Source organism: Somniosus microcephalus, chromosome 1 (assembly GCF_052327205.1).
Source record: "Somniosus microcephalus isolate GS21.2 chromosome 1, FLI_Smic_1.0, whole genome shotgun sequence".
Lineage (NCBI taxonomy): Eukaryota > Metazoa > Chordata > Chondrichthyes > Squaliformes > Somniosidae > Somniosus > Somniosus microcephalus.
In genome coordinates, this window is record NC_140987.1 from 283,479,992 (window position 1) to 283,624,170 (window position 144,179).

General features: G+C 46.6%; 1 protein-coding gene across 3 annotated transcripts; it reads left to right on the plus strand.

Moving 5' to 3' along the window:
* Positions 1 to 20,204: 20,204 nt before the first annotated feature.
* On the plus strand, positions 20,205 to 116,833 carry LOC147124818 (neuronal acetylcholine receptor subunit beta-3-like). 3 transcript variants are annotated; one of them, XM_085993564.1, is made up of 6 exons: positions 20,205 to 20,468; positions 42,627 to 42,778; positions 67,156 to 67,200; positions 69,177 to 69,286; positions 113,651 to 114,536; positions 115,765 to 116,833. In XM_085993564.1, exons 2-6 carry the CDS (start codon positions 42,656 to 42,658, stop codon positions 115,921 to 115,923), a joined length of 1,323 nt encoding a protein of 440 aa, XP_085849690.1. In that variant the 5' UTR covers positions 20,205 to 20,468; positions 42,627 to 42,655; the 3' UTR covers positions 115,924 to 116,833. The 3 variants fall into 3 exon arrangements, with proteins under 3 accessions (XP_085849690.1, XP_085849679.1, XP_085849696.1); XM_085993553.1 differs by lacking the exon at positions 20,205 to 20,468 and adding an exon at positions 22,177 to 22,477; XM_085993570.1 differs by lacking the exon at positions 20,205 to 20,468 and adding an exon at positions 23,274 to 23,844.
* Positions 116,834 to 144,179: the final 27,346 nt, after the last annotated feature.

Here is a 144,179-nt window from a genome sequence, read left to right on the forward strand (position 1 = left end):
CACGCCCCACCCCCCCGCCCCAGGATCGAGGATTGTACCCACCCCAGGATCGAGGATCGGACCCACCCCAGGATCGAGGATCGGACCCACCCCCCCCACCCCAGGATCGAGGATCGGACCCACCCCCCCACCCCCACCCCAGGATCGAGGATTGGACCCACCCCCCACCCCCCCCCAGGTTCGAGGATCGGACCCACCCCAGGATCGAGGATCGGACCCACCCCCCCCACCCCCCCACCCCAGGATCGAGGATCGGACCCGCCCCGGGATCGAGGATCGGACCCACACCCCACCCCAGGATCGAGGATCGGACCCACCCCCCCACCCCAGGATCGAGGATCGGACCCGCCCCCCCACCCCAGGATCGAGGATCGGACCCACCCCCCCCGCCCCAGGATCGAGGATTGGACCCACCCCCACACCCCAGTATCGAGGATTGCACCCACCCCAGGATCGAGGATCGGACCCAGCCCCCCGCCCCAGGATCGAGGATTGTACCCACCCCCCACCCCCCCGCCCCAGGATCGAGGATTGTACCCAACCCAGGATCGAGGATCGGACCCGCCCCAGGATCGAGGATCGGACCCACCCCCCCACCCCAGGATCGAGGATCGGACCCACCCCCCCCACCCCAGGATCGAGGATCGGACCCGCCCCCCCCACCCCAAGATCGAGGATCGGACCCACCCCCCCACCCCAGGATCGAGGATCGGACGCACCCCAGGATCGAGGATCGGACCCACCCCCCCGCCTCAGGATCGAGGATTGGACCCACCCCCACACCCCAGTATCGAGGATTGCACCCACCCCAGGATCGAGGATCGGACCCACCCGCCCGCCCCAGGATCGAGGATTGTACCCACCCCCCACCCCCCCGCCCCAGGATCGAGGATTGTACCAACCCCAGGATCAAGGATCGGACCCACCCCCCACCCCACCACCCCACCGCCCCAGGATCGAGGATTGTACCCACCCCAGGATCGAGGATCGGACCCACCCCAGGATCGAGGTTCGGACCCACCCCCCCCACCCCCCCACCCCAGGATCGAGGATCGGACCCACCCCCCCACCCCCACCCCAGGATCGAGGATTGGACCCATCCCCCACCCCCCCCCCAGGATCGAGGATCGGACCCACCCCAGGATCGAGGATCGGACCCACCCCCCCCACCCCCCCACCCCAGGATCGAGGATCGGACCCGCCCCAGGATCGAGGATCGGACCCACCCCCCCACCCCAGAATCGAGGATCGGACCCACCCCCCCCACCCCAGGATCGAGGATCGGACCCGCCCCCCCCACCCCAGGATCGAGGATCGGACCCACCCCCCCACCCCAGGATCAAGGATCGGACCCACCCCAGGATCGAGGATCGGACCCACCCCCCACCCCAGGATCAAGGATCGGACCCACCTCCCCCACCCCAGGATCGAGGATCGGACCCACCCCCCACCCCAGGATCGAGGATCGGACCCACCCCCCCACCCCAGGATCGAGGATCGGACCCACCCCAGGATCGAGGATCGGACCCACCCCCCCCACCCCAGGATCGAGGATCGGACCCACCCCCCCACCCCAGGATCGAGGATCGGACCCAGCCCCCCCACCCCCCCACCCCAGGATCGAGGATCGGACCCACCCCCCCCACCCCCCCACCCCAGGATCGAGGATCGGACCCACCCCCCCACCCCCCCACCCCAGGATCGAGGATCGGACCCACCCCAGGATCGAGGATCGGACCCACCCCCCCACCCCCCCACCCCAGGATCGAGGATCGGACCCACGCCCCGCACCCCAGGATCGAGGATCGGACCCACCCCAGGATCGAGGATCGGACCCACCCCCCCACCCCCCCCACCCCAGGATCGAGGATCGGACCCACCCCCCCCACCCCAGGATCGAGGATCGGACCCACCCCCCCCACCCCAGGATCGAGGATCGGACCCACCCCCCCACCCCCCCACCCCAGGATCGAGGATCGGACCCACCCCAGGATCGAGGATCGGACCCACCCCCCCACCTCCCCCACCCCAGGATCGAGGATCGGACCCACCCCCCCCACCCCAGGATCGAGGATTGGACCCACCCCTCCACCCCGCCCACCCCAGGATCGAGGATCGGACCCACCCCAGGATCGAGGATCGGACCCAGCCCCCCACCCCCCTCCACCCCAGGATCGAGGATCGGACCCACCCCCCCCACCCCAGGATCGAGGATCGGACCCACCCCCCCACCCCAGGATCGAGGATCGGACCCACCCCACCACCCCAGGATCGAGGATTGGACCCACCCCCCACCCCAGGATCGAGGATCGGACCCACCCCCCCACCCCAGGATCGAGGATCGGACCCACCCCAGGATCAAGGATCGGACCCACCCCAGGATCGAGGATCGGACCCACCCCCCACCCCAGGATCAAGGATCGGACCAACCCCAGGATCGAGGATTGGACCCAGCCCCCACCCCAGGATCGAGGATCGGACCCACCCCCCCACCCCAGGATCGTGGATTGGACCCACCCCCCACCTCAGGATCACAGATCAGACCCACCCCAGGGTCGGGGATCAGAACCCCCAGAACTGGTGATCAGCCCTCCTGGAGTCGGATATCGGACCCCCCCGGGATCCCAGTAGCAGCTGCAGGCTCCCTACCTGCTCCTGCGGCCTGTTCTGGAGAAATCCTTGCTTGACTGAAAGCCAAGCCTATCAATCAGGCTGACTTCTGGGCGGGGAAACTGTCAAACAGAAAAGTTGCACAAGTTAAGACTCCACAGCGTGCGGGGATTCCCGTTCGAACCTCCACCCACCCCACATACACAAGCCGGCCCCGTCAATATTGGAGTCTCTGTTTCATAAGAACATAAGAAAGAACATAAGAAATAGGAGCAGGAGTAGGCCAATCGGCCCCTCGAGCCTGCTCCACCATTCAATAAGATCATGGCTGATCTGATCCTAACCTCAAATCTTCTATCACTCTGCATCCACCCGAACCCATGTGATCTCCCGGGAGAGGCGAAAAACCAGATAAAGACCCAATGGCCAATTTGGGAGAAAAAAATCTGGGAAATTCCTCTCCGACCCATCTAGGCGATCGAAATTCTTCCAGGAGATCACTCTGTCCCTATATTTTCTACAGTACTTACCTTCTGTAAAGGCGATCTCCACCCCAGACAGGAACAGGAATAAAACCATCTCCTGAAATCTAACACAGAATTAGAACACAAGTAGGAGCAGAACCAGGCTACACGGCCCCTGGGCCCACTCCACTACCCACAGGGCCATGACCATTCCGAACCTAGTCTCATGTCCAATTTCCTGCCCGCTCCCCGTAACCCTTAATTCCCTTTACTTCTAGGAAACTATCTATTTCTGTTTTAAATTTATTTAATGATGTAGCTTCCACAGCTTTCTGGGGCAGCAAATTCCACAAACCTACCACCCTCTGAGTGAAGAAGTTTCTCCTCATCTCAGTTTTGAAAGAGCAGCCCCTTACTCTAAGACTATGCCCCCTAGTTCTAGTTTCACCCATCATTGGGAACATCCTCACCGCATCCACCCGATCAAGCCCCTTCACAATCTTATATGTTTCAATAAGATCGCCTCTCATTCTTCTGAACTCCAATGAGTAGAGTCCCAATCTACTCAACCTCTCCTCATATGACCACCCCCTCATCCCCGGGATTAACCGAGTGAACCTTCTTTGTACTGACTCGAGAGCAAGTATGTCTTTTCTTAAGTATGGACACCAAAACTGTATGCAGTATTCCAGGTGCGGTCTCACCAATACCTTGTACAACTGCAGCAATACCTCCCTGTTTTTATATTCTATCCCCCTAGCAATAAAAGCCAACATTCCATTGGCCTTCTTAATCACTTGCTGCACCTGCATACTAACTTTTTGAGTTTCGTGCACCAGGACCCCCAGATCCCTTTGTACTACAGTACTTTCCAGTTTCTTGCCATTAAGATAATAACTTGCTCTATGATTTTTCCTGCCAAAGTGCATAACCTCACACTTTCCAGTATTGTATTCCATCTGCCAAATCTCTGCCCACTTACTTAGCCTGTCTATGTCCCTTTGCAGGTTTTTTATGTCCTCCTCACTCACTACTTTCCGTCCCATCTTTGTATCATCTGCAAACTTTGATATGTTACACTCGGTCCCCTCCTCCAAATCGTTAATATAGATTGTAAAGAGTTGGGGACCCAGCACTGACCCCTGCGGAACACCACAAGTTACTGGTTGCCAATCTGAGAACGAACCATTTATCCCAACTCTCTGCTTTCTGTTAGAGAGCCAATCCTCCACCCACGCCTAATCCCGTGATTTTTTATCTTGAGCAATAATCTTTTGTGTGGCACCTTGTCAAATGCCTTTTGGAAGTCTAAATACACTACGTCCACTGGTTCCCCTTTATCCACCCTGTATGTTACTTCCTCAAAAAACTCAAGCAAATTTGTCAAACATGACTTCCCCTTCATGAAACCATGCTGAGTTTGTCCTATTAAATTATGTTTATCCAAATGTCCCGTTACTGTCTCCTTAATAATGGACTCTAACATTTTACCAACCACAGATGTTAGGCTAACAGGTCTATAGTTTCCAGCCTTCTGCCTACTACCCTTTTTAAATAAGAGTGTTACATTAGCAGTTTTCCAATCTGCCGGGACCTTTGCTGAGTCCAGTGAGTTTTGGAAAATTATTAACAATGCATCCACAATCCCTACCGCTACTTCCCTCAAGACCCTAGGATGCAAGCCATCAGGTCCAGGGGATTTATCCGCCTTGAGTCCCATTATTTTACCAAGTACCACTTCCTTAGTGATTTTAATCGTATTTAGTTCCTCCCCCCCTAGAGCCCCCTGTTTGTCCAGTGTTGGGATATTCTTAGTGTCCTCTACTGTAAAGACTGATACAAAATAATTGTTCAGTATTTTTGCCATCTCCATGTTTCCCACCATTAATTTCCCGGTCTCATCCTCTAAGGGACCAACATTTACTTTAGCCACCCTTTTTCTTTTTATATAACTATAGAAACTTTTACTGTCTGTTTTTATATTTTTTGCTAATTTACTTTCATAATCTATCTTCCCTTTCTTAATCAATCTTTTAGTTATTTTTTTCTGTCTTTTAAAGACTTCCCAATCTTCCATCCTCCCACTAGATTTGGCTACCTTATATGCCCTTGTTTTTAGTCAGATACTATCCTTAATTACTTTACTTAGCCACGGATGGCTATCTTTTCTTTTACACCCTTTTTTCCTCAGTGGAATATATATTTTTTGGAAGTTGTAAAATAACTCCTTAAATGTACACCACTGGTCATGTACCGTCTTACCCTTTAATCTATTTTCCCAGTCCACTCTAATTAATTCCGCTCTCATACCTTCATAGTCTCCTTTATTCAAGCTCAGCACGCTTGTTTGAGATCCAACCTTCTCACCCTCTAATTGAATATGGAACTCAACCATGTTATGGTCACTCATTCCAAGGGGATCCTTTACTAGGACATTTTTAATTAATCCTGTCTCATTACACAGGACCAAATCTAAGGTTGCTTGCCCCCTGGTCGGTTCAGTTACATACTGCTCAAGAAACCCATCCCTAATACACTCAATGAACTCTTCCTGAAGGCTGCTCTGCCCAATTTGATTTGTCCAGTTAATATGATAATTAAAATCCCCCATAATTATAGCTGTTCCCTTATTACAAGCCTCAACTATTTCCTGATTAATACTCCGTCCAACAGAGTTGCAACTGTTCGGAGGCCTATAGACTACACCCACTAGTGTTTTTTTCCCCTTATTATTCCTTATCTCCACCCAAACTGTTTCACTATCCTGCTCCTTTGACCCAATATCATTTCTCTGTATTATAGTGATTCCTTCCTTTATTAACATAGCCACCCCACCTCCTCTCCCTTCCTGCCTGTCCTTCCTGATTGTTAAATAACCTGGTATGTTTAATTCCCAGTCATGGTCACCCTGCAGCCATGTTTCTGTAATGGCCACAAGATCATACCCATATGTCATTATTTGTGCCGTTAACTCGTTCATTTTGTTATGAATGCTACGTGCATTCAGATAAAGAACTTTCAAATATGTTTTGTAACACTTAGTTCCTGTTTTTTCCCTTTTTAGTACTTTACTTTTTACTCCATACCTTCTGTCCCTTCCTGACACATTCTGTTTTTTAATTCCCCCACTGCTACCTAAGTCTATGACCTTCTCTGTTGTCATTTCTATTATTTGCTCTCTAGAAACCTCCCCCCCACTAATTAGTTTAAAGCCCTCTCTACAGCCCTAGTTATATGATTTGCTAGGACTCTAGTCCCAGCACTGGCCAAGTGGAGTCCGTCCCAACAGAACAGCTCCCTCCTGTCCCAGTACTGGTGCCAGTGTCCCAAGAAGCAAAACCCATTTCTCCCACACCAGTCTTTGAGCCACGCATTTAACTCTTTAATTTTATTTATCCTAGCCAAATTCGCTCGTGGCTCAGGTAATAACCCAGAGATTATTACCCTTGAGGTTCTGTTTTTTAATTTGACACCTAGCTGCTCATACCCCTTTAACAGAACCGTCTTCCTTGTCCTATCTACGTCATTTGTACCAACATGGACCACGACAACTGGATCCTCCCCCTCCCACTCCAAGTTTCTTTCCAGCCCAGAAGAGATGTCCTTAACCCTGGCACCAGGCAGGCAACACAGCCTTCGGGACTCCCGCTCTTGACTGCAGAGAACCCTATCTATCCCCCTAATGATACTATCCCCTACCACTACAACATTTCTTTTTACTCCCTCCACTTGAATGGCCCCCTGTACCACGGTGCTGTGGCCAGGTTGCTCATCCTCCCTGCAGTCCCCGTTCCCGCCCTCACAGGGAGTAAGAACCTCGATCCTGCTGGACAAGAACAAGGGCTGCGTCTCCTTCAACACTACATCCTGGATCCCTGTACCTTCCTCACTCGTAGTCACACCGTCCTGTCCCTGACCACGGACTACATCTGCAGTAATTAACTTCATAGGTGTGACCATCTCCTGAAACATAGAGTCCAGGAACTTCTCCCCCTCCCTGATGTGTCGCAGTGTCTGAAGCTCGGTCTCAAGCTCCATAACATGGAACTTGAGTTCCTCTAGCAGCAAACACTTGTCGCAGATGTAATCACCGTGAGCCTCAATGGGGTTCACCGGCTCCCACATCTCGCAACAGTAACACATCACCTGCTCCATTCTATATAATTAATTTAATTTCTTATTATTAGTTATGAAGACCCTGCCCGGATATATATGATAATATCACACCACTATTCAATAGGACTTACCAACTTAAAGGTATAAAAGAGAAGAGAAGGAAGAAAACCAACCAACCAGCTGATCACCAACCTCCTCCTTGAATACTGTCTGTGGAGCCTGTTTGGTTGACTCGTCTCGCTGCTCCGCCTCCGCAGTGCTGTCTAAGCCTGGGAGTGGGGAATAAAACAGAGCAAAAAACACACCCTCACCTCCCACTTATCCGAACTCTCCCACTTAGCAAAACTCCAACAGCACTCAATGCACAAAGCACTCCGTGCACTGCACTAGCCCCTTCCCTTTTATACCCGGATTCTACTTCCTGTTTAAACTGCCCAAGAGTTTAAAAAACCCTTAAAAAATTAAACTTACTTCAAATAATTGACTTCTTAACACACTAAAATTCACAAAATACACTTAAATGATTTTTCTCCCACTTAGCAAAACTCCAACAGCACTCAATGCACAAAGCATCCATTAACAAAATGTGACAATGAAAATGCACAACCATTGCGAGGCTCAAGACGTAAGCGATGAAACATGTTGGGATTGTGTCCACAGTTCATTTAGGTATAAGTAGATAGAATTTTCTGAAATTGCCATCCCCTCTCATCTCGTTAGACCTGTGTCCTAGAATGAATGGCTTTGGAGTAAAATCATAGGGGTAAATGGTGGTCGGAAACACTGCAGGATCTAGCAAGAAGTGAGTTACAAAATTTTATCTTAAAATAACATTTCTGTGGAGCCAGGAAGATCATGAGAGCTCCCCGGATTCCTCAGGAGTGGTGATGACCTCCCCCCCCCACCCCCGAACCCACTCCAATCCCCCCCTCCCGGCACCTACCTGAGGGGTGTTACTGGTGAGGTAGGCAGCCTGCCATTGATCTCTTCGCTCGGGCGAGCTGCCTGTGGAGGGACGACCAGCACTGGCAGCTCAGGCCGAGTATACTGATGAGGTCCGAGGACCAGTTTCCAGTGATCCTCAGGCCTCTCGGTTCAGGCTGTTCTTGTCACACGGAGCCAAGTCTGGGCCCAAAAACAGCTCCAGACCAAAATCGACCCTAATTTCTGAGCAAAGTCTTTGAGGTAAATGGTGGTCGGAAGGGCTGCAGGACAGATTAACATTGCATTTAGTTGAAAACTGCTGTAGGATGTCATTTGGATGTTAGACTCACTGAAGCACTTGCACACATCAAATGATCTCTCTCTTCAGAGAATACTCAGTAAACATGCCATGTCCAGATGGAAGCTTCAAGTTTCTTTCTATTCCCTGGAAACACTACCAATGACTCAGGTTTGCTGTATATTCAGATCTGTGATTTTTCTTTTATTCGTTCATGGGATGTGGGCGTCGCTGGCCAGGCTGGCATTTATTGCCCATCCCTAATTGCCCTTGGAGAAGGTGGTGGTGAGCTCCCTTCTTGAATCGCAGAAAGCAGTTAAGAGTCAACCACATTGCTGTGGGTGTGGAGTCACATATCGGCCAGACTGGGTAAGGACAGCAGATTTCCTTCCCTAAAGGACATTAGTGAACCAGATGTGTTTTACAACAATCCGGTAGTTTCATGGTTACCATTACTGATACAAGTTTTCAATTCCAGATTTATTTAATTAATTGAATTTAAATTCCCCAGCCACCTGTGGTGGGATTTGAACTTACGTCTCTGGATCAATTAGTCCAGGCCTCTGGATTACTAGTCCAGTAACATTACCAATATGCTACCATACCCAAAGGTGATACCTTCAAAGTAAATCTTATTAAGATAGAAAGGTGGATAGACACTTACAAAGGCTGTTAGTAAGGAAGAATTCTCAAATAAAAGTGTCATATAATATTGCAGGCCAAATAAATATTCAGTTGTATTTTTTAACCAAGCCTTTGTTGCTACATCATATCCATGCCCTCAGGTAAGAGAAGACCAAATTCAAAAAATCTGGTTTAAACAAAACAGTATAAAGTAAAAATGTCTGAATTGAAAAAAAATCTTGGGAAGTGTGTGTCAAAAGCAAGGCTGGCATTTATTGCCCATCTGTACTTGCCCAGGGAAGGTGGTTGTGGAAGTTCTTCTGGAATTATTGCAGTCCCTGTGGTGAAGGTACTCCCACAGTGCTGTTAGGTAGGGAGCTCCAGGATTTGATGAAGGAACGATGATATATTTCCAAGTCAGGATGGTGTGCGACCAAGGGGAACTTGGAAGTGGTGGTGTTCCCATGTACCTGCTGCCCTTGTCATGCTGGGTGGTGGAAGCCTCAGGTTTGGGAGGATCTGCCGAAGAAGCCTTGGCGAGTTACTGCAGTGCACTCTGCAGAGAGGATACACAGCAGCCGCGGTACGCCGGTGGTGAAGGGAGTGAATGTTTAGGCTGGTGGATGTGATGCCAATCAAGCAGACTTCTTCGTCCTAGATGGTGTCAAGCTTCTTGAGTGTTGTTGTAGCTGTAGCAGGACCCCACTTTAGCCTCAGCACTATCAATCCTTCCTTTTCCCGCTTCTTCAAGTCACCAGAGAACACTTCACCGCACCTCCTTTCTGCTTGCGCTCTCACCCGCAAAAGCTGAAACTGACCTCACAATTACTTGGCCCTCTTAGTCACACTTGCAATTTCATCCTGTCATCATGCACGCTATGCTAAGCTGTCTAATACATGTGGAAAATCCTTAAACAAGGCACATGTTAACCCACTTCCACTCTTCCTGCAGTAAAATTCAGCACACAACAGGAAGAAGACCACCAGACTAGGGAGAGGTTCTGCCACTCTACAGACACTGTCACCAATGGAAGAGGCCACAACCCATAGATAAAGGACACACAGCATTGGATGCCAGGCAGAGCGGGGTGTTTGGGTATTTCCTTTACCCTTTCTACTTAATTCTCTGAGTCACACACTCAGCACATGACAATCTGGTGGTGCTACTGCTCCTCTGCTACACCTACCCTTGTCAATACAAGTTATCCCTTGTCATCTCTTTTTCTATCTCCATAAAATGAATTGGGTGTTCCAGCCAAATACACTGAGGATGTTAACACTCCAGAAGATGCACCTTCACTCGCTCTTACCATTTCAAGCACCAGATCAGAAATTGGCACCCCGCATATCATGGATAGTGAATTAGAGGGATCCGAATTGGGTGATTCTCTGAGCACAACTGAGCAAGAGCATGTGGAGTGGCAAGGAAAGCAAAGGAAGGAGCAAACCAAAAGGCCAACTCACATCCTCATTCTGCTGAAGGGGACAGAGATGCAAACTTTCGGCACTCAGCCTGTAAAAGAAAGGTGATGGGGTAGAAATTGGTATGCGTTGCGGTCAAATTTTCAGGCCTCCGCCCAATCTGAGCAGGCATTTCTCTCACGGCTAAATTTGTGGGGCTCTTCTTTATGGCATCCCAGATGGAATACCCCTTAAGTATGTAAATTAGTGATCATAGTATGTAAATCATAGTGAAAGAGGAGGTAGTGGAGATACTGGATGAGATAAAAATTGATGAGGAGGAGGTACTAGAAAGGCTGACTGTACTTAAAGTAGATAAGTCACCAGGACCGAATGGGATGCTTCCTAGGATGCTGAGGGAAGTTAAGGAGGAAATCGCGGAAGTGCTGGCCGTAATCTTCCAATCCTCCTTAGATACAGGGTTGGTGCCAGAGGACCGGAGAATTGCAAATGTTACAGCCTTGTTCAAAAAAGGGTGCAAGGATAAACCCAGCAACTACAGGCCAGTCAGTTTAACCTCGGTTGTGGGAAAGCTTTTAGAAACGATAATCCTGGACAAAGTTAACAGTCACTTGGACAAGTGTGGATTAATTAAGGAAAGCCAGCATGGATTTGTTAAAGGCAAATCGTGTTTAACTAACTTGATCAAATTTTTTGATGAGGTAACAGAGAGGGTTGATGAGGGCAATGCGGTTCATGTGGTGTGCATGGACATCCAAAAGGCGTTTGATAAAGTGCCACATAATAGGCTTACCAGCAAAGTTGAAGCCCATGGAATAAAGGGACAGTGGCAGCATGGATACAAAATTGTCTAAGTAACAGGAAACAGAGAGTAGTGGTGAACGGTTGTTTTTCGGACTGGAGGAAGGTATACAGTGGTGTTCCACAGGGGTCGGTACTAGGATCACTGCTTTTCTTGATACATATTAATGACTTGGACTTGGGAGTACAGGATACAATTTCAAAATTTGCAGATGACACAAAACTTGGAAGTATAGTGAACAGTAAGGAGGATAGTGATAGACTTCAAGAAGACATAAACAAGCTGGTGAAATGGGCGGACACGTGGCAGATGAAATTTAACGCAGAAAACTGCAAAGTGATACATTTTGGTAGGAAGAGAGAGGAGAGGCAATATAAATGACAGGGTATAATTCTAAAGGGGGTGCATGAACAGAGAGACCTGGGGGTATATGTGCACAAATCATTGAAGGTGGCAGAGCAGGTTGAGAAAGCAGGTAAAAAAGCATACAGGATCCTGGACTTCATAAATGGAGGCATACAGTACAAAAGCAAAAGTTATGATGAACCTTCATAAAACACTGGTTCGGCCTCAACTGGAGTATTGTGTCCAATTCTGGGCACCGTACTTTAGGAAGGATGTGAAGGTCTTAGAGAGGGTGCAGAAAAGATTTACGAGAATGGTTCCAGGGATGAGGGACTTCAGTTACATGGATAGACTGGAGAAGTTGGAGTTGTTCTCCTTAGAGCAGAGAAGGTTGAGAGGAGATTTGATAGAGGTGTTCAAAATCATAAGGGGTCTGGACAGAGTAGATAGAGGGAAACTGTTCCCATTGGCAGAAGGGTCAAGAACCAGAGGACACAGATTCAAGGTGATTGGCAGAAGATCCAAAGGCAACATGAGGAAAAACTTCTTTCCACGGCGAGTGGTTATGATCTGGAATGCACTGTCTGAAAGGGTGGTGGAGGCAGATTCAATTGTGGCTTTCAAAATGGAGTTGGATAAGTACCAGAAGGAAAAAATGTGCCAGGCTACGAGGAAAGGGCGGGGGAGTGGGACTAGCTGAAGTGCTCTTGCAGAGAGCCGGCATGGGCTCAACGGGCCGAATGGCCTCCTTCTGTGCTGTAACCATTCTATGATTAGAGGCCTAACGCCCGTTGTCAGACCCCATCCAGAAATTAGTCATCGATGAGCGGGACAGGCGTTGGCTAATGAAAGATAAGTTACTTTATTTACAAAAAAAAATTCCAGTGGAGCCAGGAGGAAGAGGAGTGCTCTTCCGACTCCACAGGAGCCGCGATTGCCTCCCGTCCCCAAGAGCCCACACCAAACATCCCCTTCTGGGACTTACCTTAATGCCGCCGTCAGTGAAGCAAGCATCCTGACATTGATCTTTCACTCGGGCCAGCTACTGCGACTAGTGCCAGTGGCTCACGCTGAGTATGCTGATGAAGCCCAAGGACCAATTTCCATCGATCCTCAGGCCTCTTGGTTCAGGCTGTGCTAGGTGAGCAGCGGCAAGTCTGAGCCTCAAAATGGGCCCAGAATAAAATCTAACCCAATTTCTGTGCACCAGTACTTGCTGAACATCTTAAACTACCTGCCAGGGGGCTTCCAGAATGTGGCAGATAGTATGGTGGAGTCCATTACCAACTTGTGTGGTGTTCTGGTACAAGGCATTGACACTCTACAGTCAATCATGGTCATCTCAATTGGCACTCTTGGACCCCACCCGCTTCCTCACCATCTTGTATTTCATCAGTGTCCTCTCCTTCATCATGCTGAAGGTCCTCCTCCAGTGGCCTCATGTGTTATCCCTATTATAGAGCAAAATTATGCAGCATAAAGCAAACCACTATCATATAGGCACCCTTTGTGGGTAATTTAGCAGGACAGCAGTTTTACGCAAGTTGAAAATCTAATGCTGTATCTCTAAAGGTTTGGGGGATTGGTTAGTGTGAGGGGGTATTCTCTCATTTTCTCTCTGATTTTCTCTTCTGCCAGTGGTAAATAGTTTGATGCTGTTCATCTCTGTAGTTGATTGTGACACTATCTACTATTCTGAAATGCAAGGTGCACTTGTCTGTGTGTAATAGTATGGAGATCTATTCTAGAAAAGCAAGAAAGAAAATATGAGTAATCTATGGTAGAAATGAAAAGCATTAAAGTCAGTACTTTGGAGCAGAGCTGAGTTTTCTGCTATAATTACTATGTATTGATCTCAACTATATTTAATTGGCAGGATTGACAAGTAGAAATGCGAGCTGTTAGTCTTTGTAATGTGTAGTGCTCTATGGTGGAATTGCAGATCGAGATCCTTAGTGATATGCAATAACGCAGGGAACTCATACGATATTGAGGATGCTAATCTTCGTAATGTGTAGTGGTGCATATACCTGACATATCAGTACTGGGTGGAATTGCAAGACATTAGTATGTGTGATGTGTTAAGAGATAAAGGGCTAGACATCCGTCTGGGGCAGTGGCACAAAACAGGCGGTGTCGGATCGGCCCCCCGTTATCTGCAGCACCTGATGTTCAGTTCTATTGCAGTCTATGGAATTAAATATCCAGTGCTGCGCATAACGGGCGGCCGATCTGATGAATTTCTAGCCCATTGACCCAGAAATTCGGGTCTCCACGGGTGAGTACGCACGGGGTACTCACCCGTAAGCCCAATGGAAGTGCTGGTTTCCTGCATGCACTGCGCATGCGTGGGAAACCGGCACCTCCGATCCCCTGAAAGAAGGGGTTCAGAGGTCGAATGCGTGCACAGGAGAGGCTGTGCGTGCGCATCGAACTTCGTTTTTTTTGCAGGTTTTCCCGGGAGGGTAAGTCTCCAGAAGTTAGACATGTAAAAAGCAGGCGTAAGGCCTGCTTTTTACAAGGTAAGTGGTGAATTAATTAAAATGAAAACATTTTTTCCACAAGTTTATTATTTTTAAATACTTTAAAGCAAGGTAAGTTTATTTTTAGCCCCGTTAGAAAATAAAATTATTTTTTTCAAAAATGTAAATTATTGTTTAAAATAGTTATTTCATGTAATTTATAGTTTATTTAAAAAATGTGATTTAAAAAAAAAAATTAATTGAAGATTTAGTGCTGTTTTGGGGCCGTAGTATTTATAAGTCTTGACAGTGCTTCCTGTCAATCTTATGAATGGTGCATTCCCTGCTCCGATTGGCTCCCCATGGGCCATGTGATCCCAGGAGACGCATCGAACTAACTGCACCCCTGGGATATGCAAGCACTGCGCGCCGGCAGCTGGAGCAGGCCCAGGATCGGAATTCCACGGGGGCCCACAGCTCAACGGCCGGCGCGCAAGGTAAGTGCAGGTTGGGGGCTTGCACCCGCGGGAAGCCCCGACCTGAATTTCTGGGCCGTTATCTCTGTTTCTCTCTCCACAGAAGCTGCCTGACCTGCTGAGTATTTCCAGCATTTTTTGTGTATAAGAAACAGAGGGTATTGATCACAATACATGTAATATTTCATAACTCACTGACATATAATCGTGCATGGGCCACCAGTACAAGGGCAGGTTATCAGTCATATTAATGGGTAACAATGGATAAATCTCAGGCTGAAATGCAGCGTATTAATGTAAGTCATGTGGACAAGTGCATGCAATTCTAGCACAAATGACATACTTTCATTCCATTAATGCAGTGTTTTTAAAAGAAATCTAGGGCAGTAACCTTAGTAATGTGTGGTAGCACAGCAATCTCTTGTGATAGTGATAAACTTTAATATGCAAGTGATTGGGTTTAGAAGCATAAATGTGGTGATGTACAATAGAACAAAAATGTTGTGATGTATAAATATAATAGCGTAGAATACTCAGGTAGAAATATGGGGTATGAATTATTAAATAATGTACTATTAATAGCCTCTGTAATAAATAATTCAGGACATTACTCTCAGTCTTGGATAGCGATAGAAGAATTGATGGTAGAAGGTGAAGCAATTAATCAGGGTAGCATGTAGTAGGGCACATCTCTCATACAAATGTAGGATATTAATCTCTACTACACAGTAGAAGTACAACAAACTGATCTGAGTAACGCTAGAAGGGCAGCAATCTCGGCACTGTGCACAAGGAGAGTTTGCATCTATATAGTGCTCCTCATGTGCAGAAGACATCGCAGAGAACTTTACAATAAGAAGGTGAAGGATACAGTAGGTGATGAGCATGGGGAAAAGAGGCCAGGATGGAGAATGAAAAGCACAGTCAAAGAGAAGGGCTTGAGGAGGTTTTCGAATGCAGGATGGTGGCAAGATGGAGAAAAATGAGCAAAGAATCCAGGAACAAACTGGCTGCATGAGTGGGTACTCTTTAAATGGTATTTGGTAGAAATAGAAATTGTTAATCTCAGTAATTTATTGTTTTATTGGATGCACTGGTATATAACAGTTTCTTAATCTTAGTCAGTTTAATGCAAGAATGTACAGTAGAAACATGGGATGTAAATTCTATTAATGGGTATTAGTGCATAGCTCTGGATTGCTACTTTGGTCGTGGTCTTGAACTTTGTAGAACTGTATTGGCCTAAACTCCAAATGAGAAAGATTCTAAAGCTCTTTGTTAGAAATGTAAGATATTAATATTAGGAATGTGCACTAATGTTGGACTCCTGACTAGGATATCATGTTAAAAATCTTATTCATTTGAATACTATAGGACTCTATTTAGGCATGCCAATAATAAATCACAGTAATTGGTAGTGTTACAGGGCACAGTATTAAAAATGCAGGTTATAAATCTAAATCAGTTGTATTATTATGCTAACAAAGCATATTGTCAAGCGCCATAACTTACAATACTTCCGAGCCATCTGTTAGAAAAGTAAGGTATTAATCACTGCGCTGTATTGTTTATTAGCACAGATGCCGCAATGTAAATAGAATGCAATAACATACAATTAAATGGAGTGTCTGCAGAAATACATGAAGTAAACAGAAGATGATAATTAAGTAATTTTCAATTGTGAGTAATTCTCTTGCACAAACCAATAGCATTCATCTCAGTAATTGTAATTAATGATTATAATACAAATAAGGCTTTCTATTGGAAATGCAAGGTACTAATCACTGTAACAATAGCAAACTACTGCAGATGCTGGAAATCCAAAATAACAACAGAAAATGCTGGAAAATCTCAGCAGGCCAGGCAACATCCGTGGAGAAAAATTAGAGTCGACGTTTCGGGTGAACCCTTTTTCAAAACTGGAAAGGAAATGAAATAGATCGAAGGCAGGGCTGCAATAGAATAAAAGAAGTAAAGAGACATTAAGAGGTATTCAAAACCAGACGAGATGGTAATAGGACAGTGGAGACAAAAGACGGCTCAGATTAGGTGTGAAGTGTACTGGCAGGATGAGAGACAGCTGCCATGTGGGAGAGAGAAAAAAGGGAAAGGGGGGGGAGGGAAAACCCAAAACAAAGGGGTGGAAAAAAAATATATAAGTAAAAATGTAATAGGGGCCGAGGTTATGATCTGAAATTGTTGAACTCGATATTGAGTCCGGAAGTCTGCAAAGTGCCTAATCGGAAGATGAGGTGCTGTTCCTCGAGTTTACATTGAGCTTCTGTGGAACAATGCAAGAGGCTGAGGACAATGAGGTCCGAGTGGGAATGGAGCGATGAATTAAAATGACAGGCGACGGGAAGCTCGGGGTCACCCTTACGGACTGAACGGAGGTGTTCCGCAAAGTGGTCACCCAATCTGCATTTGCTCTCCCCAATGTAGAGGAGACTGCATCATGAGCAGCGAATACAGTATACTAGATTGCAAGAAGTACAAGTAAATCACTGTTTCACCTGGAAGGGGTGATTGGGGCCCTGGACAGTGGGAAGGGGGTAGGTATAGGGGTAGGTGTTACATCTGCTGTGCTTGCACAGGAAGGCGCCAGGCAAAGGGGAAGGGCTGTTGGGGGTGATAGAGGAGTGGACTAGGGTGTCTCGGAGGGAGCAGTCCCTATGGAATGCTGAAAGGGGAGGGGAGGGGAAGATGCATTTGGTGGTGGGATCACTTTGGAGGTAGCGGAAATGGCAGAGGATGATCCAATGAATGTGGAGGCTGGTGGGGTGAAAGGTGAGGACAAGGGGAACCCTATCATGGTACCGGGAGGGAGGGGCAGGGGTGAGGGCAGAAGTGCGGGAGATAGAACGGACACGGTCGAGGGCAGTGTCAACCACGGTAGAGGGGAATCCTCGGTTGAGGAAAAAGGAAGACATGTCTGAAGCACTGGTGTGGAAGGTGGCATCGTCCAAGCAGATACGGCAGAGATGGAGAAACTGGGAGAATGGAATAGAGTCCTTACAGGAGGCGGGGTGGGAGGCAGTGTAGTCCAGGTAGCTGTGGGAGTCAGTGGGCTTGTAGTGAATATTGGTCGATAGCCTATCCCCAGAGATGGAGACGGAGAAGTCGAGGAAGGGAAGGGAAGAGTCAGAGATGGACCATGTGAAGGTGAGGGAAGGGTGGAAATTGGAGGCAAAGTGAATGAAATTGTCTAGTTTGGGGTGAGAGCAGGAAACGGCACTGATACAGTCATCAATGTATTGGAAAAAAAGGTGAGGGAGGGGACCTGAGTAGGACTGGAACAAAGAGTGTTCCACATATCCCACGAAAAGGCAGGCATAGCTAGGGCCCATGCGGGTACCCATAGCAACACCTTTGATTTGGAGGAAATGAGTGGAGTTAAAGAAGAAGTTGTTCAATGTGAGAACAAGTTCAGCCAGGCAGAGGCGGGTGGTGGTGGATGGGGACTGGTCGGGGCTCTTTTCAAGGAAGAAGCTTAGCGCCCTCAGGCCATCCTGGTGGGGGATGGAGGTGTAGAGGGATTGTACGTCCATGGTGAAAAGGAAGTGGTTGGGGCCAGGAAACTGGAAACTGTTAAAGTGGCGGAGGGCGTCCGAAGAGTCGCGGATGTAGATGGGAGGAGACTGGACAAGGAGAGAAAAGATAGAGTCGAGATAGGAAGAGATAAGTTCCGTGGGGCAAGAACAGGCTGAAACGATGGGTCTACCAGGGCAGTCCTACTTGTGGATCTTGGGAAGGAGGTAGAAGTGGGCTGTGCGGGGTTGGGGAACTGTGAGGTTGGTGGCCACAGGGGGAAGATCTCCAGAGGAGATGAGGTCAGTGACAGTCTTGGAAATGGTAGTTTGATGTTCGGTAGTGGGGTCATGGTCCAGGTGGAGGTAGGAGGAGGTGTCGGAGAGCTGCTCACGATGCGGTCTCCTCTACATTGGGGAGACCAAATGCAGATTGGGTGACCGCTTTGCGGAACACCTCCGTTCAGTCTGTAAGGGTGACCCCGAGCTTTCGGTCGCCTGTCATTTTAATTCACTGCTCCATTCCCACTTGGACTTCACCGTCCTTGGCCTCTTACATTATTCCACGGAAGCTCAACGTAAACTCGAGGAACAGCACCTCATCTTCCGATTAGGCACTTTGCAGCCTTCCAGACTCAATATTGAGTTCAACAATTTCAGATCATAACCTCAGCCCCTATTACATTTTTACTTATATTTTTTTCCCACCCCTTTGTTTTGGGTTTTCCCTCCCCCTCTTTCCCTTTTTTTTCTCTCTCCCACATGGCAGCTGTCTCTCATCCTGCCAGTACACTTCACACCTAATCTGAGCTTTCTTTTGTCTCCACTTGTCCTATTACCACCTCGTCTGGTTTTGAATACCTCTTAATGTCTCTTTACTTCTTTTGTTCTCTCCCAGCCCTGCCTTCGATCTATTTCATTTCCTTTCCAGTTTTGAAAAAGGGTTTCAACCCGAAACGTCAACTCTAATTTCTCTCCACGGATGTTGCCTGGCCTGCTGAGTTTTTCCAGCATTTTCTGTTGTTACTAATCACTGTAAGTTTTGTTAGCCGAGGGCTCCAATAGAAATTTTCAGTAATAAGTAGCAAAGCCTATTTGAAATTTAAGGTATTAAGATTTGGTAATAGTACCCGAATGCAAAGCGTATTAACCTCAGTAAGATGCAATTGTACAAGGTAGAAATGCGAAGTTCAAATCTCAGTCGCGCCAATGCTCCTTAATCTATCAGAAACGTGGGTGCACAGGTCTACACTACTGTACTGGTCTTGGTAGACATGTTCTGTATTCAATTCTAGGATTTGAAGTAACATAAAGCTCTCTGATAGAAGTAATGGGCGGGATGAGTGAGAGATTCCCTGTGTGGTAGCTTGTATAAAATCGAGTGTTGGATTTCGCTCCTCTGGTGTTGAGGGAGTTATCTCTCTCCGCCCCATATACAACTTGATTATTAATAATTTGTAATGCTGTAAGTTTGTGTCTAAATTCTAGGTACTTTGGCTTTCTAGTTGAAGAGGTAATTATTGTCAGTAACATATCGGACTATCAATTCGAAATGTAATCTATTAATTATTTTGTAACAGTAAACGCAGTATTATTTTCAATAACAGGGATCTCCAGTAAAAGTGCAGGGCTGATATCAGTTATACATTGTAGTGTGTATTTCAGTGTCGTTCGGCCAAAAGGGTCTTCAGATCGGGCGGCCTGTAAAGCCTCCTGGAATCATTATCATTTTTAATCCTTATTTTGTAACTATTCCTCGCTATTTTTGAATCAACCGCATCTAAAAATATTTACTAGAGAGGTTAAGGGATATTCTGAGAATCTCATTTTTGGGTTAACGGCGACATAGGTGCACATTTGACATTAAACCTCGGAGGAATGTTTTTTTCCCCAATAGCTTTGCAGTCAAAATGAATGTTGCTAAATCTGGCAGGGTTAATTGTAGTGAGGTGGTGGGGTATAGATCAGAGATGTGTTTAGAGATCTGGCCCCAGGTTCTCCATCACAGCGGAAGAGGCAGAAAACAAACTCTGATCCGAAGAGCTGTGCGTTTGTTGGGGATTAAATCTCAACTAATACGTTCTGTACAATCCAGCCTTCAGCAGAGCGCATTAGCGCTTCAATCTGTAACGGTTCACTGATCTGGTCTGCTGAGGTCATCTCTGAGACAGTCAATGGGCTGAATCCGAACTCTTGCGCTGTCCACGGTGCTGATCTCAGTGGCGACCACTGTCCAGGTTTCAGGCGGCTGAGGTCATGCAGAGATAACAGCGGTCACTTGTATGTCAACCACCGGTTGTAACTGAATGAATCTCCTTGCCCAGCAGAGCAGAAACCAAGTTAACTTTGCAAGCCAAGGGAGACTTCTTAACGCCAAGTTCCCCAAAGGGGAAGCTAGGTAAGTACATGAGTGAGAAAGGAATAGAAGGGTATGTTGATAGGGTGAGATGAAGTAGGGTGGGAAGAGGCTCGTTTGGAGCATTAACACCAGTATAGACCGGTTGGGCCGAATGGCCTTTTTCTGTGCTGTAAATTCCGCATAATTCTATGTTACCTGTTGTATGAAGATGTTGTATATTTTCAACATGCTGGCGAGAAAGATGAGATTCTCAGAATATCCCTTAACCTCTCTAGTAAATATTTTTAGATGCGGTTGATTCAAAAATAGCGAGGAATAGTTACAAAATAAGGATTATAAAAACGTTAATGATTCCAGGAGGCTTTACAGGCCGCCCGATCTGAAGACACTTTTGGCCGAACTGCACTGAAATACACACTACAATGTATAACTGATATCAGCCCTGCACTTTTACTGGAGATCCCTGTTTTGAAAATAATACTGCGTTTACTGTTACACGCCCTGTTAACCTGCTTTTTTCCCTTCTTCTATCAGGCTCCTGTGATGCTGGAACCTGGTGCTCTTTGTCAGTTCTCCCCCCCCTTCTTGTTTCAATTTCTACCTGCATTCTCTTTGCTAGTCACATGGTGTTTCTTCAAATGTCCCTTGGTGTCAGCCAGTGGCTCAGTTGGTAGCACCCTTTGCCTCTGAGTCAAAAAGTCGTGGGTTCTAAATCCCACTCCAGACACTTGAGTGCAAAAATCTAGGCTGAGAGTCCAGTGTAGTACTGAGGGAGTGCTGCACTGTCAGAAGTGCCATCTAGAAGTTGCAACTGAAGCCCCATCTGCTCTCTCAAGTGGATGTAAAAGATCCCATGGCACTACTTCGAAGAAGAGCAGGGGTGTTACCCTTGGTATCCTTACCAATATATTTACCTCAATCAACATCACTAAAGCAGATTATCTGGTCATTATCACATTGCTGTTTGTGGGAGCTTGCTGTGCACAAATTGGCTGCCGTGTTTCCTACATTACAACAGTGACTACACTTCAAAAAGTACTTCATTGGCTGTAAATCGCTTTGGGAGGTCCAGTGGTGGTGAAAGACGCTATTCTTCCTATTGCCCCGTGTCAATACAATTTCAGCCATTTACCATCTCTAGTTTTCCAGTTAAGCACATTCAACGTCATTCTGCTTCCTCTCTCTCGTGTGTGTGTCGTCCCCCCGCCCCAATATCCTTCCCTTTGCTCGGTTCCTTTTGAAATGCTGACCGTCAGTAATGTTTCTAGCTCTGACCTTATCGGTTCTCTCCACAGACACTGACTGACTTGCTGGGTGTTTTTTCACCATGTTTCTGTTTTTGTTTTACGCATTTGCTGTTGCACAGTACATACCTCCATCCACACTATGATGTAAAATAGTCATTAGTAATTATAGTAACATCTCTCCTACATGTAGAAAGACCCACGGTGTTCAATTTTATGTCAAATATTCTTATATTAACAAGAGAGTATGTGGTTTAATTAGTTACAGTCATAATCCAAGTAAAATCATTGACGAAAGACGATATATTTTCAGCTCTGTAAATGAGTGATGCGATCCACCTAACCATATGTACGGGGGAATCAGTTTATGAATGATCTCCAACTTAGATTTCCATGATCAGAACACGACGGCAATTAGGACCCAGGGTGTTGCTCCTGCCGTCCAGGATGGCTGAAAGCCTGGGGAAATTGATGAAGTGCAATTCTCTCTCTCTCTCTCTCTCTCTCTGAGACTGGAGGATTCTCAAAGAGGCAAACTGTACAGCCCGGCCGCGCCAACGCCACCAGTCCTGGCATTGCCACCCCCGTGGGATGATGCTCTTGGATCCATTTGTTTTCGCGTGCTCTGATCTGCCTCCTTAGCCACATGGGGCTCGGAAAAGTTGGGGTCCAGTCTCGGGCGGAGCAATAATTTAGTGATTGCATCGCAAGGACTGAGAGTTTGGAGTCGCTGCCCTTGAAGAGGTGACATGCAGCTGCTACTAGCCCAAATTATGTGTGTTCTCTCTCTGCCTGGCAGCACAGGTAAGTGTCTGTGTCTCTGCTATTAAGTATCCAGACTGGAATCTGCATTTTGAAAACAAATTAGATGGGGGGAAAAAACATAGAATTGTATAATACGACTTTAAATCCTTACACGCGCTCGCAGTTAAGAGTTAAAAGACGAGCTGATTGAATTAGACTTGGATGGATGGCATATCGAGGAGTATGTGAGACAGTCTTGCCTTGCGTCTGAGCGGGGACCAGCTAGAAAAGATGGAGAATTCTGTCAAAGGTTGTTTGGGAAATATTTACCTGACCCCAGACTCTCAATGGCTTCACTCAAACAAACTGACTGACTTTACTCGCGTATCTACTTCTGTGTCCTGTTTACCCCCAACCTTTTCACTGCCGGGGAGGGCTGAGATTGATAGTTACAACAACAACAACAACGTGTACTTATATAGCGCCTTTAACGTAGTAAAATGTCCCAAGGCCCTTTACAGGAGTATTTTAAGACAAAAAAATAACACCGAGCCACATAAGCAGAAATTAGGGCAGGTGACCAAAAGCGTGGTCAAAGAGGTAGGTTTTAAGGAGCGTCTTAATGGAGGAGAGAGAGGTAGAGAGGAGGAGAGGTTCAGGGACGGAATTCCAGAGCTTAGGGCCTTAGCAACAGAAGGCACGGCCACCAATGGTTGAGCGATTATAATCAGGGATGCTCAAGAGGGCAGAATTAGAGGAGCGCAGATATCTCGGGGGGTTGTGGGGCTGAAGGAGATTACAGAGATAGGGAGGGGCGAGGCCATGGAGGGATTCGAAAACAAGGACGAGAATTTTGAAATCAAGGCATTGCTTAACCGGGAGCCAATGTAGGTCAGCGAGTACAGGGGTGATGGGTGAACAGGACTTCGCACGAGTTAGAACATGGGCAGCCGAGTTTTGGATGACCTCCAGTTTACGTAGGGTGGAATGTGGGAGGCCAGTCAGGAGGGCATTGGAATAGTCAAGTTTAGAGCTAACAATGGCATGGATGAGTGTTTCAGCAGCAGATGAGCTGAGGCAAGGGCGGAGACGGGTGATGTTACGGAGGTGGAAATAGGTGGTCAGAATTTGGAGTTGATGTCAGATGAAATTGCCCCTGGACAACGCCAGATTCCTGAGGTGGGCGAGGGTAAAAGATATCCTAAAGTGACATATTATTAATAGGGAACTCTTTACTTTGTTCCAGATGATGGGAAAGCAGTACATAGGTTATTGGAAAGGGTGAATGCAAACCAGATTTTATTTTTTTTTTTAAAAATTGGATTATAAAACCAAACTAGGCAAGGTATCAAGGACTGTGGAGAAAATTGTATCAACTGACTCCTTGCTCCACCATCTGGATGATTCTTAATCTGATGACGTATGAGGTATGTACACTAAGAAGAACGATTTGTTTCATATGTTTGCATTCAGAGTTATCCCATAAAAGAACGCTGTAGTATATGGCACACAGGCTAGAAGGATAGTGCCAAAGCATTATGGAATGATCCAGTACACTTAAACTGCTCAATTAATGAGCAGTAATTGATGGAATGGAATTCCTTTGTTTCAGGTTGTCAGCAGTAACTGAAATAAATAACAGCACATAGTGTCCAATTTGATTCCTGCTCTGTATCACAAGACTGATTTTTTTTTCAGTTTTGACATATATTGAAGTGTCCTGACTTGAAGGCGATGATCTGTACTTAACTTCAATGCATCCACTCTGTGTTACTCAAATTAGATGGTATTTAAACAGAACTGAGATAATAAATTAACTAGCACTGCATAGTAAATAAATGCAATGTTTATTTAAGAGTAGATGGAATCCATTTTATATGTAGATCTGATATAAACAAATATTGGAAGATTCATGGTATATTCAACTCAGTTAATTTCACAATTTGTTAATTTAATTTGTTAATACTATCAGAACCAAACAAGATACTTTTTTATTTACCAGTCTTCACTTAATGCTTGTAACAAATTTCTATCATAGTTATTGTATAGTTGCACAGTAATTTGACAAGTGCGCAGATGTGCAGGTCTATGTGAAATATACTTAATATGAAAAGTTGACCAAATTAAAAAAAAAATATTTCCTGCTTTCCTTTTTCTCTTTGAATTCTCCCCACTTATGTGAATTCTTTAGCTTGTAGCCTTGTTCCTAAACCTCTACCAATGCTACATAGGATTGACTGCACAGGAACTGGCCATTTGGCCCAACTGGTCCATGCCAATGTTTTTGTGCTCCACACGAGCCTCCTCCCCACCCCTCTTCATCTCACCCTATTAGAATATCCTTCTATTCCTTTCTACCTCATGTACTTATCTGGCTTCCACTTAAATGCATCTCTGCTATTCGCCTCAACTACTCCCCATGGTTGTGAGTTTTTCTGATGCAGACATTGTAATATAATAATGGTAATGTATGCTGCTTGATTTGAAATCAGGAAATGTAATGTAATCTTCTCTGCTGTAATCTAATATGAGGTTTTTATTGCGCACGCCAGACAAGAAACTTAAATAAAGTTAGTATTTTACTAATGGAACCCTAAAATCATTAGTAAAATGACAAATTCTAATCCACCAGCTAACTCTTTGAATGTTTCAGGTCTTTACTAGTTAGGAAGCACTGGCTTTGCAATAGACAGCCAGCAGTTGCTCCAGCTTTGTAAACTTTGAGGTTTCTGTTCTATAATTGTCAGTAAAACTGAGAATTTCTAGAGAAATGGACTGTGCCTTTCTGAGGAAGGACTTCAATGATAATTGCTATGTAACTGTAAGGTTGGTTCGTTAGCTCATCAGAAAGATTAATTGATATCAAGGGTAAAAGTAAATGCTTTATGTAGATTGCAATTATGCAAATCATAGGACGTCACAAGATTTCTATTTCCTCTTGACATCGCATAAACAGTAATCCTCATTACCATATCTAGATCTGTGTCTAGGGATGGCACAAGCTCGGTGCCAGATTACGTTTAAACTTTGCAGCTCTGAAAGCTGATGATACTGTAAACTGACCTTCATCATCTATTAAGATAGCTCTGGGCAGATGTCACTTCAAGAACACTAGATGGTAATAAAAGCCACTTCACTTGCTGACCAAATAGTTCTGATGCTGACTACAGTGTCTATGATACTAAATGCTATCATTTCAACACACATCTGCATCCCGAGAGTAACTGTTTAGCCATTACCATAAAATTGTAGGTAGTGTTTATTTTATTAGATAAAAACATTTTCACATCAGAAAGCAAAATATCATCACTCTAGGGATAAGAAGAAACTGCTTCCAGTGTCAAAAGGGTCGGTAACCAAAGGGCACAGATTTAAGGTAATTGGCAAAAGATCCAGAGGTGACATGAAGAAAAAATAAAATTCATGCAGTGAGCTGTTATGATGTGGAATGCACTGCCTGAAAGAGTGGTGGAAGCAGATTCAAGAATGGCCTGGAATTTGCGGTGGTTAATGATGGCAAACTGTCAGCATTCGCCGTCACTACCCCTCTGAAACTGACAGTGACTTCAGGATTTAGTCCAAGCTCATCGAAACGCAGAAATCCTGAAGCTGCGGTCAGTCATTCACTGCTCCGACACTGGCAGCGCTCCAACCCCCCCGCCCCCCACCAACTATGGTGTAATCAGTGAAACTGACGTAAACTTGGGCTTTTCCGCAGTAATATCGCTGTTAAATACCCCGTTAAATGTTAAACCTTGTTGGAATAGGTGTAACTCAGGTTTTAACAGCGTATTGACTGCTAAGCAAATGTTATGGCCCTGAAAAACTATTTTTTATATTTGTGAAGTGTTGAACTTTTCCATTATGATAAAAATTACAATTTTTAATAAACTTTATTTTTTTTAAAATTTGTTTATGATAGTTCAGCTTTTACCTTAGCCCCATGTGAAAGTCCCAATCTTTATTTTGCTCTCTGTAACATTTTTAAAAAGTGGGGATTTTCATTTCCTGGTTTGCTGTCTGTGAGAATTCTTCAGTGTGATTGGTTGCTTAGACAGCTTGTTGCCATCACTGCAATTCTTCGCTGGGAATCCCCATTACACAGCCCTACAATGAATTGCACATCGAGAAAGGCAAACTTTGCGCTGCAGAGATTGCGAGATCTCGATGGGCAGCTTTCTTCAGGGCGAGCGGCCAGCGCCTTTGCTTCGCTGCTGACCGCAAATTACTGGCCAATATCTTTCAAAACGGAATTGGATAAGTACTTGAAGAGGAAAAAATTGCAGGACTATGAGAAAGCAGTAGGGGAGTGGGATTAACTGGATCACTCTTTCAAGCAGCCAGCACAGGCACAATGGGCCAAATGGCCTCCTGTGATGTATCATTCTATGATTCTGTGATCATTTCTACTAAACTTAGATGCATCTCATCGATGATTATTGACTTATTAATAGGTGATTGTCAAAACCAGTTTATATTGTGTTAATGCAATATATGTTTTAGATAATGAAATCTGGATAATTACTGAATAAAGTAGCACTAATTGTGATACAGTCATTAATACTTTAACATGGACATGCATCAAAAGTAAACAGCACCTTTGCTATTGATGTCCAGCATAATAACTGCCACTGGCCAAAAAAATTAACTTCACTAACTCAATAATATATATTATTTAAAAGAAGAAATACATTGAATGACTTTAACCTGCCCGAGAGTTCAATTGGTGATCACAGATTGCTGCCACTTTTCATGGATAATTTATGATGTCATCGGAGATTATTGCCTCTAGTCACTTAATCGGCTAACTTCAAAATATTAGCCAAAGAATTTATCCCTGATGATGCTGCTGCTTTAAATTCGCATTGTGATTCCTGTATTTCACTCTCTTGTCCGTCAGATTATTGTGTCTGCATTCATGACATCAACCTGTCACAGTCTATGATCATTGTCACTTCAACTTTGCTTCTGTCATGAGCATTATTTTATTGAAACTACGGAAAATTTATAAAAAAGTGTAGGCAGCAACAAGTGAATATAAATCTGCAATGTAATCTCTGGATCAGATGGTATTTATTAATAATACAATATTTAATTCTAACATGGTACCCAATTTTGCAAAAGGTGATAGAACAGACCCAGGCCAATTATATTTCTATTAGTCTTGCATCAAAATCAGGTAAAATTATCAAATTGACCATCATGAGTAAACGATGATTACCTCTGTTAATATTCTAGCAGATAACAGTTAACATAGCTTCAGAAGGGGGAAATCCTGGCTGATGAATCCTATTGACACCTCAAGTAGACTGTGGAGAGCCTTACAATGTGATGTACTTAGGCTTCCAAAAGTCCTTTGACAAAGTTCAAGCCGTATCATGCCTATTTCTCCATGGCCAAATCCTCCTATTACTGCGGGAATACTGTGAAGGAGAAGGATAATCCCAGTCTCCTCATCTTTATAATAAACTGTCTCACTGACCCCTTTCCTTTAATAGCCTCATTTTAATGTAAGTGGGCAGAATGTACAGACTTTATCATCTCAGAGGCTGAGATTATCTGTACAACTGCTTCCGTCATCACCACTTCTCTCCCTCCATCCCCAATTCTCACTCCCACCTCACTCCATGTTTAATTACTTAGCAGTTTCACCATCATCTGCCCCCCCCCACCCAATCCCACCATCACCAGGCTCATTTCCTCCTGCCCTCTTGGTTCCCCCTCCTGATCTAACTCCTGAAAATACAATTTCCTTTCCTGGCCTCAAAGTTCACCAACATCCTAAATGTTTTTCTTCGTTCAGGCACCATCCTCCTCCAATTCAAAAATGCCACCATTACAACCCTTCATAAAATGTTCACCCAACCCCCTCTCCCAGGTTCATACTCATTTCTCCCAATATAGTTTTTACCTTGTCCATAGTACTGGTACTCCATTAATCAAAATCATCAGTCAATCATTTGTGACTGTGACAGTGGTATGGCAAACTTCCTGGTCTTCCTTGACCTCTGCATGGCATTTAACATGATTGGCCATTTGGCCACCTCCTCCCCCACCACTTCTCCTCATTGGTCCATTTTCATGGCTGGATCCACATCTGCCCGTCCTAATGCAGGCCAATGATCTTTAGTAATGGCTGCTTTTCCTGTCGCTGCACAGTCACCTCTGGAGTACCCTAACATTTCATTATTGGCTGTCTTCTTTTCCTCATTTACATGCTGGATAATCATTTTCATTATCCATAGTCATGGGATCAGTGCGCCAATGACACCCAGCTTTCCCTCTCGCCCACTAACAACTTCATGACCACTTCTATGTTGTCAGAGTACAAGTCTGACATCAACTTGCAAATTAGCCAAAACTGCTTCCAAGTGAACGTTGAGAAGACGAGAGCCATCTTACTCAACTCCTGCTAAAAATTCCATACCCTCGCCACAAAACCTATCCCCCTCCCAGCTGCTTGCCTAACTGAACCAGACAATGCAGAACTTTGCTATTTTATTCAACTCTGAGCTGAGAATCAAACCTCATATCCTATCCATGTTCAAAACCATGTACATCCATCTCTGCAATACCACCTACCTCCACCCCTACCTCATCCCCACTGCCACCAAAACCCTTATCATGCTTTGCTACCTCTAGATTTGAATTCTCCAACATCCTCATTGCCATCCTCCTGACTTCCTTTCTGACAAACTTCAGCTTGTCCAAAACTCTGTTGCCTACATCCAGCCCTGCCCCAAGACATCCTCGCCTATGACCTCCAACCTTGCTAACATCCATTGGCTCCATGTCCCCCAATGTGTCAAATTTAAAATCTTATCAGCCTCAACTGGAGTACTGTGTCCAATTCTGGGCACCGCACTTTAGGAAGGATGTGAAGACCTTAGATTTACAAGAATGGTTCCAGGGATGAGGGACTTCAGTTACATGGATAGATTGGAGAAACTGGGGTTGTTCTCCTTAGAACAGAGAAGGTTGAGAGGAGATTTGATAGAGGTGTTCAAAATCATGAGGGGTCTGGACAGAGTAGATAGAGAGAAACTGTTCCCATTGGCAGAAGGGTCGAGAACCAGACAACACAGATTTAAGGTGATTGGCAGAAGAACCAAAGGCGACATGAGGAAAAACATTTTTACACAGCGAGTGGTTAGGATCTGGAATTCACTGCCTGAAAGGGTGGTGGAGGCAGATTCAGTTGTGGCTTTCAAAAGAGAATTGGATAAGTACCTGAAGGAAAAAAAATTTCAGGGCTATGGAGAAAGGGCGGGGGAGTGGGATGAGCTGAAGTGCTCTTGCAGAGAGCCGGCATGGGCTCGACGGGCCGAATGGCCTCCTTCTGTTCTGTAACCATTCTATGATTCTATGATTTAACAAATCTTTATATGGCCTCATCCAACCCTACCTCAGCACCTTCCTCCAGACCTATATCTGAACCTATGCCTTTTGGTCTCTGACTTTACTCACCTGTCTGTCCCTTCCTCCCATCACTATCCATGACAGAGCTCTTTCAACTGTCTCAACTACTCTCTGGAATTCTCTCCCTAAACCCATCTGCCTTGCTGGTTCTCTCCCCTACTGTAAACGCTTCCTCAAAATCTATCTTTTGGACCATGCATTCTGTTGTCTCTCCTAAATGTCCCACCACTGTTCAGGGTCTGTTTCTCCTCTGTAAAGCATGTTGAGACATTTCTATGAATAGAAATGCAAGTTATTGTAAAACGAGTGGGAATTTAAGGAGAAACTTCCGAATGAATAAGAAATTTGCTGGGAGCAGCAGGTACTGGATCGGGAAATTTTATCACTCAGAGGAAAAGTAATGAATAAAATGTCCCAAAGGATCAGTTTTGGCCCCCACTACTGTTTCCAATTTAAATTAATAACTTGGATTTAGAAGCATATTGGCCTTATTTCACAGATAAAGCCAAACTGAGGGAGGGGAAGTGATGCCAAATCTGAAGAGGTATCTAAGGACTTACAAAATGAGTTAGATAAAAAATTTTAAGTGGCTGATGCAAATCAAAATGGTTAAATGTAAGACATTATACAGTATATTGGAAGAAAAAAATAGGGAACATGCATAATTCATGATTCAACAAGCTGAGATGACATTCCAGTGTAGTATTATCATCCTTCAAAACAAATGTTGAACTGGTGACTGTCTACCTTTTCTGGGAGTTCACGTAGACATTAAAGATCTGACAGCAATATTTGAAGATGTGCTTGGAGTCCTCCCAGTGTCCAAGCCAACAGTCCTCCCTCTACCCACATCACCAAAAGCAGATTAACTGGTCGTTCAGCTCATTGCCATTTGTGGGATCTTGCCATGCCAAAATAGATGTGGTTCTTGGTTACACGATAATAGTCACTGCATTTCAAAATGTAATTAATTGTATGTGAAGCATTTTAAGGCGTTTTTTAGGAATCAGATTTTCCCCCGGATACTTTAGACACTAAAGAGACTCCAAGGTATCTGTAGTGTATGTGCCTTTAAGAGCCCCATGTGTACTGTAATGCCGGTAATGGCCACTCGGGCTACATGCCCAACGCATTACCGGCACCTGGCTACCGACCATAGAACATATATATCAGAAACGCTGCCTACGGAGGGCACGGTCCATCATCAAAGACCCTACCCACCCCAGCCACAGTCTGTTCGCCCTCCTACCATCTGGAAGATGCTACAGATGCATTCGCACCCGTACGACCAGATTTAGGAACAGCTTCTTTCCCAGGGCTGTCATCCTACTGAACTCCACAAATAAACACTAAAGCCTGCACATCTGCCGATGCACTTTATTATGGTCATATTTATGCTAATATATATGTGCAAATGTATGTTGAAATGTTTAAGTGTCCTAATCCAAATTGTACACTCTCGGGAGCCGCAAGCCTACATTTCGTTGTACTGCACTTGTGCACTAACAATGACAATAAAAGTTGATTTGATTTGATTTTGATTTGATTTGATAAGCCTGTATATTGTGTTGTATCCATTAGATCCCCTCCAGACTTTGTTTAGTAAACACCTATCAAACCAACTCCTGTCTTCAGTGTCTCTATCAACACACAGACACAACAGTGGCGACAAAGTGGAAACGGACTTACCTGCAATTCGGCAGCACCTCAAGGACATTGATTCCTCTGGCGTCCAGCAGAATCAAGAAAGTGAAAGAAGCTGTGGTTTCACCAGCTGGCCAAGCTGGTGGCAGGTACTGCGCTGGTCCTTCCTGGGCGTCAGGCTGGGGCTCCAGCGGCTGGCTCTACAGCTGGGCCAAGCAGCGAAGGCAGAGGCAAGCAGTGACAGACGGGGAGGGAGCACTCGGGAGACGGCCGGCGCTGCAAGCAGGTCAGCGTCCAGACCTAAAGAAAAAGTCCGGCGGGAACGAGTCTCCAACTGTAAATAAATAAATAAATTAAAAGAATGGAAACCGCGGGAAACAGCGTTGTCATCGGCAGCAGCGGCGGGAAAGCGCGGGAAGTGCCATATCTTTTCTGCAGAAAAGAAAGAAAAGCGCGGGAAGCGCCATATCTTTTCTAAGATGCCTAAGTCTGGCAATATTGATGCTTTTGATAACGAGATAAAGGATTGGACCACATATGTGGAAAGAGTGGAGGTATATTGCACCACAAATGGAATAGAAGATGAAAAAAAAGCTTCAGTACTGCTAAATCTAATGGGCGCAAAGACATACGGGCTGTTACGAAATTTAATCACTCCAGCCAAACCAAAGGACAAGAATTTTAAAGAAATTGTTGATACCCTATAGGAGCACTTAAACCCAACACCGCTGCTGATAGCGGAACGATTCAAATTCTTCAAAATAAATCAACATAAGAATGAAAGTAACGCTGATTACCTCACCGAATTAAGAAAGCTATCAAAACACTGCCAATTCGGGGCAGGACTAGCAGATTATCTTCGAGACAAATTCGTCTGCGGTCTCTTAAGTGAAGGTACACAGAAAAGGCTGCTTTCTGAAAAAGATTTAACACTGGACAAGGCTTTCAGTATGGCTGTATCATACGAAGCAGCCACAAGAGGAGCGGCAGAGATACAACAAAAGACACAGGACTTCGGCACCCATGAAATGACACATGGTTTCGAAATATGTTATCGCTGCGGCAGATCCACCCATGACTAGAGGGACTGCTGGTTCAAGGACAAAGCATGCAGGCAATGCGGAAAGATTGGACACATTGCACGGGTATGCCGATCTGGACAAAATAAATCCACAGACAGGAAAAAAAAATCAATAAAGAAAAGTACAGAAAGGTACAAATGATGACGGACAGTAGCTTCGAAGGCCAGAAGAGCGGTAGCGACTCCGAAAACAAGAGACTAAGCTGTCTCAAATTACATATAGTAATTGCCAAAGATGATTACCAGACCATTTGGGTTACCCTCACGATAGCAGGGTCCCCAGTTAAAATGGAGCTAGATACCGGATCAGCTCTGACCGTCATAAATCGATGGGATTACGAACGGCTATTTCCGCATATACCTTTAAAAGACACATCCATTATCTTGAAAACATATACGGGGCAGAAAGTATACCCCAAAGGAAAAATAAGGGTGCCTGTTGTATACAACGGCAACGAAATACAAAAGTTGTATTTATACATTTTACAAGATGATGGCCCACCGCTGCTGGGACGTGAATGGATCAGGAAAATACGTTTAGACTGGCACTCCATTCAGGCACTGACAGTGACCAGTAAGAAAAAAAACGATGATGACGACATACCTGAACGATTAAAAGACATCTTGGCCAACGCCAAAGAAGTGTTTCAAGAGAAACTAGGAACCTTGAAAGGCATCACCGCCTCAATAAAAGTGGAAGACGCAGCAATTCCCAAATTTTTTAAAGCAAGACCGGTGCCATACGCAATTCGTCCAGCAGTCGAGGCAGAGCTGGAGAATTTGGAAAATGCAGGCGTATTATCCAAAATAGATTGGAGCGAGTGGGCAATATCCATCGTTCCAGTCATGAAGAAAGCATTGAATAATGATAAATCTGAAGAACAGAGAAAAATTCGCATCTGTGGAGACTTCAAGGTGACAGTAAACCCGGTCCTTCACACGGGACAGTATCCTCTTCCGAGGATAGAAGATATTTTCGCCTCAAGATCTGGAGGGAAACATTTCACCAAAATTGACTTGGCACAGGCATATCTACAGATGGAGGTTGAAGAGGCCTCTAAAAAATATCTCACGATAAATACACACAAAGGTCTGTACCAGTACAATCGACTGGTTTTCGGAGTAGCATCCGCTTCAGCTATCTGGCAAAGAGCTATGGAGCAAGTCCTCCAAGGGATTCCGGGGACTCAATGCTACCTAGACGACATCCTTGTAACAGGAGAAAACGACAACGAGCACCTTGCCAATTTGGAGCAGGTGCTCACTAGGCTGAGAGAACGGGGCCTACGAGCAAATCGCCCCAAGTGCGAATTTTTCCAAAATCAAATATCATATTGTGGCCACATAATCAATAAGGAAGGGTTGCATAAGTCACCTGAAAAAATTGAAGCGGTCATAAAAGCCCCAGCACCTGAAAATGTTTCACAATTAAGGTCGTTCCTGGGATTAATAAATTACTATCATAAATTTTTACCGAACTTATCAACTCTTCTACACCCTCTTAATAAACTGCTACAAACAGGAGTAATTTGGAAATGGAGCGAAGACTGTAAACGTGCCTTCCATAAAAGCAAAGACTTAATCACGTCCAAAGAAGTTTTGGCTCATTACAACCCATCACTGCCAATCAGACTGGCATGCGATGCATCCCCTTACGGCATAGGAGCAGTATTATCGCATAAATTCCCTGATGGCTCGGAACGGCCGATAGCTTTTGCGTCACGCTCATTGAACTCAGCTGAGCGTAACTATGCCCAAATCGACAGGGAAGCACTCAGCCTGGTATGGGGAGTGAAGAAATTCAATCATTACCTACACGGACAAAAATTTACCTTGTTGACTGACCATCAACCCCTCATCTCCATATTCAACCCTCAAAAGGATGTTCCCATTATGACAGCGCAAAGGATACAGAGGTGGTCCCTTTTTCTAGGGGCACACCAATACAACATAGAATACAAAGGATCAAAACAGCATGGGAATGCTGACGGATTATCGCGCCTACCGTTGCCAATGGTAGAAGAGGCACCTACAGTAGACCCAGTGGAGATGTTCCACTCAACCATAGTGGAATGTCTACCAGTAACAAATTCTGCCATTGAAAAGGAAACGAGAAATGACCCGACTCTCTCACGAGTCTATGATTTAACAGTGAAGGGATGGCCAGCACATGGCGAACCACTGTTGCCAGCATTCTCGCAAAGAAGAGAACAGCTGTCAGTATGCCGAGGAACCTTGATGTGTGGATCCAGAGTGGTGATTCCACCCAAACTGCAGGATAAAGTGCTAAAGGAGCTTCATGAGGGGCATCTGGGTGGAGTGAAAATGAAGAACCCAGCCAGAGCGTTTGTATGGTGGCCAGGTATCGATGGAGACATCGAAGAAATGAACAAGAGCTGCCTAGGATGCCAGAAGGTCCAAAACGCTCCACCCCAAGCCCCTCTACATCCATGGGAGTGGCCCTCATCTCCCTGGCAAAGGGTACACATCGACTCTGCTGGTCCATTTATGGACTCAATGTTCTTAATCGCGGTTGATGCACACTCCAAGTGGCCGGAGGTAATAAAGATGTCCTCCACCACCACGGAAAAAACCATCACAGTATTAAGGACCATATTTGCCAGGAATGGGCTGCCGGAACAGATCTGTTCTGATAATGGACCGCAATTTGTGTCTGAAGAATTCAGGAAGTTCTTAAAAAACAATGGGGTTAAGCACTACATGTCCGCCCCATACCATCGCGCCACAATGGATTGGCTGAAAGTTTTGTCCAGACCTTCAAGAAGGCCATAAAGGCCATGGGTAATGAAGACATAAAACTTCAGCACAAGGTGGATAACTTCTTGTTCGCATACGGGAATGCAACACATATGGTTACAAACCAAACTCCCACCATGATGTTCTTCAATAGAAGCCTAAGTTGCCGGCTGGATTTGATCAAGCCAAACATCAGAAGGGACATGGAGAACCGGCAATTTCAAGGCATGAATGAAAGGCCAACTAGAACCTTCCAGATAGGTCAACAAGTTTTGGCCCGGGACTACCGTACCGAGAAATGGCAGCCTGGAACTATTTGCACACGACTAGGACCGCTGATGTATACCGTGGACATTGGAGAAAGCATAATAAGGCGCCATGCTGACCAAATCATAGAGTCATCCGAAAAGGGACAACCTACACCACAACTCTATACGCCTAATGATGAAGTAGAGATACCCATACCTACCTCCGATCCGGTGATACTGGAACCCGATGAACCTGACACTGACATTCAAGCCGAATCAGCCTTGCCAAAAGAACCTACTACACCACCAGAAACTACTACACCACCGAGGCGTTATCCGGACCGAGTCAGGAAGCCTCCAGAGAGACTGACTTATAATTAATTAACTGCAGCAATGTGTATATTATATTTCTTGTAACATATAATTAATAATTACTTAAAATATTATGTACTGGTTAGCTAAAAGGGGAGGAATTGTAGTGTATGTGCCTTTAAGAGCCCCATGTGTACTGTAATGCTGGTAATGGCCACTCGGGCTATATAAGCCTGTATATTGTGTTGTATCCGTTAGTTCCCCTCCAGACTTTGTTTAGTAAACACCTATCAAACCAACTCCTGTCTTCAGTGTCTCTATCAACACACAAACACAACAGTATCCAAGATGTGGTCTTAAGCTGAAACGCCGGTTTAGCCTGCATTTAGAGCAAGATGCCATCTTGGTAAAGGAGTTGATGCGTGCGCTAGGAACAGCCACCTGGAGGATCGTTAAGGGGTTGATTGCCACTTAACTTGCCTGCTAGCGCTCATTAACGAGGCTGCACAGCATTTTGGTGGCGAGCGCTTGACCTAATGCCCTCTCCCTTCGGCGACCAGCTGATTGGGAGTAAACTAGTCTTTGCAGAGGATTTTGAGCACTACTTAAAGGTATATCTCCTTTTACTGTTCACTTGTTGCTGGAGGCTGAAGAGGACTTCTGAAACACATTGGGAGACTTTCTGGGACACTTTGTCAAGACTTCACCAACACTCTATCAATATTTATTCTGGAAATTCTCTGAAAGCTTCACCTAAAGAGTGTGAGTGCTGTGCTACTCTACCTTATTGGACACCTTTTAGGATTCACCCGGAGAAAGGGAGTGCTTGGTCATGGGCATCTTGCTAGGGGTCCCCCTTTGTCTGGTCGAGGAATGGGAGGAGGACAGGAGGCCAGGCAGAGCAGCACCAGCTGCTGCAGGAGAGAGGGACAGGAGGGCGAGGTGAACTCCTTCCCTCCTGCGAGTACAGGACATCCCTCCTCCTCTGGACCTCTTCCACCAGGATCCCAGTGCCAAGTTTGAGAACCTGTGCACCATCTCCCTCGGTCCCTGAGCCATCCTGCAACGTGCCATTGTGCCAGCCAGAGCACTCCACATCTTCAGTGGAAGTGAGCGCGAGGAGCCCACATACACCCCTCCACGAAAATTGCGTCCAATCAGCGCTTGAGTCCTAAACCTGTAAGTGTCTGCTTTAGCTCCTCCAGGCAAGTTCAAATTATGGTAATCAGCAAATAGGACCAAAATTGCGTGAGAAACCAGACTTTCAAACAGGCCTGTCTTATTAGTACTGCACTCATTTAGCAACTGTTTTCACCCTTTTCCCAAAATAACCCCTTAAATAAATGTAAGTTCTTATTTTTTACGAATAGTGATGAAATAGCTAAGGATAAAGTTGAAAGAGTTGTTGGGGTGGGGGGCTCCATTATTACAATTCAACCAATTTCTATTTCTGTAGGAGGTACTAGCTGCGTTTCTTCAGTATTTTTCAACTCCCAAGGATCACTGCATGGACACAGAGAGTAGCAGGGAACTCGCCATTGCTACTAACATGCTCTACTGAGTGACTGGCGGTCATTTTGACTTTGGGTGATAGTGTAAAACAGGCAATATTAATTCATTCAAGTTATAAAAAATAGAATCAAAACTGCACACTTTAGCAGGGAAAGGTAATTTCTGAATGATTTGTTTATTATTAGCATATATTGCTAAGAGCATATTACTGAGTACATGAATTGTGTATTTTTCGGATTAATAATTACACAAAGATATGCCCAGGAGCACAGGATATGAAGTGCTAAACGTACAGGAAAATCTAAAAGAAAGACTTGCATTCGTATAGCAACTTTCACAACCACTAGATGTCCCAAAGTGCTTTACAGTCAATGAAGTACTTTTTTGAAGTGTAGTCACTATTGTAATGTCGGAAACATGGCAGCCAATTTGCGCACAGCAAGCTCCCACAAATAGCAATGTGATAATGACCAGATAATCTGTTTTAGTGATGTTGATTGAGGGATACCTATTGGCCAGAAATAGTGCCATGGGATCTTTTATGCCCACCTGAGAGGGCAGACGGGGCCTCGGTTTAATGTCTCATCTGAAAGACAGCACCTCTGACAGTGCAGCACTCCCTCAGTACTGCACTGGAGTGTCAGCCTAGATTAGTATGCTCAAGTCTCTGGAGTGGGACTTGAAACCACACCTTTCTGACTCAGAGGTGAAGGTGCTATCAGCTGAGCCACGGCTGAGCTAGGGTTCTGCTGTGTGTTATATCTATCAGGAAAGGATGTACAGGCTGGGTCTCTTTTCTCTTGAAAAGAGAAGGCTGAGGGGTGACCTAATACAGGTCTTTAAAATTATGAAAGGTTTTGATAGAGTGGATACAGAGAAAGTGTTTCCACTTGTGGGGAAGAGCAAAACTAGAGGCCATCATTATAAGATAGTCACCAAGAAATCAAATGGGGAATTCAGAAGAAACTTCTTTACCCAGAGAGTGGTGAGAATGTGGAACTTGCTACCACAGGGAGTGGTTGAGGCGAATAGTATAGATGCATTTAAGGGGAGGCTAGGTAAGCATATGAGGGAGAAGGGAATAGAGGGTTATGCTGATAGAGTTAGATGAGGAAAGACAGGAGGAGGCTCGAGTGGAGCATAAACGCCGGCATGGAATGGTTGGGCCGAATGGCCTGTTTCTGTGCTGTATATTCTTTGTAATTCTATGGCCTAGAAATTCACTATAGCCCCGTTTGGGGCGCCAGCCTCGCCAGGGCGCTAAAAGTAGCGCCCGGAAGCAGTCGCGGCTGCCTGCCAGAAATTCAGTTGGAGCGCCCCAGAGGGAAGCGCGGCGCTACTGGAGGCGCCGCGCATCCCTCTTGGGGCGCTGCAATTGAATATCGCTGCACAACATGCCGCAGCGCCAGACTGCAGGCCTTCCTCCCCTTCTTAAAGGGGAGAGGCCTTGTACAGCGCGATCTGGGGCCCAGCTGGGCCCACGAGGATCACGAGTGCCGGCAAAAGAGCCCGACACCGAGGAGAAGTGCCGGGCTCTTGGAACGCAGTCGGCACTCCGTGGGGCGGGGTTGGGGGGGGGGTGCTCAGGAGGCCGGGGACGGCAGCGCGGAGAGGTGCTGGCATGCGGCCAGCAACAAAAATGGCCGCCCCACACCTCTCCTTTAATTAGCGCCTCTACCGCCGCAGGTAGGCCCCCCTGAACTGGTCGCACATAGTGTCCGGCGTTAAAGCAGGGAGCGCATCTAAATATCGCGATCGGGGTGTCAGCAGGGCACTGCGCACACCGATGATGTCATCGGTAGCGGCGCAGCGCTAACGGCTAGCGCCGCCATTAGCGTCCCGCTGAATTTAGCAGGTGTGGCCAGTGGCTTCCGACCCACTTAGCGCCCTCTTAAGGCGCTAACGGGTGGCACAGCACACTGAATTTCTAGGCCTATGTGTTTTAGTACAGCGATCATAATGTATTTATGTCATGCATGCTCAGATATCTTCAGCAGTATGGAAATATTTTTCAATTATTTATCAATCAGCAGATGCTTAAAAATAAAATAACTACTTAAAGAAAGTGGAATTCGGAACTTGGATAACAGACCCCTTTAGCCCTCATTACCTAAAGGCTACTAACTCTTGAGGTGTACTACCATCAGTGGAATACCTGCTAGGTTTCTTTACACTCAGGAGTTTCTGGTCTCCCAATGTAAAACCTCTGACAACATTGCACCTTTAGAAGACTGTGCTAGCATTGCTTGTACTATATAGAGTTCAGTTTAAACCAACAAAGAGTTAATTCTGTCTGATTCTCAATCAACGGCTGGTTCAGATTAATTGATACCATCTAATGATGCAGATTGAGTACATTTCCACTGATTTGGAACTGTTCAATCAATGTGATCAAGTCATTATTTGGCCCAAGTGTTAAAAAGCCATTTATATCATCAGCCCATGAGACCATGTCACCTGTGAAACACTCAATCCCTCATCGCCAGCTCTCCCAAATCATGTGTGAGGCTTATTGATGTAAAAATAGAAAACCAGGCAGAACTGTGCTGTCACAACTCAAACAGCTAGAGAGAGATCAATGAATGTGGCACAGATTAAAAGCAGAGGCTGAGATTTTCCAATTCTGTACTCGCCAGTCCATAATTTTCTACTATTCGCTTTAATGGGCGGAAACTTGTGGGCTGCTGAACACAGGATTATGGTGTGCCAAAGTTGAAATGCACTAGTGCCAGAACACATTAAGGCATTTTTCACTTTGTTTCATCTATTCTGTTCCCCTAATTTTATCTCCTCCTTTTCTGAAGGTGTTGATTGGGTTAATTAAAGTGGGGTGGGAGGAGGCTTGTGTGGAGCATAAATTGCAAGTGACTCGCCATGGAGCAGTGATCATTTGGGCCGAATGGTCGATCTCTGTGCTGTAAATTCTTTGTAATTTGGTGACTTTTTACTGGGTTATGGTCCCACAGATATTGGGTGCTTTCTGGTACCTCATTCTAGTGGCCATTTTGTTTTACCTCTGAGCCTGTTGCAGGTTATTCAACCAAAAGCATCATCGAAGGAGATTTAAATTATGTCCTCACTTGATGCAGTTTCCAGCCTTTCTGGCCTGTGTGGCTCATCTACTCACCAAATAAATTCAACAAATTATTAATGAACCTTTCCATTTATTTTTTTTCACTTTCTTCCTCTCTGTGGAGCTCTTTCTCCCCTTTGCAATGTAAACATTATTTGATTACTTTATTTTCTCTTTCTTTCTTTGTATCGCTTGACGCAAGGCCAATAAGCCATAAGGCTTGGATCAGCTCACTAACATAGACCTACGCATATTGTCGCCAATATCATGATGTCATAACAGCTGGCTATTTCCACTGCTGTTTAATTATTAAGCATAAATCAGTAATGTTGTTTGAGTCCTCAAAAAACTGAGGGACTTCAGTTACGTAGAGAGACAAGAGAAGCTGGGATTTTTCTCCTTAGAGCAGAGACGATTAAAGGGAGATTTAATAGGGGTGTTCAAAATTATGAAGGGTTTTGTTAGAATAAATAAGGAGAAACTGTTTCCACTGGCAGGAGGGTCGGTAACCAGAGGACACAGATTTAAGATTTTTAGCAAAAAAACAGAGGGAAAGATGAGGACAATTTTTTTACGCAGCAAGTTGTTATGATCTGGAATGCACTGCCTGAAAGGGTGGTGGAAGCAGATTCAATCGTGTCATTCAGAAGGGAATTGGATATATACTTGAAAAGGAAAATTTTGCAGGGCTATGGGGAAATAGTGGGGCAGTGGGACTAATTGGATAGCTCTTTCAAAGAGCCGGCACAGACATGATGGGCTGAATGGCCTTCTGTGCTGTATCACTCTCATGAGAAATAACTACAATTTTGATTTAATCCTGTCATATCAAAGTTTGGTCTTATTTCAGTTATGTAAGGGTTAATTTTACCAAAGCAAAATACTGCGGCTGCTGGAAGTCGGAAATAAAAATAATTTTACCAAATCTCTCTGCCAGCAAGGAGCCTTGATGGCTGGGAGTAAAATTTATTTATTTAATGTATTTTTATTCGTTTATGGGATGTGGGCAAGGCCAGCATTTATTGCCCATCCCTAATTGCCCTTGAGAAGGCGGTGGTGAGCCGTCTTCTTGAACTGCTGCAGTCCGTGTGGTGAAGGTACTCCCACAGTGCTGTTAGGGAGGGAGCTCCTGGATTTTGACCCAGTGACGATGAAGGATCAGTGATATACTTCTAAGTCAGGATAGTGTGTGACTTGGAGAGGAACTTGGAGGTGGTGGTGTTCCCATGCGCCTGCTGCCCTTGTCCTTCTACGTGGAAGAGGTCGCGGGTTAATAAAATTACCTACATGGTATTCCTAAGCGTTGTCCTAATTTTAAGTCTAGTATTTTGTTCCCAACCATTAGTCATATTTGAGATTGAATTTTAAGGGAAAAAATGAGTCAAAAATGTACTTTTGCTTTCTAGGTTTTGGTTTTAGTCTTCACAGGCATCTTTTAAATTTTAAGAATAAATTTGAGAAATTTTCATAACTTCTCACATAAGTTGCAAGGCAAAAAGAAATGATGAAATATAATACATTGGCATTTGCGTGATATTAAAGGCTAGAAGTTATAGCAGTAATAGTAGAAAAACAATTAACGCAAACCTCTGTCTTCTACTTCAATATAGAACTTGGGGGTGAAGTTCGGCTTGGACGGTAGTGCAAAACAGGCAATAGCGAATCTGCAGCTCCTCTCACACGCTGCCAAATTTTCATTTTAATTGATTGGAACCAGGAATGTGTTATGGAAATTAGTTGTGCTCCGAGAACGATAGCCAAAAGGCCGCAAGGCCCTAAGATCATCCTTGGGGGGTGGGGAGTAAGGAGAGGGTTGAAGCTGGTTACATTGCACACTATTGCCCCAACAATAGGCTCAATGCTATTCTTTGGGCACCGCTATGCTTGGGCGTTATTGCAGGATCTGCCCTGTCCCACCCTATCCCCAGAATCCCCGGGGTCAGTGTAAAGGGGACCGAAACCCAGCAAAAGTGGCGTCTGCCCCCTTTTTCCTGAACTTTGCACCTGGGAAATGAACGTTTCCATGGGGCAAAAGTCAAAAAGGTTGGCTGATTTTCTTTTGCAGAGTGCCTCATTTCTGCAGTGAGGTTGTTTCAACCTTTTTTTTACTTTGCCATATGATCATCGTGACTGATTTCTTTCTCTTAACATGCACCGTTCCAGCCGCCAGAACAATTAAGTTACTTGCCGAGATGGAGGACTCCCTGCTAAAAAACTTGTTTCGAGGATACCAGAAATGGGTGAGACCAGTTAGAAACCGCAACGATACAATAAAAGTAAAGTTTGGACTTGAAATCTCCCAGCTAGTGGATGTGGTAAGTAAGTCTATGAGTTGGTACTTTCAGAAAATTATGCATTCTCATTTTAACTGACACTTGAAGATATAAAAAAAAATGACTTCTGTACTGTCCTCCCTACATGTATGTGTCTGTACGCAGTTAGACAGCCAGCCAAACTCCTTTCAATAACGACATGGGAGTCAGGATGTAGCGTCCAAGCTCCGGTGTTTAATAATGCCACACTTACATGAGGTCAATGAAACAATACAAATCAGTTGCATTGGGTTGGAGTAAAACTGAGAAAGAAAAAAGAAAGAAATGCACCTTGTTACATACATGAGATATAACTAACATCTAAACATGAATATGTAATGAAACCATTCAACTCACAGGCAATGCTTTCAAAGGTGTAACAATGTAAGATTACAGCGGATTAACTTGCAGCACGCTCCATGCTGATATGACCTCTTTGTTTGCTATCACTATACTACTTCCTGTTGAGTGACCCTACTGGCCATTTCCATTTACTGCCACCTACTGGCGGCAACAAACCGAAACTCCTGCAATTATAAGGCAGAGCACTCCCCGCCTGGCGTCTATTAGATGCCACTACTTATAAAACATACAGAACTGTGGAATCAATAACACTCAGTCCTCCTTAGGTAAGAGGAGTACGACCTCTGAGATGGGTCTGAAGAACTTTTTGCCCGTCCCTTGAACAGTGGCCTTCACCTCTAGTTCTGGGCTGACGAGCTTGAATGATTCTTGTGCCGTATAGTCAGCTTGGTCAGGTTTGTGTAAGAAAGCTGGCCCGGTAAACCACATTGTACTGGAGAGCTGGGAGGCAGGCACTGACCTGGTGGCGAGGTCAGCTGGATTCAGCTCTGTGGGCACATAGTGCCACTGGTCGGGGCATGTTGATTGTCTTATTCGCTGAACTCTGTTGTGTACATATATGAAGAACCTCTTTGACTCATTGGAGATGTAACCGAGCACAACTTTGCTGTCACAGTAGAATTTCACTGCATCAAGCTTGAAATCTATTTCATCCAGGATGAGATCTGCCATCTCCACTGCTAATAATGCAGCGCATAACTCCAGGCGTGGTATGGTGGGCTCTGGCCGGGGTGTCAACTTCGTCTTTCCCAGAACAAATCCCACGTTGCTTTGGCCCTCATCATCAAGGGATCTCAGGTAGGCTACCGCGCCAATAGCTTTCTCGGATGCAGCTGAGAATACACACAACTCGGTGCATTTGGATTTGGAGAGTGTGTCTGGTGAGTAGGTGCGTGGGATATGAAGATTTTTTAGATTTTTGAGAGACTTTCTCCATGTCTCCCATTCTGTTAACCTGCCTTCGGGGAGTGGAGAGTCCCAGTCGCTCATGTCTGTGCAGAGTTCTCGTAGTAGGGCTCTTCCCTGAATGGTCACGGGCGCCACCATGCCGAGAGGGTCAAAGAGCGAGTTGACCGTTGACAGCACTCCACGGCGTGTAAATGGCTTGTCACCTACAGACACTGCAAAGGTGAAGGTGTCAGATTCAATTTCCCAACGTAAACCAAGGCTTAGCTGGGCTGGCATGGTTTCGTCACTGAGGTCTAAGTCTTTAATGCCCTTGGCGAGATCCTCAGCTGGAAAGGCCTTCATCACTGCTACACTGTTTGAGGCAATTTTGTGCAGCCTCAGGTTGGACTGTGCTAACGAAGCTTGATTTCGCTTCAGCAGGTTGATGGCTTCTGCTTCTGAAGGTAAGGATATGAGGCCGTTATCAACATAAAAATGTCTCTCCACAAATTGTCTTGTGTCTCTTTCATGCTCGTGTTCTCCCTCTTTGGCTGCACTTCTGAGCCCATAGATGGAGACTGCAGGGGAGGGGCTGTTACCAAAAACGTGGACCCGCATCCTGTATTCAGTGGTGTCCTTTGACATGTTGTTGTCGCGATACCAGAAGAACCTCAGATAGTTCCTATGGTCCTCTCTCACCACAAAGCAATAGAACATCTGTTGGATGTCTGCGGTTACTGCTACGAGCTCTTTCCTAAAGCGAATCAGCACGTCAAGTGTAAGATTCGAAATTTTCAGCAATAATCACGCAAGAAAACCGGATAAAATAAGACTGTTTATTGACCAAAGTAAGCTTGCACAGAAAAACCTTTGATAAAAGGGCATACAAAATGGCCGCCGGGCCCCGTGATCAGTTTTCTGGACCATTTTATTTCTGTTACTGCAAGCCAGACAGGCTTGTGGATTGAAGACAGTAAGCCCGCGAAAGCCAGTATCTGGGAACTGAAACTCAGGGAAACAGCATACATATTCAATGGATTCTAAGTACAGGATGGGGCCCATCAAGATATGGGCGGACAATGCAAAAACACTTATACCCATTTATTGTACAGCCATCAAGGAAAATCTCCGGACCGATCAATATGCGAACCGAGTCGCGATGACAATGTAAAAGACATTAAAAGACATTATCGGCCAGGAAGGCCAGTTAAGTTATCACCGGCTCCCGTTACAAGACAAAGCGCCCCTGCAGAGATTTCTGCCCGCCAAAATTAATACAAAGACAGGACTATGATTTGGCGGGAGATAAGACTGTCCCAAAAGAGTATAACTATGGATTGAAAGTCCATCAAAGACACTCAGGCAGAGCTTCTTCGACAAGGAACATTCGGAGGAAACACGATCGACGTTATTGGAGTGATCGACGGAACGAACGGACGAACGAAGGACGGATGGTGCCAGGATCGGCGCCTCTTCCACCTCGGTAGACTCGGAATCGATGAAGACGTTTCGTCTTTTTAAAGACGCTTCGGACGGACAATTTCGGTGAAAAGACAACGTGGTCGGTGTTCAGCCAGACAAGGCTCGGCCACGACGAGAAGACGACGAGGGTGGCCCGGGTACTGGGGTCGGGAGATCATCGACGACCCAGGCCGAAGGAGAAGAAACCCTCTGGAAAACCGATGATCCAGGCCGGAGAAAAGGACATTCCGGGCCTGACACTTCCGTGTCTCAACATCCCATCTGGTTGTTGGTCTGCTCCATGAACCAAAATCGACAACAGACTTAGGGATCTTCAACCTTGACGAGTGCTCATCGAGGCTGTGTCTACCCCACCGCCTCGAGAGAGAGAGAATATCGACTGCGCCAGAAGTTTCCAAATCCACGTGACGACGGAAAGCGGTGCCAAAAGCTGCGAACCCCCTTTTCGCGATTTTGAGAGTGGTGAGCATGATCCCAAGTTCCCCAGGTCAAAACTTAGTTTAGGTATAGGGGAGGGAGTTAAGGGTAATCTAATCGTAATGTGTTTTCCCTTTTACGATGTGCCGTGTGTTCCCCATTTCCATAGAGTCAAGTTCATAAATTTGTGCATGATTGTAGTTACTTTAATCTGTGCCTATGACATGTATTTTGTAATGCTTCAAACTGTTTAAAAATAAAAGCATCCATTTCGTGCTATTCAACCTGGTCTATTGAGTCCTTTCTCTGCATTACTGCTCTCTGCATCTAAGTCCAAGGTCTAGAACCGTAGGGGGAGTGGGTCGAACCACTCAAGGGTAATTATTGCACGAAGCCTGGCAGGAGACCAGAACGAGCAAGAGAAACCCCCTACACAAGGAGGGTGTTGTTTAGGTCTGGACCCGTGAGCAGAATGTTGTTCAGTGAGATGCCACAGTGCTGAGCGCTGGAGTCAGAAACTACTCTTATTTGACTAGGTTTCTGGGGGTGATAAACTCCAAAAATCGGGAGATACCAGCACTCTTCTCCTTCTTTGAGTGGAGGTGCTAATTCAGCATGGTTACTCTCGAAAACCTTTTCCATGAAGGCAATGAACTGTTCCTTCATTTCTGGCTTTCCATCTAATGTGCGCCGCAGTGATGCGAGGCGTGACAGTGCCTGATCGCGATTGTTAGGCAGAAGAAGCCGGGGTACCTTGAAGGGGAGAGGCGCAACCCAGCTGTTCGCCTCATCTGTGTGAAATTCTTTCTCCATAATATTCATGAAAGCTTCGTCTTCGAAGGAGAGAGCACCTTTGTTGTCATCTTTTGTCTTTTCAAACACGGTGTGCCCCAGCACCCCCATGCTGTGTGAGAGAAATCACCTTGTTGCTCCTCGCCGTAGCTCTCTCTCTTTCAGGTGGATGTGACTTGGGCAGGGAGTGAGGAAAGAGGGTCATCCACTTTCTAGCACGTTAGTCTTAAAGGTGCTTACGTTGGGCTTGTGAGCTTGGCCTAGGCACACTTCTCCCACGAGCACCCAGCCTAAGTCGAGTCTTTGGGCAAAGGGGGCATCGTGTGGCCCGTTAACTTGCTCTCTCACCTTATGCACCCTCACCACATCTCTCCCGAGCAGGAGGAGAATCTGGGCCTTTGGATACAATGCTGGGATGCGTGATGCTATGGGCTTTAGGTGGGAATGGTGAAGTGCTGTCTCAGGTGTTGGTATCTCCGATCGGTTGTTCGGGATTTCACTGCACTCTATCAGTGGCAGTAAGTCTATGCTCACCCCTTCATTCACTGCCTCGGCACAGAACCCATCTGCTTTCCTTCCTGCCATCTCAAAGAGTCCGGCACAGGTTCTCAGTGAGTAAGGGACTGGGCTACTCTCGACGCCAAATATGTCAAAAAAGTCTGACCGTGCGAGTGACCGGTTACTTTGGTCATCGAGTATTGCGTACATGTTTACTGAGCGGCCGCGCTGTCCTTGTGGGTAGACTCTTACAAGGCATATTTTGGAACACGATCATCCTGTGAGGCCTTGGCCACACACCTCAGTGCATATGGAGCTCACCGTTGGTGCAGTGGTAAGGGTTCCCTTTCTCTCGTCTCTGGGCTCAGAGTCTTTGATGGTTGGCTTTTCCGTTGTGGGTGTAGGACCTGGGTGCATAGCTGTGCTGTGGCGGTCACTCTCACACTCCCTGCATCTCAACGCTATCCTGCAGTCTCTTGCAGTGTGGGAAACGGAGGCACAACACCTAAAACATATCCCATTATCTTTGAGGTAGGCTCTGCGTTCATCTATGGTCTTGTTTCTGAAGCCTCTACATTTTGCGAGCAGATGAGGCTTATGATGGATGGGGCAGTGTTTTCCGGGATCGTCTTCATTCTTTGCTGCATCTATGCTGATGTCGGTCTTTGCAGTGACATCCGTCTTATGCACAGATATAGGCATTCTTGTGCCTACGTACTTTGACATGGGCTTCTCATACTTTGAGGGTCCACTACAATAGCTGGACAGGGCAAAGCTTGGATCATTTCTAATTCTGGCCTCTCTGCAGATAAAGTTCACAAAGAAGGAAAATGGGGGAAACCACATGTGGTTGTCTTCTTTGAATTTTGAGCCTACGTTGATCCATTTTTCTTGGAGAGGGTGGGGCAACTTCTCCACTATTGGGTTGATGCCGCGAGCAGTATCTAAATAGGTGAGCCCAGGTAAGTATCCGTCTGTTTTGGCTGCCAGTAACTACATTAAAAGGTCTCCGAGTTCTCTAAGCTTAAGGTAGTCTCTGTTGCCTATTTTAGGAAAGTTTTCCAGCTTACTGAAGAGGGCTTTCTCTATCACCTCAGGAGCACAGTAACACTCCCTGAGTCTTGACCAGACCATTCTAAGGGCTGTGCTTGGGTCATTTGTGTACACAAACCGGATCCTACGGGCATGTTCTGACGATTCTTTGCCCAGCCATGATGACAATAAATCCAACTCCTCACTAGCGCTCAGGCTCAAGCCGCCGGTGGCATTAAGGAAGGATGACTGCCATGCTCTAAAACTTTCTGGCTTGTCGTCAAATTTTGTGAGACTTGTGATTACAAGTTCTCTACGTGCCAAATATTGGGCAATGCCTGTCATATTAGGAGTCTGTGCATGGGTTGCCAGAGTATGATCGCATCGGAAGGGCTGCGATTGGATGGGAGACTGCCATGCCGGGTGACCTGTTCTAGCCTTTGAAAAGGGTTCTTTTTTGATGTGTGGAATTTTGGCATAAGTACCTTCCAAGTGGTTGGGAGCGGCGGATTGAGGCACAGGTTTCTTTGGGAGCGCTGCAAACTCTCCTTCGTGTGACCAGTCGTCAATAACAAGGAAGGGGTCGTCATCAGTGTAGCGTGAATGATCCACCTGAGTGACCTCATGTTGGGCTGGTGATGGCGATTCCGTGTTCTCGTGCAAAGGTTCAAAGTTTGGGAAGGAGGAGATGTCTGTGTGTGTCCTAGCCTGCTCCTGGACATAGTCGCTTGTCTGCCCCTCAGTGCTTTGAGGTGATGCAGGATGAGCAATGCTGCAGTGCTCTCCCACCTCTGCTTCTAGTGCCGCTTCCCATATCTCCGCCTCAGCAGTAGCGGCAGCTGCTTCTTTCTCAATGTGTAGTGCTTCCAGCGTGGTGTCCAATGTAGCAGCCTCTGCTTGTAGTCGGACCTTCTCTTTCTCCAATGTAGCAGGCTCTGCTTGTAGTCGGACCTTCTCTTTCTTCACAGTCAGTTCCTGTTTAGCAAAGGTCACGCAAGCCTGTGCCACTTTAGCTTTAGCCCAGGCTCTAGCTGCTGCTATACTGGCTGTTGATGATCTAGATGAGCGTGTACTTCTTAAGCTGGTCACAGATCTCTGCTCGTCTTGGAAGCTCTTGCCGTCCATGATTGCACCGTGCTGCACTGCGAATGTTACTTGTTGTGCCAGCTGATGACTTGCCTTTTTACTGTACTGTCCTCCCTATATGTATGTGTCTGTACGCAGTTAGACAGCCAGCCAAACTCCTTTCAATAACGACATGGGAGTCAGGATGTAGCGTCCAAGCTCCGGTGTTTAATAATGCCACACTTGCATGAGGTCAATGAAACAATACAAATCAGTTGCATTGGGTTGGAGTAAAACTGAGAAAGAAAAAAGAAAGAAATGCACCTTGTTACATACATGAGATATAACTAACATCTAAACATGAATATGTAATGAAACCATTCAACTCACAGGCAACGCTTTCGAAGGCGTAACAATGTAAGATTATAGCAGATTAACTTGCAGCACGCTTCATGCTGATGTGACCTCTTTGTTTGCTATCACTATACTACTTCCTGTTGAGTGACCCTATTGGCCATTTCCATTTACTGCCACCTACGGGCGGCAACAAAATGAAACTCCTGCAATTATAAGGCAGAACAACTTCTATTGTATTGACTTTAGTTGGCAGATTAAGGGTTAGTCCAAATACGACTGGTAAGCTGTAATGATTCTGAATTTGCAACATGATCAAAGTTAATTGAAATCTACACTTTGATGCATGAGTCTATCAGTGTTTCAGAAAGTTTTCATTTATCACAGAATATAAGTATGATACAGAACCTATACACTAGCCTCAATCTCGCGACCCAGGAATATTGGGGTTGTACACACCCGTGATGCAGGTGCATTGGCGTTAGAATGTGGGTTGCATCAATTATTTGCAATCTTCATTTGCACAGACTCGCTACTCATTGACAACATGCACAGAGAGTCAGGTCTTCAAGATGACTGGTTGCCAGTAGGGTTGCGAAGGGGTGGAAAGTTTCCGGTAAATTTTTGGTAAATTTCCAGAAATTTTCCACGGGATGTTTAGCTTGGGAATTTGGGGAATTTTGCCCAAAAAAGCATATGCTAGCATAATATTGTTTTTTTTGTATTTCTTTCATTTTTTTCACAGGTCCTCTCTTAAAATTACTAACAGAGATGGAATCTTAATTATTAAGGAATTTCTTAATCAATACAGGAAACTCTTTGGCATCCAGCACCGACAGGACCGGCGTGTTGCCGGTTGATCAAAAATTCTAGATGACGGAGAGGGTTATCTACCAAGGCTATTTTTAACAAAGAAAAATTAAAAAATCAAGAAATGTACAGTATACAGTAATTGGGTACTCACCTACAGAATGTTGTGTTAAATGGATGGTGGAAGATGCTTGATTAAGTACAGTACTGCCAGTTGAGGGTAATGCAATGCAATGACTACCAGCAGTGTGGGAGACATACAGTACCCCTGTAAAATGCCGGATCAGAAGAGACTACCAGCAGCGCGGAAGAGTCAGACTCCTGTTACAGGGGTATCGAGGTGTTCCGACTTCCGACCGCACCAAGAAACCGAGTAGTGGCAGTTTGGAGAACTACCCCCACTGACTAACTCAGCCACTGCGGGAGACTCGGACTCGGACTCGGCAACATTGCCGGTTATTGAGGTGTTTTTGGAGTATGAATTTTGCCGGTTAGTAGAGAATTCCGGATATTTAGGTGCCGTTTAAACGAGAGTTTCCTGTATATGTTTATCTTCTTACTTGGCTTGTTTTAATAATTACAAGTTTTGTGTGTGACTGTGAACAAATGTGTCCTGATTGGTTGGATGAGTGGATGAGCGATTAGCTCCCTCTATTGGTGATGTAGCGTCGTGCGTGCACAGGTCATGCTTCCATCACATGGAGCATCAGGAAAAATTTACTCACCCTGTTGCAATCGTGCTGATCGACCGCAGTTCGACACAGAGATGAATGCCCTTTATTTCCCTGCATAGAACAATGCCACGTTTACCGTCGGATGTGTGGAAGCATTTTACCCCAGGCATTAAAGATCGAAAGATTGTGTACATGTGCAAAGACTGTACAAAGCCATATGTAAAGAATGCCACAAAGATGCAGCACCATTTATCCAAATGCAACAACTTCACTCAAAGCTCACTGCAGTCAGCCCAGAGTTCCTCTGCTTCCATTCAAGAAGATGATGATTCACATTCAGCATCAGGCTCCTTATCATCAGCAACTTCTGGCCCACTTGGAAGGTTCTTTGATACAATGGATAACCATAGCCAGAAGAGTGCAGGTGAGTGCCTTGCTCGAGCTATATATGCGACAGGCTCACCCCATCATGCTCACAGCCAATGTGTACTGGAAGAGATTTTTCAATGTTATTCGCCCTGCATACTGTCCTCCCACCAGACATGCTTTGTCTACTTATTTGCTAGAGGATGAGTATAACAGAGTCCAAGGAAAGCTCAAAGAAATGCTAGAGATGGCAGACTGTGTTGCAGTTATCTCAGATGGGTGGTCAAAAGTACGAGGGGAGGGCATCATAAACTACATCGTCTCCACTCCTCTCCCATTGTTCTTCAAGAGCACAGACACGAAGGACAACAGACACATAGGCACATACATTGCTGATGAGCTGAAAGCGGTCATCAACGATCTTGGATCACAAAAGGTCTTTGCAGTAGTTACTGACAATGCTGCGAATATGAAGGCTGCTTGGGCTCAAGTGGAGGAGGCCTACCCTGATATTACAGGTAGACTACCCTTTATCCGGACTTCCGAAAACCGAAACCCTCCAAAAACCGAAGGTTTTTTCGTTCAGCGTAAGTCGTGCGTACGACTTACGCTGAACGAAAAAACCTTCAGTTTTTAGAGGGTTCCGGTTGCGGAAGTTCGGATAAAGGGTAAGTCGTGCGCATGACCCCCCGCCGACCCCCCCGCGGACCCCGCCGGCCCCGACAACCGCCGACCCCGCCAGCCCCGACAACCGCCGACCCCGCCAGCCCCGACAACCGCCGACCCCGCCAGCCCCGACAACCGCCGACCCCGCCAGCCCCGACAACCGCCGACCCCGCCAGCCCCGACAACCGCCGACCCCGCCAGCCCCGACAACCGCCGACCCCGCCAGCCCCGACAACCGCCGACCCCGCCAGCCCCGACAACCGCCGACCCCATCAGCCCCGACAACCGCCGACCCCGCCAGCCCCGACAACCGCCGACCCCCCCGCGGACCCCGCCGGCCCCGACAACTGCCGACCCCGCCAGCCCCGACAACCGCCGACCCCCCCGCGGACCCCGCCAGCCCCGACAACCGCCGATCCCCCCGCTGACCCCCCCGCGTACCCCGCCGGCCCCGACAACCGCCGACCCCGCCAGCCCCGACATCCGCCGACCCCCCCGCGGACCCCGCCGGCCCCGACAACCGCCGACCCCCCCGCGTACCCCGCCGGCCCCGACTGACTTACGCTGAGTCGTGCGCACGACCCCCCACCGACCCCCCCGCGGACCCCCGCCGACCCACCTTCCGAAATCCGAAATTCTCCTTTACCCGAAACTCGGCTGGTCCCGAGGTTTTCGGATAAAGGATAGTCTACCTGTACGTCTATTGGGTGCGCAGCTCATGGGCTGAACCTGCTCCTCAAGGACATCGTGGGTTTGAGAACCATGGAAACACTGTACAAGAGAGCCAAGCAAGTTGTTAAGTATGTCAGGGGAAAACAGGTAGTTGCAGCAACCTACAACTCCAAGCAAACGTCAAAGAACAAGAACACCGCACAGAAGCTGCCCAGCAACACTAGATGGGGTGGCATTGTCATAATGTACAACAGCCTTCTGGAGGGTAAGGAGTCACTGCAAGAAATGGCAATATCCCAGTCTGGGGATATGGAAACCACCATCAAGAGAATACTGCTGGATGAGAGAGTGGTTAGCAGCCTTAAACTACTCTCACCAGTAGCATCTGCAATTGCTCAGATTGAAGGAGATGACACTGTCTTGTCAGATGTTCTCAGGCTTTTTGCTGATTTAAAAGAACAAATCAGCATTGCCCTACCCACATCCCTGCTGCTCAAAGCATGGGAGAAGGCAATTTTTCAATTCATACAGACGCGTCAAGAATTTTGTGTCAAGCCGATTCATGCTGCAGCATACATGCTGGACCCAAAGCATGTTGGGAGACCAATACTTTCTGGAGAACAGATCAGCAGCGCTTACAGTGCGATTTCTACCCTCTCACACCACCTCAATCTGGACGTGGGCAAAGTTCTGGGAAGTCTGGCAAAGTTCTCTACCAAGCAAGGTCTTTGGACTGGGGACAGGATATGGGAAGCATGCAAGCATATCAGTGCACATACCTGGTGGAAGAGACTTTGTGCATCTGAGGCCCTGTCACCCATTGCATCGGTGATACTCCAAATCCCACCTTCATCAGCGGCCTCTGAACGAAACTGGTCACTTTTTGGGAATACGCATACAAAGGTGCGCAACAGGCTGACTAACAAGAGAGTGGAGAAACTGGTGGCTATCCGGGTGAACCTACAACTTATTGAGCCAGATACAGAAGTGGCCACCACACAGCTAGACACTGACACAGAGGAGGAAATGGACACGTCAGAGCCAGAGTCAGAGAATCAGGAGGAGCAATGAGGAGTAGAAGACTCAGAAGACTCATGAGTAGAAGAGTCAAAGGGACAAAATAAGGACAAATTACAGGCTAAATAAGCTGGCGCTCTTTTTATTTTATTTTATTTAAATGGGTCTTTTTTATGGGGGTTCAATAAAGTTCAAAATTATAACCTAAATAAAGTTTTGAAAGCCTGTTTTTATTTGTATGGAACAGTATGTCTATTTTGATGACAAAGATAATATAAGGGTCATGACAAAAATCATCAGTGTGCAAAAAAACTCAAAATTCCCATAAATTCCCATAAATTCCCAAAAATTCCCGAAAATTCCCATGGAAAGTTTCCTCTTGTAAAAATTCCTGGAATTTTGCAACCCTAATTGCCAGTCACAGAATCCAGCCATTTTAAGGGATGATGTTGGCTTTTAAATGAGGAGCATTCTGACCGCGATTTTCCCAGCGGAGGCGGGTTGGAGATGGGTTGGAGTTGGGTTGGCTGGTTGGCAGGTTCCGGTCCTGCTGCCGGTTTCAGCCGCTCCAAAATAACGATTTTCATTTAACTGGGCTTATTAAGCCTGCCATGCATAAGAACATAAGAACATAAGAAGTAGGAGCAGGAGTAGACCATACGGCCCCTCGGGCCTGCTCCATCATTCAATAGGATCATGGCTGATCTGAACCTAGACTCACGTCCACTTCCCTGCCCGCTCCCCGTAACCCCTAATTCCCTTATCAGCTAGGAAACTGTCTATCTCCATTTTAAATTTATTTAATGTCGCAGCTTCCACAGCTCTCTGAGGTAGCAAATTCCATAGATTTACCAGCCTCTGAGTGAAGAAGTTTCTCCTCATCTCAGTTTTGAAAGGGCAGCCCCTTATTCTAAGATTATGCCCCTTAGTTCTTGTCTCACCCATCAGTGGAAACATCCTCACCACATCCACCCGATCAAGCCCCCTCACAATCTTATATGTTTCGATAAGATCGCCTCTCATTCTTCTGAATTCCAATGAGTAGAGGCCCAACCTACTCAACCTTTCCTCATAATTCAACCCTGTGGTGTATGTGCCTTTAAGAGCCCCCTGTGTACTGTAATGCCGGTAATGGCCACTCGGGCTATATAAGCCTGTATAGTGTCTTGTATCTGTTAGTTCACCTCCAGACTTTGTTCAGTAAACACCTGTGAAACCAACTCCTGCATTCCGTGTCTCCATTAACACACGGATACAACAGTGGCGACGAATTGGAAACGGACTTATCTGCAATTCGGCAGCACCTCAAGGAGATCGATTCTTCAGACGAAAGTCGAAGAAAAACAAGAAAGAAAAAAAAAGCTGTGGTTTCACCAGCTAGCCGAGCTGGTGGCAGGTACTGCAATAATCCTTCCTGGGCGGCGGGCTGGGGCTCCATCGGCTGGCTCTGCAGCGGGGCCGAGCAGCGAAGGTGGAGGCAAACAGAGACAGAGGGTGGAGCACTCGGGAGACGGCTGGCGCTGCAAAGCAGGTCGGCATTCGGACCAAGCAGAGGGAGGGCAAAGTCCCAGAGAGTCCGGCGGGAACGATTCTCCACCTATTAAAAAAAATACCTGTGTAAATAAAAACCGCGGAGAACAGCGTTGTCAGCAGCGGCAGTGGCGGGAAAGCGCAGGAGGCGCCATTTTTTTTCTGCGGGGAAGAAAGGAAAGCGCGGGAGGCGCCATTTTTTTTTCAGGATGCTTAAGACTGGCAGTATTACTGCTTTCGATAGCGATATAAAGGATTGGACCACATATGTGGAAAGAGTGGAGGTATATTGCACAGCAAATGAAATAGAGGATGATAAAAAGGCATCAGTACTTCTAAATCTAATGGGCGCAAGGACATACGGGCTGTTACGAAACTTAATCACTCCAGCCAAACCGAGGGACAAGAATTTTAAGGAGATTGTTGATACCCTACAGGAGCACTTAAACCCAACACCGCTGCTGATAGCGGAATGATTCAAATTCTTCAGGAGGAATCAGCACAATAATGAAAGTAACGCTGATTACCTCACCGAATTAAGGAAGCTGTCAAAGGACTGCCAATTCGGGGCAGGACTGGCAGATTCTCTTCGAGACAAATTCGTCTGTGGTCTCCTAAGTGAAGGAACACAGAAAAGGCTACTTTCTGAGAAAGATTTGACACTGGACAAGGCTTTCAGTGTGGCTGTATCATACGAAGCAGCCGCAAGAGGAGCTGCAGAGATAAAGCAAAAGCCACAGGACTTCGGCACCCATGAAATAACACAGGGTTTCGAGAGATGTTATCGCTGCGGCAGATCCACCCATGACCAGAGGGACTGCTGGTTCAAGGACAAAGCAAGCAGGCAATGCGGAAAGATTGGACACATTGCACGTGTCTGCCGATCTGGAAACAAAAAATCCACGGACAGGAAAAAAATCAATAAGGAAAAGGACAGAAAGGTATAAATGATGACGGTCAGTAGCTCCGAAGACCAGAAGAGCGATAGCGACTCTGGAAACAAGAGACTAAGCTGTCTCAAATCATATAATGTAATTGCCAAAGAAGATTACCAGACCATTTGGGTTACCCTCACAATAGCAGGGTCCCCAGTTAAAATGGAGCTAGATACAGGATCAGTTCTGACCGTCATAAGTCGACGGGATTACGAGCAGCTATTTCCGCATATACCTTTGAAAGACACATCCATTATCTTGAAAACATATACGGGGCAGAAAGTATACCCCAAAGGGAAAATAAGGGTGCTTGTTGTATATAACGGCAAGGAAATACAGAAGTTGTATTTATACGTTCTGCAAGATGGTGGTCCACCGCTGTTGGGACGTGAATGGATCAGGAAGATATGTTTAGACTGGCACTCCATTCAGGCACTGACGGTGACCAGTAAGAAAAAAAATGATGATGACGTCATACCTGAACGATTAAAAGACACCTTGGTCAACGCCAAGGAAGTGTTTCAACAGGAACTAGGAACCTTGAAAGGCGTCACCGCCTCAATAAAAGTGGAAGATGCAGCAATTCCCAAGTTTTTTAAAGCAAGGCCGGTGACATACGCAATTCGTCAAGCAGTCGAGGCAGAGCTGGAGAATTTGGAAAAGGCAGGCGTATTATCCAAGATAGATAGGAGCGAGTGGGCAACACCCATCGTCCCGGTCATGAAGAAAACGTTGAATAATGATAAATCTGAAGAACAGAGAAAAATTCGCATCTGTGGGGACTTCAAGGTGACTGTAAACCTGGTCCTTCACATGGTACAGTATCCTCTTCCGAGGATAGAAGATATTTTCGCCTCACTATCCGGAGGGAAACGTTTCACCAAAATTGACTTGGCACAAGCATATCTACAGATGGAGGTTGAAGAGGCCTCTAAAAAGTATCTCACGATTAATACACACAAAGGCCTGCACCAGTACAATCGACTGGTTTTCGGAATAGCATCAGCTCCAGCTATCTGGCAAAGAGCTATGGAGCAAGTCCTGCAAGGGATTCTGGGGACTCAATGCTACCTAGACGACATCCTTGTAACAGGAGAAAATGACAACGAGCACCTTGCCAATTTGGAACAGGTGCTCACTAGGCTGAGAGAACGGGGCCTACGAGCAAATCGCCCCAAGTGCGAATTTTTCCAGAAGCAGATATCATATTGTGGCCACATAATTAACGAGCAAGGGTTGCATAAGTCACCTGAAAAAATTGAAGCGGTCATAAAAGCCCCAGCACCTGAAAATGTCTCACAATTAAGGTCGTTCCTCGGATTGATAAATTACTATCATAAATTTTTACCGAACTTGTCAACTGTTCTGCACCCTCTTAACGAACTGCTACAAACGGGAGTAATTTGGAAATGAAGCGAAGACTGTAAACGTGCCTTCCATAAATGCAAAGGCTTGATCACGTCCAAGGAAGTTTTGGCTCATTACAGCCCATCACTGCCAATCAGACTGGCGTGCGATGCATCCCCTTACGGCGTAGGAGCGGTATTATCGCATAGACTCCCTGATGGCTCGGGGCGGCCGATAGCTTTTGCGTCACGCTCATTGAACTCAGCTGAGCGTAACTATGCCCAAATCGACAGGGAAGCACTCAGCCTGGTATAGGGAGTTAAGAAATTCAACCATTACCTACACGGACAAAAATTTACCTTGTTGACTGATCACCAACCCCTTGTCCCCATATTTAACCCTAAAAAGGGTGTTCCCATTATGACAGCGCAAAGGCTACAGAGGTGGTCCCTTTTCCTAGGGGCACACCAATATGACATAGAATACAAAGGATCAAAACAGCATGGGAATGCTGACGGTTTATCGCGCCTACCGTTGCCAACGGTAGAAGAGGCACCTACAGTGGACCCAGTGGAAATGTTCCACTCAACCATAGTCGATTGTCTACCCGTAACAAATTCTGCCATTGAAAAGGAAACAAGAAATGACCCGACTCTCTCACGAGTCTACGATTTAACGGTGAAGGGATGGCCAGCACATGGCGAACCACTGTTGCCAGCATTCTCGCAAAGAAGAGAACAGCTGTCAGTGTGCCGAGGAACCTTGATGTGTGGATCCAGAGTGGTGATTCCACCCAAACTCCAGGATAAAGTGCTAAAAGAGCTTCACGAGGGGCATCTGGGTGGAGTGAAAATGAAGAACCTAGCCAGAGCATTTGTGTGGTGGCCAGGTATCGATGGAGACATCGAAGAAATGACCAAAAGCTGCCTAGGATGCCAGAAGGTCCAAAACGCCCCACCACAAGCCCCTCTACATCCATGGGAGTGGCCCTCATCTCCATGGCAAAGGGTACACATCGACTTTGCTGGTCCATTTATGGACTCAATGTTCTTAATCGCGGTTGATGCACACTCCAAGTGGCCGGAGGTAATAAAGATGTCCTCCACCACCACGGAAAAAACCATCACAGTATTAAGGACCATATTTGCCAGGAATGGGCTGCCTGAACAGATCTGTTCTGATAACGGACCGCAATTTGTGTCCGAAGAATTCAGGAAGTTCTTAAAAAACAATGGGGTTAAACACTACATGTCCGCCCCATACCATCCCGCCACCAATGGATTGGCTGAAAGGTTTGTCCAGACCTTCAAGAAGGCCTTAAGACCATGGGTAATGAAGACATAAATCTACAGCATAAGTTAGATAACTTCTTGTTTGCATACAGGAATGCAACACATGTGGTTACAAACCAAACTCCCACCATGATGTTCTTCAATAGAAGCCTAAGATGCCGGCTGGATTTGATCAAGCCAAACATCAGAAGGGACGTGGAGAACCGGCAATTTCAAGGCATGAATGAAAGGCCAACTAGAACCTTCCAGATAGGTCAACAAGTTTTGGCCCGGGACTACCGTACCGAGAAATGGCAGCCTGGAACTATTTGCACATGACTAGGACCGCTGATGTATACCGTGGACATTGGAGAAAGCATAATAAGGCGCCATGCTGACCAGATCATAGAGTCATCCGAAAAGGGACAACCTACACCACAACTCTATACACCTAATGTTGAAGCAGAGATACCCATAGTATCTACCTCCGATCCGGTGATACTGGAACCAGATGAACCCGACACTGGCATTCCAGCTGAATCGACCTTGCCAAAAGAACCTACTACACCACCAGAAACTACTACACCACCGAGGCATTATCCGGACCGAGTCAGGAAGCCTCCAGAGAGACTGACTTATAATTGATTAACTGCAGCAAATGTGTAGATTATTGTTCTTGTAACATGTTAATTAATGATTACTTAAAATATTATGTACTGGTTGTCTAAAAGGGGAGGAATTGTGGTGTATGTGCCTTTAAGAGCCCCCTGTGTACTGTAATGCCGGTAATGGCCACTCGGGCTATATAAGCCTTAATAGTGTCTCGTATCTGTTAGTTCACCTCCAGAATTTGTTCAGTAAACACCTGTGAAACCAACTCCTGCATTCCGTGTCTCCATTAACACACGGATACAACAAACCCCCTCATCTCCGGAATCAACCGAGTGAACCTTCTCTGAACTGCTTCGAGAGCAAGTATATCTTTTCTTAAATAGGGAAACCAAAACTTTACGCAGTATTCCAGGTGTGGCCTCACCAGTACCCTGTATAACTGAAGCAAGACTTCCCTGGTTTTATACTCCATCCCCCTTGCAATAAAAGCCAAGATTCCATTGGCCTTCCTAATCACCTGCTGTACCTGCATACTAACCTTCTGTGTTTCATGCACCAGGACCCCCAGATCCCTTTGTACTGTAGCACTTTGCAGTTTCTCTCCATTTAGATAATAACTTGCTCTTTGATTTTTTCTGCCAAAGTGCATAACCTCACACTTTCCAACATTATATTCCATCTGCCAAATTTCTGCCCACTCACTTAGCCTGTCTATGTCCATTTGTAGGTTTTTTATGTCCTCCTCACTCACTGCTTTCCCTCCCATCTTTGTATCATCGGCAAACTTGGATATGTTGCACTCGGTCCCTTCCTCCAAATCATTAATATAGATTGTAAAGAGTTGGGGTCCCAGCACTGACCCCTGCAGAACACCACTAGTAACTGATTGCCAACCCGAGAGTGAACCATTTATTCTAACTCTCTGTTTTCTGTTAGATAGCCATGCTAGTATATTACCCCCAATCCTGTGATTTTTTTAATCTTGTGCAGTAATCTTTTGTGTGGCACCTTGTCAAATGCCTTTTGGAAGTCCAAATACATCGCATCCACTGGTTCCCCTTTATCTACACTGTTTGTTATGCCCTCAAAGAATTCGAGCAAATTTGTCAAACATGACTTCCCCTTCATAAAACCATACTGACTCTGTCCGATTAAATTATGCTTATCCAAATGTCCTGTTACTGCTTCCTTAATAATGGACTCCAACATTTTACCAACCACAGATGTTAGGCTAACTGGTCTATAGTTTCCAGCCTTTTGTCTACTTCCCCTTTTAAATAAGGGCGTTATATTAGCAGTTTTCCAACCTGCTGGGCCCTTTCCTGAATCCAGTGAGTTTTGGAAAATTACCACCAAAGCATCCGCAATCCCTACCGCTACTTCTCTCAAGACCCTAGGATGTAAGCCATCAGGTCCAGGGGATTTATCCGCCTTTAGTCCCATTATCTTACCGAGTACCACCTCCTTAGTGATTTTAATTGTGTTTAGCTCCTCCCCCCCATAGCCCCCTGTTTGTCCAGTGTTGGGATATTTTTAGTGTCCTCTACTGTAAAGACTGATACAAAATATTTGTTCAGCGTTTTTGCCATCTCCATGTTCCCCACCACTAATTTCCTGGTCTCGTCCTCTAAGGGACCAACATTCACTTTAGCCACCCTTTTTCTTTTTTATATAGCTGTAGAATCTCCTGCTGTCTGTTTTTATATTTTTTGCTAGTTTACTTTCATAATCTATCCTACCTTTCTTAATTCATCTTTTAGTTATTCTTTGCTGGCTTTAAAATGCTTCCCAATCTTCTACCCTCCCACTAGATTTGGCTACTTTATATGCCCTTGTTTTCAGTCGGATACTATGCTTTATTACTTTACTTAGCCACGGATGGCTGTCTTTTCTTTTACGCCCCTTTTTCCTCAGTGGAATATATTTTTCTTGAAAGTTGTGAAATATCTCCTAGAATGTACACCACTGCTCATGTACCATCTTACACTTTAATCTATTTTCCCAGTCCACTTTAGTCAACTCTGCTCTCATACCTTCATAGTCTCCTTTAATTAAGCTTAGTACGCTGGTTTGAGATCCAACTCTCTCACCCTCCAACTGAATTTGGAATTCAACCATGTTATGGTCACTCATTCCAAGGGGATCCTTTACTAGGACATTTTTTATTAATCCCGTCTCATTACACAGGAACAGATCTAAGATTGCCTGCCCCCTGGTTGGTTCAGTAACATACTGCTCAAGGAACCCATCCCTAATGCACTCTATGAACTCTTCCTCAAGGTTGCCCTGCCCAATTTGATTTGTTCAGTCAATATGAAAGTTAAAATCCCCCATGATTATAGCTGTTCCCTTATTACAAGCCCCAACTATTTCCTGATTTATACTCCGACCAACAGAGTTGTAACTGTTAGGAGGCCTATAGACTACGCCCACTAGTGACTTTTTCCCCTTATTATTCCTTATCTCCACCCAAACTGTTTCACTATCCTGATCCTTTGACCCAATATCATTTCTCACTATTGCAGTGATTCCATCCTTTATTAACATAGCCACCCCACCTCCCTTTCCTTCCTGTCTGTCCTTCCTAATTGTCAAATACCCCTGGATGTTTAGTTCCCAGTCATGGTCATCTTGCAGCCATGTTTCTGTAATGGCCACCAGATCATACTCATGTGTAATTATTTGTACCGTCAACTCGTCTATTTTGTTACGAATGCTGCGTGCATTCAGATAAAGAACTTTTAAATATGTTTTGTGACAATTTATTCCTGCTTTTACCCCTTTTACTACTTTACCTTTATCTTTATACATTCTGTCCCTTCCTGACATGCTCTGGTTTTTAATTCCCCCACTGCTACCTTGCTCTATTGCGTATTACCTGGTCCAATCAGTGGGTTTGGGTCTGCTGCTCGCCTCTGCTGACGTCTTCGATTCAGATGCATTTAAGTGGCCCATGCAGCATTTGGATATCATTTCCTTTGTGATGCTCCTTCTAACTGGTCTTTGGAAGATGACTGCTGCAAAAGCAAAGGCTGCTCCTCGATTTGATGATGACTCCCTTCATGCTCTTGTGGAGGGAGTAAGAGGGAGCAAGGAGGTTCTGTTCCCTCCCAATGGCTGGAGGAAGCCTCCTCAGCATACAAGACAGCCTGGCTGAAAATTGCTGAGGAGGTAAGTGCTAGGTCGTTGTGTTCATGCACCTGGGTTCAGTGCAGGAAAAAGTTCAATGATCTGCTACATACAGCAAAAGTGAGTATAACATCACACTTATCTTCAGTCTGCTTCCCATCTGTTCTCTTCACCAGCACTCTGCATTGTCAACCTACTCCTCCACATCCCAACTTAACCTTACATTCCTTGCACCCTTAATGATCCCTCTCCCTCTATGTACAGAATCACTTCACTATTCTACTATGCACCCCTCACTGTTATGCAATGACAACTAATAACGCACAGGGAGGGCCCTTGGTATTGGAACCTCACTCCATCTTTGTCTCCCTCTAAGCATCTATTATATGGATTCTTTACACTCACTCCATCAATCTCGCTGAAACACCACTTGTGTCCCTCATTGCAGGAAAAGAGAACCCAAAATATGAGGGAGAGGGAGAGGACAGGAGGAGGCCCACCGTCGATGGCGCATTTAACAAATGCTGAGGAGGCTGCTCTCGACATCGTCGGAGGTGCAGAGGAGCTGGAAGTGGGGGATGGAGAGACAGGTGCAGTAGAGCAAGGTGGTGACACAATAGATTTGCAACCCTCTCATTTAGATTTCATGAGTGACTGATATAGCATCTGATGTTTATACAGATTGACTTCTGATCATCTGCATAATAGGATATGTCTGCTACCTAAATATCGCATGTCTAACATTGCTTTTACTCCCCCACAGGACCATCGAGACCCCCCTTCCCACTGTCCAGGAGGAAGAGCCGGACGACTCTTCAGAGGAAGCTGCAGCCTCTGAGGGAGCAGCATCACCAGAAATCAGTGCACCCAGCACCAGCGCAGATACGTACACCTCGGAGGGTCCTTCGCAACATAGAGTAGTGTTGTCACCTGGTGTATCACAACTCACAAGTGAGCATCAGCAGATGGTAGTGACAGGGACAGCAGTGGAGAATCCTCATCAGAGGCCGCAGGACATTCCGAGCTCTGCTCAGCTGTATGTAGACGTTGTGCCTCTGGGCCATCCAGAAAGAGAGCGGTGCTGGAACTTCAGCAACAAGTACAGGAGTCTCTGACAGGGTTTGCATGCAGGGTAACTGCAAGTGTGCAGAGAATGGAGAAGTCCATCTCAAACATGAGCAATGTCATGGTGCATGCAATGGTGAATGTAGGTGCCACCATGAAAAGGATGGCAACTTCCATGGAGGCCATAAATCGCCAGACTCAAATGAACCTGGTGACTCTTCTAAATCGATGGTCTGCTATGAAGGATAGATGGGCAGCTATTGAGGACAGAGACACCAGATGTACATGGACGTCCCTGTTATGGGGACTGTCAGTACAGAGACGGGTCCTCATGGCCCCACTGATGTGCAGCAAGGTGCTCTCCAGCTACTTCTTAGCAGTGAAGTGTAGGCGACCCATGAGAGGGATGTTGCTGGTCGACAATAAGGAAGTGTGGGCTCCTCTCCAAGCACTCACACTCTGATGCCACTGCGGAGCCCTCGGTCAGAGCCCCAGATTCCTCACCCGACTGAGATGGCCGTCTCAGCCCCTGCACAGCTGCAGGAGGAGCAGACTGTTGCGGAGCCTTCCCAGGCTCCCAAACCCAGAGGACGCCCGCCAAAGGCATCTAAGCAGGCGCAGCATAGAAGTGACCAAGGTGCCTCCACATCTGCTGAAGCCACGGGGGAAGCACCACGTAGAAGCATACGTAAGAGAAAGTTAACACACAAGTATTCACAAGGGTAGTCACTTGAGTGTTTTGATCTCATACAAAGTAACATGTGTCATCGTGATTTCAATTGTATTAAAGAAATGCGATGGCAAAGTATCCCTATGTGCGCTCAGAAATGGAAGTTGCACAGTGAGTGGTCGGGGCAACTTTCATCTGTAATGATGGTGGTGAGAGTGATAGGAAACCACAGTTTATTGTACAGATGTTGTATGGTGTGTTAAGAAGGTCAGCCAGACATTCATTTCCATGTGCCGGCCACATGTGGTTGATGTGTAAATATACGCAAATCTGGCATGGATTAGTGTATCCCTAGCCTCACGGCCAACAATGTGGTCACGTGCTGGTGGAATTGGCACATCCACCTCCGCAAGGTGTACCTCATCTGCCACCTCCTCCTCCTCCACCTCCTCCTCCTCTTCTTCTGAGGAGGCTGTGCGCTGAACCACTTGTTCCTCAGTCAGCAGTAAGCCACGCTGCTGTGCGATGTTGTGCAGGGCACAGCAGACCACAATGATTCTGGTGGAAATGTGGCTCACATTGTACCGCCCCTCAGTTTCATTTGATGGCCTCCTCATCGGTGTCATTAGCCACTTTTTCAGGGGACAGCCCTTGTCTCCAAGCAGCCATCTGGAAAGTTGGGTTGGCGGATTGAACAGCTGAGGCACAGTAGATTGCCACAGGATGAACGAGTCATGGCAACTGCCAGGGAACTTGGTGCAAACATGCATAATGTTCTTCCTGTGGTTACACACCAGCTGGGCATTAAGGGAGTGGAAGCCCTTGCGGTTCACAAATACAGCTGGGTTGTGATGGGGTGCCCTAATGGCCCACATGTGTGCAGTCTACGACGCCCTGCACCCTTGGCAAGCCTGCCATATTTGCTAAGCCAACCGCATGTGCAGTTACACTTGCTTCATCCGTGGAGAAGTGGATGTAATTGAGCGACTCTGCAAAGATGGCATCAGTAACCTACGTGATGCAAGTGTGTGCGGCCGACTGGGAGATGCCGCTAATGTCTGCTGCTGATCCCTAGAAGGACCCCGAAACAAAGAATTTGAGTGCGGTGGTGACTTGGACAGCCACTGGTAAGGAGTGTCCACCTGCTCCTCTGGGCTCCAGGTGTTGGTGCAGCATTGCGCAGATGTCAGCGACTACCTCTCATGAAAGTCTCAGCCTCCTTTGGCACTGCTGATCAGTCATGTTGAGGAAGCTCATCCTCAGCCTGTAAACCCTGTGTTGTGGGTATCTCCTGCGGTGCGGTGCAGCCCTGTGCTGACGCCCTCTGCCCTGTGCAGCATCAGGTGGCTGAGCAGGAGGTTGGCGCTCCTGTTGTTGCTGCTGCTGTTGTTCTGCTGCTGCCGTGGTTGCTCTTCCTCTGATTCTGAGGACTAGGATAAGAGGGTATAAATGGTTCCCATCCCGCTGGTATATATCTCAATTGAGGAATAGATGTTATAAGCACTCAGTCAATGTGGGGAGAGGGTTTTCCAAGGAGGCCACAGTGCATACGGATCTCAGCTGCAACACTTACAAGTTCAATAGACCTGCAAAATGTGTTCCAACACATCAAAACACAAAGTTCTGCCATCTGAAAGTGAACTTATGTTACAGGTCTACTTTTATGCTGCAGGAGCAGCTGTCAAGTATTCAGCAAGTTGCTGAACCCGACACAATCAGCTGGCGTGTTTGTTGCACGATGGGCAACATGCTGAAAATGTACTAAAATGGGAAGAGCCTGTAAAAGTGGGATTATCTAAGCAGTTAACAAGCTGTTAACTGCCTTAAGTGCCTCTCCCGCCGGTGGTGTTAGTTCTGATTGGGACTCGCAGACCCGACACTTGGTAAAGTTGCGTGGAGGCGGGATGGCGGTGGGTTCGCAACCCGCCGTCAATTGTTTGAATTGTAACTCCTGACGCACCTCCAAACCCACCCTCTGAGTGTCGGCAAAATCACGGCCATTTATTCTGTTTATTTATGATCAAAAGTAACTGTCAGAAAGTATAACTGCAAGGACAATGCAGGCATTGTGGCAAAGGAGGGTGGTTCTTTTTGGGGCAGAAAGCCATCCTCCTGCAAAGGCAGCGAGTATAAATCTGCATGTAAGGAGATGGCAGAGCAAGTCAACAAGTTCTTGCAGATCTGGAGTACCCAAGTAAAAATTTGGAAGACGTTTTCAGGCATCCAGTGAAGGACAAAGGTGAGTGGACTCTCCTTTACACCCTTGCTGCCCATATCTTCGGGGCAGATGTGTCAAATAGGATTTAGGTGCTGAGTTCCCCTAATGTTCTTAACTGATCTGCTTAAGGGCCATCAAGAGAAGACCACAACAGTCAGTTGCTCTGCAACCCAGAACAATCTCACTCCACGTGAAGAAATGGTCCGCAATTTGTTCCTGAAAGATTTGTGCTGGACATAACTTGCGCTTGAAATTCCTTGATCTTTTAGGCTGGTTTGACTGATTTCCGTTGAAGCGCAAACTAGTGGAAACTCTACCTCTCTATACTTTGGTCCTTTTATTCTTAGACTAACTCCTCACATCCAAATAGCATGTCACAAATTGCATTGGAACAAAGCCAAATGAGATAATACTCAACTTTAAAGCTTCTGCTCAAGTTGCATTTTTCTTCTTTAAAAGTAGTGTCAGGTTTGTGCTGCATCCACCAGTGTGTCTCTCTTGTTACAGGATGAAAAGAATCAATTGATGTCTACGAATGTTTGGTTAAAGCAGGTAAGGACATAATTTCATGGCCTCCATAAGCATTATGTTAATACTGACACTAATGGGCAATTAGGTGTGATTCAGTGACACAGTTCATTCCTATTGTCAGGCTGGAGAATTAGGAACTTCCATTCCACACGCAGTCAATAAATTAAATATTCCAGCTGCTGTTCTCAACGCTGTGAAGCAATGGAAGTAATAATCCTGCCCTGTGGCCACTCACCCGTGGTCATTGGTGGAACTACTGCCCTGCGTGTCTCTTGACGTTCACTTCTGAGCTGTTTGGCTATGGGATGTTACCAATGTTGGGATTTAACGCTGTATGCTCTCCTCCTGTTCCTATCCAATGAAAGAAAGTAAGGATGTGTAATTAGGAATCAAGGCTGTCACAGCATCCATAATGCAAGTGGAAGGCCTCTATTATAACCAAAAGACCTTGGCCTAGAAATTGGGTTGGGGCGCCAAAGTGGCGCAAAAGTCGCCTGAGCGCAGGATTTAGCGCAGCGATCGGAGTGATACCGATTGCCAGAAATTCAGTTTCAGCACCCCTCGAGGGACACGGGATGAGGCTCGAGGCACTCCGCGTCCCTCTTCGGGCGCTGAAACTGATTATCACAGCGCAGCGTGCCGCAGCGCCACATGCTGCGGCACGGCACGCTGCGGTACTGCAGGCCTTCCTCCCACTGTTAAGGGGGAGGTGCCTGCAACAGCGCGATCCCCGCTCGCGAGTGCCGGCAAATGAGCCCGGCACCAAGGAGAAGTGCCGGGCTCTCGGGAAACAGCCGGCAATGCCGCGGGGGTGTGGTTAGGAGGTCGGGGACGGAGGTGCTGGCAGGCGGCTGCCAAAAAAGCGGCCGCCCCGCACCTCCGCCTTAACTTGCGCCGCTGCCGGCACAGTAAGGCCCCGTGAACCGGGCGCGGGTAGCAAGCGGCGCAACTGCGGCGTTTGCTACCAAATATCGCGAACGGGGCATGAATGGGGCGCTGCGCACACCGATGACATCATCGGTGGCGGCGTAGCGCAAATGCCTAACGCCACCATTAGCGCCCCTACTGAATATCGCCGGAGACGCAGCCAGTGGCGCTACAGCCACTGACTGCTTCTTTAGGCGCTAACAGGTGGCGCTACTCACCCAATTTCTCCCCCCTTGAGTTTTAATAGAACTATTAGCCCTATAGCTTTCCCCCACTCCTGCGTGGAAATGCCTGGACTCTACTTGACAGCTGCTACTGGTATACTTGAAATCATAAGCCCAAAATCAAGTTTAAGTTTGTGGTTTAAAAACAGAAAATGCTGGAAATACTCAGCAGGTCAGGCAGCATCTGTGGAGGGAGAAACAGAGTTAAGGTTTCAGGCCGATTGTTTCAGGTCAGTTCTGACGAAGGGTCATCAACCTGAAACATTAACTGTTTCTCTCTCCACAGATGCTGCCTGACCTGCTGAATATTTCCAGCATTTTCTGTTTTTATTTCAGATTTCCAGCATCTGCAGTATTTTGCTTTTGCATTAAGTTTATGGTTAATGTTTTCACGTACAATTCCCTTCTGCACTATTTTATGACAGTCGCAGCCCATTTGAAGTAATAAAGGTTAACAATTATATTGAAATAGCTCACAAAAGGACTTTATGCAAGCGTATTAATCAAGGTTTCGGCAGAATAAAATGCTGTATGAAGAATCGCAGGCACAGATTCATACTCCATCATTCTGTGGTGGAATGTGTTGGACTTTCCCTCAGACTAGTTCTCGAGCCGCAAGCTCAGGATTATTGCCTTTAACAAAAAAATAAGTGAACAGCACTGCTCTATCTGCTGATGCACAGCACTTCAGTATCTTTGTCTGTCAACTGGTATATTGAGTGTATCAGTATGTATTTTGGCAACGTTAAGTTGTCATTGTTAATTTCTGACACTCAACATGTTAAAATCGTTCTGTCCCTATATTACTCTGTCATGTAGTAACTTGAATACTCTTTTATATTGTAGGAGTGGAATGATTACAAGCTGAGTTGGAATCCGGATGAATACGGTGGCATTAACATAATCAGAGTTCCATCTGAGTCCATCTGGCTGCCTGATATTGTATTATATGAAAAGTAGGTGTTTATGGTTCTACATTTCCCTATCTGCCAAGAAAAGAAAATAATGATAAATCTATTCTGATAGGGTTAGATGAAGTAGGTTAGGAGGAGGCTTGTGTGGAGCATAAACACCAGCATGGACAAATACAAAAGCAAAATGCTGCGGATGCTGGAAATCTGAAATAAAAACAGAAAATGCTGGAAACACTCAGCAGGTCAGACAACATCTGTAGAGAGAGAAACAGAGTTAACGTTTCAGGTCGATGACCCTTCGTCAGAATTGACCTGAAACAATTGGCCTGAAACCTTAACTCTGTTTCTCTCTCTACAGATGCTGCCTGACCTGCTGAGTATTTGCAGCACTGTCTGTTTTTATTCCAGCATGGACCAGTTAGGCCGAATGGCCTGTTTCTGTGCTGTAAATTCTATGTACCTCTATACTACCCACTTGTGTGGCATATCTTCCAAGTTTAGACGCCATAGGAAATAGGCCTTTTTCATCTCCACATTCCATAAGCACTCCTTACTTTTTTTTACTAATTTCGCCCTAAATTGTCAATTTCACTTACAGGCCACAAGAATTAAGATGTGAAAATGCCACACCAGGGTGTTCTTTTGAAAGTGGCTGAGGCGCATCATTGAGCCAGAGTAGAGGGGGTATTAGTGCATATCTGGCAATGCTAAACCCAACCTGGTAGTGCTTAATGGTGACACTGCATGTCTGAAATGGAAAGTGTTCCATTCCCCAGCACTAAACCCTCACCTTAATAAGCACAAAATTGGATCCCATTTAAAAAATAATAATTAATTAATCTGCCAAAGACAGCCACATAGAGGTGGATATTTCTCCATATTTCAACACACCAGAACTTACTTGAGCACTTGACTTTCCCTCATTCCAAAGCAATCCCAGCTACATTAAAAAATTATCAAATTCCACTCCTGCAGAAAAAAGTAGCACAGGGTTTAGAATAATAATGATTCAAGCGATGACAGATTACATCACCTTGGTTGTATTATTTCCCTCAAACCCGCTCTATAAACATTTCTGTAGGAATTTCCCCATGCTTTACACCGTGGCCCATCTAAAAACTTTCAAATCCATGCCATTGTGAGCTTTTAAACCCTCTGGGCTGTTTGTCCTCAAAGTCCATCCGCTTGTCTCTTTCTGCGCATCACTGTAGATACTGTTCAAACCGTGCCTAGATTCACCTGTGAGCCCTTCAGTTCAAGTGACACAACCAGCTTCGCTCGTGGAAATGTTTACATGTGCCACAGTATGAAGCCCCGATTACAGACCCAGATCCAGAAACATTAGTAGACTGCGCTTTAAGTATCCTTGTTCCTCTAACTTTTCACTCCCCCCCAGCCCCCCAACAGATACAAATGCGTACACACACTCAATGGAAATTCTGTTCTATTGGTGAAAATACTTCAACCATATATCAATATCAACCGTATATCCAAATTTGCTGGCAACACCAAGTGGCGCAGTAAGTAGTGTAGATGGGAGCAGAAAATTGCAATGCGACATTGATAGACTAAGTGAGTGGGCAAAACTGTGGCAGATGGAGTTCAATGTGGGGAAGTGTGATGTCATCCACTTTGGAACTAAGAAAGCTCGATCAGAGTATTTCCTAAATGATGAGAAGTTGGAAACTGTGGCGGAGTGGAGAGTTGTAGGAGTCCAAGTGCAGAAATCACTAAAAGCTAGTGGACAGGTACAAAAATAATTAAAGAGGCTAATGGAATGTAGACTTTATCTCTGGGGCTGGAATACAAAAGGGGTGGAAGTTATGTTACATTTATATAAAGCTCTGATTAGACCCCATCTGGAGTATTGCTTTCAGTTCTGGGCACCGCACCTCAGCAAGGATATAATGGCTTTGGAGGGAATTTTTGTTTTTATTCGTTCCTGGGACGTGAGCATCACTGGCAAGGCCAGCATTTATTGCCCATCCCTAATTGCCCTTGAGAAGGTGGTGCTGAGCTGTCTTCTTGAACCGCTGCAGTCTGTGTGATGAAGGTACTCCCACAGTGCTGTTAAGGAGGGAGTTCCAGGATTTTGACCCAGCGACGATAAAGGAACGGCGATATATTTCCAAGTCAGGATGGTGTGTGATATTGGAGGGGAACTTGGAGGTGGTGGTGTTCCCATGCAGCTGCTGCCCTTGTTCTTCTAGGTGGTAGAGGTCATGGGTTTGGGAGGTGCTGCTGAAGAAGCCTTGGCGAGTTGCTGCAGTGCATCTTGTAGATGGTACACACTGCAGCCACAGTGCGCCGGTGGTGGAGGGAGTGAATGTTTAAGGTGGGGTGCCAATCAAGTGGGCTGCTTTGTCCTGGAAGGTGTCGAGCTTCTCGAGTGTTGTTGGAGCTGCACTCATCCAGGCAAGTGGAGAGTATTCCATCACACACCTGACTTGTGCCTTGTAGATGGTGGAAAGGCTTTGGGGAGTCAGGAGGTGAGACACTCACCACAGAATACCTAGCCTCTGACCTGCTCTTGTTGCCATAGTATTTATGTGGCTGGTCCAGTTAGGTTTCAGGTCAATGGTGACCCCCAGGATGTTGATAGTGGGGGATTTGGCGATGGTAATGCCGTTGAATGTAAAGGGGCTGTAGTGTCCGAGGATCAATAATACTCAGACTGCAGGAGAACAATAAAACAGGTATTTACTGAACAGAGAGTAATTCAAGACTGAAATACAGAAGCCTGCTATGGCTTTATATACAGGGGTGGTCACTGCCGGTACTGCAGTATAGAATCAGTTCTTCTCTTAAAGGCACATACACAACAATTCCTCCCCTTTTAGATAAACAGTACATAACATTCATTTAACAACTAAATAATAACTAATTACAATTACAATTTTCTCTGTACTATATACATCAACTGAAATAATCATTTATAAGTTCAGTCTTTGAGGAGGCTTCCTGATCCTGACTGGATAGCGCCTTTCTCGAGTATCCTGTTCTTGCGGCGGAGTTGATTCTGGCTCATTGTCATTGGTTGGTTTGTCAGCTTCCAATACCACTGCTTCTGAGGTAGACGCAATCTGTACTTCGGGTTGATTACCAGGTGCACCTGCTCGTGGTATGGGTTTGGCTTGTTCCTGTGACTCTAGAATCTGGTCAGCATGGCATCTCCCGATGCTTTCTCCAATGTCCACTGTGTACATTAGTGGTCCCTGCTGTGTGCATATCGTATCTGGCTGCCATTTTTCTGTTCGGTAGTCGCGGGCATAGACTGGTTGCTCTATCTTGAAGCTCCTGGTTGGCTTCTCATTTATGTGCTGGAATTGCTTATCCTCAACATCTCGTCTTATGTTTGGTTTGAGCAAATCCAGGCGACATCTTAGCCTTCGGTTGAAGAACATTATGGCTGGAGCTTGGTTGGTGACTGCATGTGTCGCATTCCGGTAAGCAAACAAGAAATTATCCACCTTGTGTTGTAGTAGTATGTCGTCATTATGCATTGCCTTTATGGCCTTTTTAAAGGTCTGAACAAACCTCTCAGCCAATCCATTTGTGGCTGGATGATATGGGGCAGATGTGTAATGCTTCACCCCATTATTCCTCAGAAACCTCCGGAAATCCTCTGACACAAACTGTGGCCCATTGTCGGAGCAAATCTGTTCTGGCAAGCCATTCCTGGCGAAGATGGTCCGTAGGACTGCAATAGTTTTCTCCATGGTGGTGGAGGAAATTTTGATGACCTCTGGCCATTTCGAATGGGTGTCCACAGCGATTAGGAACATTGAGCCCATAAATGGACCAGCAAAATCAATGTGTACCCGTTGCCATGGAGATGAGGGCCACTCCCATGGATGTAGCGGGGCCTGTGGTTGGGCGTTTTGGACCTTCTGGCATCCTGTGCATCTCTTGGCCATATCCTCAATTTCTTTATCGATTCCCGGCCACCACACAAACGCCCTGGCTAGGCTCTTCATTTTTACCCCTCCCAGATGACCCTCATGAAGCTCATTGAGCACTCTATCTCTCAACTTGGGTGGAATTTCCACTCGGGATCCACACATCAAGGTCCCTCAGCACACTGACAGCTGTTCTCTCGTTGGCGAGAATGCTGGCAACAGTGAGTCGCCATGTGCTGGCCATCCCTTCACCGTCAAATCATAGAGCCGAGAGAGTGTCGGGTCATTTCGGGTTTCCTTCTCTATACTTGAGTTTGTAACAGGTAGACATTCGACTATGGTCGCATGGAATATCTCAACAGGGTCCACTGCAGGTGCTTCCTCTACCGTAGGCAACGGTAGGCATGACAGCCCATCAGCGTTTCCATGTTGTTTCGTACCCTTGTACTCTATGTCGTACTGATGTGCCCCTAGAAAAAGTGACCATCTTTGCAGCCGTTGCGCCGTCATCACTGGAACGCCCTTCTTTGGGTTAAAAATGGAGACCAGGGGCTGATGATCAGTCAATAGGGTGAATTTCTGCCTGTGCAGATAGTGATTGAATTTTTTCACCCCCCACACCAAGCTGAGGGCCTCCCTGTCAATCTGGGCATAGTTACGCTCGGCTGAGGTTAACGAGCGCGACGCAAAGGCTATTGGCCTCTCTGAACCGTCAGGGAATTTGTGTGACAGCACCGCTCCGATGCTGTAGGGAGACGCATCACATGCTAACTGAATCGGTAGTGTTGGATTGTAGTGGGCCAATACTTCATTTGAAGTGATTAGGCATTTACATTTCTGAAAGGCACGCTTACACTCATCACTCCATTTCCATGTTACTCCAGTTTGTAGTAGGGCATTCAGTGGGTGCAGAATTGTAGATAAATTTGGCAAGAACTTATGGTAGTAGTTCACCAACCCGAGGAACGACCTCAGTTGTGACACATTTTCCGGTGCTGGAGCCTTGACTACAGCCTCAATCTTGTCCGGCGACTTATGCAACCCTTCCTCATCAATCATGTGGCCACAATACGAGATTTAAGAACATAAGAACATAAGAACTAGGAGCAGGAGTAGGCCAATCGGCCCCTCGAGCCTGCTCCGCCATTCAATAAGATCATGGCTGATCTGATTTTAACCGCCAATCTACTATCATGGAACCATCTCCTGAATCTAACAGAATTAGACACACGAAATAGGAGCAGGATCAGGCTACACGGCCCCTGGGCCCGTTCCGCTACCCACAGGGCCATGACCGATCCGAACCTAGACTCATGTCCAAATTCCTGCCCGTTCCCCATAACCCTTTATTCCCTTTACTTCTAGGAAACTGTCTATTTCTGTTTTAAATTTATGTAATGATGTAGCTTCTACAGCTTTTTGGGGCAGCATATTCCATGGACCTACCACCCTCTGAATGAAGTAATTCCTCCTCATCTCAGTTTTGAAAGAGCAGCCCCTTATTCTAAGACTATGCCCCCTAGTTCTAGTTTCACCCATCATCGGGAACATCCTCCCCGCATCCACCCGATCCAACCCCTTCACAATCTTATATGTTTCAATAAGATCGCCTCTCATTCTTCTGAACTCCAATGAGTAGAGTCCCAATCTACTCAACCTCCCCTCATATGTCCATCCCCTCATCCCCGGGATTAACCGAGTGAACCTTCTTTGTACTGGCTCGAGAGCAAGTATGTCTTTTCTTAAGTATGGACACCAAAACTGTATGCAGTATTCCAGGTGCGGTCTCACCAATACCTTGTACAACTGAAGGAATACCTCCCTATTTTTATATTCTATCCCCCTAGCAATGAAAGCCAACATTCCATTGGCCTTCTTAATCACTTGCTGCACCTGCATACTAACCTTTTGAGTTTCGTGCACCAGGACCCCCAGATCCCTTTGTACTTCAGTACTTTCCAGTTTCTTGCCATTAAGATAATAACTTGCTCTACGATTTTTCCTGCCAAAGTGCATAACCTCACACTTTCCAGTATTGTATTCCATCTGCCAAATCTCTGCCCATTTACTTAGCCTGTCTATGTCCCCTTGCAGGTCCTCCTCACTCACTACTTTCCCTCCCATCTTAGTATCATCTGCAAACTTTGATATGTTACACTCGGTCCCCTCCCCCAAATCATTAATATAGATTGTAAAGAGTTGGGGACCCAGCACTGACCCCTGTGGAACACCACTAGTTACTGATTGCCAGTCCGAGAATGAACCATTTAACCCAACTCTCTGCCTTCTGTTAGAGAGCCAATCCTCTATCCATGCCAGAATATTACCCCCAATCCCGTGATTTTTTATCTTAAGCAATAATCTTTTGTGTGGCACCTTGTCAAATGCCTTTTGGAAGTCTAAATACACTACGTCCACTGGTTCCCCTTTATCCACCCTATATGTTACTTCCTCAAAGAACTCCAACAAATTTGTCAAACATGACTTCCCCTTCATAAAACCATGCTGACTTTGTCCTATTAAATTATGATTATCCAAATGTCCTGTTACTGTCTCCTTAATAATTGACTCCAATATTTTACCTACCACAGATATTAGGCTAACCGGTCTATAGTTTCCAGCCTTCTGTCTACTGCCCTTTTTAAATAAGGGCGTTACATTAGCAGTTTTCCACTCTGCCGGGACCTTTGCTGAGTCTAGGGAGTTTTGGAAAATTATTACCAATGCATCCACAATCCCTGACGCTACTTCCCTCAAGACCCTAGGATGTAAGCCATCAGGTCCAGGGATTTATCCGCCTTGAGTCTCATTATTTTACCAAGTACCACTTCCTTAGTGATTTTGATCACGTTTAGCTCCTCCCCCCCATAGCCCCCTGTTTGTCCAGTGTTGGGATATTCTTAGTGTCTTCTACTGTAAAGACTGATACAAAATATTCATTCAGTGTTTTTGCCATCTCCATATTTCCCACCATTAATTTCCCGGTCTCATCCTCTAAGGGACCAACATTTACTTTAGCCACCCTTTTTCTTTTTATATAACTATAAAAACTCTTACTATCTGTTTTTATATTTTTTGCTAATTTACTTTCATAATCTATCTTCCCTTTCTTAATCAATCTTTTTGTTATTTTTTGCTGTCTTTTAAAGTTTTCCCAATCCTCTATCCTCCCACTAGATTTGGCTAACTTATATGCCCTTGTTTTTAGTCAAATACTATCCTTAATTTCTTTACTTAGCCACGGATGGCTGTCTTTTCTTTTACACCCTTTTCTTCTCAGTGGAATATATATTTTTTGGAAGTTGTAAAATAACTCCTTAAATGTACACCACTGATCATGTATCGTCTTACCCTTTAATCTATTTTCCCAATCCACTCTATTCAATTCTCCTGAAGAACTCGCATTTGGGGCGGTTGGCTCGTAGCCCATATTCCTGAATCTCGTGAGCACCTGCTCCAGGTTGGCAAGGTTTTCACTGTCATTTTCGCCCGTAACCAGGATGTCGTCCAAATAACACTGGGTCCCCGGGATCCCTTGCAGGACTTGTTCCATCGCCCTCTGCCAAATAGCCGGGGCTGATGCTACCCCGAATACCAGTCGATTGTACTGGTAAAGGCCTTTGTGAGTGTTTATCGTGAGGTATTTCCTAGACGCTTCTTCCACCTCCATTTGTAGATACGCTTGGGCCAGATCAATCTTTGTAAAGCGTTTCCCTCCAGATAGTGAGGCAAAAATATCTTCTATCCATGGAAGTGGATATTGTACTGTGTGCAGGACTGGGTTCACAGTTACCTTGAAGTCCCCACAGATGCGAACCTTCTTCGGTTCCCCAGGCGTGCTACTCAATGATTTCTTCATTACAGGAATGATGGGTGTGGCCCACTCGCTCCAGTCCACCTTGGACAACACACCCGAACGCTCCAGACTCTCCAGCTCTGCTTCAACGGCTGGGCGGATCGCGTAAGGTACCGGTCTGGCCTTAAAAAATTTTGGGTTTGCGTTATCTTCGATTTTTATCGTTGCCGTTACTCCTTTTAGAGTCCCAAGTCCTTTTTGGAACACCTCTTTCGCGTCAGTTAGAATTTTTGACAGTCGTCCAGGTGTGACGTCATCATCCTTTTTATCAGTCACAGTTAACGCCTGAATGGAATGCCAATCCAATTGTATTTTTCGGATCCATTCACATCCCAATAATGGTGGTCCTCCATCTGGTAGTATATATAGATACAGTTTCTGTGTTTCCTTGCCGTTGTATTCAACTGGCACCCTTATTTTTCCTCTGGGGTAGATTTTTGCCCCGTGTATGTCTTCAATACAATGGACGTGTCCTTCAAGGGTATGTGTGAGAATAGCCGCTCATAGTCTCATCGATTCGTGATAGTTAGGGCTGATCCTGTGTCCAATTCCATCTTTACTGGGGACCCTGCTATCATGAGGGTGACCCAAATGGTTCGGTGATCCTCCTTTGCGATCACGTTGTGTAACTTTAGACAACTTAATCTCCTGCTCCCGGAGTCCTTATCACTCTCCTGATCTTCCGAACTACTGTCTGTCAATTTCTTTACTTTCTTGTACTTTTCCTTAGTAGTTCTTGTAGTGTTGGTTTTCTTTCCCGACCTGCAGACTCTTGCTATGTGTCCCATTTTCCCACATTGCCTGCATATTTTGTCTTTAAACCAGAAGTCCTTCTGCTCATGGGTTGTTCTGCCGCAGCGATAGCACTTTTTGGCACCATACGCCATTTTGTTAGCGCTGCATTCTTGTGGTTTCTGTTGTATTTCCGCAGCTCCTCGTGCTGCTGCTTCGTAGGATACTGCCACGCTGAAAGCCTGTTCTAGCGTCAGGTCCTTTTCCGAAAGTAGTCGTTTCTGGGTTCCTTCACTCTGGAGCCCGCAGACAAACTTATCTCGCAAGGTGTCTGCCAGTCCTGCTCCGAACTGGCAGTGCTTCGATAACTTGCGTAGTTCCGTAAGATAGTCAGCATTGCTCTCATCTTTGTGCTGGTTTCTTTTATGGAACTTGAATCTTTCTGCTATCAGCAGCGGTGTAGGGTTTAGGTGTTCACAGAATCACAGAATCACAGAAACCCCACAGTGCAGATAGAGGCCATTTCGGCCCATCGAGCCTGCACCGACACATATCCCACCCTATCCCCGTAACCCCGCGTATTTAATTCCCCTAACACTAAGGGTCAATTTATCATAGCCAATCAACCTAACCCGCACATCTTTGGACTGTGGGAGGAAACCGGAGCACCCGGAGAAAACCCACGCAAACACGGGGAGAATGTGCAAACTCCACACAGACAGTCGCCCGAGGCCGGATTCGAACCCGGGTCCCTTGCGCTGTGAGGCAACAGTGCTAACCACTATGCCACCATGCTGCCCTGTAAGATATTAACAATCTCTTCAAAACTTTTCTCCATTGGTTTAGCTGGGGCAACTAAGTTCCGCAATAGGCCGTACGTTCTCGCGCCCATCAAATTTAATAATACCGACGCCTTCTTTCCATTGGCCACCTCATTGGCATTACAGTACACTTCAATTCTTTCCACATACGTGGTCCAGTCTTCTACCTCGTTGTCGAAAGCAGTGATACTGCCACTCTTTGGCATCTTGGGTGATTTAAAATGGCGCCTCCCGCGCTTTTTCTTCTTCCCCAATGTAATAAAATGGCGCCTCCCGCGCTTTTCCTTCTTCCCCAATGGAATAAAATGGCGCCTCCCGCGCTTTTCCTTCTTCCCCTTGCTGCCACGCTGCTCCTAGCATTCTACAGGGTAATGACGGCGACCCGCGGCTTCGGCGCGTCTCACTTTTCCTTCCCCGCGTTCTATCCTCTCTACGCTGCCCTGTTCTTGAGCACCGACTGCGCCCTGTGCGCTCCACCCTCTCTCTCTCTCTTCCTCCCGACAACGCTGCACGGCCCCTTTGCAGAGCCGCTCAATCGAGCCCAAGCCCACCGCAGTCCGGAAGGGTCAGCGCACTACCTGCTACCAGCACGACTTGCTGGAACACCTCGACTGGGGAGCCAGGCCCAGCTCTCCACAGCCTCCCCTGCAACTCTCCGATGGATCCCTGGGCGGTTGCCCGCGGTCGACGCCCGCCATTCTGACTTCGACCTCCAAGAAGCTTCTCTTCAGGGAAAAGATCCCCGTGAGGAAATGCAGTACTGCAGGTGAGTTCAAACCTGCCCGTCGCCAGTGTAGTGTCTGAGGATCAATAATACTCAGACAGCAGGAGAACAATAAAACAGGTATTTACTGAACAGAGAGTAATTCAAGACTGAAATACTGAAGCCTGCTATGGCTTTATATACAGGGGTGGTCACTGCCGGTACTGCAGTATAGAATCAGTTCTTCTCTTAAAGGCACATACACAACAGGGACGATGGTTAGACTCTCACTTGTTGGAGATAATCATTGCCTGGCACTTGTGTGGCGTGAATGTTACCTGCCACTTATCAGCCCAAGCCTGAATGTCGTCCAGGTCTTGCTGTATGTGGGCATGGACTGCTTCATTATCTGAGGAGTTGCGAATGGCGCTGAACACTGTGCAGTCATCAGCGAACATCCCCACTTCTGACCTTATGATGGAGGGAGGGTGATTGATGAAGCATCTGAAGATGGTTGGGCCTAGGACACTGCCCTGAGGAACTCCTGCAGCGATGTCCTGGGGCTGTGATGATTGACCTCCAACCATCGCAAGCATCTTCCTTCGTGCTAGGTATGACTCCAGCCAGTGGAGATTTTTCCCCCCGATTCCCATTGACTTCAGTTTTACTAGGGCTCCTTGATGCCACACTCAGTCAAATGCTGCCTTGATGTCAAGGGCAGTCACTCTCACTGTTGTGTTTGTACTGCTATGCACAACTACATAAAATAATAAAGCAGCAGAGACTGAGAGTAACTTCAAGTGATCTTTACTGGGTAACTGGAACTTCGGCACTGACTATACAAATCGATACGCGTCTGTTATATACGCTCGCAACTAAGGATGTACATCCGCAAAACAAAGTAGTCCCTTCAATGTTGTATACATTACACTTCCTCCCTCTTTAGTTTAATAGTATATTAACGCAAAATTTCTGTAATTAATATACAGAGCCTGTCTTTACAGTAACCTTTTTGTTTTCTTAAAAGTAACAAAATTCAAATTCCAACAATACATTTTATTTTGTCAACAGCCCTTTTACAAGTCAAGTCTCTGGGGAGGCCTCCTCTGCCTCTCTGGGTAACATTTCTCCAGACTCTTTTGCTTTGGAGAATGAGACTGTACAGGTACAGGTGCATCAGGTAAGCTATCAGCACAGGTAGAGCTCTCAGCTGTGGATGAGGCTGGTGCTGATGCTGATGAATCAGGAGTGTCTGTTTCCATGTCAGGTGAGTCTAGGCGAGGTATAGGGGTGTTTTCCACCTGAACATCCAGAATTTGGTCCACATGACGTCTCAAAACGTTCTCTCCCACATCCACAGTATACATCAGTGGTCCCTCTCTTGTGGATATTGTCCCTGGTTGCCACTTTCCCGTCCGGAAATCACGAGCAAGAACTGGCTGTCCCACACTGAAGCTTCTTGTTGGCTTAGCATTCAAATGTTTGAACTGTTTGTTCTCTACATCACGACGTACATTCGGTTTAAGAAGGTCCATGCGAGATCTCAGGTTCCTGTTCAGAAACATCATCGCTGGAGTCTGATTAGTGGCTGCGTGTACTGCGTTCCGATAAACAAAGAGGAAATTGTCTATCTTGTGTTGCAGTGGTAGATCCTCGCTGTACGTTGCTTTGATGGCCTTCTTGAAAGTCTGTACGAATCTTTCTGCCAAGCCATTTGTAGCTGGATGGTACGGGGCAGATGTGTAGTGCTTGATTCCATTTTCCCTCATGAAACCTTGGAATTCGTCAGAGACAAATTGTCGTCCATTGTCTGTGCAGATTTGTTCTGGTAGGCCATTTCTAGCGAACATTGTCCTCAGAACTGAAATGGTCTTTTCAGATGTGGTTAATTTCATTTTAATGACCTCAGGCCATTTGGAATGTGCATCGACTGCAATCCATGAACGGTCCAGCAAAGTCGATGTGCACATGTTGCCATGGTGATGAGGGCCATTCCCATGGGTGGAGAGGGGCTTGTGGTGGTGCGTTCTGGACCTTTTGACATCCTGAGCAGCTCTTTGTCAGGTCCTCGATCTGTTTTTCAATTCCCGGCCACCACACGTAACCACGGGCAAGGCTTTTCGGGCTAGATTTTCAGTTGCTTGCGCCAGCAGTTAGCGCCTTAAGAGCAGTGATTTTCGGGCGCTATGCATGTAGCGCCCGGGCGCAGCGCAGTTTGCGCCCCGCCCCAAATTAAGTTGCCCGTTAGCGCCGGCGCAAAGTTTAGCGGCCGCCCGGATGCGCGCGCAGAAAATGACATCACATCCTCGTGCAACGCCCTTTGGCCGCCCCGAATCCCAACTTCAGTCGGACCGCCCCATTGTGCGGCTGGCGTCCAGAGCGTTTGTAAAATGGAACGCAACACACCCTGGGGAGCGCAAATTAAAGGGCACTCCTCCTGCACTATAAAAGGTGCATGTGTTGTGTGGAGGCATCCAGTGTGTTGTTGTGCACGGTGTATTTATGTTTCCGGCCACCACCACCGCCACCACCTCCTCCTCCTCCTCCTCCTCCTCCTCCTCCTCCTCCTGTTTTCCCCCCCAGACTCTGCCTTTGAAAAAAACACATGCACCCTTCCCCTTTAAGAGCTCACTGGCACCAGAGTGTCTGCCGTGCGCTGCGCCCGAGCTCGGGTGTTGCGCTCTGCACCGCCGGCTTAGCGCCTAAAGATAGTAGTGGAACGCCTCTTTTAGCGCTCCACCAACCTCTTAGGGCGAAGCCACTGAATTTCCGGCAACGGGGCGCTACTTTGGGGTGGGCGCTAACTTCGGGCGGGTGCTAAGGTTAGCGCCCCAAAACTGTCTATACTGAAAATCTAGCCCTTCATCTTTACCGTACCTAAGTGGCCTTCATGCAGTTCATCTAGCACTCGGTTACGAAGCTTGGAAGGAATCACAACTCGTGAGCCGCACATCAGTGTTCCCCGACACACTGATAACTGCTCCCTCCAAGCTGAGAATGCTGGAAACAATGAGTCACCATGCACTGGCCATCCCTTCACAGTGATGTCATAAACTTTTGACAATGTAGGGTCATTGCGTGTTTCTCTTTCAATGAGGGAGTTTGTCACTGGTAGCTGCTCAACTATTGTTGTGTGAAATATCTCTGCTGAGTCAACTGTTGTAGTTCTCTCTGAGGTCGGCAGTGGTAAACGTGACAAACCATCGGCGTTGCCATGTTGCTTGGTCCCCTTGTATTCAATGTCATACAGGTGAGCCCCTAGGAAGAGTGACCATCACTGCAACCGTTGTGCTGTCATCACTGGAACGCCCTTCCTTGGGTTGAAGATTGAAATGAGAGGCTGGTGGTCAGTTAACAGTGTAAACTGTTGACCATACAAGTAGTGGTTGAATTTCTTGACTCCCCACACAAGGCTGAGGGCCTCTCGGTCAATCTGTGCATAATTGCGTTCAGCTGTAGTCAATGATCTTGAGGCAAAGGCTATTGGTCTTTCTGTGCCATCTGGGAACTTATGTGACAACACGGCACCAATGCCATGGGGTGAAGCATCACATGCCAGTCGAATAGGTAAGGATGGGTCAAAGTGAGCTAGCACCTCTTCTGAAGTAATGAGTCTTTTACTCTCTTGAAAAGCTTGTTCACAGCTGTCACTCCACTTCCATTGTGACCCTGTCTGTAGCAGTGCATTTAGTGGACGTAACACTGTGGATAGGTTGGGCAAGAACTTGTGATAGTAGTTCACCAGTCCAAGATATGACCTCAACTGAGATACATTTTCAGGTGTTGGTGCATTAATCACAGCTTCAATCTTGTCTGGAGACTTGTATAAACCGTCCTTGTCCACAGTACGAGATTTCCTTTTTGAAAAACTCACACTTGTCTCGGTTCGCTCAGAGCCCATACTCCCGTAACCTGATGAGCAGCTGTTCGAGGTTGGAAAGGTGGTCATTGTCATTCTTGCCAGTAATGATGATGTCATCAAGATAACACTGAGTACCTGGGATCCCCTGCAGGACTTGGTCCATTGCCCTTTGCCAGATTGCAGGAGCTGATGCTATTCCGAATACCAGCCGATTGTACTGGTGAAGGCCTTTGTGCATATTTATTGTCAGGTACTTCTTTGATGCATCATCAATTTCCATTTGGAGATAGGCCTGGGCCAAGTCAATCTTTGTGAAGCGTTCCCCTCTTGACAGGGAAGCAAAGATGTCCTCAATGTGAGGCAATGGGTACTGTACTGTGTGGAGGACTGGGTTAACAGTCACTTTAAAGTCTCCACAGATGCGCACTTTTCTTGGCTTTCCTGGTTTTGTGCTGGAGGTTTTCTTCATCACTGGAACTATAGGTGTGGCCCATTCACTCCAATCCACCTTGGACAGGACCCCTAACTGCTCCAAGTTCTCCAGCTCTGCTTCTACTGAAGGGCGAATTGCATAAGGCACTGGTCTGGCCTTGTGGAACTTTGGATTTGCGTTCTCCTCAATCTTAATTTTTACTTCCATGCCCTTAAGTTTTCCTATTCCCTTCTTGAACACTTCCTGAGAGTCAGATAGTATTTGTGACAGTCTCTCAGGAGTGGCATTGCTGTCCTCCTTTGCTGACACAAACAGTGCTTGGATGGTGTGCCAATCCAACTGTATTTTCCTGAGCCATTCGCGTCCCAGTAATGGTGGTCCTCCATTTTCCACTACATAGAGGTTCAATTGTGGTACTTTTTTTCTTTGTATGTCACTGTCACTTTTATTTTACCTTTGGGGCACACTCTTTGCCCTGTGTATGTCTTTAACAGTACTTTAGTTGGCCTTAGCGGTATGTGTGAAAACAGTCGTTTGTAGTCATACAGGGACCACTGTTAAAGCTGAGCCTGTGTCCAACTCCATTTTCAGCCTAACTCCTGCCACTTCTGGAGTAATCCATATTATTCTGTGATCCCCTGTCTCTTTCACACTGTGTAGTTTTAGACAAGCCAAATCCTTTTCCTCTGAGTCTGTGTCACTTTTTTCTTTATCTGAACTGTCTCCAGTCACGTAGTGTACCTTCTTGTATCTATCTTTGAAAGGTTTCTTGTTTTCAGTCACTTGATGTACCTTTTTGTTACTCTGTATTGTATCAGTTTTCGGCTTCTTATTTGCTTTGCAGACCCTTTCAATGTGCCCTCGTCTGCCACATTGTCTGCAATCTTTATCTTTAAACCAACAGTCATTGTGGTCATGTGACATTTTGCCACAGCGATAGCACTTCTTTTCTTGTTTCAGTGACATTTTATTAGTTGAATATTCCAGGGACTTTTGATGAATTTCTAAAGCGTCACGTGCTGCTGCTTCCATTGATATTGCGATACTCAGAGCCTTCTCCAATGTGAGGTCTTTTTCAGACAGGAGCTTCTTTTGTGTGCTTTCATTTTGCATGCCACACACAAATCTGTCCCTCAATGCATCTGATAAGCCCACTCCAAATTGGCAATGTTCTGATAATTTGCGCAACTTTGGGTCGGAGCGATCATAATATGATCGAATTCTACATTAAGATGGAGAATGAAGTAGTTGACTCAGAGACAAGGGTCCTCAATTTAAATAAAGGAAACTACGATGGTCTGAGGAGCGAGTTGGGTAGGATTGAGTGGGGAATGGCGCTCAAAGGGTTGACGGTGGATAGGCAATGGCAAACATTCAAAGACCAAATGGATGAGCTACAGAATTTGTTCATCCCAGTTTGGCATAAAAATAAAACAAAAAAGGTGACTCAACCGTGGCTAACAAGGGAAATTAGGGATAGCATAAGATCCAAGGAGAGGACATATAAATTGGCTAGAAAAAGCAATAATCCTGAGGATTGGGAGCAGTTTAGGAGTCAACAAAGGAGGACAAAGGGATTAATTAAGAAAGGGAAAATAGAATATGAGAGTAAGCTTTCAGGGAACATAAAAACTGACTGTAAAAGCTTTTATAGATATGTGAAGAGAAAAAGATTAGTGAAGTCAAGCGTAGGTCCCTTACAGTCAGAATCAGGGGAATTTATAATGGGAAACAAGGAAATGGCAGACCAACTAAATACATACTTTGGTTCTGTCTTCACAAAGGAGGACACAAATAACCTCCCAGAGATGCCGGGGAACATAGGGTCTGATGAAAGAGAGGAACTGAAAGAAATCAGTATTTGTAGGAAAATGGTGTTAGGAAAATTGATGGGACTAAAGGCCGATAAATCCCCAGGGCCTGATGGTCTACATCCCAGGGTACTTAAGGAAGTGGCCCTAGAGATAGTAGATGCATTACTGGTCATCTTCCAGAACTCGATAGACTCTGGAACGGTACCCATGGATTGGAGGGTAGCTAATGTCACCCCACTATTCAAAAAAGGTGGTAGAGAAAAAGCGGGGAATTATAGACCGGTAAGCCTGACATCGGTAGTGGGGAAAATGCTAGAGTCTATTATAAAAGATGTAATAGCAGAGCACTTGGAAAGCAGTGACAGGATCGGACAAAGTCAACATGGATTTACAAAAGGTAAATCATGCTTGACTAATCTACTGGAATTTTTTGAGGATGTAACTGGTAAAATAGATAAGGGAGAACCAGGGGATGTGGTGTATTTGGACTTTCAGAAGGCTTTCGATAAGGTCCCACACAAGAGATTAGCGTGCAAAATTAAGGCACATGGGATTGGGGGCAAGGTATTGACTTGGATAGAGAACTGGTTGGCGGACAGAAAGCAAAGTGTTGGAATAAACGGGTCATTTTCCGAGTGGCAGGCAGTGACTAGTGGGGTACCGCAAGGATCGGTCCTAGGACCCCAGCTATTCACAATATATATTAATGATCTGGACGAGGGAATTGGATGTAATATCTCCAAATTTGCAGATGACACAAAGCTGGGCAGGAGGGTAAGCTGCGAGGAGGATGTCAGAAAACTCCAGTACGATTTGGACAGGTTGGGTGATTGGGCAGAAACATGGCAAATGCACTATAATGTGGATAAATGTGAGGTTATCCACTTTGGTGGCAAAAACAGGAAGGCAGATTATTATTTGAATGGCAATAGATTGGGAGAAGGGGAAGTGCAAAGAGACCTGCGGAGCGGCAGGCTGCGGTACTGCAGGCCTCCTCCTTCTCTTAATGGGGAGGTGCCTGCAACTCGGAGATCGCCGCTCGCTAGTGCCGGCAAATGAGCCCGGCACCACAGAGAAGTGCCGGGCTCCCGGAAAGCAGCCGGCAATGCCGCGGCGGGGGGGTGGAGGAGGCCGGGGAAGGAGGTGCGGGCAGGCGGCCGCCGAAAAAGCGGCCGGCCGCACCTCTGCCTTAACTAGCGCCACTAAGGATGCAGCACGGCCCGGTCTTCACATCGTTGTTTGCGGCCGCTGCGGAAGAGGCGGCCGCAACTAAATATGGGGGTCGGGCCGGTAGCGGGGCGGAACCGGGGCACTGCGCACACCGATGACGTCATCGGTGCCAGCGCAGCGCTACCAGCTACCGCCGCCATTACCGCAGCGCTGAATATCAGCGCAAACTCCTCTACTGTCGCAGAAGCCCTCTTTGGGCGGTAGCTGGGCGCAAAGCCCACTGAATTTCTGGCCCTATGTTTCTATGTTTGCCAAATATTCAGGAATGCTTTCATTTTTGCTCTGGTTCCGCAAAGCAGTGGCTTTCTTTTCTACCTCCACTCCGTTAGCCTCACAGTACAACTCCACTCTTTCAATGTAAGTTGCCCAGTCTTCAATGCTGCTATCAAATGCTGCAATCATGCCAATCATCGCCATTTTTTTTTTCCAAACCCGTTTTTCTTTCTTTACTAGTTAGCTAGCGTCATGCAAGTCCTGTGCACTTTTCACTTGACTTACGTATCCCCTGCCTAGCTTAGCAAGCGTGCTCCGTTTTCTCTACCTTCTCGCTCCTTTCTTCCAAATTTCGGTGTCCTCTGGATGCGATGCCAGAATAGGAAGCCGTAGATTCATAATTCTCGTCGCCAATTTGTTGTGTTTGTACCGCTATACACAACTACATAAAATAATAAAGCAGCAGAGACTGAGAGTAACTTCAAGTGATCTTTACTGGGTAACTGGAACTTCGGCACTGACTATACAAATCAATACGCGTTTGTTATATACGCTCGCAACTAAGGATGTACATCCGCAAAACAAAGTAGTCCCTTCAATGTTGTATACATTACACTCACCTTACCTGTAGCGCAGACTCACCAGAATGATACTTGAGCTAAAGTGGTTAAATTATGAGGACAGGTTGCATAAACTGGGATTGTATTCCTTTGAGCATAGAAAATTGAGGGGTGATCTAATTGAGATGTTTAAGATGATTAAAGGAGATTGATAGATTGTTGTTTGATAAGGATATTAAGGAATATGGAACCAAGGCAGTTAAATGGAGTTGAGATACAATGAGATCAGTCGTGATCTCATTGAATGGCGGAATAGGCTGAATGGCCTACTCCTGTTCCAATGTTTCTAAACCATTTTTGGTAGTTTCTATCCTTTGAAATGGATGTGAAACAATAAACACTGTCATGGTTCACAAATTGGAACTTAAATTGGCAGAGTCAACCGAGGGTGAAATACTAATGTCAGATTGGTGCTAAAAGGGTCATTCTTCTGAGGCTGGAACTTTACACTGTATCTGCACCGTACAGTCCCTCATCTGAATGTGTTTGATGCAGATAATGGGAGGACATTTCCCAAGACACAGCAGTGACGTAGGTAAGGTTATTAAGGGTTACAGAACCAAGGCAGGTAGATGGATTTAAGATACAGAGCAGCCATGATTTTATTGAATGACGGTACAGGCTTGAGGGGCTGAATGGCCTCCTCCTGTTTCTATTTTCCTATATAACATGTTTAATTATTATTAAATTTTTGGAACATTATAAACACATAATTAAACAATTGGCAAATGATTATTCCTGACTGACTCCAACATGTAGCAACAATGGAAATCTCTGCTTCAAAGCTGTATCTTTCTTTACTTTGCCTCTATTTAACATAAGTAGAGCAGCAATATTTAAACCAATACTGTCTCTGTTTCATCTAATTCATGATATCTATTATCTTTCAATGCGTCCACAGTTTTTAGATGAGGCCTGTACAAAGTGAGGATGTTTTCAGTGATGCCATAACACCGTAAACATTGGCTACTGGGTGGATTATCTTGTCACCTTGTATCTCTGGAAAATTTTCAGTGATTCTTGTGACATTGCTGTTTAGTCTGTCAGCTTGTTCTTCTTAATTTGACTTTGGACCAGATGGCAACTTGCACACAGAAGGAGAATTACAATTGACAGTGGATCTGTCTGCAGAACTGTTTTCTCCACATGAAAACAGACCACCAGCTGAAGGACACAAGGATTGCATAGAATTACATGGAATGTACAGCACAGAAACAGGCCATTCAGCCCAACTGGTCCGTGCTAGTGTTTATGCTCCACACGAGCCTCCTCCCACCTGCACTTGCTATTTGCAGCAAAATCATAAACTTGCGCGCTTACAATTTTACTTCAACAGAAAATATTCTCACCAGAATGTCAGGTTTGATCGCCTCATCTACTCTCTACACTACCTTTGATTTTCTAGCACAGCTGTCTCAGGGACCCAGTCACTCTGATTCACCCATCTCCACTGCTTCATGCTCTTCAAAGTCCTGATTTACTCTGAACACAATTGTAAACTGAATACTCAAAAGATGTTTGGTTTCACAAGTACTGTAGGTATTATATTGTAAGATTAAGATTTGGTGCATGCTCATGTAAATGACCATAATTATGGTGTCAGTCGTGGCTCAGTGGGTAGCACTCTTACCTCTGCGTCAGCAGGTTGTGGGTTTAAGTCCCACTCCAGAGACTCCAGTGGACACTCCAGTGGAGTGCTGCACTGTTGGGGGCGCCGTCTTTTGGATGAAATGTCTGCCCTCTCAGCTGTGCGTAAAACATCCCATGGCATTATTTAACTATTTCGAAGAAGAGCAGGAGAGTTCATGGCCAAACATTTATCGCTCAAACAACATCGCAAGCAGATTATCTGGTCATTTATCTCATTGCTGTTTGTGGGACTTTGCTCTGCACAAATTTGCTGCTGCGTTTCCCACAGTGCAACAGCAACTACACTCCAATCGTATTTTGTTGGCTGTAAGGCGCTTTGGAACATCCTGAGGTCAGGAAAGGCGCTATATAAATGCAAGTTCCTTCTTTAGTATTTTTAGGAGTTGAAATCTGTATGAAATTCCTTTGACTGCTCTTCAACAAAGGTAGTTTAAATGGGTTAAATAAAACAATGGAGAGAGCAATTTCATACAAACATGTTAATATGTTTGTTACTAATATCACACATTGCAACTTCAACCCATTCATTTTTCTGCAGTATGAATACATTTAAGACCCAGCATTGAGTTGACACGACTCAAAAGGCATCAAGGGGTATGGGGAAAGAGCGGGAATATGGTATTGAGATAGAGGATCAGCCATGATTATATTGAATGGCGGAGCAGGCTCGAAGGGACAAATGGCCTACTCCTCCTATGTTTCTATGTTTCTATGACTAAAGGTCCACATTAAATTACAATGTTACATTAATGCAACATTAAAACCTGACATTTATTGGGCCAGAAATTCGTGACCAAATGCGTGAGTACGGTCGGGGTACTCACGCATCTGGCCGTTGGAAATGCCGGCGTTCAGCATGCACAGCGCATGTGGGGAACGCCGGCATTTCCAGACCTCGGAACGAAGGGGTTCAGAGGCACAGCGCGTGCGACTGCACAGGCAGCGCTTGCGCAGTGAACTTCGTAGATTTCATTCATGGATTCAGTGAGGGTAAGTCCTTACAAGTTACACTTGAAAAAAGCAGGTGTAAAGTTGTTCCAAGGCTGCGGAGGAAGATATATTTTATCGTGGAGCTTCTGAAAGGCAATATTTTTGTTTGGGAAAGGGAGGGAAGTTATTTTAAGAAATTTTAAGTAAGTTTTAAAGTTTAAATTTTTTTTTTAAACGGGTTTTCAGAACGGTAGGTAGAAGGAGCAATTGTGGCTGTGTGAATGGAATGTGAAAATGAGTGTTCCAAAATGAGTAATGTAACATTTCCAGCACTTTTAAGAAAGAAACTTTTCATCAGTAATAATTAATTATGTATGTATGTCCGCATATATTCCTTTACGTATATGTATGTATGTTTTATATTCCTTTACTTATGTGTATGAATGTATGTTTTTAATTATGATTTTTCAATGTTACTTTCTCTGAAAGTCATAATTAAATAATACATTCATACACATAAGTAAAGGAATATATACATAACACGCAAAGGAATATATACAGACATACATACTTTCAGAAGCTCCACAATAAGAAATATCTTCCTCCGCAGCCTCTGGAGCAACTGTACCCATGCTTTTTTCATGTGTAAGTTGTAAGGACTTGACCTCACTGAAAGCATGAATGAAAGCGGCGAATTTTACTGCGCACGCGTTCTGCCTCTGAACCCCTTCGTTCAGAGGACAGGAAATGCCGGTTTTCCCCGCATGCGCTGTGCATGCTGAAAACCGGCATTTCCTCCGGCCAGACGCGTAAGTACCCCGACCGTACTCGCGCATTTGGAAGGGGATTACTGGGCCAACATTTTACATGTCAATAAAATGAAAAATTTAACAATTGCACGATTTGCCCCCTCGCATCTGCGACTGAGGGTCCAAGGAGGTGCATTGCGCAGGAGGTCATCGTCGTACGTATCCTCACACTGTTCCCTTTCGGGAACTGTATGAAGTGGTGGAAGGATTTTTGGCCGTGATTAACGCTCATTCCGTAACCATCTTTGAACCAGCCATTAGGGTGGTTAGTCCTATGGCGTGAGGGTTTTACGGGCTCCCACAACCCATCTGAGGGGGGGGCCACCCACACCCACGGACGCAAGTATCGCGCTGGATGTCCACCCAGAATTTATAGTTGGAGCTCCGACTCCACTTGCCGGGACTGTCTGGAGTGGGGTGCGAAACCCTACTCCTTCTGGCCCAGCGGCGGGGATGCTTACTGCTACGCAAAAGGCCCACTCCGCACAAAAGGTGACACCCATACGTTTCCTGCGCCTTTTCCCTCCCCGTGACTGGAGCCCTATGCTGCCACTTGAAAGACCAAGCTATCATCTGCCCTTTTTGCGGCGCCTTTGACTTCTCATTACCAATGATGAGCAGGCGCTGCGCCTCCACCTCCTTGAGGAGATTGCTGAGGTCATCATCAGTTCAATTGTGAGTTCTTTTAATGCTGTGAATTGTGCTCATTCCAGCCATTTCACGTTGCTAATCGGATTGGGCCTTTGGCATAGCGGTAGGATCCCCGCCGCTGGGCTAGATCAGGGTAGGGTTTCGAACCCCGCTCCAGACAGTCCCGGCAAGTGGAGTCGGAGCTCCGGCTCTAAATTCTGGGTTGACATCCAGTGGGATATTTGCGTCCGTGGGTGTGGGTGGCCCCCCCTCATTGTATAGCTTGTGGGAGCCCGTAAAACCCTCCCGCCATAGGACTAACCGCCCTAATGGCTGGTTCAAAGATGGTTACGGTCATGGAATGAGCGTTAATCATGGCCATAAATCCTTCCACCACTTCATACAGTTCCCCAAAGGGAACAGTGTGAAGACACGTATGACGACGACATTGCTAAATAAATAAATGGAAATAAAAAAATTCTTTTAGGGCTTTTAAAACTCTTTAAATTGCTTTAATTCTGTTTAAAACTACTTCAGATTCTTCAAAATAATGTAAACGTTTTTAAAAGTTTATAAAAGTTACCAAAATCTTCAAAAAACTTCCAAAAACCTATTTAAACTGCTGCTTTGCATGTAAAAATGCTTAGCAGCTTGGCAGAAACATTGGGGGCGTGTCCTGTTAAACTGAGACCTCAAGGGGCATGTCTCAGTTGCACAGCGCGCTACAGGCTTCGCGCTGGCTGCACTCCTGGGCGGCGTGACGTCATACGCTGCCCGGGATTCTTCTTTTTGAAACACGAATTCCAGGCATCCCTGGAGGTGATCGGCAGGCGCATCGGGTAAGTGCAAATCGGGACCTTGCACGCGCGGCAAGCCCCGTTCACGAATTTCTGGCCCATTATGCATCGGGCAACATTCTGTGTAACTAGTAGATTTCCTGTGGCATTACTCATGGAAAGTCAGGTGATTCGCTGTTTTATACCAACCAGGAGGATCTTGTGGAGACAAGGAATTAAATTAGTAGAGAAAGCAGTTTAAAGAAGGGTTGTATCTTCATTATCCTGAGCACATTACAAGGTTAACTAGGTATTGGGGCAAGTGTAAACACTCTGAAGGTCATAGGCTGTGAGGGCTCATCCTTCATGATAATCTGAAATACAGAAGGTGAAAATATATCTTGAGTAAAAAAGCTAAGAAGGCTCAAAATGTAGCCAAAGGTTTCCTACATTTGTTTTTGTGCATGTACAGGGCACTTTATTTAATGCCCAGTGCATCTTGTGGCGTGCCCCATTAGTTAGACTTTTCCTCTCTCGTTCAGCTCGAAAAGTTTATGTGCTGCAAATTGTTGGAAGTGCGAGCTGATAGCGAGGTCAAGGAGCCATCTGGACCTCAGTGAACAACAGGACCAACAGTGTATCTCCTTCACCAATGAGATTTAGGGATAGAGAAAGAAACAGAGGAAGTACAGAGAAGGAAATAGAGTCAAATCAGGTGCAAAAGGAAAAATAAAGAGAGGAAAAGGAAATTGGATTAAAAGAGAGAGAAAAAATTAGACAGAAAGGAAAAGTGAGGAAAAAAATAAATTTTAAATTTAAAATTTTAAAAATTGACACTCCACAGTTTATATGTGATTTTTTTGGTTGCACTCTGCTGCCCTATTCCAATTTGCCATGGTCCTATTACTAAAGTGCATCACTAAGGAGGCAGTAAAAAATGCAATGGCCTGAATTTTCCAAGGTGGTTGCGGATGCGATCGGACGTGGGTTGGGTGGGAAAGTTGATATTTTTGGGAACGGGTCGGGAACCCGCCGTCATCCCGCCCCACGTGCCTTATTCTCAGGCACGTTTGCCTGTGCCTCAGTGACCCAACTGGCCCTAAGGCGGGCGACCTAATTGAAATCATTAAAACCTTGTTTTCAGCCAGTTAAGAGCCCTTTTCCCCCTACATTTTATATTTACCCGAATAGCTACAGGAATCACGCTGCTCTGGAACCATGTCTGTCAACCTAAGGCAGGAGTTCAGTGGCCATTGCTCCAGCTGATTAGTTGACAGCATGAAATTTACTACAAAAGCTCCCACCTGGCAGATGATCACTTTCCTTAGGCAGAAGCTGTTGCTCAGTCCATTTCCAGCAGAGATTCTGCAGGCTGCAAGTCTTTCCAGCACTAGGTACACCAGCAGCACCAACAACAACACCAACCTTCTCTGCAATCACCTGATGCTGCACAGGACAGAAGGCATCAGCACCCGAGCACATTGCTCCCTGGGAGACCAGGGATGACCTCAACATGGCTAGATTTAGTTCACTTGAGCCTGTACACCCATATGGCTGCCACATGATGCACCAGGTTGGCACCACCCCACACCAACACCATAAAGCATCCCTGCAAAGACCAGGCCATTCCTTTCATACTCACCAGCATTGTTGTAGGTACCATTATGTCTCACTAGTCACTGCAACTCACTAAGCCACTTCCAAAGGTGCACACAAACGTGTCCAAGATGGGAAAGTGGAGAAAATAAAGATTTTTATGTTTGACAGCTTGTTAATGGAAACATTACATAAACATTGGATAAAATACCCAAGTGGCTACCCTTGTGAATTTACCTGTGTGTCATCTTTCTCTTCTGTGTGCTTCTACGAGGGGCTAGCCCTATGGCTTCAGCAGAGGTAGAGGCAGCCTGCTCACTTCCCTACTAGCAAGGAGCTGGAGAGCACCTTGCTGCACATTAGTGGGGCCATGAGGACCCACGTCTGCGCTGACATCCCTCCTAGAGAGGAGGTCTATGAGCCTCTGCCATCTATGCTCCATAGATAGCCATCTATTCTCCATAGAGACCATGTGCTCCTGTGAGTGGTGCATTAGCTGCTCCATTCAGGTGACCATCCTACTGTAGGATTCGCAAAATCCAGAAAATAGAGTCTAGATTGGTAAAACCCCTGAAATGGCCACATTGTGAGAACACAAGATGGAGTTGGCAGTTCTCATGGCTCAGTTCAAAAGGACACACCAGCAGTATCTTACAGCAGCCTGAGTCATCACCGATTAGAAGATTCCAGAACTTACTGCTATTGATATGATAATATGGTTACAGCAGTAACGAACTCGTAAACAAAAGCATTTGCACCTGGAGGTGCGCTAATTGCTAGCAAAACGCAAACCCATCTCTGAAATCGCTGAGCACAGAAAAAAAAACATTATCTGTACCAAACTCAGAGGGACACAGGACAGATCCCATCAGTTTCATTTACAAGACATTAAAATAAAGTACTTGCTTTTGTCAAAGCAGCCTGCCCATTACCTTGACAAAAGAAAACCCCTGATTTGGCGCCGAGATAAGGGCTAGAAAACAATATAACTGTTGAGGGAAAATCAACAGCAGGAGAGAGATTCAGCCAGACTCAGACAGATCCACAAGATTCACCGGAAGCAGTGAAGTCCAAGTCCAGAGACCATCAGGAGTTCGAAGGCCGAGTGGAGAGGAGACGGTTCGAGGAGTTCGGAGGACTTTCAAGATTGTGCAGGAGAGCGGGTTCAGGAGCCGGTCCCATGAGGAAGATCGGAGATCCCGGACGTCACAGGAGTACCAAGATTAAGGATGGTTTTAAAACTCTGGTGAGCATAAAGGCCCAACTCTACCTAGCTGACCTAGTTGAGGTATATTTTAGCAACGGGAGGGTTTGTAACATTAAGGGTTTTGTAATTCAGGAGTGTGATTTATCCCTCGATGTGTCCGTGCGCTTTTCCCACCCCCGTTTTAGTATACCGCTGATTAAGAATTGTTGTATGATTTAAGATAGTCAAAGTTATTCCTTGTGTGTTAAATTTTAGTTCCCATTGGGAGACGTGCTAATGATTTTTGTCTAAGTTGATTCTTGCATTCTCTGTGTTTATTCTCCTTGAAAATAAAGATATTTCTGATTTAAAACTCACCTTGTCTCACCTGATCCATTTGTCTTCCGAGTCACAAGTTGGGCTACACATCAAGGTTGTCTGGCAATAAGCCCAGTGTCTAGAACCGGTGAGGGGGGAGTGCTTTGGAACCACTCACGAGCAGTGCGAAATCAAAACCGATCTAGCACACCATAAGCTCGTTAAAACGACCCCTTACACTATCCATGGAGGAGCCTACAGTTGCCATTGCCTGCGACATGGTGGTGCTCATGTTGGAGATGGACTCCTCCATTCTCTGAACATTTGTGGACATCACGCTTGCAAAACCTGTCAGAGCCTCCTAAACTTCTTCCTGCACCTCTAGGATTGCCCTCTTTCTGGATGCTCAGCGTCTGCATGCAACTGAGCAGAGCTGGGAATGTCCTGCGTCCTCCGGTGAGTACTCTCCACTGCTGTCCCTGTCTCCACCATCTCCTCTTGCTCACTTGTGACTTGTGAGACACCAGATGACAACACTACTCTATCTCGCGTGGCATCCACCAGGGTATGCATATCTGCGCTGGTGCTGGGTGCGCTTATGTCTGGTGACAGTGCACCCTCAGAGGCTGGAGGTTCCTCTGAGGAGTCGTGTTCCTCTTCCTCCTGGGCATTGGTGCGGGGGGCGTCTTGATAAACCTCTTGAGAGAGTAAAGAGATGAGTTAGATATGTCATATGAAGAATGGGTACTGATACCGTTATGCACATGATGAACATTCACTGGCTGACATCAGTGCCCATATGAGCAACTGATGTATGCCATGTAGCTTTATGATATGTAATTCTGTCACCAGGTTGCTGAGATGTCCCCCTCTCTCCATCTCCCACCTCCAGCTGCTTGGCGACTCCAGATACCTCTAAAGCAGCCTCCTGTGCTGTTCTAAGGTTTGCAAATGATGGAGGGCCACCACTGGTTCTTTCCCTCTTATTTTGGGCTCTCTTTTCCTGCAAGGAGGGGAAGAAGGGAAGGTTGAGTGAGAGTGATGGAATGAGTGTAGAGAATGGATGGGTTAGATCTTTAGAGGGAGACTATGATGGAGAGGGGTGCCAAAGCCAAGTGGCCTCCTTGTGTGTTATGATTGCACTAGGATGAGGGTGAGTGTGAGGGATGGCTAGTGAGATGGGGATGTGATAATGTAGACAAAGAGAGGGATGGGTGGGCATGCAAGGTATGTTGGTGTGAGTAAGAATGTGCAGGAGTAGGGTTGGGAAGGCGGAGTGATGGGGATGTGATGAGAGGTGCAGCAGGATGAAGTTGAGTGTGGCTTTGTACTCATATTTCCTGATCTAATGAGATCATTGAAACGTTTGCGACACTGCACCCAGGTCCTCCTGACCACATCCCTGCTGGTGACCTCTTCTGCAATCTCCAACCAGGCTGTTCCTCATCTTCGTCTTCAACCTCATGTGCCTCCTCCTCCTCCTCCGAAGAGGCGGTGTGCTCTGCGCCTTCTTCCTCATGCAGCGCTAATCCTCGCTGCTGTGCTATGTTGTGCAGGGTGCAACAGACCACAATGATTCTGGAGACCTTGGATGGTACATACTGAAGGGCTCCTCCAAATATGTCCAGGCATCTAAAGCGCATTTTGAGCAACCCTATTGTCTGCTCTATGACACATTGGGTGGAGATATGACTTTGATTATAATGTTCCTCAGCCTCATTTGTTGGCCGCCTCAAAAGTGTCATGAGCCACGTCTTTAGTGGATAGCCCTTATCTCCAAGCAGCCATATGGAAAGACTGTTTGGAGGTGCGAAGAGCTGAGGGACAGTGGACTGGCGTAGGATGTAAGAGTAATGGCAGCTGCCAGGGAACTTGGCTCACACATGCATGATGATCTGCCTATGGTTGCAGACCGGCTGCACATTGAGGGAGTGGAAGCCCTTGCAATTGACAAAGACTGCTGGGTTCTGATGGGGTGCCTTGATGGCCACATGATGTGCAGTCGATGACACCCTGCACTCATGGGAAGCCAACCAGGGCCGCAAAGCTGAGCACACGCTCATCAACACTGGCTTAATGAGTGGCAAGCTTAATATAATTGCCGAACTTGTCAAAGAGGGCATCAGTGACCTGTGTGATGCATCTGTGGGTGGCTGATTGCAAGATGCCGCAAATGTCTGCTGCAGGTGCCTGGAAGTAGCCTGAGGTGAAGAAGTTGAGGGTGCTGATGACTTTGACAACTATGGGAAGGGATGTCCACCCACTCCTCTTGGCTGCAGCTCTTGCTCTAGCAATCTGCAAATGTCCACGATGACCTGGCGCGATAGCCTGAGCCTCCTGAAGCACTGCTGCTCAGTCATGTTCAGGAAGCTCATCCTCTGCCTATATACCCTGTGTTGGGGGTATCGCCTCTGGCGCAGTCCAGCCCTGCACTGATGCCCTCTGCCCTGTGCAGCATCAGTTGGTTGAGGAGAAGCTTAGTGCTCTTGTTGTTGTTGTAGGTGCTGGTTAACCTGGCTCTGCTGGTGTTGCAGCTGATCATGGTCAGATTCTGAGGACCAAAGTGAGAGAGTGTAAACCGTCCCCATTCTGATGTAATACATGGCAGGTGAAGTTGGGATGACAGAAGCGATCTTTGAATTTTGCCATTGCATTTCTTTATTACAATTGAAATAACAACGAGAGTCTTCAATTAGTTTTACATCAAAACACCCAAGTGGCTACCCTTATGTCTATTTGTGTGTTAACTTTCTTTTATGTGTGCTTCTACGTGGTGCTTCCCCTGTGGCTTCAGCAGATGTAGAGGCACCTTACTCATTTTCATGCTGCTCCTGCTTCGACACCTTTGGCGGGTGTCCACTGGGTTTGGGAGCCTGGGATGGCTCGGCAACAGTCTGCTCCTCCTGCGGCTATGCAGGGGCTGAGACGGCCATCTCAGTTGGGTAAGGAATCTGTGGCTCTGACCGAGGGCTTCATAGTGGCATCGGAGTGTGGGCGCTTGGAGAGGAGCCCACACTTCCTTGTTGTTGACCACCAACATCCCTCTCATGGGTCGCCCGCACTTCACTGCTAACAGGTAGCTGGAGAGCACTTTGCTGCACATCAGTGGGGCCATGAGGACCCGCCTCTGTACTGACAGTCCTCATAACAGGGACGTCCATGCAGTTCTGGTGTCTCTCCTCAATAGCTGCCCATCTATCCTCCATAGCTGACCATCTATTTAGAAGAGTCACCATGCTCTGTTGAGTCTGGTGACTTATGTCCTCCAAGGAGGTTGCCACCCTCTCCATGGTGGCACGTTCATGCGCCATTTTCTCCAACATAGCATTGCTTATGTTTGAGATGGACTCCTCCATTCTCTGCACACTTGCAGTTACCGTGGATGCAAAACCTATCAGAGTCTCCTGCACTTGTTGCTGAAGTTCCAGCACTGCTCTCTTTCTAGATGACCCCAGAGGCACAGGGTCCACATGCAACTGAGCAGAGCTGGGAGCACCCTGCGGCCTCTGAGGAGGACTTTCCACTGCTGCCACTGTCTCCACCATCTGCTGATGCTCACTTGTGAGCTGTGATACACCAGGTGACAACACTAATCTATCTCGCGAATAACCCACCGAGGTGTGAGTGTCTGCACTGGTGCTGGGTGTGCTGAATTCTGCTGACACAGCGCCCCCAGAGGTTGCAGCTTCCTCTGAGGAGTCTTCTGGCTCTTCCTCCTGGACAGTGGGGAGGGGGGCTCTCGATGGTCTTGTGGGGGAGTAAAGGCATGAGTTAGACATGTGATATTAACGTAGCAGACACATCAATTTGTGCAGATGATCAGAACTAAATCTGTATGAACATCAGATGCCATATCAGTCAATCATGCAATCTAAATGAGAGGGTTGCAAATCTATTCTGTCACCAGCTTGCTGTACCGCGCCCAGCTGACTGTCCCCCACTTCCAGCTCCTCAGCACCTCCGACAATGTCGAGAGCAGCCTCCTCAGCGGTTGTCAAGTGGGCAATTGAAGGTGGCCCTCCTCCTGTCCTGCCCCTCTCCCTCTTATTTTGGGCTCTTTTCCTGCAATGAGCGAGACAAGTGGAGTTTGAGTGAGAATATTGGAGTGAGTGTAGAGAATCCATAACATAGATGCATGGAGGGAGACAAAGAGGGAGTGAGGTGCCAATACCAAGGGCCCTCCCTGTGCATTGTTAGTTGTTGTCATTGCATAACAGCGATAGCGAGTGTGAGGGGTGCATGGTAGAATGGTGGAGTGATTGTGTACATAGAGAGAGAGGGATGGTTAAGGGTGCAAGGGATGTAAGGGTAAAGTGGGATGTGCAGGAGTAGGTTGACAAAGCAGTGCTGGTGATGAGAGGAGATGGGGAGCAGATTGAAGGTAAGTGTGATGTTATACTCACTTTTGCTGAGCGTGTCAGGCCACTGAACCTTTTCCTGCACTAAACCCAGATGTGTGAACACAAAGACCTGGCGCTCACCTCCTCAGCAATTTGCAGCCAGGCTGCCTTGGTTTGCTGAGGAGGCTTCCTCCGTCCATTTGAGGGGAACGGAACCTCCTTGCACCCTTTCACTCCCTCCACAAGAGCATGGAGGGAGTCATCATCGAATCTTGGAGAGGCCTTTAGTCTTGAAGCAGTCATTTTGAGATGTCTAACACCGAGAAGCAGCAGAATAGGAATGATCAACAACAAGGCTGCATGGAACCCTTAAGTGCAGCTGGATGAAAAACATCAGCAGAGGCGAGCAGCAGACCCAAACCTACTGATTGGGCCGTGTTAGATCCATGATTCTGAGAGTATGATGTTTTTCAATAACCACACGGATGCTGTAACTTAACAATCAACAGGTATTTACTGGAGTAGGGTAGTCTCAAGACTGGGGTACAGAGGCATGCTCAAGGCTTATATACAGGTGTGGTCACTGTGGTGTATGTAACCTGTTCCACCTTAAGAGAACTTAAGCCTGTTCCACCTTAAAAGATGTACTACTTTCTCTGGCTGCTGTATACGTAATACCGGTGGTGACCACCGGTATATAAGTACTGTGTAGTGATATTGTATTTAGTATAGTCCTGACCTCCAACTAGTAAAGACCTGTTGAACTTTATTCTTGTAGTCTGTGTCAGTAATTAACCTTAATACAACTGGAACACACAGACTTAACAGTGGCGACGAGTCCGATTCTTACCCTGCGGCAGTTTATATCCACGGCGGCTTCGTCCACAGAACGGGCATCGAAGAGAGGCATCCACCCTCATCACCCTGCTGGAAGACACGTCGCGCAGCAGGCATCGAGAACCCGGAGTGCAGAAGACATCCTGAACTCGAAGCCTCCATCAGCGGCAGTCAGCTATCTTCTTTCTACCTCGGTGGTGGGTAAGCCGGTCAGCGACGCGAGCAGAAAGTCGGCCGCGTTGGCTGTACAGACGGGGGGAGGAAGACGGAGGAATAAGGGCGGTGAGATCGATCGCGACCGGAGATAAGGGCCGGGCCGCATTCGGGCCGAAAGGCGCAGTGCGGGGACATCGATCGCGGCTGGTGATAAGGGCCGGGCCGCTTTCGGGCCAAAAAGGTGCAGCGTCTGGGGCGACTGAAGCCGCGAGAGCCGCGGTGAAGGCAAACGCAGCCGGTGCTAATAACCGGGCTGCAAGAAGGGCTGCGAGGCGCGACATCGGGGAAGCGCGAATGCCCGAGGGAGCCGCGGTGAAGCGGAGACAGCGTCGGGGGAGTTACTAACAGCTGGGAAAAGGGAGCAGCAGCGGCACGCCAAACGCCATTGCAGCCAGTGGGTGAAGACCGCCAAGCGCGGGAAAACCGCCATTTTGTAGGCGGAGGACGAAGACAAGAGCGGGAAGCCGCCATCTTGGGTTAAAATAAATTGCAACGATGCCTAAACATGGGAACATTAATACCTTTGATAGCGACATCGAAGATTGGGCCATGTATGTAGAACGCATACAAAATTATTGTAAAGCAAATAAAATCCCAGATGCAGAGAAAGCACTAACATTATTAAACTTAATGGGTGCGAAGACATACGGGCAATTGAAACACCTTTTATCACCAGATGAATCGCCGGATAAGACGTTCGAGGAGATTGTTACTGTCCTGAAAAATCATCTAAACCCCACGCCGCTGATGCTAGCGAAACGATTTAAATTTTACAGCAGAAGGCAGCTGAAGGATGAAAGCAATGCTGAATATTTAATGGAATTGCGTAAGCTAGCAAAGTACTGTCAGTTTGGAATGGGACTAATAGACGCGCTAAGAGATAAATTTGTGTGTGGATTATTAAAAGAAGATACACAAAAGCGACTGCTCGAGGAGAATGAGCTGACGCTTGAGAAAGCGGTCACTATGGCAGCAGCACACGAAGCCGCAGCGAGAGGCACGGCAGTAATGCAGCTACGGTCACCGGAACTCAGTACAAATAAATTGGGTTTGAGTACTGTAAAATGTTATCGTTGTGGAAAGACAACACACGATCAGAACCAGTGTTGGTTTAAAAACCAAGAATGCAGAACGTGTGGCAGGCTTGGCCACATAGCTAACGTATGCCGGTCAGGAAAGAAGACCAGCAACAAAAAGTCACCGCAAGGAAAATACATAAAAGTGCACAAGGTGACAAAGACCAGTTCGAACGAACAGAAGTCAGATTCAGGCGCTAGCAGTAATGAACTGGGTAGCTTAAGAGTACATAACGTTGGTAAGGATGCAGATCTCCAGACAATTTGGGTCACTCTTCAGATAGCAGGAGTCCAAGTAAAGATGGAATTGGACACTGGATCGGCATTGACGGTCATGAATAAGAAAGATTACAAAAGGTTATTCCAACATATTCCCCTACGGGATACGGAGATTATATTGAAAACATACACGGGGCAAAGAGTGTACCCCATCGGAAAGATAGAGGTAAAAGTGGTCCACAAGGGCGAAGAAAGCCAAGTAATGGACTTATATGTGCTACCTGAAGGAGGTCCACCACTACTGGGACGGGAGTGGATTAGGAAAATGAATATGGACTGGCACTCCTTAAAAGCACTAACGGAAGATTCCGGGGAAACAGATGTCAAACCTAAACGATTGTCCAAAATATTGGATGATGCTAAAGAGGTGCTCCAGCAAGGACTGGGAACACTGAAAGGAATTACGGCGAACATCAAGATTGATGAACATGCACAACCAAAATTTTTCAAAGCCAGACCGGTACCCTATGCAATACGACCTACTGTAGAAGCGGAACTGGAAACGCTAGAACGTTCAGGTGTACTGTCTAAGGTAGATTGGAGTGAGTGGGCTACGCCCATTGTTCCCGTTATGAAACGTCCTTCGAGCAACAAACCAGGAGAACCAGGGAAGGTTCGCATCTGTGGAGATTTCAAGATCACCGTTAATCCGGTGCTTCACACGGTGCAGTATCCGCTTCCGCGGATTGAGGATATTTTTGCTTCGTTGTCTGGCGGGAAACACTTCACCAAGATAGACCTGGCGCAGGCGTACTTGCAGATGGAGGTTGAAGAAGAGTCACGCCAGTACCTCATGATCAACACGCATAGAGGTTTGAACCGGTATAATAGGCTGGTTTTTGGAGTGGCATCGGCTCCGGCAATTTGGCAGAGGGCCATGGAGCAGGTATTACAGGGAATTCCAGGCACACAATGTTACCTGGACGATATTCTGATTACAGGTGATGGTGATGAAGAACACCTCGCAAACTTGGAACTGGTGCTCAACAGACTGAAAGAGTATGGACTTAGAGTTAATCGGCAGAAATGTGAGTTCTTTCAGAAGCGGATCTCATACTGTGGTCATGTCATTGACCGGGAGGGGCTTCATAAGTCTCCTGACAAGATAGAGGCAGTTGTAAAGGCTCCCGCTCCGGATAATGTCTCTCAGTTGAGGTCGTTTCTGGGATTGATTAACTATTACCATAAGTTTCTACCGAATCTATCCACGGTACTGCACCCGCTGAACGCTCTTTTACAGAAGGGGGTACCATGGGAATGGAGCGAAAACTGTAAGAAGGCAATTCGCAAAAGCAAAGAATTGATCACCTCAGAGGAAGTGTTGGCTCACTTCAACCCGACACTGCCTATTCGGTTGGCTTGTGATGCTTCTCCATATGGTATTGGGGCAGTACTCTCACACAAGTTGCCAAATGGCACGGAAAGGCCAGTCGCGTTTGCATCCAGATCATTGACCTCCGCTGAGCGCAACTATGCGCAGATTGATAGGGAAGCTCTCAGCCTTGTATGGGGAGTGAAGAAGTTTAATCATTACCTGCAGGGCCAAAAATTCACACTTTTGACAGACCATCAGCCGTTGGTATCCATTTTTAACCCTAAGAAGGGTGTTTCGGTGATGACAGCACAGCGACTCCAGAGATGGTCCCTTTTCCTAGGGGCACATCAATATCAAATAGAATTCAAAGGTACGAAGCAGCATGGCAGTGCTGATGGGCTGTCGCGCCTGCCACTACGTGAAGCAGAAGAGACGATGAAAGTTGACCCTGTTGAGTTATTTCATTCGACCATCATCGAGTGTTTACCAGTCACCAATGCAAGTATTGAAAGAGAAACCAGGAACAACCCGACACTGTCCCGAGTTTACGAGGTGACAGTGAAGGGATGGCCAACACATGGTGATCCTCTGTTACCGGCATTCTCGGCAAGGCGAGACCAGCTGTCCGTCTGCCATGGTACTTTGATGTACGGGACAAGAGTGATTATTCCTCCCAAGTTACGGGAAAGAGTTCTAAAGGAACTGCATGAAGGTCATCTGGGGGGAGTTAAGATGAAAAGTCTTGCTAGGGCTTATGTATGGTGGCCGGGCATTGACCAACAGATAGAGGAGTTGACAAAAAGCTGCGCTGGGTGCCAAAAAGTGCAAAATGCACCTCCGATCGCACCGCTACACACATGGGAATGGCCTTCAGCCCCATGGCAACGTGTACATATTGACTTTGCTGGTCCATTCATGGACTCCATGTTCCTAATTGCGGTGGACGCACATTCCAAATGGCCAGAAGTGATCAAGATGAATACCACTACTTCAGAAAAGACAATTGCGGTGTTAAGAACAATATTCGCAAGGAACGGATTGCCAGAACAGATATGTTCGGACAACGGACCACAGTTCGTGTCGGAAGAATTCCAAAAATTCTTAAAGAAGAATGGGGTGAAACATTATACCTCTGCCCCATATCATCCGGCGACAAACGGGTTGGCCGAGAGATTTGTCCAAACATTCAAAAAGGCAATAAAGGCCATGAACGATGATCAGATTCCGTTACAACACAAGGTGGACAATTTCCTAATGGCATATCGAAACGCCGCTCATGCGGTGACTAACCAAAGTCCTGCCATGATGTTTTATAACAGGAGGTTGCGGTCCAGGTTGGGCTTGTTAAAACCAAATGTGCGGAGGGAAGTGGAAAACAAACAGTTCCGGCATATTAATAACAAGTCCACTCGAAGTTTCGACGTAGGACAACCAGTGTTGGCAAGGGTCTATGGAAACGAAAAATGGCAGTCCGGAACAATTCGGGCCAGACAAGGACCTCTGATATACACAGTAGATATTGGTAACAATGTGATAAGGCGTCATGCGGATCAACTGGTAGAATCAAGAGCAAGGGTCGAACCCATGGTTGCGACAGAGACAACTGTGGAAGACGTTAATGAACCTGAAGCATCTACCTCGGCAGGGACTGTACCTGATGATGACGTCCAATACATAGGAAACCAACAAGAAGAGTCACCTCAGCAACAAGAATCAGAGACCACTGAAAGGCGTTATCCAAACCGAATCAGAAGGCCTCCTGAGGGACTGAACCTTTGAACTGTTTATACCTGAAGTTATATATGTATATATGTTATTATGTTATGTTAAATGGGGATATGACTGTTAAGCTAAAAAGGGAGGATTGTGGTGTATGTAACCTGTTCCACCTTAAGAGAACTTAAGCCTGTTCCACCTTAAGAGATGTACTACTTTCTCTGGCTGCTGTATACGTAATACCGGTGGTGACCACCGGTATATAAGTACTGTGTAGTGATATTGTATTTAGTATAGTCCTGACCTCCAACTAGTAAAGACCTGTTGAACTTTATTCTTGTAGTCTGTGTCAGTAATTAATCTTAATACAACTGGAACACACAGACTTAACAGTCACTGCCTGTACTACAGTATACAGGAGCTGTAAAAGTAGTTCTCTCTTAAAGGTACATACACTACAGGCCGGGTAACGTGCACAATGGGCTTAATCAGCCCACTGAAGCCAAAATCGTTATTTCAGAGCAGATTAAACCGGCAGCGGGACCGGTACCCACCGGACATCGAACCCGACACTAACCCGCCTCCACTCGAAAAATCGCGGCCTAAGACTTTAGTTTTGGACTTAGGCAAGTCACTCTCAAACTTAATGTGAAATTCTATCATATATTGATCTCTCGGCCCCACAAGTTTCTTTACTATGAGATTGTTAATTAACCCTGTCTCATTGCACAATAAAAGATCTAAAATAGCCTGTTCCCTGTTTGGTTCCATGACATATTGTTCTAGGAAACTATCCCGAATATATTCCATGAACTCGACCTCCAGACTACCTTTGCCAAATTGATTTGTCCCACCTATATGAAGATTAAAGTCCCCCACGATTATTTACCTTTGTTAAAAGCTCCTACTATTTATTGATTAATATTCTGTCCAACGGTATAGCTACTGTTAGGGGGCCTATATACTACTCCTACCAGTGTTTTCTGCCTCTTGTTATTCCTTATCTCCACCCATACTGATTCTAACTCCTGATCCTCCGCGCTGAGATCCTTTCTCTCTACTGTCCTTATGTCATCCTTTATTATCAGGGCTACCCCCCCCCTCCTTTTCCATTCTGCCTGTCTTTTTGAAACGTCAAGTACCTTGGAACATTTATTTCCCAACCTTGGTCGCCTTGCAACCACATCTCTGTAATGACTATTAGATCAAACCCATTTATCTCTATTTGTGCCATTAGTTCGTCTATCTTGTTATGAATGCTTCATGCATTCAGTTAAGGAGCACTTAATTAAAATTTTTACCATTATTCCCTGCTTTGAGCTTATTATCTGCTGCACTGCTACCATTAAACTCTCTGTCCCTTCCTGGCACACTCTGCTTATTTTTACCCAAATCACTACACTGCTCTATTGCCTTGACCTTTCTCTTTAGATTTCTAAATCTCCCCTCACCTGACCCCTCCCCCCGCCTTTTTTAGTTTAAAGCTCTGTCTGCTGCCCTAGTTAATCGATTCACCAGGACGCTGGTCCCAGCCCGGTTTAAGTGGAGCCCAACCCGACGGAACAGCTCCATCTTTCCCCAATACTGGTGTCAGTGCCCCATGAATTGAAACCCCTTCTTCCCGCACCACTCCTTGAGCCACGCAATTAACTCTCTGATCTGCTTGACCCTATGTCAATTTGCGCGTGGCTCAGGTAGTAATCCAGAGATTATTACCCTTGAGGTTCTGCTTATTAATTTAGACCCTAACTCCTCAAACTCCCTCAGCAGAACCTCATTCTTAGTTCTACCTATGTCGTTGGTTCCTACATGGACCACGACAACTGAATCCTCCCCCTCCCACACCAAGTTCTTCTCCAGCTGTGAGGAGATATCCTTAACCATGGCACCGGGCAGGCAACACAGCCTTCAGGACTCTTTCATGGCTGCAGAGAACAGTGTCTATCCCCCTGACTATACTGTCTCCTACCACTACCACATTCCTTCCTTTTCCCCCCACTTGGATGGCCCTCTGTACTACAGTGCCATGGTCAGTTTATTATCTGAATGGCAATAGATTGGGAGAAGGGGAAGTGCAACGAGACCTGGGTGTCCTTGTTCACCAGTCGCTGAAGGTAAGCATGCAGGTACAGCAGGCAGTTAAGAAGGCAAATGGTATGTTGGCCTTCGTAGCGAGAGGGTTTGAGTACAGGAACAAGGATGTCTTGCTGCAGTTGTACAGGGCCTTGGTGAGACCACATCTTGAGTATTGTGTGCAGTTTTGGTCGCCTTATCTGAGGAAGGATGTTCTTGCCATGGAAGGAGTTCAGCGAAGATTCACCAGACTGATACCTGGGATGGCAGGAATGATGTATGAGGAGAGATTGGGTCGATTGGGCTTGTACTCGCTGGAGTTTAGAAGAATGAGAGGTGATCTCATTGAAACTTATAAAATTCTGACAGGACTGGACGGACTAGATGCAGGAAGGATGTTCCTGATGGTCGGGGAGTCCAGAACCAGGGGACACAGTCTAAGGATAAAGGGTAGGCCATTTAGGACAGAAATGAGGAGGAATTTCTTCACCCAGAGAGTGGTGAATCTGTGGAACTCTCTACCACAGAAGGCGATGGAGGCCAGTTCATTAAATATATTCAAGAAGGAGTTGGATATATTTCTTAAGGCTAAAGGGATCAAGAGGTATGGGGAGAAAGCAGGGACCGGGTAATGAATTTGGATGATCAGCCATGATCACATTGAATGGCGGAGCAGGCTCGAGGTGCCGAATGGCCTACTCCTGCTCCTATCTTCTATGTTTCTATGCTTTGCCCATCCTCCCTGCAGTCCTTTTCCTCATCCATACAGGTAGAAAGTACCTTGTACCTGTTGGACAAGGTCCAGGGCTGAGGCTCCTCCATCACTGCATCTTGGGTCCCCATACGTTCCTAAATTGCAGTCACACCCTCCTGTCCTTGACCACTGACAAACTCTAAAGTACTACTTAACCTAAAGGGTGTGACTGCCTCCTGGAACAAAGTGTCCAGGTAACTCTCCCCTTCTTGATGCATTGCAATGTCTGCAGCTCGTACTCCAGCTCAACACCTCTGAGCCGAAGTTCCTCGAGTTGCAGACATTTACTGCAGATGTGGCTGCTCAGGGTTGCGATGCTCTCCACAAACTCCCACATGCTGCAGTTACGACACACCACCTGCCCTGCCATCTCTAACCTTGTTTTATTTATTAATTCATTAGTTAAAGCTTTTATTCAATCGATATTTTGGTTTTATTGTTTGATTCTTTTATATTGTTTAAGTTATTAATTTAATAATTACTAGCAAGTTACAGTTTTCCTTCAGGTACTTATCCAATTCCCTTTTGAAAGCCACAATTGAATCTGCTTCCACCACCTTTTCAGGCAGTGAATTCCAGATCCTAACCACTCGCTGCGTAAAAATGTTTTTCCCCATGTTGCCTTTGGTTCTTCTGCCAATCACGTTAAATCTGTGTCCGCTGGTTCTCGACCTTCTGCCAATGGGTACAGTTTCTCTCTATCTCCTCTGACTAGACCCCGTATGATTCTGAGCACCTCTATCAAATCTCCTTTCAACCGTCTCTGCTCTAAGGAGAACAACCCCAGCTTCTCCAGTCTATCCACATAACTGAAGTCCCTCATCCCTGGAACCATTCTTGTAAATCTTTTCTGCACCCTCTCTAAGGCCTTCACATCCTTCCTAAAGTGCGGTGCCCAGAATTGGACACAATACTCCAGTTGAGGCCGAACCACTGTTTTATAAAGGTTCATCATAACTTCCTTGCTTCTGTACTCTATGTCTCTATTTATGAAGCCCAGGATCCCGTATGCTTTTTTACACAATTTGTGACAATATCCAGCAGTAGCTTAGAAAGTAATAATGGAAGTGATCAAGATTGACAGAATCAGGAAATTGGATAATTTCTATCAGCAGCAGTGACATGACCGATGCTGAAGGATGGGAACATAAACTAACGTGACAACATGCACTCAGATTGCTCAGCAGACTACCAAGTGGGTTGACATCACTCAGTGAATATTTGACAGCAGGAGATGTTTTTGCCATATATGTCATCATCACTTTACTCATACTAAGATATGACTCCCAGACAGTAACCTGTACAGATAATTTTTGACTTAGAAGGCAACAGAAGAATAAGAGAAGCAGTAGGACCAACTTGGTATTAAAGAAGCTATTGGGGCAGAAATTCCTCCCCAAACGCGTGAGTACGGAAGGCGTACTCGCGTCTGGCCGGAGGAAATGCAGGTTTTCAGCATGCACAGCGCATGCGCTGAAAACCGGCATTTCCTCTCTAACCCAAGAGGTGAAGAGGCTAGTGCGTGTGCTGTAGGGGGCAGCACGTGCGTCTTGGATTTCCTCTGTTTTGGGGGATTTGCGCATGTTTAAAGGCCTCCGGTCTTTACGCTTGTAAAAAGCACACGTAAGTATTTATTTTTACAGGTAAGTGGTGTTTTAGTGCAATTTAGAAATTTTTTTTCCACAGGTTTATTATTTTAAAGAATCTACAATAAGGTAAGTTTAGTTTTAGACCCTTTTTATTAAAAATTAATTTTTTTCAAAAAAAAAATTATTGTTTAAATTATTTTTTTAAACTTATTTATACTTAATTTAATGATTGGGATGTTTTTTAAAATTTTATTTAAAGTTTAAGTAGTGTTTTGGGGTGCAGTACTTCTTATGAGTTTGACAGTTCTTACTCTCAAACTTATGAATGAAGTTTCCCCTCCCCTGATTGGCTGAACAGTGCTCACCTGATCCCAGCCGGCACATCGCACTAACTACGCCGCTGGGTCAGGTTAGCACAGCGCGCCGACATCAGAACCTGGCCACTGAAAGGAAATCCACTGCGGGCCAGGTTTCAGATGTCGGCGCGCAGGGTGAGCGCACATCGGGGGCTTGCACGCGTGGCAAGCCCCCGACACCAAGTTCTGGGCCATTAAGTGCAGAACTGTACAAATATACGAAAATGCCAGGCAGGAAAAGGTCATCTGGTCCATCAAGCCTGCCCCGCACAGTCATGATGACTGAAGCAGCTTGAGTGAATATCCCCTACCCACCAGCAGCCACTCCAGTAATCTCCTAGGGGAGGCAAAAGCCAGATATAAACCCAAGGCCAATTAGGGAAAGAAAATCTGGGAAATTCAGAGAATCAGCACTCACCAGATATTTGTTTGAGGCTGGTACCTGCGTAAAGCAGCACAGGACCAGTAGATATTAGTTATGTTGCTAGCTCTACATTACCTTCTGGTTAGGAAGAACAGAGCATCTGATTGCTGATTACATTTTAATGCTAACAAAGAGCTGATGGGATAGTTGAATAACATTAAAAAGATAAAAAATGTGAACTGCCTGGGAATGATCAGTTACATGCACACTGCAGCTGGTGAAAAGCTGATGTGATACAAATCTACCTCCAGCAGGTGTTTTCACACCATTTGTCAAATTTATTTGGCGAACTCAAGACCCAAGTTATACCTTAGTTTGCATGATATGAAGCTAAAACTCCTCTGCATCACCGATAGATGTGTAGTGCAGCTATAAGTCAGCCTCCTTTAATTTTATTATTATTTCAGCTAATTGTTAAATCTTGTGTTGCAATTAAATAGACTCAAGACAATAGACAACCAGCTCACACTGGCAAATATCAGGTGTACAAGAAGACTCTTAACTGTCTACCTTTCTTCTCAAATAAATAATGAAACATCTGGAAAACCCAGCAAGCACTTACCTCAAACTGTGCACAGATATATAGTTACAAATAATGGTGGCCTCCTTCATTGTGAACACTGGGCCAGTGTTCAGAATCAGGAGTTTCTGTTCTTCCAAGGGACACTCCTGATGACAGTGCACCTGTAGGTAGTCGCAGAGAAACCTTCTCACATGACCAGAATCTAAAATCAGCAAGAGTTCCTGATCATCATCCAATGACCTGTGCTGGGAAAGTGTGTAGGTGTGGATATTGGGTGAGGAGGAGATTGGGTTCAGCAGTAAAGACCTCCACTGTTGAATGGCCTGCAGGCATTCATTGTCTAGGTTCAGACCTGAAATAAGGCCACCATTCAAATGGAAACATAAGAACATAAGAAAAAGGAGCAGAAGTAGGCCATTCGGCCCCTTGAGCCTGCTCTGCCATTCAATAAGATCATGGCTGATCTTCTACCTCAATTCCACTTTCCTGCACTATCCCCATATCACTTGATTCCCTTAATATCCAAAAGCCTATCGATCTCTGTCTTGAATATGCTCAACGACTGAGCTTCCACAGCCCTCTGGGGTAGAGAATTCCAAAGATTCACCACCCTCTGAGTGAAGAAATTTCTCCTCATATTAGTCCTAAATGGCCGACCCCTTATTCTGAGACTGTGACTCCCCTGGTTCTGGACTCCCCAGCCAGGGGAAACATCCTCCCTGCATCTACCCTGTCAAGTCCTGTAAGAATTTTGTATGTTTCAATGAGATCACCTCTCATTCTTCTAAACTCTAGAGAATATAGGCCTAGTCTACTCAATCTCTCCTCATAGGCCAATCCCCCCATCCCAGGATTCAGTCTGGTGAACTTTCGTTGCACTCCCTCTATGGCAAGTATATCCTTCCTTAGGTAAGGAGACCAAAACTGTACTCCATACTCCAGGTGTGGTCTCACCAGGGCCCTATATAATTGCAGTAAGACATCTTTACTCTTGTACTCAAATCCTCTTGTAATAAAGGCCAACATACCATTTGCTTTCCTAATTGCTTGCTGCACCTGCATGTTAACTTTCAGTGATTTGTGTGCAAGGACACCCAGGTCCCTCTGAACACCAACACTTCCCAATCTCTCACCATTTAAAAAAATACTCTGCTTTTCTATTTTTCCAACCAAAGTGTATAACTTTACATTTCTCCACATTATATTCCGTTTGCCATGTTCTTGCCCACTCACTTAGCCTGTCTATATCCCCTTGAAGCCTATTTGCATCCTCCTCACAACTTACATTCCCACCTAGCTTTGCATCATCAGCAAACTTGGATATGTTACATTTGGTCCCCTCATCCAAATCATTAATATAGATTGTGAATAGCTGAGGCCCAAGCACTGATCTTTGTGGTACCCCACTAGTTACAGCCGGCCAACCTGAAAATGACCCGTTTATTCCTACTCTCTATTATCTGTCCATTAACCAATCCTCATACTAGTATATTACCCCAAATCCTATGAGCCCTTATTTTGTTCAAAAACCTCTTGTGTGGCACCTTATCGAATGCCTTCTGAAAATCCAAATGCACCACATCCACTGGTACCCCCTTATATATTCTGCTAGTTACAACCTCAAAAAACTCTAAAAGATTTGTTTAACCTCCTAGGCTTCCACTCCACCAATATGCATCTGGTCATTGATCAGGAACATCACAGCACACAGGGCAACAGAAATTCTGGTGCAGTAGTTACAATTATCTAATTTCAATGCCAGGCAATGAACGCAAAAACTCCAGATCAAAAAGTTAGCTTTATAGATCGTCAAACTAGGTCAATTGTTTTTCTTGGTATGACAGCTCCATTGTTGCAGCAACTAAGAAACCAATACCTTTTACATAGTATTTAATCACCCCTATATGCACTCACCCTTATAATCCCTAATTTTGTATTGAACAAGATATACATCCTGATCTCCCATGATATTATTCTCAAGAATAGAGATAATGGGTTGTGTACATCTTTCCAAGTTTGTAACATCACAGGAACAGAACTTAAAAAATGTCACAGACTGGGGAATTTTAGACAAAACATTTACTCAATGGCAGCTTTTAGTCAACAGTTTTAAAACCTCTGCACACCTAGATCACCTAATATTTAACACAGATGTTATAAGTGCACAGTGTCCATTAACGAATGAGGCAACCCATCTCCCGCAGGTGCACCTCCACTTACCTCACCCTAACACAGGGGGTTCGGTTCCTCACCACTCGGTCAGCTTCTGGCGTTGAATCTATACCACTACTGGGAGCCTTCACAATGGTATGCGAAAGATGGCACCTCTGACAGGGAGCGACTCAATGAGACATTAGCCCAAGACTGCATTTGCCTTCTCAGGTAGTTTTAAAAGGATCCCACGGCACCTGTTGAAGAAGAGCAGGGAATTCTCCTGGTGCCCTGGCCAACATTTAGCCCTGAACCAACATCATCAAAATAGATTTATCTCACTATTGCTAGTGGGAGCTTGCTGTGTGCAATTTGGCTGCCGCGTTTCCCTACATTACTACACTTCAAAAGTACTTAATTGGCTGTGATGCACGTTGGGAGATCCTGAGGTTGGGAAAGGTGCTTCATAAATGCAAGTTTCTCAAGTCCTTTCTTTAATGCATTTAATAATACAAACTCAGTGAGGATGGATTTCTGTTTATCCAAACCCAATGCATTTGTAATAGCAATATTCTGCTGGAGACAGATTCAGAACTAAGTGGCTGGCAGTGTTTAATTTTCTTTTGTTGTTGCTTTCTGCTCTCTTATATTCATCTGTGTACTTTTTTGTTGCCTTCAGTGCAGATGGACGTTTTGAATCCTCCCTAATGACAAAGGCTATTGTGAAGTTTAATGGTCTGGTGAGATGGACACCTCCTGCGAGTTACAAAAGCTCCTGTACAATAGATGTCACATTTTTCCCGTTTGACAAGCAAAACTGTTCAATGAAATTCGGCTCCTGGACCTATGACAGTGGCCTGGTTGACCTAATTCTGGTAGATGAAGAGGTGGACCGAAAGAATTTCTTTGACAATGGAGAGTGGGAAATTCTAAATGCCACAGGAGTGAAAGGGATGAGAAGGGATGGCTACTATTCATATCCATTTATCACCTATTCCTTTGTACTGAGGCGCTTGCCTCTATTCTACACGTTGTTCCTGATTGTCCCTTGCCTCGGTCTATCTCTTCTAACTGTACTGGTATTCTACTCACCGTCAGACGAAGGGGAGAAGCTATCGCTGTCCACCTCAGTTCTGGTTTCCCTGACTGTGTTCCTTTTGCTTATTGAAGAAATAATCCCTTCTTCCTCAAGGGTCATCCCATTGATTGGCGAGTACTTGCTGTTTATTATGATCTTTGTCACCCTCTCGATCATTGTCACTGTCTTTGTTATAAACGTCCATCATCGATCCTCAACCACCTACCACCCCATGGCCCCATGGGTCAAAAAGCTGTTCCTTCAAACCCTTCCCAAACTTCTGTGCATGAGGGGCCACACTGATCGCTACCACTGTTCGGAAAATGCTACTGACAGTCCGAAGGTAGAGCAAAAAACGTTTGAGAAACGTTGGCACAATGCGGCGAAGAACAATGAAAATGCATCTATGGTCACCATCTTAGAAAAGGCCGCTGAATCTGTGAGATACATCTCAAGCCACATAAAGAAAGAGCATTCCATTCGAGAGGTAAGGGCAGTGGAGAGGTGCAAGGCTGCAAAGTACATGTTGTTAGTTTTCAAAACAAAATAATACCCTAAAGGTACATACGTTGCAGCTTCATTGCTGTTTTCAATGATTCTGAATACCAGGATGTAACTTATAACCATAAAAATAAAGGAGCATTTAATAACTACGATCATTTTTTTTCTCTCAAGAATAGCCCTCCTGAATTTCTTTTTCATTCTAATATTTTTTTAAATTCCACTCTATTTTGTACGTCACAAATACCACTTTTAGTGAGAGGGCAACAAAGTAAGTTGCTGACACTCCTCTACTAGTGTTGGTCTACGATTGACTGGTGTGCTTGAGTGGCTTAGGGTCCACTTCTCTGTGTCTTTGCATTGCCACTCTTTACCATCTCAACTATCTTCCAGTGACCCACTTTTTTTAATCAATTTGTCCCTGTATCTCCTTTTCTGTATGTTTTTTGCTAACCTCACATCTGTATCTCTTCAGCTTCAATTATCTCTTGATTTAATTTTCACTTTCAAATAATTTTTTTTAGTAACTGCTTCACAATCTAAATCTAAGGGTATCAAGCTAAGAGAACTCAACTGAAGGTGGCCCAGCAATTCAAAGACTTTGCATGGGACCTCTCTCCAATGTTCTGACTTTGAGTCCCCAGAGATCTGATATTTGAACTTAGCTCAGTGATTGTTAGCTTTACTACTAGCCAAAGTATTTTGTGGATGTTGCCTGCACCATTTTGGGAAGCGGGCTGAGGATAATTTATGTTGGATGCCTTTTCCCTGCTTAAAGAAAAAAATTAACAGACAAATCCTAGAGACACATTGAAGGTGTTGGTGTAGAATTCAGCGATCTAGGCCATCTTGGCAGCGAAAGGCTGCATGGCAGGGATTAGTCCCAATAGGGAATCCAAAGAGAAACCATCAGTGTTTTTCAAAGTGATCTCTAGTGTGTGCACTGTCCAGGAGTCCACCAATGTAGCCTTTCCACTCATTCAATGATAGTACCATTCAGCCATCAACAATCCAAACTACCAACCTCTGCTACACCCAATCCACCATCTACTGACCTACCCATCCCTTTATAAATCAGGCTTTCTCTACTTCCATCTATGTATCTCACCATCTCTTTATCAATCCAATTTTCTTTCATTCTTCCATCAGTTTCTCCCTCAGGTAAATTAATAATATTCAGAATGCATTTTTAAACACTGTTTCTCTCTATTCAGGTTGTGGAAGACTGGAAATTTGTGGCTCAAGTGTTGGATCGGATCTTCTTATGGCTGTTTTTGCTGGTGGCCATTCTGGGATCGGTATTGATATTTGCTCCAGCACTTCAAATGTGGGCAAGCATCGTAATAATGCCCAGCGTAAACTATCATAATTAACCTGAGATGTGGCACGTTGATATTTTGGATCAGGTTTGCTAATACGTCACTTGCTATTAGATTTAGCTATATTTTATAGAAGGACAATGATTTGACAAGTAATCCTTTGCGAGCCATGGCAGAACACGGATATTTATACATAATAGGCAAGGGGTTCCCGCTGGGTTGCGCTGGTTTTTTCAGCGCAGTTCGCCCAACATCGGCCAAATCGGTGCACAAGACTGCGGAATTTCAAGTGCAAGTTACGTCCAGTGCAAAATTGAGTTTCTGCAATCTTTTGCACTAGTTTAAAAAATATTACACTGGAAGCCGGTCCCGCCCACAAAACTGGCCACTCCCCCAGCTAGAATTAATCACTGTGGCGAGTTTCCGCTAATTGCACCCGTTTGCGGGCTTTCCAGGAGGCTCTTAACATCAAGCTTTTTTTAGGCACAAGGGCACTAATAGGCACATTTTAAAAGCTTTTAAATATGTTTTAAAAACATAGAACATAGAAAAATAGGAGCAGGAGTAGGACATTTTGCCCTTTGAGCCTGCTCCGCCATTCAATATGATCATGGCTGATCCTCTATCTCAATACCATATTCCTGCTCTCTCCCCATACCCCTAGATGCCTTTTGTGTCGAAAAATCTATCTATCTCCTTCTTCAATATATTCAGTGACTTGGCCTCCACAGCCTTCAGTGGTAGAGAATTCCACAGGTTCATCACCCTCTGATTGAAGATCCAGTTACAAGCTGCTCGTCTGAGTCACAGTCAGGATTTCAGTGTCTTGCATGTAGGAATTATGCTATGTTAGAGTCCTGGCTTTATTCCTCACAGCTATATTCCCCTATGAACACCCTCACAACCTTCAAACTCCACTAATTTGTATATCAGTCTGCTTCCGTAAAATAAAATGTTTTCTTGTTATGAACATACTCTAGTCTGTGTCCTATTTCCTCCACACAGAATGATACAGATTTAACGTTATTTATACCGTAACCGACCTCCTTAGTAGTGGTTGCCTAAATTTGGTTTTACTTGTTCTTCCTGTGCTGGTACAGGCACGACGGACCGAATGGCCTCCTTCTATGCTGTAAGGTTCTATGATTCTATGGTTTCACCTCTTCCCATGCAGTCCCACTGTTTTGAAAAAAGCACGATAATCACAGTCTCCTACTGAAACTCCTTCTTTCGCAGGAGCTCAAAACTTCGGCTCTGTTGACCTTCCTGATGTGCCAAATAACTGCCCGAAACCGTGAAGTTAAAGTTTAAGACTGAGGGCTTTTATTAAGTAAGAATCATGGCAGAGTTAACAGAGTTCATCATCGACCGAGCCCTTGGTAGAACATACCAGAAGAGGGGCGGGGCCAGGGAGGAGCATTAGTGGTTCCCCCTGGTGGAACATTCCAGACATTACAAGTACAAGTACAAATATCAGAACACAGAGTTATTTCATCACATTCACCCCCTGCTATAGATTCAGTCTGTCAGGAGGTCTGATAATCCTCTGGGAATGACGTAACTCTTGCTGAGGCTCCTCCCGGAGTACTAACTCCGGTTCATTCGAATTCCCAGAATCATCAGTATTTTCCACACTGAGGGTTTGTGTCTCTGAAGGTCCAATACCACGATTGAAAACTCTACTCTCAGAGTTGAACTATTTTCGAGCTCCAGCAGGTGCAAGATCTTTAATAGAGACCGTATCCTCTCGCCCATCCGAATATTGAATATACGCATACTGGGGATTAGCATGGAGGAGTTGTACTTCCTCCACCAGTGGATCAGTCTTGTGGCCTCTCACATGCCTGCGCAACAACACAGGGCCCGTGGTCGTCAACCATGTGGGTAACGATACTCCATTAGTAGCTTTTCTTGGAAAACTAAACATCCTTTCATGAGGGGTGGCATTCGTCGCTGTACACAAAAGAGACCTTATGGAATGCAGCACGTCTGGCAGGACATCCTGCCAGCGAGAGGTCGGCAGGCCTCGTGACTTCAGAGACAGTACGATAGCCTTCCACACTGTCGCATTTTCTTTCTCGACCTGCCCATTACCACGAGGGTTATAGCTGGTAGTTCTACTCGTTGCAATCCCCTTCGATAGCAAAAACTGTCGTAATTCTTCGCTCATAAAGGAAGAACCCCTATCACTATGTATATAGCTAGGCATGCCGAACAAGGAAAACAGTTGGCAGAGGCATTTAATTACAACAGCACTAGTCACATCTGGACAGGGGATAACAAAAGGGAACCGAGAGTACTCGTCTATAATATTAAGAAAATAGACATTATGGTCGCTCGATGGAAGGGGACCTTTAAAATCGAGACTCAAACGCTCAAATGGTCGAGTTGCTTTAATAAGATGAGCTGGCTCGGACGGCTTATAGAAGCGGGGTTTGCATTCAGCACAAACACGACAGGTTCTGGCCATTGTCCGGACCTCCTCAATAGAGTAGGGTAGATTGTGGGACTTAATGAAGTGGTTCATTCTGGTAACCCCAGGGTGGCAGAGTGCGTCGTGGACACTTTGAAGCTTATCTGTACCTAGACTAGCACATACTCCTCGTGACAAAGCATCCGATGGCTCATTAAATACTCCAAGCCTGTACTGAATATCATAGTCATATGTTGACAGTTCTATTCGCCATCTTAAAATCTTATCATTTTTGATCTTGCCTCTCTGCTTAGTGTTGAACATAAAGGCCACGGATCGCTGGTCAGTAATGAGCGTAAAACGTTGGCCAGCGAGATAATGTCTCCAATACCTGACTGCTTCAATAATCGCCTGTGCTTCCTTTTCCACTGAAGAATGTCGAACTTCTGGTCCTTGCAATGTACGAGAGAAGAAAGCTACTGGTCTACCAGCTTGGTTAAGAGTTGCTGCCAACGCAAAATCAGATGCATCACTTTCCACTTGAAAAGGGATCTTCTCATCCACGGCACATACCACTGCCTTCTCAATGTCCCGTTTGATATTAAGGAAAGCCTCCTGAGCTTCCGCCGATAGCGGAAAAGACGTTGACTTAATAAGAGGTCGGACTTTATCTGAGTAGCTAGCCACCCACTGGGCATAGTACGAGAAGAATCCCAGACACCTTCTTAAAGCTTTTACAGTGTGAGGTAAAGGTAATTCCTTAAGTGGGCGTAATCTTTCAGGGTCTGGCCCGATTACCCCATTCTCCACAACGCAACCAAGAATACACAAACGTGTAGTATTGAAGGTACACTTGTTTTCGTTGTAGGTCAGGTTTAACCTCTTTGCAGTCTCTAGGAACTTCGCGAGATTTTGATCATGCTCCCGTTGGTCACGCCCACAGATGGTAACATTGTCCAGGTACGGGAATGTTGCTTCCAACATGTATTCATCCACCATACGATCCATCTCCCGTTGGAAGACGGATACCCCATTTGTCACTCCAAAGGGCACCCGAAGGAATTGGTACAGGCGCCCATTAGTTTCGAAGGCCGTATAAGGTCGGTCTTCTATTTTGATGGGGAGTTGATGGTAGGCAGACTTTAAATCAATGGTGGAGAACACGCGGTACTGAGCTATCTGGTTCACCATCTCAGAAATACGAGGCAAAGGATAGGCGTCTAATTGGGTATACAAGTTTATAGTCTGGCTATAATCGACCACAAGTCTTTTCTTCTCATTAGTTTTAACCACCACCACCTGGGCACGCCACGGGCTACCACTGTGTTCGATGATTCCCTCCCGTTGAAGCCTTTCCACTTCCTCTTTTATAAATGTTTTATCTTCTGAACTATACCGTCGACTCTTAGTCGCTATAGGTCTACAATTAGGAGCAAGGTTCGCAAACAAAGAAGGCGGACTTACGTTTAAAGTAGAAAGGCCGCAGACTGTGAGTGGAGGCTGAGATCCACCATACTTAAGGGTAACGCTCTCATGCTGACACTGGAAGTCCAAGCCTAATATTAAGTTCACACACAACTGAGGTAATATGAGGAGTTTAAAGTCCTTATACTCCGTATCCTTAACGGTCAATGTGACTTTACAATATCCAGTTACCTCCGAAGTAAGAGATTTGGACGCCATCACAATTTCACTTCGAGTAGGATACACCTTCAATGAACAGGAGTTAACAAGGTTGGGGTGTATAAAACTTTCAGTACTGCCACAGTCTATCAAACACCCAGTAGGACGACCATTAATCTTGATGTCCATCATAGATTTTGACAAGGAACACGGTATGGTCTGGTCAACCGTAGCCGAGGCTAGAGTAAAACGATAGGTGGCAGCAGAGAAGACCTCGGGTACAGGATTACCCTTACACACTTTACTAAAATGTCCCCGTTTCTTACATTTAAAACAGGTAGCCTCTCTGGCTGGGCAACTTTGCCTGGGGTGTTTAGATTGGCCACAAAAATAACACTTAGACCCATGGGGCACAGCCGCAACAATAGGATTAAGTGGGGGCTCCATTGGTGTTATGGATGCCTCCATACTCGGAACACACGAGGCTGAGAGAGATGCATGGGCTGATGCATACACTTCTGAATTCTTCTGGGCTACATCTAACGATCGAGCAGCAGCGACGACTGTTTTAAAAACTAACGAGTCATTCTCGAGGAGTCTCTGTCTAATATAATTAGATCGGAGGCCAGATATGAAAGAATCGTGGATGGCTTCTTCCTGATACACTATGGCAGAGACAGCCTTGTAGTTGCAACCCTTAGCCAAAGCCTTAAGGTCCTGCAGGAAATCGTCCAGAGATTCCTCGGGTAATTGCCTGCGAGTAGACAGGAGATACCTGGCGTATACTTCGTTAACCGACTTAAGGTACTGGGCCTTAAGGACTGCGAGGGCCTCTTCATATGTAGTAATATCTTCAATTATAGAGTAAGTTTGATGACTTACCAAGTTGGTTAGAAGACCCAACTTGTTAACCGTCGGATCGGTCGATGATGCGATGAAAAAGTTTAAGACTGAGGGCTTTTATTAAGTAAGAATCATGGCAGAGTTAACAGAGTTCATCATTGACCGAGCCCTTGGTAGAACATACCAGAAGAGGGGCGGGGCCAGGGAGGAGCATTAGTGGTTCCCCCTGGTGGAACATTCCAGGCATTACAAGTACAAGTACAAATCTCAGAACACAGAGTTATTTCATCACACTTCCTCAGCCTTCCCTACCACCTACACAGTGGGTCTTGGCCCTTAACTCTGCCTCACATACTCGGTATAAAAAATGCCATCAGGCAGTGGTACAAAAACACAAATAACTTACATTCACGCAACAATTCCACAATAGTTTTTACCTGCAACTTCATTTATTTCTAAGAAAAAAATAAAAAATAAAGTGGATCATTGCTTGCTCTCATGCAAGATCCAGAATATTGTGAGTGAGATTGTGAGGGAGGAGAGAGGTGTATTATAACTTTGGGACATCCTGAGGGTCGTAAAAGGTGCTATATAAATGCAAGTGTGTTCATACTGTTTTTGGTCCCACCTTCCTCATTTTATGTTTTTGTTATTTTCAAGTATTGCTTTCTGATACCAGAACTTGGAATTTTCAAGCTGTTATCTATTTTAGTGCTGGGATTTTAAGCCAGCCTGTCCCCTCCACCAACATGTTTATATATTCCATATATACTGAAAAGTCGTACTTAGCAAAACACAGTGCACTTAAGCAGTCTAGCTGGCATGCAATCTCGAAAGAGGAAGACCATAAAATCACCACCAGCATCAGGTTTTTTCACAAGAATTGAGATTTTGCTGCGTTTAATTTCAGTAAAATATTTTACGTTGAATCAAAATACCGTAGTACAAAAGCCCTCATATTCTCATATTTCATATTCTTTTAAATATTTTATCGTGTTCTATAAGTTGTGATTATTGATAAGAGGATCTCAATGGCATTATGTAAGTATGGGGCGGAATTTCCTGTGTATTTGCGGGCAGAGACATGTGAAATCAGGGCGTAAAGAAAATGACCAGCGGTAAAAAGATCAAGGAAACTCAGGCGCAAGTGAGTTACTCGTTATAGTACACCTGTCTATCAATCTCTTCCGCCAAATGCATCTCGGCTCATTACAGTGTCTCCACCCCGAGTGCCCGTGAAATTCCTGCAATCGTGCTGCTTCCAAACGGGAATAGTATTAAACACAAACTTTTAGGTGCATCGGGAATCAATGTCAATTGTCTGGTATTTTATTGCTACTTTTGAGCATTTTTAAATTTATCCTCTGTGAGACATAAGAACATAAGATGTAGGCGCAGGAGTAGGCCATTCGGCCCCTCGAGCCTGCTCCGCCATTCAATAAGATCATGGCTGATCTGATCTTGGCCTCAACTCCACTTTCCAGCCTGCTCCCCATAACCCTTGATTCCCCTGTTTTTCAAATATCTGTCTATCTCCGCTTTAAATATATTCAGTGACTCAGCCTCCACAGCTGTCTGGGGTAGAGAATTCCAAAGATTCACGACCCTCTGAGAGAAGAAATTCCTCCTCATCTCCGTTTTAAATGGGCGACCCTTATTCTGAAACTATGCCCCCTAGTTCTAGATTCCCCTACGAGGGAAAACATCCTCTCTGCATCTACCCTGTCAAACCCCCTCAGAATCTTATGTTTCAATAAGATCACCTCTCATTCTTCTAAACTCCAATAATTATAGGCCCAACCTGCTCAACCTTTCCTCATAAGACAACCCCTTCAACTCAGGAATCAACCTCGTGAACCTTCTCTGAATTGCCTTTTAAATAAGGAGACCAAAACTGTACGCAGTACTCCAGGTGTGGTCTCACCAACACCCTGTATGGTTGTAGCAAGACTTCCCTACTTTTATATTCCATCCCCCTTGCAATAAAGGCCAATATTCCATTTGCCTTCCTAATTATTTGCTGTACCTGCATGCTAACTTTTTGTGTCAGATTACTCACAGGTGGTGGACTGATTAAAAATGCTTATTTTTGCTGATAAACCCATATTAATAAAACTGCACCAGGTTACCACTTTTAAATATATAGAGGAATACTTTTTAATGCAAAAGATAATTTAAAAATAAATTACATTCTAAAACGCTGCCCAATTGTGCTGGTTCAGGGCAGAATTTACATTCAGCAATGTCCAAATGAGTTTGAGTGGAAACTTGAGCAAAAAATTCAATTCTGAAAACTAGTGCAATCTTGAGTGCAGTTTGCGCCCGGATTGCCGATTGTGCCCAAAGTGGAAACTTTCCCCCGCTGTGCCTAATGTGCATGAATGATGATTAGATGGCTTGAAACTTTAATTTTCATACTTAAAGAACAAATATATGGGGGCTGGATTTTAATGGGGAGGGCGGTTTGGGGGCTGGGGGGCTCTGATGCAGCAGGTCTTTAACGGCAGGGCCTGATTTGCATGGGAAGCCTCTGTTGCCCACCGGCAGCCAGCTGGATTGACAGGCTGGCTGGCTCCGGGCGGGTAGGCCTGCGGTACTAGGTCGCACAGGGGAGGGAGGAAGGGATCGGGTGGGGGCCGGACCGGGAAGATGATCGGTGGGGGGTCGTGGGGGAAGGTGCTGTGTTCAGGCCGGAAAGAGGATCGGGGAGGGGTCGGGCTGGGCCGGGAAGAGGATCATTGGGGCGGGGGAGGGGCAAGGGTGGGTTGGTCTTTCTAAAACAATAGGAAACCTGCTGACCTGCAAAATCTGGCTCTGGGAACGCACCCGCTGCTTATAACCTTCAACGGAGAAATGAAAACTGATGTCCATAAGATTGAAGAATTCCTTAAGGATATCGTGGCTCCACCCAGGTAAGTGTCTCTGTGTAGGATTGCAAGTTGCTGTTTCCCAGATATGCAGAGGACAACTACAGCATCAAACCAGATTACAGGGCAGCACAGAATTGTGCTGAGAATATAAAGTGATCTTCTAGCTGAAGCCAAATAGAAATGACCACAATTCAACTACAAGCAATCAAAAAGCATTGACACGGGTTAAAAACGTCCTTAAATCAAACAAATCATTCTGTAAACACCAACAGTACTGGTTTTTGCAGATCAGGGGGTTGGGGTCGGGAGAAGATCAGAGGGGGGAGCCAAAGAGGATCGGGGGCTGGAGAAGCAGCACGAGGAGGGCTGGGGGAGGTGGGGGATCGGAAGCATGTTGTGGGGGAGGGGAGGCCTCATGGAGTGATTGGTGGCCTGGGGAGGGTGTCTCCGATCGAGGGGGATGGGCTAGGCAGGGACCCTGGGTCCAGGAGGTGGATGCAGCAGTCCCTGACTTGCAGTAACTGCTGGGTTTTACAAAGTGTTTAAAACCCAACCAGCTAAAGTTAAACTCAAAATGGAGGTTAACGAAGAGGCTTCCAGCCTCATTATAATATTTAAGTTGATATCCCGTTTCCTGGCAGTGGGTTGGCTGCCTGCCCCCCCGGTGCCACATCCCATCCCGCCTCCGTTAAAACCAGAAGTGGGCAGGTTGGAGGTGGGTTCAGGTCGGGATTCCGATTTTTAATAATTTAACCACCGCCTACACTCCTAACCCACCCGTTTTTTTAGGGTTATGGAGGGAGTCACAGCACGCAAGGAGGTTCTCTTCCCTTCCCATGGGCGGAAGAGACCTCCCCATGAGATCAACACAGCCTGGTTGCACACTGCACAGGAGGACACAAGCAGGGATGTCGTCAGGAGGACCAGGCTGCAGTGGCGCAAACCTTTCAATGGTCTCAGTAGATCAGGAAACGTTAGTACAAAGCCACACTCAACCTCACCCTGCTGTGCCACTCATCACATCCCCATCACTCTGCCTTCCCTACCCTACTCCTGCACATCCTTACTCACACCAACTTACCTTGCACCTCCACCCATCCCTCTCTATCTACATCATCACAACCCCATCTCACTAGCCACCCCACACACTCACCCTTATCCTTGTCCAGTCATACCAACTAACAACACACAAGAGTAGGCACTTGGGTGTTTTCACCAATGTTCATGTAAAGTTTCTGTTAATGTGTTGCGAAACATTGGAATCTTTATTTTCCACACTTTCCGTTCTTGGACAGATCTGTGTGCACCTTTGGAAGTGGCTTAGTGAGTTGCAGTGAATGGTGAGACATAACATTACCCCCCACAATGGTGATGAGTGTGAAAGGAATGGCTTGGTCATTGTAGGGATGCTATATGGTGCTGGTGGTGCCAACCTGGTGCATCATGTGGCAGCCAGGGTGTACAGCGTCAATTGGAGTACATCTGGCCATGGTGAGACCATCCCTGACCTCCCGGGCCGCAATGTGGTCGGGTGCTGATCCACTGTGCCCTGTGCAGCATCAGGTGATTGCGGAGAAGGTTGGTGTTGTTGTTGGTGCTGCTGGTGTGCCTGGTGCTGCTGGTGTTGGGGCTGATCGTGCTGGGATTATAAGGGCCAAGGTGAGATTATTCAAGGGCACCGATGCTGATGGAATAAATGGCAGCTGAAGTTGAGATGACAGAAGTGATGTCAACGGTGAGAGAGGTTGCTCCAAGAAGGTAACAGTGGATAGAGGGGGAAAAATTCAGTATCACCCTGTTTGGGGCGCGATTATAAACCATGCGCAAAGTTTAGCGCCTGGCACTAATTATCGCCTCCAACTGCAAACTCGGCTTTTATCACCCCTGGGGGTGATTGGAGCACTAAATCAGGCACTGCACACTTGCCTTAAGGCACAAAGGCCGAGGAGCGAGGCACTAACTCAGATCGCGGGCGCAGCGCAAGTGCTGTCAATTAGCCATGGAACACAGACACACTGGCGCCAGACAGTTCTTAAAGGGGAGGGTCGATCTTGCTCTCCAGCCACACCCTGCTCATTGGAGCCTTGAATCTCGGCCTGGAGAGACCTGTGCCTAAATCTTCCAGCCAAGGACTATGGAGAGGGTCAGGGAACGAGCACAGCTCTTCAGCAAGCGGGCCTTGGAGGCTCTGGTTGGCACGGTGGAGCGCAGAAGATCTATACTGTACCCAGAGAGTGGCAGGAGGCCTTTGCCACGTGAGTACAGAAGAGTGTGGAGGGAGGTGGCTCAGAACGTCTCCTCCAGGACCATGGTGCCCAGGACCCATATACAATGTAGAGAAAAGTTCAACGACCTCACTCGGGTCGTCAGGTTGAGTGGCTTTTTTTCAATACCTCTACATCCCTCCATCTCAACCTCACTCTATGGCCAGAGGGTCTTAAAACCCCAATGCCCAAGACTCATCCAACACCTATGGCCCTCTCATGAAATACACACGCACATTCCACACTTTGCATACAGTAAGGGCTATTCACCTATGGGAGGCACATCAGGCAAGACCATGGCTGCATACAGTAAAGGCTATTCAACTATGGGAGGCACATCAGGCAAGAGCATGGCTGTATATTTACTCAGACGCCATCCTTTTTCTTACAGGCCAAGCTATCGCATAATAGGAGACAGTAGCAACAGACGGGTGAAGGGCGGCCTCAGCTGCAACCCCTCAGTGATCTTGAGGCACGCGTCCACAGGATTGTGGCAAGCCAGGTGATTGGTCCTGTCGTCCCTGGAGAGGCCGACCCCGTTCTGGAAAGCAATGGTAAGGTCATCACCATTTTGTCCTCTCTCATTCCACTTGTCCCTCACAACACCAGCCTTTGACACTTTCAATCCAACTTACTAAATCGCTGCACTCATTCCTCCCTTACTGCCCCCCTGTCCTCACGCTAAAACCACTCTTGTACTTCCCTGCTTTCAGATGGTTATTCACCAGCTGAGGAGACGGGCCCTCAAGCTGCCAGTGGGAGTGAAGCTGCAGGCAAGGAGGAAGAGGAAGCCGGAGCATTAGCGCCACCCTCTCCCGAGGAAGCCCATGCCCACACTGGGAACATGCCTTCCCTGGAGGGGAGCAGGGGGGAAGGGTCTGATGAGGGTGAAGCACCAGGCCCCAGCGGGCTGCAGCAACGCGATGGGGGTAGGGAAGTTCGGGGGCCTTCTCCCCGGAGGGAGAGTAGGCCAGCGAGTCCTGCTGCACTGGACGCAGAGGAGGAGTGGCCCATCGCTGAAATGAACACCCAGGCGGTGGACATGCACACTGAGCTCATGGGTGCAGTGGGAAGGGCGCCCGAATGCATTGAATCATTGGCAAGAAGTGTGGAGCACTTCACTGTAGCACAGGTGGATGCCACGCTAAAGTTTAGTGCTGCAATTCAGTCACTGGCTGCCATGACCCCGTCTCTGACTGTTCTCATGCAGACTCAGATTGAGGCCATGCGAGCACTGACTGCTGCCATCCTCGCTGGTTCGGACACATTTCCCCGGGGCTCTCACCGCGCCGCAGCAGGCCAGCAATCTGTGCTCCAGCAGATTGCTCCGGATGCTGAGGTGCTGCCCCGTGGGAGTGCCAGTGTGTCGGTCGAGCAGGGAGTTGCTGTCCTCTCTCAAGATGACAGCATTCCTGCTGCCACCACTGGCACTTCACCATTGCACTTGCCACCGCCTGTAGCCCAGACTGCTGCCGCCCATGCAGAGCTGGTGCAGTCTGCAGCTGGGCCCTCCAGGCCCAGAGCTGGTCAAGGCCGTCCTTCAAGGGCATCTGCAGTCTCAGGTTCTGACAATCAGCAGCCTTCCCCCAGCCTTGCTGCAGCCACTGGGGCCCCAATACGGAGGAGCAGTAAGGTGGGAAGGGGGGAAGTGCGCAAGGGAAGATCACACTCGAAGGGCAAAAAGTAGGAGGTGTGACAAAATGTTGGTCAATTTTTTATTAAATGCCGAGGTTCGTGTTCAAACTTTTGTTTAGTGTTTTGGACATTATCTCCAGGTTGTGAGAACCAGTTATGTTAATGATTGTTTTTTTGTGTTCCTTTCTATTAGTTTGTCATGAAGAAATGACACACACAGAGTTTGTAAAATAAATAAGTTTTTATATTCAAAATGTACATGTTTGGTCTTTGGAATCATTGCTGCCTTGGCCGGCTTAGGGGTTGCGGGTTGGTTTCACTCATGTTGTTCTCAATGGCAGAAGCCATTTCCTCAGCAGGGGCTCAGAAGCGGCTTGCTACCAGCCGTTGACGGACGGCCCTTGCAGTTTAAACATTGTGGGCCTCCCTCCTGCCTTGGTGCTGCTGATGATCATCCTCTTCCTCCTCCTCTTCCTCCTCCTCCTCCGGTGGTGCTGCAAGGCCTGGTGGCATTGGCTGGGTCCTGAGGATTGCCAGGTTATGCAGCATGCAGCACACAACTATGAAGAGGGAGACTCACTCAGGCGGGTACTGCAGGGCTCCTCCTGAGTGGTCCAGACAGCGGAACCGTTGCTTGAGTGCACTGATCGTCTGCTCAATGATGTTCCTGGTGGGGAGATGGCTCTCGTTATACCGCAGCTCAGCAGGGGTGTTGGGGTTACGGAGCGGTGTCATTAGCCAGGTGCACAGTCCCCGAGGAGCCAGCCACTTGGCTGATGCGATGCCTGGAGAAGTTCTGCCACAGCAGTCTGGCGCAGGATGAATGCATCGTCGGTGCTGCCAGGATAGCGGGCATTGACAGCGAATATCAGCTGTCTGTGGTCGCAAACCAACTGGACGTTTAAGGAGTGGAATCCCTTGCAGTTGCGGAAATCCTCTGCATTCTCATGCGGTGCATGCAATGCCACATGCATGCAGTCAATGGTGCCCTGCACCATGGGGAAGCCCACTATCCTCGCAAAGCCCAATGCGCGTTCATGCTGTTTGGCCAGGGTCATCGGGAAAGAGATGTACTGGCGTCTCCTTTTATAGAGGGCATTTGTGACCTGACGGAGGCAGCAATGGACTGCGAACTGGGAGATATTGGCGATGTCCCCAGAGGCCGCCTTTAAATAGCGCCCCCCCCCCCAGCCCCACACCGACTGGGAAACGTTCCAGTCTACCTGTCGTTGCTTGTGCCAGGCGGAAAGGAGGGGGGCACCGCTCAATATCCGGTCTGGGGCGCCATAAGGGCATTGCACGCTCGAATGACGTCAAGATCTGCAGGCACCGGAGATCGGGGCGGTACTGTTTAGCGCTGCTGCAAAATGTCTGGTCAATTTCGCGAGCGGTGCAGACATCGCCTTGCCTGGGCGCTAGTTGCTTTGCACCGCATTAGCGCCCTCTTAAGGCGCTAATGGGAGGCACAAGCCAACTGAATTTTTCCCCCAGAGAGTTTACTCCAAATATTTCCAAACTGCATAAAGCTGAAAAGTGTGTTCCAAATCCTGAAGGCTCCAGCTTCTCAGATTGGAAAGTGAACAGCTGTGAAATGGTAGCTTTTATACCACTTTTGCAACTATCAACTATTCAGAAGAATGGGGAGTCACTGACTGCCTGACCTACTGACCATACGTGAACCCCGAGCACCGGGAACCTCGTGAAAAAGCTGGTAAAATGGTAAGTACATGGTGTAATGGTGTTTAAGTACCTTTTAACAAGCTCTTACGTATCTGAATTGGCTCACTCGCCGCTTGGTGTCAGGTCTGCAGAGCACAGACAGACTCGACACTTGGGAAACTGAGATGGAGGCGAGTTGACAGCGGGATCCCGACCCACTGTCAATCTTTTCGATTTTGACAGCGGACCCGCCTCCGAACTGGCCCTCTGAGCGCTGGCAAAATTCCGCCCGTTAACTCTGTTTCTCTCTTCACAGATGCTGCCTGACCTGCTGAGTATTTCCAGCATTTTCTGTTTTTATTTGTGATGGACATTTGTTGAATCCAATACTTCTGTATACTAGCGGATCACCGATAGAGCAGCTCATGGCAACTCAGAGATTATGCTGCTGCAAGCGTGGGTGCTGGAGTGTTAAAGAGGGTTGCATAACTCCACTGAAATAATTTGGAAAGAAATTTGTAGGGAAGCTCCCCAGAGATAGGGAAGTAAGTGTTTTTCATTGGTTCCTGGGAAATAGCATTTTCTACTGTAGGTGGATAAATAAATATATTCCTCTAATGTTCTACACTTCTGTAATAAAAATGTTCCATGTAATACGAAGTAGCAGCTTTTCACCTTTACCTTACTGTCTGCATGCTTGAGAAGGTTTTTTTATGGTAAACACTAAAAAATCATTAAAAATGTAAAATATTAATAAATGCCGTCGTCCCTTCTTTTGCCAAACACCTGTCCAATAGTACTTGGTATTGCCAAACTAAAATAAAAGGTTTAAATTCAGGAGTTTTATTCAGAACTTCCCTCCAAACTTGAATAATAATACAATCACTCCATAACTTGTCATTATTTTTACTCAGAACTCTAAAACCATTATTCTTCACACAAAAAACCTAATGCAGCTACTGTACCTAATTCGAATATATTACTAAATAAAGAGAGCCCGTCCTCACTCACCGACCGTCAGCTGTAGTTACAGGACATCAGCTAGCATATGGTTTACATATTTTTGCTTTTAAAATGACCTCAGCTCAGGTTGAAGAATTCACGCTTTACCATGGTCTGATGTTTTATACAAAAAGAAATCAATTCTGCTTGCTTCTTAAAATGATTCCCTCGGGATGGTTTTGTTCCTAGCAATTTTCCAGTCGAGGGGGTAAGGCTTGAAATCTGTGAATGATCAGTCTTGCTGCCAATCATAAAAACATTCCAGAGGTTTCAGGCACTGGTACATGCTGAGGAGCTGCAGCTTGCTATCTTGTTTAGTATCTTCGGCTGACAGTGATCTTTGTGGGAACCTGCATGAGCTTGAGGCTTCGGCTTCTCACATACGCACAAGATGTTGACAGATATTTCAAATACAGAAAATGTTGTTGTTTTTCATATGTCCTTAGTCGTTTGTCATTGGAAGTTTATCTACCCACGACAGAGGCTTGAGCACATAATCTAGGCTGTCACTCCCAGCGCAGTGCTGAGGGAGTGCGGCACTGTCAGAGGCGCCGTCTTTCGGATGAAATGTTAAACCGACACCCCGTCTGCTCTCTCAGGTGGATATAAAGGACTCCGTGACATGATTCAAAGAGGAGCAGGGGAGTCCTGGCCAATATTTATCCCTCAACCAACATCACTGAAGCAGATTATCTGCTCATTGCTGCTTGTGGGACCTTGCTGTGCGCAAATTGGCTGTCATATTACCTTACATTAAGTGACTACACTTAAAAAGTACATCATTAGCTCTAAAGCATTCTGCGCTCTCCTGAGGTCATTATAAAGCTGTTATATAAATAAAGGTCTTTTTGCTTACCCACTTTCTTTGCATTTGATTCATTTATTCCCCTCTTCTTCAGTTATAATTTGTTTAAGATATTTGAAAGAATCAGTTGCAAGATGCACACGCAAGCACACACGCACACACAAAAACCGGAAATGTTTGTCATAAACAAAATGGTCCTGAATTTCTTGGATTTAAGCCTTTCTCAAGTTATTTGCAAGGACAGGGAAATTCCTTGCAAGGCACTTGCGTACACTGCTGTTTAGTTGCTTCTCAGCATTACGTTTGTTGGTTGTGTCGCAGATAATTTTACAATTTGCTTTTACAGGCAAAAATAATGCAATTGAACTGTACCTGCTTTCTGTGCAATTCACCCATTGCACAGGGCAATATAGACCTGGAATCTGACTGACTGACTGCATAAAAGAAACAAGAATTCAGAGAGAAGCATAGTACCCCCTCCAGGGGTAAGATTCTGAATTGCACCTGCAATCACCACACTGTAATTGTCACCCTCATAACTCCTCATCCAGAAATAAAGCATCAAAATTAGTCATGGTACTTCTCAAAACGTACTTGCCCTCAGGATGTGGATGATGCTGGTAAGACCACGTTTCTGACACATCTCCAGTGAAATATTGGAAGCTCCTGTTTATTCAGAGAGGTTCGGCTACACTGACCAAAACTGGCTATTTTGGCTTTTGTTTCGATATTTTTAAATGAATAAATGTTGACCATACACAATGAGAAAAGTCCATCTTGATAGTCTGTGTCACATGATAACCAGGCAGAAAGTTCACAAGTAACTGTGAGGGACAAGCAGCTGAAAAAAATCATCACAAATTTTTTTTAAAAGAAAGACTTTTATTTATATAGCGCCTTTCACAACCTCAGGACGTCCCAAAGCGCTTTACAGCCAATGAAGTATTTTTGAAGTGTGGTCACTGTTGTAATGTAAGAGTTTTACTTTTTTTTCCTCCATGCTTTATACAGCTTAAGCCATTAAATAATAGCATCCAAAAACACATCACCTTCCACCCTCCGTAACCTTGAGTTCATCCAAAACTCGCACCACATCCCGTTCACACATCAGCCCTATGCTCTCTGACCTGCACTGGCTCCCGGTGCAGCAATGCCATGAATTTAAAATTCTCATTCTTGTTTTCAAATCCTTCCATGGCCTCGCCCCTCCCTATCCCTGTGACCTCTTCCAGCCCTACAACCCTCCATGAACTCTGTGTTATTCCAATTCTGGCCTCTTGTGTAGCCCCGATTTCCTTCGCCCCACCGTGCCTTTAATTACCTAGGCTTTAGGCCCTGGAATCCCCTCCCTAAACCTCTCCGCCTCTCTACCTCTCTCTCCTCCTTTAAGACGCTCCTTAAAACCTACCTCTTTGACCTAGTTTTTGGTCACTTGTCCTAATATCTCATTATGTGGCTGATAACACTCCTGTGAGGCGCCTTGGGATGTTTTGCCAGGCATAATTTTGAAGAGCTCTATAAATTCACATGTTAACTTACTCAGTTGCAAAGTCTTAACTTCTTAAGTCTTACTTCATAAGTATAACCTCTCATTCTTGGTAATAAGCCTAGTGAATCTACCTCACCTTTCATTCAATTAAGCATTCAGAATCTCAATTGCTTTAAATATTATTCAGTTCTTTGTTTCCTGTTTATGTAGAAATTTGTTCAAATGGATTGCTATTAAGATCTCCGCTCTTAATGGCTCAGCCGGTTAACTAAAGTATAAACTGAATTATCTTTCCTGGGCTGTGAGGATGATTTATTGCACAGCAAAGTGTTAGCTTTATCGGGCTATACAATGAGGCAAATAATTGGGCAAACAGATAATGAGGGTTCTGCTAAGATGAAAATAAGCTCATTAGCGAACTTGTAGAGTGTCATTCATCAAACTCTGCAAATAAACAAAAATGGCCTGTTAATAACTAAGTTATATTAATGTAGCCTTGTCGAAAGAGACCACACTTTTAAATAAAATATAGTAAGTTAAATGAAAGGAATAAAAGCAGCCAACGTAGAAACTAGTAATTTCATTATTGTTCCCCTCCTTCGTTTTTAAAGTTTAGTTCAGTGGATAAGAAATATGACAAAATGTAACTGAAGTCTTTCTTTAAAAAAAATGAAATGAAATCCTAGAAAAATGTAATGAATGCAACATTCTTATGAGATGAGATGAGAACAAAACGGTAAAGTTTAGCCTCACCAAATTTGGCAAGGTTTGCTCCTGCTCATCATTTTAACAGGCTTTCTGTCCTGAAGAATGGCATTGGGAGCCTTGTTACCACCTTGTCACAGTGTCAGCTGTGGATCAGTGGGTAGCCCTCTTGCCTCTGAGTCACGAAGGTCAAAGGTTCAAGCTCTATTCCAGAGACTTGAGCACAAAAATCTAGGCTGACATTCCAGCGCAGTGCTGGGGGAGTGCTGCACTGTCGGAGGTGCCATCTTTCAGATGAGACATTAAGCCGATGCTCTCTCAGGTGGACGTAAACGATCCCATGGCAATATTCCGAAGAAGAGCAGGGGAATTATCCCTGGTATCCTGGCTAATATTTATCCCTCAATCAACATTCAATAAGATATTGAATAAATTTTTTAATTAATTAAAGGAGTAAGTCATGGCAGGAGAGTTCAGACCCGTGTTCTGCTCCTCTTGCTCCATGTGGGAAGTCAGGGACGCTGCCAGTGTCCCTGATGACCATGTGTGCGGGAAATGCATCCAGCTGCAGCTACTTGTAGACCGCATTGCGGCGCTCGAGCTGCGGGTGGATGAATTTTGGAGCATGCGCGATGCTGAGAGCGTCGTGGATAGCACGTTTAGCGAGTTGTTCACGCCTCAGGGTAGGGCTGCACAGGGGGTGACTATCAGGCGGAGCAACAGAGGCAGGCAGGAAGTGCAGGGAACCCCTGCGGACATCCCCCTTTCAAACAGGTATACCAAGTTGGATACTGTTGAGGGGGATGACTCACCAGGGGAAGGCAGCAGCAGCCAGCTTCCTGGCACCAGGGACGCTTCTGCTGCTCAGGAAGGGAGGAAAAAGAGTGGGAGAGCAATAGTGGTAGGGGATTCAATCGTAAGGGGAACAGATAGGCGTTTCTGTGGCCGCAAACGTGACTCCAGGATGGTTTGTTGCCTCCCCGGGGCCAGGGTCAGGGATGTCACTGAGCGGCTACAAGGCATTCTTAAGGGGGAGGGTGAGCAGGCAGAGGTCGTGGTCCACATTGGGACCAACGACATAGGAAGGAAAGGGGATGAGGTCCTGCATCAAGAATTTAGGGAGCTAGGTAACAGGTTAAAGAGCAGGACCTCGAAGGTTGTAATCTCTGGATTACTCCCAGTGCCACGTGCTAGTGAGTATAGGAATGGGAGGATAGAGCAGATGAATGCGTGGCTAAAGAGTTGGTGTAGGGGGGAGGGTTTTACTTTCCTGGATCACTGGGCCTGCTTCTGGGAAAGGTGGGACTTGTACAAGTCAGACGGGTTGCACCTGAACCAGAGCGGGACAAATATCCTTGCGGGGAGGTTTGCTAGCACTGTTGGGGGGGGTTTAAACTAACTTGGCAGGAGGATGGGATACAGAGGGGAGCTGAAATAGGGGGTGATGTGCTGCCAATTATAGAGAAAAAAACAAGTCAGCTTGGTAGACAGGGCAAATATATAAGGGCAAGGCTGGATGGCATCTATTTTAATGCAAGGAGTCTTGCAAATAAGGTGGATGAACTGAAGGTGTTGATAAACACATGGGAGTATGATATTGCTGCTATCACGGAGACATGGTTGAGGGAGGGGCAAGACTGGCAGCTCAATATTCCGGGGTACAGAATCTTCAGGCGAGACAGAGGGGGAGGTATAAGAGGAGGGGGTGTCGCAATATTAATTAAGGAGTCAATTACTGCAGTAAGGAGGGATGATATATTAGCAGGTTCCTCTAATGAGGCCATATGGGTGGAGCTTAAAAACAAAAAGAGGGCAAGCACTTTGCTGGGAGTGTACTATAGGCCTCCAAACAGTCAGGGGGAGATAGAGGAACAGATATGTAGGCAAATCTCAGAGAAATGTGCAAATAATAGGGTAATAATAATGGGGGATTTCAACTTCCCCAATATTAACTGGGATAGTCAGAGTGTGAAAGGCTCAGAGGGTGTAGAATTCTTAAAGTGCATCCAGGAGAGCTTTTTGAGCCAGCATGTAGAAAGTCCTACAAGAGAGGGGGCGGTACTGGACCTAATTCTAGGGAATGTGGCCGGCCAAGTGGAAAATGTGCTAGTAGGTGAGCACTTTGGTGACAGTGACCATAATATGGTAAGATTTAAGGTGGTCATGGAAAAGGACAGGGATGGGCCGGAAATAAAGGTTCTAAATTGGGGGAAGGCCGATTTTAATAGGATAAGGCAGGATCTGGCCAAAATGGACTGGGATCAGCTACTTGTAGGAAAATCCGCATCGGAGCAATGGGAGGCTTTCAGAAGGGAGATTGAGATCGTACAATGGCAACATGTTCCCGTAAAGGTCAAGGGTGGTTCCAAAAACCACAGGGAACCTTGGATGTCAGGGGATATACGAGAATGGATTAGGAAAAAAAGGAGGGCTTTTGGCAGATACAAAAGGCTAAAGACGGAGGAAGCCCTAGAGGAGTACAAAAAGTGCAGGGGGATACTTAAAAAAGAAATTAGGAGATCAAGGAGGGGCTATGAAATAACACTGGCGAGCAAAATAAAGGAAAATCCTAAGATGTTTTATAAGTATATTAAGGGTAAGAGGATAACTAGGGAAAAAATAGGGCCCATTAGGGACAAAGTGGCAATCTGTGTGTGGAGCCGGGAGATGTAGGAGGGGTTCTAAATGAATTTTTTGCATCTGTTTTCACTATGGAGAAGGACGATGTAGACATAGAAATAGGGCGGGGGGACTGTGATATGCTCGAACATATTAACATCGAGAGGGAGGAGGTATTGGCGGTTTTAGCTGGCCTAAAAATGGATAAATCCCCAGGCCCGGATGAAATGTATCCCAGGCTGCTGTGTGAGGCAAAGGAGGAGATTGCGGGGGCTCTAACACATATATTCAGGACCTCTCTGGCCACAGGGGATGTGCCAGAGGACTGGAGAACCGCTAATGTAGTACCATTATTCAAGAAGGGTAGTAGGGAAAAACCGGGGAACTACAGGCCAGTGAGCCTAACATCAGTGGTAGGAAAATTATTGGAAAAAATTCTGAGGGACAAAATTTGTCTCCACTTGGAGAGGCAAGGATTAATCAGGGATAGTCAACATGGCTTTGTCAAGGGAAGATCATGTCTGATTAATTTGATTGAATTTTTTGAGGGGGTGACTAGGTGTGTGGATGAGGGTAACGCAGTGGATGTGGTATACATGGATTTCAGTAAGGCCTTCGATAAAGTCCCGCGCAGGAGACTGGTCAAGGAGGTAAGAGCCCATGGAATCCAGGGTGCCTTGGCACATTGGATACAAAACTGGCTTAGTGGCAGAAGGCAGAGGGTGATGGTCGAAGGTTGTTTTTGTGACTGGAAGCCTGTGGCCAGTGGGGTACCACAGGGATCGGTGCTGGGTCCCTTGCTGTTTGTGGTCTACATTAATGACTTGGATATGAATGTAAAAGGTATGATCAGTAAGTTCGCGGATGATACAAAAATTGGTAGGGTGGTAAATAGCGAGGAGGGTAGCCTCAGTCTGCAGGACGATATAGATGGGTTGGTCAGATGGGCGGAACAGTGGCAAATGGAATTCAACCCGGAAAAGTGCGAGGTGATGCACTTTGGGGGGACTAACAAGGCAAGGGAATACACAATGAATGGAAAGACCCTAGGCAAGACGGAGGGTCAGAGGGATCTGGGTGTGCAAGTACACAGATCCCTGAAGGCGGCGGAACAGGTGGATAAGGTGGTAAAAAAGGCATATGGGATACTTGCCTTCATTAGCCGAGGCATTGAATATAAGAGCAAGTAGGTTATGATGGAGATGTATAAAACACTGGTTAGGCCACAGCTGGAATACTGTGTGCAGTTCTGGTCACCACACTACAGGAAGGATGTGATCGCGTTAGAGAGGGTGCAGAGGAGGTTCACCAGGATGTTACCAGGGCTGGAGCGCTTCAGCTATGAAGAGAGACTGGGCAGATTGGGTTTGTTTTCCTTGGAGCAGAGGAGGCTGAGGGGGGACATGATTGAGGTGTACAAAATTATGAGGGGCATAGATAGGATGGATGCTGAGGAGCTTTTTCCCTTAGTAGAGGGGTCAATAACTAGGGGGCATAGATTCAAGGTAAAGGGCGGGAGGTTTAGAGGGGATTTGAGAAAGAACTTTTTCACCCAGAGGGTGGTTGGAGTCTGGAACTCACTGCCTGAAAGGGTTGTGGAGGCAGGAACCCTCACAACATTTAAGAAGCATTTGGATGAGCACTTGAAATGCCATAGCATACAAGGCTACGGACCAAATGCTGGAATATGGGATTAGATTAGACAGGGCTTGATGGCCGGTGCGGACACGATGGGCCGAAGGGCCTTTATCCGTGCTGTATAACTCTATGACTCCATGGGCTAGATTTTCAGTATAGGCAGTTTTGGGGCGCTAACTTTAGCGCCCGCCCGAAGTTAGCGCCCGCCCCAAAGTAGCGCCCCGTTGCCGGGAATTCAGTGGCTTCGCCCTAAGAGGTTGGTGGAGCGCTAAAAGAGGCGTTCCACTACTCTCTTTAGGCGCTAAGCCGGCGGTCCAGAGGGATAGCGCCCAGGCGGGGCGCAGCACGGGTGCAGTCATTTTTGCACTGACAGCAGACCCCGTGGTGCCGACCAGCTCTTAAAGGGGGAAGGGACGAATTGGTCTGCTGCCACGCCCTGCACACTGCAGCCTTGCAAAGAGGCCTCAACACTACTGCTCAGCCCCAGGGAGTCATGGCAACGCCAGAGAAGGCCCGTCAGCGTGCCCTGCGCTTCTCAGAGGGTGATCTGGACATAATGGTCACAGCTCTGGAGGTGAGGCGCAAGATCTTGTTTCCAGAGAGTGGGAGGAATCCAACCCACCACGACTACACCAAAGCCTGGAAGCAGATCGCCCAGAGGGTGACGTTCACCGTCGAGGCCCCCAGGACCCACAAACAATGCCGTAAGAAATACAACGATCTGACCAGGATTGTGAGGGTGAGTAGCCTTTCCAGTCTCCTCCTCATTCTTGCATGTACACCTGACATGATGGGCAAAGGGACCTGAAAGTCCTTTTGGCCAGCCCTCAGCCAGCAGCATTGGGACAGTCATGAGCATCAAATGGCCATTCGGCACTCTACACTTTGGCCAAGCTATTCCACCATGGGATGCAGTGCACACTACATCAGGGCTTCACTGCGCACTTACAGCCCGTCCTTTCTCTTGCAGGCTAAAGTAGCGTTTAATCGCCAGGCCCGTGCCAGGGGTGGCCGCGCCAAGCTGCAGAAGCTCACTCGGCTGGAGGAGCGCGTGTGTGTGCTCATGGGAGCCCGTGTGATTGTCCCCACAGCGTGCGGTGTATCCGACCCTCCACTGCCCGGCAATGGTAAGGACCTCGCCTTTTGGCCCTCTCGCGTCGCACTGGCCCATCCGAGCTACCTCCTTTGCCACTGTCCCACCAATGCGCTGAATCCCACCAGTCCTAACTCCCTCGCTGACGCCGTCTCCTCACTCTGAAGCTACTCTTGTGCATTCCTGCTTTCAGCTGGTGACGACCAGGACCCTGAGGCTGCCAGTGACAGCACCTCCAACCAGGAGGAGGAGGAGGAGCAAGCCGGACCTTCGGGGGAACAGTCACGTCCCGCAGGAGAGGAGGAAATGCTTGACACCTCCTCACTGGACGAGTGCCTGGAGGAACTGTCGCAGGGCAATGCAGCTTCTGGGACCAGTGGCGTCCAGCCACCCAGCAGCCGTGCGCGTGGCCCGCGGCCTTCCCCCCAAAGGGGGGAAGGATCAGAGGGGAGTGCTGCTGCTCGGCACACTCGCCGTCACCAACGCGGCAAGGGTCCCCTAGTTCGGCCCCCTCCTCCCCAGCGGGAGAGTCGCGACTCCAGTCCGGACACCTTCACTTCGGAGGAGGTGCGGAAGCTCGATCAGATGGCCGACGACTCGGACCGGCGCCACACGGAGCTCATGAGCGTGGTGGGGCGCATGCCTGAGGCCATCGAGTCGCTGGCGACCAGTGTGCGCGAGTTCGGGGCAGCAACTGCCGCGACTGGCCGCATGCTAACTGATGCCGTCAAGACCCTGGCGGATGTGATGCGCGCGCACACCAGGACCACAGGGCCACTCACTGCTGCCACACGCGCTGTCTCAGGCAGGCATCGCCAGGGCAGGCGCCGCGCTGGACCATCCCAGCAAGCCGGCCGTCGGCTGATTGCTGCGGATCCTGCAGTGCGGGCCCGGCCGAGTGCCACCGCGCCACAGCACCAGCCAGCGCATCCCAGACGCCAGCTGGCCCACATTGCGCCATCCGTCGCCGCCATTCCCCCTCTGGGGCGTCAAGGGCAAGCGGCTGCAGCTGATGGTGGCCAGGCTCAGGTGCGCCACTCAGGAGACGGCCCCTCGAGGCCCAAACGCCGTGTAGGCCGCCCCCCAGCGGCATCTGGCGGAAGGGCATCTGAGCCTCAGGCGCCTTCCCCCAGCCTCGCAGCAGCCACTGGGCAGAGCTTGCGAAGGAGCAGCAGGCAGGGCAGGGGAGGCAAAATGCTGGCCAAGGTCTCGCCCTCGCGGGCCACTCAGTAGAGGGTGTGGCCAGCTTTCCTTTAATATGGCGGTGGCCATCTTTATTTTGCCCATGGTTGTGCTTTTGGAGGGCTTTTTTTTTGCGTTAGGCCGACGTTGAGGCCCGGTTTCAATAAAGGTGGAGTGGCTCCTCCCCAGTTTGTGGGAGTGAGTCGTTTGTTGGGCTTTTTGTGGGGCCCGTTTATTGTTTTTGGGGATTCATGTGGGAAGGGCTTTTCATTTTTGTGTAATAAAAAATTATCTTTATTCATGCAGTCTCCATGGTTGTTCTTCTTAGTGTTTGTTGGCTTCGCCGGCTGAGGGCTTGCGGAGCGGCTGCATTCATCTTCCCTCATGGCCCCTGGCCATTCCCTGACAGGGGGCTTAGAAGTACCGTGTAATAAGGTGGCGTCGTGCGGCCCTTGGCCCTGGTCGCTCCCTCCTGGGAACGTACTCCTGCTCCTCCTCCTCCTCCTCCTCCTCCTCCTCATGCTCCTCCTGCTCCTCCTCCTGAGGTGCTGGTCCAACGTCAGGTGGCAGTGCCTGAGTCCTGCGGATAGCCAGGTTGTGTAGCATGCAGCAAACCACCACAAATTGGGAGACCCGGTCCGGCGAATACTGGAGAGCTCCTCCGGAGCGATCAAGGCAGCGGAACCGCTGCTTGAGGACCCCAATAGTTAGCTCGATGATGTTGCGGGTGGTTTGATGGCTCTCGTTGTAGGCCTCTTCAGCAGCGGTCCTGGGCGCGCGGAGCGGGGTCATGAGCCAGGTGCACAAAGGATAGCCTTTGTCCCCGAGTAGCCATCCTCTTGGGGGAGGCTGTGCCTGGAACATGTCATGCACAGTACTCTGCCGCAGGATAAAGGCATCGTGGCTGCTGCCTGGGAAGCTGGCATTGACTGCCATGATGCGCTGCTTGTGGTCACAGACCAGCTGCACATTCAGAGAATGGTAGCCCTTCCTGTTGCGATACTGCTCGCCATGCTCCAGAGGGGCCCGCAAAGCCACATGCGTACAGTCAATGGCGCCCTGCACCAAGGGGAATTCCCCGAGTCTGGAAAATCCCAATGCGCGCTGATGCTGGCTCTCCAGGGCCATGGGGAAGGAGATGAATTGGCTTCTCCTTCTGAACAGTGCTTCGGTCACCTGGCGGATGCAGCGATGCGCGCCGTACTGGGAGATGTTTGCTATGTCCCCAGCAGCGTATTGGAAGGAGCCGGTGGCATAGAAGTTCAATGCCACTGTCACCTTCACTTCCACCGACAGAGACGTCCTGCACCTGAGCTTTGGCCGCAGATCTCGGCGAAGCAGGTGGCAGATCTCTGCAATCACCCCCTTTCGGAATCGGAGCCTTTTAACACATCGCGCGGCACTCATGTTTAGGTAGGAGCGCTGCTGGCGGTATAGCCTGACTGGGTAAGGCCTACGTGGCCGACGCCTGTAGCCCCCTCTGCCTCTAGCCAGGGCTGCCCCTCTCACAATGCGTCTGCGAGCCCTACGGACATGGAGCTGCAGCTCCGCGTTGGCACCCCATGCAACCCCCATCAAATCCTGGCAAACACTCTAATTTCCAAATGGCCACTTGCAGCGCTGTTGCCTGAGTCCAAAAATACCTGGCTCTTGCTGCTTGAAACCAGTTAGCTATTCTCCTTGTTGTGTCTCCAGAAATGCGTTGCACAAGACTGTTTTCTGAAAAAAGGATGGCCTTTATACTGGAGAGGACGTTCCCTTTAATTAGCGCCCCCCGGGGCCCGCGCTGGTTGTGTTGCGTTCCTTTTTCCAAACGCTCCGGCCGCCCGCCGCACAATGGGGCGGTCCGACTGAAGTTTGCAATCGGGGCGGCCAAAGGGCGTTGCACGAGGATGTGACGTCATTTTCTGCGCGCGCATCCGGGCGGGCGCTAAACTTTGCGCCGGCGCTAACGGGCAACTTAATTTGGGGCGGGGCGCAAACTGCGCTGCGCCCGGGCGCTACACGCATAGCGCCCGGAAATCACTTCTCTTAAGGCGCTAACTGCTGGCGCAAGCAACTGAAAATCTAGCCCCATGACTCTAAGATCATGGCCGATCTTCTACCTCAACTCCACCTTCCTCTACTAACCCCATATCCCTTGGTTCCCTTAGTATACAAAAAGTGTATTGATCTCTGTCTTGAATATACTCAACGACTGAGCATCCACAGCCCTCTGAGGTAGAAAATTCAAAAAGACTCATAAACCCTTTGAGTGAAGAAGTTTCTCCTCCTCTCAGTTCTAAGTGGCCGACCCCTTATTCTGAGACTGTGACCCCTAGTTCTAGACTCCCAAGCCAGGGGAAGCATCCTCCCTGCACCTACCCTGTCAAGCCCTGTAAGACTTTTATATGTTTCAATGAGATCAACTCTTATTCTTATAAATTTAGGGAATATAGGCCTAGTCTATTTAATCTCTCCTCATAGGACAATCCCCCCATCCCAGGAATCAGTCTAGTGAACCTTCGGTGCACTCCCTCCAGCGCAAGAATATCCTTCCTTAGGTAAGAAGACCAGGGCCTAGAAATTGAGTGCCCTTAGCGCCGATTTTGCGGCGCTAGAGGGCCTAGCGCTGCATTTGGCGCCGGCGCCGAAATTGCCTGGGGCCCTTACGCCGCGGTAGACCGGTAGCGCTGCGCCGGCACCGATGACGTCATCGGTGTGCGCAGCGTCCCGGTTGCCATGCCGACGGGCCCCAGCGCCGAAATTCAGTTGCGGCCGCCTCGCCCGTGACAGCCGCAACTAAGACTCTGGCAACAGAGTCTTACGAGTCTTTGCGCCGGCGCATTAAAGGCCCCGCGGCGGCCGGCCGCTTTCCCGCCGGCCGCCTGGCCGCAGCTCCCTCCCCGGACTTCCCCCCCCCCCCCCCGGAACAGAAGCAAGCCCAGCACTTGTCCGAGGTGCCGGGCTCATTTTTTAAAAGATTTTCGCGGGCCGCGATCGGGTGCAGGCAGCTCCTCCTTAAGGGAAGGAGGAGGCCTGCACTTCCCGAGCCTGCCGCACCGCATCGGGTGCCGCAGCGCCGGAATTGCGGCGCGAAACGGCAGTTAGCGCCGATTTACCGCCGCAAAGACCCTTCAGTAGCGCCGGCAGCCGTTTGGGCGCGGCCCTGCTGAATTTTTGGCGCGCGCAGGGGGACTTAGCGCCGGCACTAACTTCCGGCGCTAAAGCCCTGGCTAAGCCAAAACTCAATTTCTAGGCCCAAGACTGTACACAGTACTCCAGGTGTGGTCTCACCAAGGCCCTGTACAATTGTAGCAAGACTTCCTTACACTTATATTCCAACCCCCTTGCAATAAAGGCCAACATGCCATTTGCCTTCCTTATTGCTTGCTGTACCTGCATCCTAGCTTTCTGTATTTCTAGCACGAGGACACCCAAATCTCTCTGAACACCAATATTTAAAAGTTTCTCACCATTTGAAAAATATTCTGTTTTTCTAAACTTCCTGCCAAAGTGAATAACCTCACATTGCCTTACATTATACTCCATGGTACTATATTACCCCCAACTGCATGAACCTCACTGCTCACTCACTTAGTTTATCTATATCCCTTTGCAGACTCTTTGGGCTCGATTTTGCCATTGGGGTCAAGCTGGGGCATGTCAGGTGGTTTTCGTGTCAGGACCCCGACTCCAACGTGAAGTGGGAAAAAAGTGCGATTGTCCCCTAATTGGGCATTTGATTTCCAGCGTGTGGGAACCCCTGGCCCAATTATTCTTTCCATCCTGAAAGTCGCCTCCGATGACATCATCAGTGCTGCTGGATTTAAGACCTGCAAGCAGCCTTGCTTCTTCTGGAGACTGCAAACTTTATGCCCATTGTTGTGACCGCCTCATTTAGCAAATACGTCCAGCAGTAGGCCAAAGTATGATGATGCCACTCTGCAAGCTCTGGAGGAGGGAGCAAGACCAAATAAGGAGGTGCTCTTCCCTTCCACAAGGAGGAAAAAGCCTCCCCAGCAGACTAAAGCTGTGTGGATGCAAGTGGCCCAGGAGGTCAACTCAATGTCTATGTGCCGCAGAACCTGGCTGCAGTGCAGGAAGAGGTTTCATGACATTCTCCACACAGGAAAAGTGAGTATGACTTTCCCATCACCCTCAATCTGATCCCCATCGCCTCTCTTCACCAGCACTCAGCTTTGCCAACCTCTTCCTCCACATCCCACTTGACACTGACATCCCTGCACCCTTACCCATTCCCTCTCTCTGTATGTTCACATTCACTTAACTATTCGACTATGCAGCCCTCACACTCCCTATCGCTGTAATGCTATGACAACAACTTACAACACACAGGGAGGGCCCTTGGTCTTGGCATCTCACTCCATCTTTGTCTCCTTCTAAACATCTATGCTATATAATCTCTACACTCACTCCTTCATTTTCACTCAAACTCCACTTGTGTTCCTCATTACAGGAAAAGAGAGC

Bases quoted from the DNA above. Each gene is read 5' to 3' on its own strand.
- LOC147124818 (XM_085993553.1), top strand. From the start codon at position 22,423: ATGCAGCTGCTACTAGCCCAAATTATGTGTGTTCTCTCTCTGCCTGGC. The intron at 67,201-69,176 runs GTAAGGACATAA...TTTATATTGTAG, and splicing joins CGAATGTTTGGTTAAAGCAG to GAGTGGAATGATTACAAGCT. The intron at 114,537-115,764 runs GTAAGGGCAGTG...CTCTCTATTCAG, and splicing joins AAGAGCATTCCATTCGAGAG to GTTGTGGAAGACTGGAAATT.